At 44.4% G+C, this 108,588-nt stretch overlaps 6 protein-coding genes, 1 non-coding gene and 2 pseudogenes across 7 annotated transcripts; 4 read left to right on the top strand and 5 right to left on the bottom strand.

The window, feature by feature from the left end:
• Positions 1 to 15,003: 15,003 nt before the first annotated feature.
• LOC142441289 (histone H3.1-like) lies at positions 15,004 to 15,414 on the bottom strand. Its single transcript, XM_075543328.1, has one exon. The coding sequence runs from the start codon at positions 15,412 to 15,414 to the stop codon at positions 15,004 to 15,006; it is 411 nt and encodes a 136-aa protein (XP_075399443.1).
• Positions 15,415 to 31,415: 16,001 nt separating this feature from the next.
• Positions 31,416 to 32,932, bottom strand: LOC142441288 (histone H2A type 3). The gene has a single exon (XM_075543327.1). It carries the CDS (start codon positions 32,898 to 32,900, stop codon positions 32,508 to 32,510), a length of 393 nt encoding a protein of 130 aa, XP_075399442.1. The 5' UTR covers positions 32,901 to 32,932; the 3' UTR covers positions 31,416 to 32,507.
• A 267-nt stretch (positions 32,933 to 33,199) lies between these two features.
• On the top strand, positions 33,200 to 34,725 carry LOC142441287 (histone H2B type 3-B). The gene has a single exon (XM_075543326.1). The coding sequence runs from the start codon at positions 33,212 to 33,214 to the stop codon at positions 33,590 to 33,592; it is 381 nt and encodes a 126-aa protein (XP_075399441.1). The 5' UTR covers positions 33,200 to 33,211; the 3' UTR covers positions 33,593 to 34,725.
• Positions 34,726 to 39,478: 4,753 nt separating this feature from the next.
• Positions 39,479 to 39,889, bottom strand: LOC142441286 (histone H2B type 3-B-like). Its single transcript, XM_075543325.1, has one exon. It carries the CDS (start codon positions 39,887 to 39,889, stop codon positions 39,509 to 39,511), a length of 381 nt encoding a protein of 126 aa, XP_075399440.1. The 3' UTR covers positions 39,479 to 39,508.
• A 2,049-nt stretch (positions 39,890 to 41,938) lies between these two features.
• Positions 41,939 to 57,304, top strand: RNF187 (ring finger protein 187). The gene is made up of 6 exons (XM_075542889.1): positions 41,939 to 41,950; positions 42,738 to 42,880; positions 51,277 to 51,880; positions 53,164 to 53,256; positions 53,893 to 54,114; positions 54,970 to 57,304. The coding sequence occupies exons 1-6, from the start codon at positions 41,939 to 41,941 to the stop codon at positions 54,970 to 54,972; spliced, it is 1,077 nt and encodes a 358-aa protein (XP_075399004.1). The 3' UTR covers positions 54,973 to 57,304.
• Positions 57,305 to 67,908: 10,604 nt separating this feature from the next.
• Positions 67,909 to 69,057, top strand: LOC142440457 (histone H2A type 1-C-like; annotated as a pseudogene).
• A 3,370-nt stretch (positions 69,058 to 72,427) lies between these two features.
• Positions 72,428 to 72,739, bottom strand: LOC142441285 (histone H4). The gene has a single exon (XM_075543323.1). The coding sequence runs from the start codon at positions 72,737 to 72,739 to the stop codon at positions 72,428 to 72,430; it is 312 nt and encodes a 103-aa protein (XP_075399438.1).
• Positions 72,740 to 95,955: 23,216 nt separating this feature from the next.
• On the top strand, positions 95,956 to 96,067 carry LOC142441956 (U6 spliceosomal RNA). Its single transcript, XR_012783232.1, has one exon. It is a non-coding gene; the product is annotated as a U6 spliceosomal RNA (small nuclear RNA).
• Positions 96,068 to 100,124: 4,057 nt separating this feature from the next.
• LOC142440456 (myosin light polypeptide 6 pseudogene) lies at positions 100,125 to 100,608 on the bottom strand (annotated as a pseudogene).
• Positions 100,609 to 108,588: the final 7,980 nt, after the last annotated feature.

Genomic DNA, 108,588 nt, shown 5'->3' with positions numbered 1-108,588 from the left:
AACAAACAGACCTTGAACTATTTATAGGCTTTTCTTTTTTCTTTTTTGTCATTGTTTTTTGTTGTTGTTGTTTTGTTTTGCTCTGTCTTGTTTTTGTTCTTATTATTGTCTCTGCATGTCTATCTAGATAAAATGGGCAGGATAAACAATTCGGAGGAGAAAACAACAAGACCAATGGTTCCAGGGGTCACAGGAGAGAGTGAGGCAGGGGAAGGAAGTGAATGTTAACAAATCAGGGACAGGGAAGAAGTGATCTAAAATTGATGGCAATGAGTGTGTAGGGTATCTGGTAGGGCTTGATCAAGGGCAATGTAACCAAGAGGAATTACGGAAACCCAAATGAAGGTTGAGCATGATAGTGGGACAAGAGGAAAGTAAGAGACAATAGAGGAAAGAACTAGGAGGTAAAGGGCATTTATAGAAGTCTAAATACAGGCATCTACATATGTAAATATATTTATAACCATAGGGAAATTGATCTGCATACATTTATAGGTTTAGTATTAAGGTAGCAGATGGACATTGGACCTCTACTCAAGTACTCCCTCAATGCAAGAACACTTTGTTCCGTTAAACTGGCATTCCATGATGCTCACCTTCCCAACAGGATCGCTGAAAACAAAGCCGGTGCATAAGCAAATGTGGTAAAGAAAGCTCATGGTGCCTGGCTATCAAAAGATATAGCATCTTAACGGTCTTACAGGTCTTAACAGCTTGAAGATAAACAAGTGGCCATCTAGCTGAGAAGCAACAAAGACCACATAGAAGAAGTACACCAACCTTTGTGATCATGAGGTGTTGATAGGATCAGGTATTAGGCATAAAAAACTCAGAACAAAAAAATCATATCATTGTGAATGAGGAGGAGGGCTGAGTGGAGACGCAAAGCCCATCTGTAGACAACTGACATCCCCTTACAGAAGGGTCACAAGGAAGAGATGAGTCAGTGTTCAGTATAGCATTGACAAGACATACAACTTTCCTCTAGTTCTTTAATGCTTTCTACCACCCCACAACCCCCAACTATCATGACCCCAATTCTACCTTACAAATCTGGCTTGACCAGAGAATGTATAAGGGCAGATAAAGGCTGGAAACAGGAAATCTAGGACAGATAAACCCCTCAGAACCAATATTGAGAGTAGCTATACCAGGAGGAGAAGGGGAAGGTGGGGGCAAAAGGTGGAAACTATCACAATGATCTACATATAACCCCCTCCCAGGGGGATGGACAACAGAAAAGTGGGTGAAGGGAGACATCAGTCAGTATAAGACATCAAAAAATATAAATTACTTAGGGTTCGTGAGGGAGGGGAGTAGAGGAAAATATGAGGAACCGATACCAAAGACTCAAGTAGAAAGAAAATGTTTTGAGAATGATGACAACAAATGTACAAATGTGCTTGACACGATGGATGGATGGATTGTGATAAGAGCTATATAAGTCTCCAGTTAAAAAAAAAAGTTGTAGCTCCTTTGACTGACATTACTGTGACAAGTGCAGTGTGACCCCCTGCTTTAAGAAAGGACATGAACTAACAACAACCAAAGTTATAGGTGCGTGGTTTTGCCATCTTGCCTCAGCAGTAGTCCTCAGGGATAGACAAAGGGCCTCATACTGAATTCATTATTGGGGACACCTGCTGGTAAGATTACTTTTTGTGCAGCGTCTACCTCCCTGCAACATCTAGCCGCTGCTTCTAGTTTTACTTTTGCCCATTTCAGTGAGACACAGAGTAAGCTTGCCTCCTTTTATATGCTACCAACCCAAACACTGTCTTGGAGCTGATTCGGACTCATACTCTGAGCCCGTAGGACAGAGCAGCTCTCCGGAGGCTTTTTAAGAATGCAAATCTGTACCCAAGCAGACAGCTCCCCCTTTCTCCCTCAGAATAGCTAGTGGACCCCGACAGCCCATCTTTTTTGGCTAGCAGCCCAGCACTGACCTCTCTGTGCTATCAGAGATGCTTCCAATACCCGAAGGGCTCGAACTTGAACCTACAGTTGTCAATCTCCATCCTGAACATCTGAAGCTGCTGCATGACTTAGTTGCAGACTTCCGCAGTGGTTCTCAACCTGTGGGTTGAGACCCCTTTGGGGATCAAACAACCCTTTCACAAGGGTTGCCTGATTCATAACAGTAGCAAAATTATAGTTTTGAAGTAGCAATGAAGAGAATTATATGGCTGGGGGTCACCACAAAATGAGGAGCTGTATTAAAGGGTCGCAGCATTAGGAAGGCTGAGAACCACTGCCCTAAAGTGATCGGATTTCCCTCTATTTGTGATAACAGTGGCTCCAGCAGGGACATATGGCCTCCACAGCTCAGTGGCTCAGGAGACAAAGGTGACTGATTCACTCTGTTCTGTGTTCATTGTGGGTCAGGTGGAACTTTCCTCCAAGGGGTTCTTGCTCAAGGAGGCAAGTTTACAACATGTGACATCATGTGAAACATTGCCAGTCTCTTGAATAGCCCTCAGCAGCTTTCCCAGGGCAGCAACTCGATACCATGTCTCCTCTACACTCAGTTTTATCGGCTACAGACCCTCTCCTTTATACATCCAACTTCAAAGAGATAGAGAGGTGCCTCCAATCATATTCCCCAAAGGAGGAGACATTTTTTTCAGTCAGCTTGAGTCTAAGCCCTGGAGAAGTGAGGGTGCTGTGGGGCAACTCCATCCCCATGTCACCTAATGTGCAGAAGAGCCCAGAACTCAGGGGTGATGCCACACCCTGAATGGATGTGTGTTGTGTTGCTTCATGAATCCCGGCTGCACCCAGCTGTTGCATTATGTACACTTTGTAGGGTGGAAGACCACCAAAATCACAAAAGGCTGCCTGGGTCGTGAGCCACGCCGCCTGGGTCGTGAGAACCTGGGTCGTGAGCCACGCCGCCTGGGTCGTGAGAACCTGGGTCGTGAGCCACACTGGTTAGGTCAACAGGAACAACTGGCATCGTCTGTAAGATAAAAGTACAACAGCTGATGAGGAACCACACAGCTCTCCTTAGCCGGGGACCTGGAAGACACCCCCTCTCTGTCTGCCCTTTCCTGTCTACAACAGCTTCACTACCTTCTTCCTACAAGGAGACTGTGGCTGGGGCCTGAGCTAGGCTTGCTGGGTGAACTGTCTTATCTGAATCTGACACCATCTGCCTGCGAAGGGTGGGCTCGGAGACAGCCCTCTCTCTCTCTGCGTCTTACTATGCAGCCCAATTTGTAATAAGAAGTGCCCAGGAAAGATAGTCCTCTGGTGCCAACCGTTAGATGTGCCAGTACTTCTCCAAGACTTTGTTCTTCCTGCCTGAGTCAGAAGCAATGTGATTTTATTTCCTGATGCGTAGTATCTCAAAGAGTATCGCTTTAGTTAAAGGCTCTCGTTCTCACAGAAAGAACCCCTAGTGGTTTCGTGATTAAGCACTCAGCTGATAACCAGCAGGCCACTGTTTGAATCCCACCAGCTGCTTTGTCAGAGGAAGATGTGGCGTTCTGTTTCAGTGAAAGATTTACCCCCTGTGTTAGTCTGGGCAGACTAAAGAAACAAATCCATCGACATTCATATAAGAAAGAGGTTTAGATACAAGAGCAATTGGATATTGTGAAAACATCCTAGCCCAGTCCAGATCAAGTCCATAAGTCTAATATTAACCCATATGTCCGATGCCAATCTACAAAGTCCTCTTCAGACTCATGAAACACATGCAATGATGCCGAATGCAGGAAGATCACAGGCCAGTGGGCTCAGGCCAATGATGTGGAAAGATAAAGCTCCAGGAGCTCAGAGTCAGTGCAAAGTGGCGTGGCTCAACGGTGGTGGAAACGTTGCAGAGCGCCGATAATCATGGAGGCAGGCAGAGTTCCAGCACGCAGTAAGGCAAAGCAGCAACAGAGAGAAATCCCAGATTCTACCTTATAAGAAAGCCATACCCTCACGGAAGAATGATCAGATTGTGATCTGATTGACAGATTGGATTCCAACCCTACACTTTCATACATATTTAAGTTGACGTGAAATCGAAGTGCCACAGAAGGTTTATAGAACAAATTAGTTTTCCATTCAATAATTTATACACATTTTGTTTCCTAACATTGGTTGTACTGTTCTCAAGGTAATACCGCCTTGTGTTTCTTACAATAATGCCTTGGAGGGAGCTACGTCTGACCTCCCCTCGTCACCGTTTCCACAAGGCAAGGGCCAGAACATGCTTCCACTCTCCATCTTTCTTTACCCTGCTCTGACACCAACTATTCCTCCCACAGCATTCTAGTTTTCTGCTGAGTTCAAGACGTCACTGCAATGGCCATGCAGAACTCACAGATAATATAATTGAAGGAGTTCATTGGAGAAATTAAGAGATTACTACAAGCCAGGGTTAGTCAATGGTAAAGAGTCATTAGTCCACAGCAACACCTCTTCTCAGCCAACAACCAGTTCTTACTCTGATCCTCAGCCTCTCAACTGTGTGGCCTCTGACTCCGTGAGCCAGAAAGTCAGCCCACTGCTCTGCCGCACATCCCATAATCAAGGTGCCACTCCTCTGTTCTGTCCCACGGTCTCCTTGTGCCTCAGATCTCAGCCTGCCACTTCAGACAGAGCTATCAAACATGCTCTTCTTCCAAGAGTCCAGGATTTCGCTCTGTGTTCCTGCTTCATTGGTGACTCATCCTTAAAGCCAGGGGTGGTGGTAACTAAAACTGACCAAGCTCCTCTATTAGTGTCACATGCACTCTATTTGTGTGTTGTCGTTAGATAACAGGGAGCCGGTTCTGATTCACACTGACCCTATGTACAACAGAAGGAAACTGCCCTGTCTGCCATCCTCATGACTGTTCTTATGCTTCAGCCCATTGCTGCAGCCACGTCTTGTCAAGGACCTGCATCTGTTTTGCTGCCCCTCTGCTTTCCAGTTCTTTTCCAGGGATGGTCTCTCCTGACATGATGGCCAAAGGGGGAAATAGGGGAAGTGGAGGGAAATAGGGGCCCGTGGGCTCCGCCTCTCTAACCTTGCAGCGTCCTGTGATTCCCAGGACATAGCGTCGGTTTTGTTCTTTGGGGCTAGTCCTCCATTCGAAGGCTCTTGGCATCTAACAGAGCTCAGCCTAGTGTCACGAGGCCATTGGCTCTGATCCTTTGCCATGGACTTCAATGATGCACATGGGGGATTTTGGAAACGTCGATGTACCTGGACTTGTTAGTGACTATCAAAATAAACTCCCTAATGTGGCTGTTGCTACTGCAAGAGGAATAAAGAGAAAAATAATGCAGCCATCGAATAAGCCTGGTGGAAGCTTTCTCAAGAAGCCCGACCTAACAAAACCCATGAGGAGTCTCTGCCAATCACCCACAGGCGCCGTCAAGAGAAACAAAGGTGCAGGAGAGAAGGGGAAAAAAGAGAAATATGGAGATGGGTACAGAAGAGCATTCACATGTTCATTTTGTAAATTCTGAACCTTTGAAGAAAAAGATATTGAACTGCATCTGGAAAGTTCTTCACACCAGGCAACATTAGATCACATTGGACAAAGCATAAGAAGTAGAGGAAGTTGGAAGAATGGAGGGAAATAGAGGGGCAGATAAAGGGAAGACGGAGAAGCAGGGGCAGATGGGGGGCTGAGGAAATAGGGGAGGGCTAGAGAAGTGGTGGGAACTGGGGAAGTAGAAGGAGTAGGGGAAGTAGGAGTAGTGGGGGAAATAGGGGAAGTGGAGGGAAGTAGAGACAAAGCAAAGGAAGAATCTACAACTTCCCTGTTGGCCAGCATAAAGAAAATGAAATAAATTAGTCAGATTTCAATAGGGCTTTAACTTTGTTTTGTGTTCTATCTAATCTGGAAAGAGGAAAATTTTTAATAGCTTACGAGTGAACCAATACCCATGTTGCAAGCATTTCATGCATTGATTTGTTTTATATAATTTTTAATGCTTGGCATTTTAAAAATAAAAGGACAATTTCAGTTTTATTTTTATAGCTCCAAAACTCAGATCTGAGTAATTGGTTGAGAAATATGGAGCTCAAATACTTTTTAAGCTTAATTTTGATTATTGGTATTAAGGGTAACAGATCTGTATTGTGAGTATCTATTCTAATCATTTGAATTTCAAAGCTGCTCTTGGGAGTAAATATTCAAGTGTGCATTAATTTTTAAATTAAATTTTGAACTTGGCCTCGAGGAGACAAATTGGATAAATATTTTGTGCTCTGGGTATGTACTTTCAAATTGTATTGGACACTGAGTATAATAATTTCAGTTAAGATATGCTTAAAAGTTCTTTGTAACCATGTTTCCCTTTGTACCAATAAAATGTTTTTGTGGTTGTTTTTAACCCCAAACAAAGTATGTGTGAAAAATTCTTGCCATCATTGCCTCTAAGGAGCTTTCTGGCTGTGTTTCCCATAAGACAGATCCATTTGTTCTTTTGATAGCCCATTGTACTTTCAGCATTCTTCTCTAGCACCATAATTCAAATGCGTCGACTCTGCTTACATTTTCCTTAGTAAATGTCCACCTTTCACATGTGTATGAGGTGATTGAAAATATTACGGCTTGGGGCAGGTGCATTTAGTCCTCAAAGTATCATCCTTTCTTTTCAACACTGTGATGAGGTCTTGTGCAGCCCACTTACCCAATGCAGCACATCTTCTGATCCCTTGACTGCTACTTCCCTGAGCACTGGGGGTGGATCCAAGCAAGATGAAATCCTTGACAACATCAATCTGTTCTGCATATATCACGATGCTGTTTATTGGTCCAGTTGTGAGGAGTTTTGTTTTCCTTACATTGAGTCGTAATGTATAGTGAGGTCTGCGATCCTAGATCTTCAGCAGCAAGGGCTTCATGTCCTCACTTTCTGCAGCAAGGGTGTGTCATCTGCATTTTAAAGGTTGTTAATATATACCTTCCTACAATCCTGATGCCACATTCTTCTTCACATAATCCAGTTTCTCTGATTTGCTTAGCATACACATCAACTAAGTATGATGAAGGATACGACCTTGGCACTTCTTTCCTGATCTTAAACCATTCCTTCCTTCTGTGCTCATCACTGCCTCTTGACCCACGTACACGTGCTGCTTGAACACAATGACGTGTTCTGGAATTCTCCTTCTTCTCAAAGCTACTCACAGTTTGTTAAGGTCCCCACAGTCAAATGACTTTGCATAGTCAATAAAACAAAAACAAACAACCTTCTGGTATTCCTGCTTTCAGCCAAGACGTGTCTGACATCAGCAAGGATATTCTTTGTCTCATGACCTCTTCTGAATCCAGCCTGAACCTCTAGCAGCTCCCCGTCAGTGTACTATGCAACCATTGTTGGATGATCGTCAGCAAAATTTTATTTGCATGTTATAGTAATGATATTGTTATATAAGTTCAGCATTCTGCTGGGTCACCTTTCTTTGGAATGGGTACCAATATGGATCTCTTCCAGTCAGTTGGCCAAGTAGTTGTCTTCCAAATTTCCCAGCACAGATGGGTAAGTGCTTCATCGGCTGTTGAAACATTTCAGTTGGGAGTCTATCAATTCCTAGAGCCTTGATTTGGGCTAATGCTTTCAGTACAGTTTGAACTTCTTTCTGCAGGATCACAGTTCTTGCTCTTAGGCTACCTCTTTAAATGGTTGAATCTCCACTAGTTTCTCTTGGTACATTGATTCTGTGTATTCTTTCCACCTTCTTTTGCTGCTTCCCACATCATTCAATATGGAATTTTTCACTATTTCAACTCGAGGCTTGAATTGTTCCTCAATTCTTTCCGTTTAAGATATACTGAATGTATTCTTTTTAATTTTTGAACTCTAGGTCTGTGCACATTTAATTATAATATTTTACTTGTTTTCTTCAGCTCCGTTTGAATTTTTCTGTTCAGCTCTTTGAATTCATTGTTTCTTCCGTTTGACTTACCTACTCTACGATTAAGAGCAAGTTTCAGAGTCTTTTCTAACATCTGATTGTTTTTCTTTTCTTTTTACTGACTTTTTCTTTCTTCATGTGCGATGTTTTTGCTTCTGTCATTTGTGTTTAATGCATCAAACCTGTTCTTGAGATGCTCTTGAAATTCGGATGGGATAGACTGAAGATCATATTTTGGCTCTCGTGGAGCTGTTTTTATTTTCTTCAACTTCATTCTGAATACACATATGAGCAATTGATGGTCTGTTCCACAGTTGGCCTCTGGCCTGGTTTTAGCTGCTTCTCCATCATCTCTTTTCACAGATGTAGTCAATTTGATTTCTGTGTATTCCATCTCGAGAAGTCCTTGTGTATAGTTGCCTTTTTTGTTGTTGAAAAAGGTACCTGCTATGAAAAAGTTGATGGTCTTGCAAACCCTTATCATGAAATCTCTAGCTTTGTTTCTGTCACCAAGACCTTATTTTCCAACTACTGTTCCTTTCTGTGGTTCCCATATTTGCACCTTAATTGCATTGTTTAATCAATTTCAGACTGAAGGTGTTGGTAGAATTCTTCCATTTCTGCATCACCAGCTTTAGTGGTTTGCGCATAAACGTGAATAATAGCTCTCTTGACTGAATTTTCTTGTATGCGGGTAGAAATGATCACAGACAGCATCTTATTTCAAGATGGGTCTCGAAATGTCCTTTTTGCTAATGAGTGCAACACTACTCCTCTTTATTATATCATTTCCATATCATTTAATTTTCAAAATGGCGAATACCAGTTCATTTCAGCTCAGTAGCACCTAGAGTATTGATCTTTATGCATTCTATTTCATACTTCATACATTCCAAGTTCCAATTATTAGATTCTTGCAGCTGTTTCATCTCATTTTGAGTCATGCTCTTCAGCAAGTGAAGGTCTTGTAGTCTTTACTCCCACCAGATTTAACCTATTTATGTCATTTTAGTTGACTTTACTTCAAGAAGGCAGCTCTTCCTCTGTCATATTTTGAGTGCCTTCTGAATGAGGGGCTCATCTTCTGACGCTATCTCTGACAATGTTCTGCTTCTTTATATTTTCAGTAATTGACAATGGTTTTCCACTGGGGTTTTTAATGTTATCCATTGAGTTTTTGGTGACTAATTCCTCTGTTAGTGTGTTAGTCTGGATAGACTAGAGAAACAATTTCATAGACACTTATATGTATATAAGAAGAGCTTTATATACAAGAGCAATTGACTATTGAGAAAACATCCCAGCCCCGTCCAAATCAAGTCCATAAGTCCAAAATTAGCCCATATGTCTGATACCAATCGATAAAATCCTCTTCAGACTCATGAAATACATGCAATGGTGCCAAATGCACAAAGAGTATAGGCCAGTGGGTGGGAAGTCTTGTGGATCCAGTGTCATTGAAAGCATCTCAGTGCTGGCAGGGGTCTCTACGTGGTTTCTCCAGCTCCAGATATCTGGTTGCATCAGGGTAGGTCCATGTGGCTTCTCTGGGTCCCAGTGTGTAGCACTATGTGTAGAGCATCTCCAAGGGAAATACTGGAGTTCCAGAATTCTCAGGAGGAGGCCATGCCCACACAGAGGCCTCATTGGCTATGACCTGGTTGAGAGACTAGACTCCACCACTTCACTCTTAATCCTCTCAATTCCCAATTTGACACCAGATTATGTAACTACCACAGACCACCCCTTGTCAATTTGACACTTTCACATAACTCTTTAGCCATACATAATTTTTAGACAAACAATAATAAAATCCTATCTGTACCTAACAGGATAAAACTAAAATGCATACAATTCTATATGTGCCACCTTCATTTAAACATAACATTCTATAATTGAACAAAATAAAAATATCCTATGTCTAACAATTGTAGTTAAGTAACACCTATACCTTCATCCCATAATCCTATGAATATATTCCCCCACCTATGAAAGTTTGTAAGCCAACCACTTTATGCTTTTATCCTCCCCATTTTGGTTATCCAATTTCTATACTGCCCATTTACATCAACCCAGTGCTCTGAGGAGACAATCATATTCTTTAATGTGAAGAATCTTCATTTCAGTTAGAACCTTGTGAAATTCACATCCATAAACAAAGTCAGATTAGGACAGGCTATCCATAAAGTCAGTAGCAATATGTACCAGTTCACAGGCTCAAATATCTTCTCTTCATCTGGTCAGGTTCTGGTCAATTCAATGTGAGCTGTCTCATTTAGCCTAACCAGGATGCCCATTGTTTGCTTTGCCTTTAGACCATGGCCCCATCACAAATTCTCAACAACCCTATCCCCCTTGTGCTAGGTTATGAACTTCAAACCAGTCAACCCACTCCCATCTTCTCCTCCAGTTCCTGTAAACCAAGTCAACAGGTATCAATGGTCAGACTCAACCTGTCTCTTTATTGCTGCATTTCTCCCACTTCTCAACAAGTAGATCCACGTGGTCACCTAGCAAGTATCTCAGTCTGCCCACAAGCTCTCTTTAACATTCAGTCCTAGAGAGTTTTCTTCAGGTTCCAGATTTTTTCCGGCTTCTGACCAAAAAAACACTCATTCAAACATCAAAAAGCCAGAGTTCCTTTTTCTTCAATCTATCAATCTTGCCCCTAGGCAGGTCTCTTGGAACGCAAATATCCTGAGTACTCCAAAGCACTGAGTGGGGCTTATCCTTTCAGAGCCTTCTTTAAAGGCGTGTCCTAAACCCATCTAAAGATCAAATTTTAATGGCTCAAAGCAAGTGGGTTTTTCAAGCTCTCTATTTTCATACTTCCCCAAATCATTTCTACAAATCCTTACTATCCACAATAATAAGAAGAAATCAGTATAAAGTAGAATCATATACTAAACTCAATTCTTTAAAAAATTTTTTTTTTCTTTTCTTTTTTTACATTTTATTAGGGGCTCATACAACTCTTATCACAATCCACACATATACATACATCAATTGTATAAAGCACATCCGTACATTCTTTGCCCTATTCACTCTCAAAGCATTTGCTCTCCACTTAAGCCCTCTGCATCAGGTCCTCTTTTTTTAAACTCAATTCTTAAAGCAGTCAAGTTCAATCCTTATTTAACTTATCTTAATCCTTATTTGAATTACCATATATACTAAATGTGCTGAAAAACTGGGGTTCGGCTTATGCATGGGTCAGTGGTACCCCAGCGAGGTGTAATATCTCACTGACACCCGCCCCCCCCGCCCCCCCCCCCCAGGTAAACGGCCGAGCGCCCGTTATCTCACGAGTGATTGACATTTCTCCACTGTTCATTCAAAGCCCCACTGACACTGCAGGGCTTTGAATGTTTGTTTACTCACATCTAACCAATCAGAGCCGTCCTATGACGTGGACGACTCCAATTCATAGAAGCACTCATAGTGATTCACTTACGCCAGCAGCTGAACTGGTAAAGATGTGTCGGTGGCTGCACTCCATCTCTCTCCTCTGGTCTCTGTGTTAATTCACATCCTGCATCCCCTGGTCCACACAGACTTCCCCCACTCCTCCCGCCTAACATGTCACGGTTGGGGGGGAGAGAGCATTACCATGAAAGTTCTTTTTCAAAGTCTTGTTTTTTATCCTATTAGAAATGGATACTCTTGAACCAAAACAAAAACGCTGGTCATATGAGGCTGGTTTCAAAATGAAGGTTGTGTCAAGAGCAGAAGAGAGCAATAACAGTATTGCAAGTAGGGAATTCTGTGTTGAGGAAAAGCAAGTGAGGGAGTGGCAGAAAATGAAGGCTGACTTGGAACAGATTCCAAAAGCTAAAAAAGCTCGTCGTGGTTTAACGTCTTTTTATGGGGCTCTAGAGAGTGAATTGCATAAACGGTTCATGGAGTGTCGTCAAAATGGTTACTGCATAACACGCATGGGAATCGGCATACATTTTTCTCAAAACCACAGGAAATGAAAAAAAAACACTTTACAGTTGTTCTATCATGTTTGGCTAATGGAACTAAGCTATGTCCTGTCATTATTTATTTATTTTCAACAAAGAGTGTTACCTTTATTTTTTTTCAATATTAGAACAATTTATTCATTCATTTTTTTAATTAATAAATCTTTTTATTGGGGCTCATACAACTCTTATCACAATACATACATACATCAATTGAGCAAAGCACCCTTATACATTCGTTGCCCTCGTCATTCTCAAAATTCGCCTTCCACTTGGGTTCCTGGAATCAGCTCGGTTTCCATTCTTCCCCCCCTCCCCCTCTGTCATTATTTTAAAAAGAAAAACCTTCCCTAAAAAGATCAATTTCCCACCAAGAATTACTGTGAGTGCACATGTTAAATGCTGGATAGACGAAGACGGAACAAAAAAATGGCCGGGAGACATTTGGAACCGACGACTATGAGCAGCCTTAAAGAAATAGCCATGGTTACTTGTTTGGGATATGTTCAAAGCCCACCTATCAGATGACATAAAAAAATTGGCAAAATCTAGTAAAGTTACTTTAGCCGTTGTATTGGACAGGGTTCTCTAGAGGGACAAACCAGATTGCTAGTAATTATATATAAATATATTTATAAAGATAGATATATAATTTAAGAAATAAACCGTTAAATAATATACAGATAGATAATACAAGAAATTAACAGTTAAATTATAAAGCAGTGAGACACTAGTAGTACTACAAGTTTTTGAAAGCTGCCAGTTACTAGTCCCCTTCTGTAGAGAGAGCTGGGCTATATATACCCAGGCAGCAAACAGCAAGGCAGGTCCCCAACTGTCATCAACTGTCAGTCCTCAGCTCCAGAGATGAACATTCCAATCGTGTGGGCTTAAAGGGACCTCAACTTACAGCGACAGAGTCCACAGGCTAGGCATCCCACAGGTAGTGTACCCCTTTAAACTGAGGCACAGAACAAGCAAGCCATTTATCCCTCTGCCCTTCAGTTAATCCTACTTGTGTTTATTGGCCAGGCTGGCACAATAAACTATAGCAGCCGTTATTCCAGGTGGGCTTACATCTGTACTGCAGCCTCTGGATGTATCGTGAATAAGCCTTTCAAAGACCGTATGCGAAGGATGTGGCATGAATGGATGTCATCTGGTCAAGCCTGACTAACAAAAGGAGGAAATCTCATGAAGCCTGACATAGAGTTAATAGCAAAGTGGGTTCGAGGTGCATGGGAAGACATTCCAGAAGACATGGTGTGACATGCCTTCCAGAAATGTAGTATTAGTAATGCTATGGATGGCAGTGAAGACTGAGCTTTGTATGAAAATGACAGCAGTGATGGTGATGACGGCGATCTCAGTGAGGACAGCGTCTATGATGACCTCACACCAGCTGAAGCTCTGTATTGGGATACGGATGGCGATGGGGAATCCAGTTTTGAAGGATTTTAACTCTTTACATTTTTGCTTGGTTGCTGATTGAGCTCAAGGAATAGTACTCTTAAGGTGTCATTGTTGATACCTTATTGTTTTTGTTGAACCTATTTTCTACTTACTGTGCTGGTTTACTAATGTTAAATGACTTGTCCTTTTATTTATTTTTTTAATTTAAAATAAATATTTAAATACATTACCCCACTGATGTCTCAATTTTTAGTAATTTTATTTTCATTTGTTTTGATTATTGAAACACCAATAGCTTCTTCATTTTCCACCCTAGGCATCTACTTGAGTCAATCAGTTTTTCTGGTTTCCCAGGTAATAATGAGGTACCTCGACTTATACTCGAGTCGGCTTATATTTGAGTATATATAGTATTCTATTGATATAAAATATGGAATTAGGCCTCTGAGAGTATGAGTATATGAGATCTAGACTTTCTGTCAATCATTTTGACCTTTTGTCAACCCTTTTCCTTAAGCAGCATGGTTTCTGAGAAATTCAAATGGCAATTTCTACCCCGGAGCTCAAAATATATACATTAACAACATTAATTTTTCCCCATTTCACACAAGAATACCCAAAGACTACAACAAAACAAAATAATCAAAACTTTAACTTCCCATATTCTTTCCAGAAAAACAACCCAGTAAACTGAATTACCCTATTCTGACTTCTGGATAGCCAAAGAAACACTACCATGAGGGAGAGGTCAAACAAACATCTCTCCATATTTATGAATTGTTTCTCTAGTACCCCACTCCCAAGGTACCATAATGTGTTAGTCTGGGTAGACTAGATAAACAACTTCATAGCTACTCATATGTATATAATTGAATGTGAAAACGTCCCAGCCCAGTCCACATCAAGTCACTAAGTGCAATATTGGCCCATATGTCTGATACTGACCTAGAAAGTCTTCTTCAGACAGTTCCCAGAATCCTCAGAAGGCCATGCCCACACAGAGGCCTCATTGGCTATGACCTGGTTGACAGACTAGACTCCACCGCTTTACTCTTATTCCTCTTAAGTCCCAAATTGACACCAGATTATGTAACTACCAGTTAGCTTTGTTTGTGATATACATTATGGTATTTAATTCTGCTGACAGAAGGCCTGGTGGCATAGTAAGTTATATTGCTAACTGAAAGGCCAGCAGTTTGAAACCATAAGCCATTCCATAGTTTCTACTCCCATAGAGTAGAAACTTTCCACTCCCATAGTTAGTCTTAGGAAAACCAGTGTCCTATAGGGTCACAATTAGCCCTGACTAGATGGCAGTAAGTTTGGGTTTAGTTTAATTCCACTGGAGAGGACAACCATCCTATGCCTTCAGTCTGTTTTTAGTTTGGAAACGGTTTACACTTCACTTTGGGTCACCCTGCCATTCAGCATCAAAGCAACCCATGAACCATCACACCCTGCCAGACCAGGCGTGTCAAGACTTCGCATCATTTTCTATATAGGAGTGTTTGGGGAAGAGTAATATAGAGACTATCTAGAAGCTGCCCTTATATGAAACTGCCCAGGTAGGTCATGTGCATATTTGCTATAGAAAGATCTTATGGTTGATTGTTTCCCTCTTTGGTACCCACGCTACTCCATATTATGTGAACAATGACATCTGTCTGGCATGAGAAACTGGCAAACAAGACTACAGCGACTTCTTGAGAAGATAGGTGGCTCTGAAAAGAGCCTTTGGGTTGACAGAAGTAGAACTTTCAAGGCCTGTCCCAGGCCTTAGGCCCGCTCCCCGCGGATGCGACGAGCGAGCTGGATATCCTTGGGCATGATGGTAACTCGCTTAGCATGGATGGCGCATAGGTTGGTATCCTCAAAGAGTCCTACTAGATAGGCCTCGCACGCCTCCTGTAGCGCCATCACTGCGGAGCTCTGGAAGCGCAGGTCGGTCTTGAAGTCCTGCGCAATTTCCCGAACCAGCCGCTGGAAGGGCAACTTGCGAATCAACAGCTCGGTAGACTTCTGGTAGCGGCGGATCTCACGTAGCGCCACGGTGCCTGGGCGGTAGCGGTGCGGCTTCTTGACGCCTCCGGTCGCTGGAGCGCTCTTCCGTGCTACTTTGGTTGCCAGCTGCTTCCGCGGGGCTTTCCCGCCTGTGGACTTCCGCGCGGTTTGCTTAGTGCGAGCCATGCTAAGCAACGACGACAGCTCTTCCACCTCAAGGCTGCAGCCTGAAGCCCTGACCCGCCTGTATTTATAGAGCCCTCTGCATCCTGATTGGACAAGAGGCCCGTGCGCAAAATCGCGTGATGAAATTCTACAACGTGATTGGTTGGTAGACCACCAATAACTTTCCTGCTCTTCTGTATTCCTCCTGCTGCTGGTGCTTCACTCTTTCTGTGTACCCTTGTAACCATCATTCAGGCAGAGCACGGAGTGAGGTGTGAAATCATCGATCCTCCATTGTCTTTTTGCCACACAGCCCCGCATCTTTCTTGATAGCACATTCCCCCCCCCCCTTTACTTTCTTCTCAGTCTGAGCCAGGAGAACCTTCTAGAATGGAATGTTTACACAATCAACCCTTGCTATGTTATTACACAGCACCTCAGCATCCCCTTCTTACGTCAGGACCAGTGCAGGCTTGCTGGTGGCTCATGAGGGTGGTGCCTACACAGGTGACAGGTTCAAGGCCTTCTTGCACCAGAGACTTCGGACAAGTTGTCTCTAGTCCCTCCTGAGCATTGGTAGTGCAGATCTCTGGGTGTCACCAGGACATACCGGGGTGACATATCACCCAAGTACTCGCCATGAGCTTCCAGCAGGGGTTGGGATTGGGAGTGGGTTGTTCAGGAGCTGGGTAGAGGTTTTTGTTTTCTTTTGTTTTTTAAAATCGTTTGATTAGGGGCTCATACAACCCTCACCACAATCCACACACACATCAATTATGTAAAGCACGTTTGTACATTCATTGCTCATCATTCTCAAAACATTTGCTCTCCGCTTAAGCCCCTGGCATCAGGTCCTCATTTTTCCCCTCCCTCCTCCTCTCCCCTCCCCCATGAACCCTTGATACTTTATAAATTATTATTTTGTCATATCTTGCCCTGTCCGACGACTCCCTTCACCCACTTTTCTGTTGTCTATCCCCCAGGGAGGAGGTCACATGTAGATCCTTGTAATCGGTTAGCCCTTTCCAACCCACCCTCCCTCTACCCTTCCAATATCGCCACTCACACCACTGGTCCTGAAGGGATATCCACCCTGGATTCACCGCGTTTCCAGTTCCTATCTGTACCAGTGTACATCCTCTGGTCTAGCCAGACTTGCAAGGTAGAATAGGGATAATGATAGTGGGGGGGGCGGGGGGGGGGGCGGGGAAGAAGCACTTAGGAACTAGAGGAAAGTTGTATTTTTCATCATTGCTACATTGTACCCTGACTGGCTGGTCTCCTCCCAAAGAAGGGGTTTTCTGTTTAATGGAACTTGGACTTGAGTCAGCTCTGTGAGGGCGTGAGCCATATCTGAGCCCTCACTTTTCCAGGCAAGATCGCTTTCATTTCGGGGTCATTCTCAGAGGGTTCGAGCTGCTGCATTACTTGGAAATAGGGCAGAATGCCAGTTAGTGCTGTGTCTAAACACTAAGTAACCAGACACGCATAAGGGGCACCCTGCGTGGAATGCTTGCTTACTAGCCAAACGGTCGGCAGTTTGAATTCACCAAGAGACACCGGGGAACACAGTCCTGATAATCTGCTTCCCAAAGGCCTTGACAATTGCGTGGAGCAGTTCTATTCTACTTACATGATGTCTTGAATGGGAGTCTAAGACAACCAGCAGCAACATGCACCACGCCCGCCATCCACTCCCCCACCTCCTCCAGCAGGATTCACAAGTACTCACGTCTTTTAAGTCAATTGCTGACTCAGAGCAACCCTGTTAGGGCAGAAGGTAACTGCCTCGGCGGGTTTTCAAGATTGAACCTTTAAGGGTGTAGAAAGCCTCTTCTGCAGAGAAGCTGGTAGTTTTGAACTGCTGACCCTGTGGTTAGCATACCAACATGTAACCCACTATGCCACCAGTGCTCCTGCCAGCTGAATTTGCTTCCCTGAGCTTTGTTTAAATTTTCTTCACCCTGCAGGGGAACCAAGGCTCATGAAGAAAAATGTCCCTGAAAAATAATTTCCCAAAAAGCAGTATTAAATGTTCTGCTGGAGACACAAACTTGTTTAGAACACATCCATTCTACAGATAAGATCGTGCTTGTTCTGTGCACGGCTGGGAACTCTGCAGCTTCCATGCCATTGTCTGGGGAAGCGTTCCCTTCTTGAGCAAAGAGTCTTACACCGTGGCTTGCAAAACTAAATGTGGAGTCTTGAAACTTTGGGCAATAGTAAAAGGCTTCTGAATGCCCACTGGCCACACATTAATTCAAAATCAAAAGCATCATGAATCTGAAGTGTTTCAGGTATCACTTGCTTGTACTGCAAATTTCTCAGGTGAAAAGTAGAACATTTTCAACAAGCCCAGAGGACCTCTTTAGGGCTCTCATTGTTATTTTTGTTTATATATACTACTAAGGAAATAAAGAAATGTGATAATGCGTTCTTTAAGAGTTTTTGAAATTTTAGAGTTATACCACAGTGAAGTGGAAGTACTTGCGATGGCTCTTTTATTCGGTCTTTGTACCAGTCACTGGGTGGGAACATGCAAATAAGATATCGAGGACTCTCACTCAGGAACTGGCAGTTTTTCATTCCTGTGAGTATAAAAGTGACCCGTGTAAGAAGCAGGAACAGAGGAATCCCATGGCCATCAAGATTTAAGAGGCACTAGCTGAGTATGTGAGATTCAAGACGATGGAGGCACTGAACCAGGAGACAGAGCAGAGGAACCACAGCGAGACCATAAGACAATGCAGCAGGCTTCCCAGTGCATGGACAGAACAAAGCTAAGTTCCCCCGGGCAGGATGCCGACTTGCATCCTGAACAGGGCTGCAGGATAGGGTTCTCTTTGGACATTTATCGGAACTAAGGAAGCGTTGTGACACTTGCCTGAGCAGGACAGAGGCTAAAAGGCTATGTCTGAGAGGCTGAGGATTAGAAGTGCCTGCTTACGTGACTGAGAAGAGGCTCTGGTACAGTCACAGAGCTGTTCCTTATTGTTTTCTCAGCCTCACTTATTAAGTTTCCTAACAAATCCCCATAATCATGACTGCTGCGTGAGTTTTGTATGGCCATTGCAACAGAGTATTGCACGCAGTGGAAAAGCAAAGTGCCACAGAGGAAGGTCTGGTTGGTGTTAGAATAAAGGTCTGCGGGCGTGGCTGGCTTGTAGCAATTGGCCTTGGGCTGGAGCAGAGTTGGACTCTCCCTCCTGGTGTAGCCAGAGGAGGTCAGATATGGACCCCACACCATTTTCTCACATGCCTTGTGAAAATGGCCATCATTTTACTGGTTCTTGAAGATGATTCTTAAATATCCATGCTGTACTTTCTTTTTAATTAAAAAAATGTTTTTCTTCTTAACTGAGTGGTAACAAGACTTTATCTTCTCTCTTATGAGGTCCTGTAGAGGCTCTCAGAGGAATAAGAACTCCTTTTGAGTCAGGAGAAACAGTGAGGTAGTGATTGTGAGATACAGCTTCTCACAGCCCTAAAACCCTGAATCAATCTCCCAACCACTGAGTGAATTCTGACTCATAGTAATCCTGTGGAGGATTTCAGAGCATATACATCTTGATGGGAAAGATAGCACATCTCTATCCTGAGTTGCTGCTGGTGGTTTGAACTACCAATCTTGTGGTTAGCAGTTTAATGCTTCAGGCCCTAGAAACTAATATGTTTCTATTAGGATTAAAAGTTATTAGAGGAAAAAACTATTTCTTTATCCAACACAACCTTCTAATGGATACCTCATATCTTTGAATCCCTTTACAATAAAAACAAACAAAAACACAACCCGACAAACCCACCCAAAGTGATTGAGTTGATTTTAACTCATAGTGACCCTATAGGAGAGAGTAGAATAGGGTTTCAGAAATCTTTACAGAAGCACACCATCACCTCTTTCCCTAGCTGCTCAGCTGATGATTTGAATTGATAACCTTTGTTACTAGCTCAGCACTTCAACCATATCCCCTCGGGGCTCCTTAGGCTCCTCCAGAGGCTTGTTTATATGACTCTTGAAGTTCTGTCTTCTGGTGCTCTCTTGAATCCTCTCAGCAGACTTTCTTCCTCAGCATGTCACGGAAACTTGACAGGAAGGTCAAGCTTACACAAGACCTCCTTATGGTCCCCTCGTGCAGTATGTAACACAGCTGATTTCTTCCTTAATTTGAAAACGTTTTCTACTTTTTGCTTCTGTGACACCAAGCTTTTGGCTAGCTGTATGTGTGCTATTAGATGTTAAACAACCAACTCATTGCTGAGTTGGTTGCAGCGCATAGTGGCCCTGTAGGACGTAATACAACTGCCCCTTGAAGACTCTTCAAGGCTGTCAATCTTTATAGAAGCAGACTACTGTATCTTTCTCCTGAAGCTAGAGGGTGTTGAGTTCAAACTTCCAATCTTTTATTTAGCCACATAACCACATAACCACCACCAAGACTCCTCTTGCAATCTACTTGGATAACAAAAATCATACATTTTTTCCAGATAAATTTTTTAGGGTTTATGTTGACTTTCTTATGACCTTGATTGTGAAACAAATCAAAGTTGTGAAAGATATTTTATGAAGGTTTTGAAAACCATGTTGCGGTTGTTAGTTGCCCTCGAGTTAGTTCTGCCTTATGACAGTCTTGTGGGTGCAGAGTAGCATAGCTCCTTAGCATTTTCAAACTTAAGGCCTTTCAGAAGCAGATCAGCAGGTCTGTCTTCCCTTTGGGTGGGTTCGATCTGCCAACGTTTTGGCTAGTAGACCAGTACTTAACTGTTTGTACTACCCAGGAACTCCTGGGTCTGGAGTGAGCCCAAGTATTTGCATTTCTACCAAGTTCCCATGTTTGGTGATGCTGTTGGAACGGATTGCACTTTGGAAACACTTCTCTAGCACTTCTCAGTATTAAATACAATGAAGTAATTTGTCCCTACTTACAAAAAACAGTGGAAAATATTTTAGTACACTCTCTAATATGGAAAAATAAAATTAATGCTAGAGGTGAATATGGACTTCCTGGTGGTATAGTGGTTACAAGTCGGGCTGCTAATTACAAGTCAGCAGTTCAAAACCTTAGCCATTCTGAGGGAGAAAAACAGGGCTTTTTACTCCTGCAAACAGTTCCGGTCTTGGAAACTCACAAGAGCATTTGTCCAGCCTGTCCCATTGCGTTGCCAGGTGTGGTCAACAGCTCAATGGCAGTGAGTGTTTGGGATCTGTCATGTGTCTGAGTTTGGGAATGATGTATTTCACCGTCATACTTGATGCTACTTTGTGTTTGTTTGAGAGTTGTTCGTGTAATCAAGATAAGGAATTGTCCATTTTTTGGTTACTTTAGATTAACTATTTACTGAAAAATGAAGACTATCTAATACTCTTAAGTAATGATCAAGTTAGTTTTTGGTTTTGAATCAGTTATGAGTTATAGTTATAGATTCTCCATTACCGGTAAGTCCTTGTATTTTTGTGAACAATCTTGCCTTATTTTGTAGTTCTTTATAGGGGAGAAGGGGCTTGTTGAAGGCCTTCAGAGGTAAGTTAGCCATTTGTATGTCAATTGGCTGATATCCTGTAGCTATTTTTACCCAACTAAAGAATTAAATAGACAGCTACCTATTTAAATGCGCTTTTAAAGCCAATCAGATGGTGGATATAGCAAAGCCATTGAAAAAGATTAGCCAAAGAGGGAACATTGCTGTGGACGCGATTCCAACTCACGATGGCCGCATGTACGCCACCGTGCCTGTGTTCCAGGAGTTTCAATGACCTGCCTTTTGGGGAAATAAATCGTTATTCCTTTCTGCTGGGGACTTCTGAACGGGCTAGGATCTCCAGGTTTTGCTTAGTAGTTAAGTAAGCGAACTCTTTCCGCCACCCAAGGTCTGCCCCCACGGAAATCCAAATAGGGTCATCTGTATTCATCGACTTTTTCAATGGTCTGCACTGTCTTCACTTGAAGTACGTTCTGCACAGAAAAAGGCTTAAAGTGATGTAGTTTATGGTCAGAAAAAAGGCGTCATGAAGGTCTGATGTCATGCAATTTGTGTTTGGAAGTGCCAAGATCATCTCCAAGTACAACTGCAAACAGCTGTCTGGGGAGGACTCAAGCTCAAGAAGGCTCTTAGCAAGGCTACCTATTTTGTTGTTGTTGATTGGTAAATTGATTTTATTATATTGGGTAGATTTACATTCAAGATACTTTTTTTTTCAGAGATTACCTGTCTTTATTGATCTTTTCTCTTTAAAAAAATAATTTTATTAGGGGCTCATACGGCTCTTATCATAATACATATATACATCCATGTATACATTTGTTGCCATCATCATTTTCAAAACATTTTCTTTCTACTTGAGCCCTTGGTATCAGCTCATTTTTCCACTCCCAAGCCCTTGATAGTTTATAAATTGTTATTACTTTTTCATGTCTTACACTGACTGATGTCTTCCTTCACCCCCTTTTCTGTTGTCTGTCCCCCAGGGAGGGGGTTATATGGAGATCATTGTGATCTGTTCCCCATTTCTCCCCCACCTTCCCCTTACCCTCCTGGCATGGCTACTCTCATTTATTGGTCCTGAGGGATTTATCTGTCCTGGATTCCCTGCGTTTCCAGCTCTTATCTGTACCCATGTACATGCTCTGGTCTGGCCAGATTTGTAAGGTAGAATTGGGGGTCACGATCGTGGGGGGGGTCACGATCGTGGGTGGAGGAAGCATTAAAGAACTAGAGGAAAGTTGCATGTTTCATCGGTGCTATACTGCACCCTGACTGGGGTCTCTTCCTCGTGACCCTTCTGTAAGGGGAAGTCTAATTGTCTGCAGATGGGCTTTGGGTCTCCACTCTGCACTCTCCCTCATTCACATCGATATGATTTTTTGTTCTGGGTCGTTAATGCCTGATCCCTTCGACACCTCATGGTTAGCAGCCCGATACCGCTGCAATCTTCTTCACAACTGAAGGCAGCGTTCCTGTGGGGTTCTAAGACTGTAACTCATGATGAGAGTAGAAAGCCTCAACTTTATCCAGAGGTCTGGCTGGCTGGTGGTTTCCAACTATAGACCTTGAGGTTAGCAGCCCAAGACATAACCACTTATCCACCAGGTCTCTCCCGTCCCTAAGGAGGCAGAGTTCTGGAAATGCTCGTGAACACTACAAAGAGAAGAGGCTAAGGGAAGCACAGTTGAGCAAAGGCAGGGGGGACACAAGGCTTTGACAGGAGTTGGGATTATTAAATCAATGGGCAAACACGAACCAAGATGCTCAATAACCCATCACCCCCTAGTGGGGGGTTTGCGAAAGATCAAGGAAGGAAGAAAATGGCTTGCAGAAAGAATACATCTTTGTCTATGCCTAGGAATAATAAACAAGTCTATGCCTAGGAAATACAGGGTCCTGTAAGAAATCAGTCTGCAGAGTGCATAATTTTAACACAACGGGTAGCTTGAACTCAGAGGAGGTGCGGGAACCACGCTGCCCTAGGGATCTGAGAACGTGCTAAGTCCGCTCAGAGCCGCGGTGGTCCCTTGGCTAGTATTCACAGGCAACTAAGGTGAAAAGCAGGTCCGGCAGAGAGGTTTTGAAATTTTCACTCCGGAAAATGTCCCTAAGGCCAAAGCTTTGATGTTTCACGCGGACCCAGGTGAGAAAACCCACCGCTGGCGCAACGGCGCAAGCGCCAGAGAAGCCACACCAGCCGGGCCCGCTCCACGGCCACTAGTCCCCCAGGACAGCACCCCTCACTCCAGCCTCCCGCATCCTAGCTCTGCGGCACCCCAGCATTCCGGACCCGCCAGAACCGCCCTCTGAGGATCCTCCGAGTCGCTGGTCGGCGCTCTGGCTTTCGGACGCCCAGAGCGCGACGGTGCGCAGGACCTCAAGGGAGACCTGGGCTGCAGGGGCTCCGGGGACACTAAGCCTGTGTGTCAGTCACCCCCCCCACCTCACCCCCGAGTGCGTTGTCCCCTTCCTGCCCAAGGACCCCCTAGTTCCCGATTGTATCTGTGAGGCGTGGGCTAGAAAATGGCCACCTGGCTCTGGAGAAGATCGCAAGCCAAACACCTCTGCACTGTGTTACCCAGGTGGCCCCTGAAACCTGAAGAGCCCAGGCCTTAAAGCCCCCGTGGTGTCCCAGAGCCTGAGATGTGGTGCTTCTCATGCTTGGGTCCCTACCCCCCCCCCGCCCCTCCACATCCCCCGCACCCCTCTCTCCCACCCTTTGGTAACTTATTACCAAACTAACTCCGAGTCTACCCATTTCACTTGCCTTAACAGCTTGGTGTTTAAGAACTCCCTGGGAGGGCAGTGTGGAAATGCCCCTGTGGGTCTCCTCCTCTTCCTCCTGTGGGGCAGCGGGTGGTTGAAACTGATGACTTGGTGGTCACTAAAAAGGAACCACTCAGCCATTAGTGCTCCGATGGAGCCTGTGCTCCCAGGCAGGGAGTTTGGTTTTGGTTGGCTGGGTGGGTGGGTGGGAGGGCGAGTTTAAGAACGGGAGGGGCTGGGGTAGGGGTTGAAACTTGACACTGTGAGATGAGCTATTTGAAAACAGCAGCCACACCTGAAGAAAGATAAGGCTTTCTATTCCCATTAAAAAAAAATCATCCCTGGAAAACCCACACGGGCAGTTCTACCCTGTCCTGGGGTCGCTCTGAGTCACAAATGCCTCCGTGGCAGTGCGTTTTGGGCACCCTGGTAGAGCAGTTAAGGACCCCTGGTGCCATCGCAGGTTGTGCTGGGTGCTACCCCAAGTTTGGCGGTTCAAGCTCACCCAACTACTTCTGCTTTGTTCCCTTAAAGATATACAGCCTGTAAAATCCACTGGGGGCAGTTCAACTATGTCCTATGGAAGCAACAGGATGACATTAAGGTGCTGTTGTTGCAGAGCAGTTGGGGAGTTGGACTGCGTTAGATCACAGCAGTTCGTACAGCAGTTCTTGAGCACTGAGCTGCTAACAGGCAGTTAGAAGGGACAGCCGCTCACCTCGGAACACCGATGCGGCAGTCAGTTTACTTCCATGGAAATGTACAGCCTTGGAAACCCAATGGGCATTTCTATCCTGACCTAGAGGGTCACCACAAATCCTAATCTATGGGTTTTTTTTAAAAATACTTTTTATCCTCCCTTTTACTAGCTTGCTGTCCATGGTTAAGTTTTTGTTTATTTTTTTGTGTCTCTTCTGACTGGAAAACTCAAAATCACTCATCTGCCATTTTGTGGCTTCTGATTCGTAGCAATCTTCAAGGAGAGGGTAGAACTGTCTCTGTGGGTTTCAGAGATTATAACTCTGTACAGGAGTAGAAAGCCTCCTCTTTCTCCGGTAGAACTGCCGGTGATGTCGAACTGTTCACCCCGTGGTTAGCACTCCAAGGCATACCTGCTACACCACCAAGGCTCCAACCTACTGACTAGAGGAAGAAGAATTTGCCTTATTTTCTTTGTTAAGTAGATTCATCAAACATGCACCTCACACCAGTGTGTCAGGTTTGGTTCTAAGTTCCTGGTGTGAGCTCATCAGACCAAAACATGACCTGAAGCTTCCCTTTTAGTTATTGGGAAAGTTGGACAGTTCAGACCCAGAGGTGCCTCAGAAGGCAGGCCCATGCTCTGCTTCAGGAGGTCACCTTGAAAACCCTATGGAGCAGTTTCGTTCTGTTTACACTAGGTCACCTGGAGTCAGTAGCCACATGCTGGTCTTGGGTCTCTTGAGTAGCGTGGGGAGCGCTGGTTTCATTGAGATTGGGATTTGAACATAACTGGAAAGAGCCACCTGGAGGACGCGGCAAGTGGATGGCCTGATCATTAGAAGTGTGCTGCTTCTGTTCTAAGAACAGTGAGAAGGTCTGTGTGGAAGAGAGGGGCAAACAGGAAGGGGGAGGAGCAGGGGAGGGCAAGCCACAGACCCAGAGGTAAAGGAAAGTGCAGACTATGCAGGTCTTAGTAAGGATTTGAGTCTTTCCTGGGCGTTCAGTGCAAGGCCACTGGATGGATTTGCTCAGTAACTTCAAGTGTTTTGAAATTGTGTAGTAAACCTTCTCAGGTCAGACTTGAATCTCTATCATCAAAATAAGGCAAAAGTAGATGTAAGAGTAGTTTTAATTCATGATTAAGATAAATGAATAGCAACATACAAAATATAATTAAAATCATTAAAAATGTAAATATGATGAGTCTATCATTCACAAACATGCTGCCCAACACCAGACTGTTCATTGACATCCAACACACGGGATCAGTTGGCAATACAACTTTATCAGGTGCTTTCTGTAGATTCCACCCTAAAAAACCCAAACAAACAAAAAATAAATAAATAAAATGCTCAAACCAAACTCACTGCTATCAAGTCGATTCTGACTTACAGTAACACTAGAGGACTGAGTAGCATGCCCTTCTAGGTTTCTGAGACTGCACCTCTTTACAGGAGTAGAAAGCCTCGTTTTCGGTTTTGTTTCCTGTGGAGGAACTCCATACATTTCCTTGAAAAGCAAACTGCAAAAAGTTTGTTTGCCAACCTAAGGCTAAGTTAGTCATCTCTGAGAAAGAAGTTACCACAATAGCAAATGCTGTGAAGGGAGTAGACGAAGTGATGCGACGGAGAAGAATATGTCGAGGACTCAGCTTGCCTTAGGGTAGCATGGACACACTGGTTAGTGGAGGGGCCATGTGAAAAGTTACATTAAGGCTGTCATACCATCTAAGTATGCCACCAGGTCATGACACAGAGGGGCTCACAAACCAAACTGAAATTCTCAAATGACACGATTTATTCAATCAATTTAAAGTAGGCGTTACTATTAGGTGACATTGAGTCATCGCAACCTCTGTACAACAGAACAAACACTGCCTGGGCCTCTGCCATCCTCACAATCATTGCAGCCAAAGTGTCAGTTCATCAGATTAATGGCCTTTCCCTTTTTCTGACCCTTGATTTTATCAAGAATGATGCTTTTCTTCAGGGACTGGCCCCTGCAGATGACGTGCCCAAAGTATGTGACATGAATCTTGCTCGCCTCGCTTCAAAGGAATATTCTGGCTATGTTTCTTCAAAGACAGATTAATTCGTTCTTCGGGCAGTGCATGGTATATTTAATATTCTTCACCACCACCATCATTCAAAGACATCCATTTTTCTTGATCTTCTGTATGCACTGTCCAGTTTTCACATGTAGATGAGGCAATTGAAAACACCATGGTTTAGATTAAGCATAGTTGGTCTTCAAAGTTGCTTAAAATTGTTTTTAACACTTTAAAGAGGCACTTAATATATCTTAGGAGATTCATCCATCTTTTTGGTCTTTGTGTGTGCATGTGTGTGTTTGTGTGTGTGTAGCTTCTATAATATAATTGAATATTCTAATAGAACAAATTCACACTCTAGAAGGTGGTGATTAAGCTGACACCTGAAGAAAAGGTGTGGTTGAAGTGAAAGGTAAAAGATGGCTAGACCTGTTCAAAGCCAAGAGTGCTATTTTTATTGAGTTTTGAGATTTCCTCAAAACTATTCTATTCTAGATACTCATCTTTTATCACACATGTGATATGCAAATATTTTCTCTTAATCTGTTATTTTTCTTGTCATCCTCTTCACATGGACTTGCCTATAGTAAAAAAAAATTAATTAAAAAATCATTTTATTGGGGGCTCGTACAATTCTTATCACAATCCATACATCCATCGATTGTGTCAAGAACATATGTACATTTGTTGCCATCATCATTCTCAAAAACAATTTTAATTTTTAAGACCCATTTATCAATTTCTCCTTTTATGGGCTGTGCTTGTAGTGTCATATCAAAGAAGTTGTAATCAGTCCCAGATCCTGAAGATATTCTCCTATTTTTTTCCCTGAAAGTTATATAATTTAATGATTTCTATGCTAAATCTAAGGTAAAGTTTGAGTTAATTTTTATAGGCAGTAGGAGGTCTATCCTTCCTTGAAGACCATCATTGTTTGGTCACTGTAGCTATATAATAAGCCTTCCTGGTGCTTGGAGTAATGTTTCCCATTGTATTCTTGTTTTTCAATATTGTGTTTCAAGATAACACATAGTTATTCTATGTGTTCTTCCACATAGATTTTAGGATAAGCTCACCATGTCAACAGAAAGAGCCCTGGTGCAGTGGCTAAAGCCCTTGCCTGCTTTTTTGGGGGTGGGGGGGGGAGAAGAAGGAGGCTAGCAATCTGCTTCTGTAAAGATTACAACCTTGAATACTCAATTGAGCAGTTTATACTCTGTTGTGTTGGATCACTGAGTCAGAATCAACTCAAGAGCAATGGATGTCTACAGAAAAGCGTGTTGAACCCAACATGTAATAGAGTTTTAACAGGTCAATTTGTACAGAACTCACTGTTTTACTAGGTCAAATCTTCCTATCCATGAGCACAATGTCTACATCGGTAGGCAGTCCCTGGAATATTTATGGGATCCATTTTGAACAGTATCTGTAAGAATTTGTAGGTAAGTCAGAATAGGTGCACATGGTTCTTATTTGACCTTTAGTACAAGAAAAGGAGACTGAGGCTGTTTGCTCCCGCAAAGATTTATAGTCTCAAGAACACTGCGATTACCCCTGCAGTGTCCTAAAAGGTTGCTCTGTGTTGAAATCACTCATGGCAGTAGGTTTTTTGTTTGTTTGCTTGTTTTACTCTTTGCCAAGCCAGGAAAAGCGTGAAGCCTTTTCAATTATTTAAAAGATGCATGTACAGCAAGCGAAGATGATTGTGATAAAGAATTTGTTGTGACTAAGGGTTGGTTCAATTTTTTGAAAGTGAGAGAAAATTAATATAACATTATAGGGCAAATGTTTTATGATTTGTTCTGCCATTTTATTCTGCAATTCACTTATTAGTTCTAGGAGCCGTTTTGTAGATTTACTGGATTAAAAAAAAGTAATTATGACATCTGCAAATAAGGAGAGCTTTATTTACTTATTCCAATTTATATGCCCTTTCTTCCTTTCTCCTTCCTTCCCTCAGGACTCCCTTCCTTTTTCTTTTCCTTGCTTTCTCCTGTAATGTACTGGGTAGAACTCCAGCACCATGTTGACTGAGTGACATCAATGGCCATTCTCGCTTCATTCCCAATTTTACAGGCACAGCTCTCGGTCTTTCACTATTAATTATGTTGTCAGCTGTAGGGTTTTTGTACATGATCTCCATCAATTTGAGGGATTTCCCCCCTCTGTTTCTAGCTTTCCAAGAGTTTTTAGTATGAATGGCTGTCGGGTTTTGTAGTTTGCTTTCTCTGCTCAGTTTCCTGCAGATCACATTAATACAATTTTACAATAGTTTGTTCTCTTTAGCTGTTGACATGGTGGTTTAGATTTATTTTACGTAATATTATTCGTAAGCAGGGGAATTATGTTTTGAGGTACCTGTTATGCTGTAGTATGCTTAGTGGTATGCAGACAAAGGGTTAAAAGCTGGCTCGGTAGTAGAAAGGCTGCGGAATTAGCCCTCACTTACGGCCATCAAGCAGACTCCGATTCACAGAGACCCTATAGGATGGAGTAGAACTGGCCCTGTGGGTTTCCGAGTCTGTACATCTTTACAGGAGTGAAATCGCCTCATCTTTCTACCAAAGAGTGGCTGGTGGTTTTGAGCTCCTCACATTGCTGATATTGCGCTTGGCAGCCCAACACATAACCCCTACATCAGTGGGAGTGCAGAAATGATGGGGTGTTGCTGTGGTGGCTGTTGTAATAAATTACCATAAACTGGTACCACTGGAGTGGTACCATTTGAAGTGGGGAATAAATGCATTAATCCAGCATATGCTTTAATGTTAATGCTGACAGGACTTGCTGATCTTCTCAGGATGGGGCATGAAGACAAGGAACCATAGCTTTCACTCACTTATTGTTTACTTAATGGGCGACGAATGACTGGGAAAAACAAGAAGGCATCTGCTTGGGGTAGGGTGCGGTGGGGAGTGAAAACGTGAGATTGAAAAACAAACTTTCCCATGCAATTCTGCTGCAGAGCGAAGTCTGACAATCACTGACATTGATGGTAATATCAAGCAATATCAATTACTGACCTTGATGGCAATATCAATCACTGACCTTGATGGCAATATCAAGCAATATCAATCACTGACCTTGATGGCAATATCAATCACTGGCCTTGATGGTAATATTTCTGGGAGAGATGTTTGGGACTCAGAGCTTGGGTGAAACCACGAAAGAAAGATGGAATCCTCCAGAGTAGCGGTTCTCAACCTGTGGGTCGAGACCCCTTTGGGGGTCGAATGACCCTTTCACAGGAGTTGCCCGATTCATAACAGTAGCAAAATGACAGTTATGAAGTATCATGGAAAATAATTTTATGGTTGGGGGGTCACCACCACCACACGAGGAGCTGTTTTAAAGAGCAGAGGCATTAGGAAGGTTGAGAACCACTGCTCTAGAGAAAAGAGGGATCCTCAGGATAGAGCCCCAGGAACGGTAGTAGATGGCACCTGTGGGCAGACTCTTCCCATCTCTGTCTGCATGGCTTTGGACACTCCTTTCCTGAAGAGGAGGAATAGTTTTTAGGTTTGTGAATCTGCACTGGCCCTGTGACTCCCAGGACACAATGTCCAGGCCTGGGCAGGTTTTGTCCTCTGAGAACCATGTGAAGAAGCCTGAACTGGATATGTCCAAAGACAATGCGAAGAATAGGAGGCACCCCAAAATGTGAGGTACCCAGCATACCCGTCAGCAAAACTACAGGGGAGCCCAGCATCCCTGTTGATTCAAAGAACCCTCGGCAAACCGTTTTTTAAGCCATTACATTTGGACTACTTTATTTTTCAGAAATTAAGAATTAAAACAACACCATTAACAAGTTGAACCCAAGCTCCCACCCCAGTGGCTGAGAGGGAGTTTCCCAAAATGGGAACCTGCTTTGACCTTGGGGTCAAAGAGCAAGATTTCCAGAAACGGTTCCAGAAAACAGCTGGCTGATTTTCAGTAATGAGAATGAGATGTGCTTCTGAGACCCAATAGTATTCATGGTAACAACATCTACAGCAATCTTGGTCAGCTCCAGGGGGGAAGAGAGGATAGGATAGGCTAGGAGAGGAGGGGAGGGGAGAGGGGAGGGGAGCAGAGGAGGGAAATTTGCTCAGAGCACAAGCATTGGAATGAAAACAAAACCTTTATCCCTGGTGGCAGGTTGAAATCCGGTTTATTAAGCAACATTACAAGGGATAATATACCCTTCAGAAACGCCATGGGGCAAATTTGGACAGAGCTGGGTCAAAGTTTATGATGGGCGTATGCACAGGAGTCAAGCTGGTGCAGGAGTCAAAACAAGTTACACAAACCTGCTTTTCTACAGCATCAGTAATGTCCTCACCAAGGTGCATCTCATTACATCTTAATCTAGAGTCTAAGGGAACACCTTTCTTCTTAAATACCATAAATAATTTGAAGATCTACAAAGGCTACATAAAGACAAATTTAAGTTAGAATCAAAGGTTGTTATTGGAAACATAACTGATTATATAATCTTTTGGACTGATCCTTGCAGCATATTTTTCTGAGATGTTCTCTACTTGTCCAGCTTTCTACATAATGACCTGTGAATGTTGTGTTGTTTAAATCTATATTGTTGGGACAATTGCTTATCAATTTTTGGTGTGAATACTTTTAATAGCATTGGGATGTTTTATACAGATTGCCGATTATGGTTTGCTCCCGATGGTGTCTAGGAAGCACTGGTTTGAATAGACTTACATTAAGTCGTATAAATTATATCACATATGTATTATCTTAAATCATTTAACAAATCATATTTAATTCAGTAAAATTTATAAAAATGCAGAAACATTTTAAGTACTCAGCAACACATAAGTGGATAAACAAAATGTGTATATATTCATATATCCACTACTCAGACATAAAGAAAAATGAAGTCCTTAGCAGGCACTGAGTTTATGTTAATGATGGAATAATTTGAGAGAGAATTGAGAATGGTTGCCCAACTTGAATGTAAACAGTTCTTGAGTTATATGTGTAGAAATAGTTGAATTGGTGTATGCCTATGTATAGTCTCACCACAATTACAAAAAAATTAATGAAAATAGTAAGGGATTACAAGCACAAGAGTGACAGTAATTATTGATTGAGTAATTATGTGTTTTGTGCCAGGACTTTTAAAATAAAGGATTAATGGGGATTTCATCCTTAAATCGCCCTTGAGAAAGGTGCTATTCATATTCTCCTTTCACTGTTGATCTTGCCTGGGCGTCTCTGGGGCTCTACAAACCCTCCTTGGTAGAGGAATATGGAGTTCATGGACAACCATCTTGATGAAAAATCCACATTTATTAATTAAACTGGTTCTAACAACATTCAACTTAAATTTCATAAACTCACAAAACTAATTTTTCTTATCAAACTCATTTTCTAAGCCTAGTAGATGTTAGCAATCAATTTAAAGCAAATCTTTGGCCAACCTATTTTTAAAGATTCCATTAAACAATTGTCCTATTCACTATTAAACTCCCTTTAGGACTTGGCACCCACTTTAAACATTTACTTTATTCTTTTTAAGTATTAAAAATGCAGCTAGCAAAGCATATCGCTCAAGACTTCGGAACTTCAAATCCAATTAATCAACTCGGGTGAACCTCATGCGCTCTTAAAACTTGGCAACTCCAACCCAACAAAGCCTTTACATTTTAAATTGAGCTCATACAGCTGATCAGAATCTTAAATGACAAATTATTTCAAAGACCAGATCTCTTTGATTGTTCCTCTAAAATAATCCCTTTATTGTCCTTTTTAGCCTTTTCCCCAGTAGTTATATTTTAGGGCAAGCTGTCATGCACATATTTTGTTTTCACATGCGGTTTATGGGCTGGAACATAGGCAAGATGCAGCTATTTATTGAAGGACGATTTCCCTACCTCACACGGAATACATACATGTCTCTAGTAACCCTTTGGGTCCCAAGTGCACGTTTTTAAGCTTACATGTCATTGACACCCTTGACCATGCATTCACATTGACTCCAGCACCGAGAAAACAAAACGACTTGGATTACAAGGCTCTTTTTCTGAAACAGTGGGTGGCTCTGAAAAGAGCCTTTGATTTCAAAAAGGACTGGTGTGGTACAGTGGAGGCGTTCTGCCTCTCCCGCGTCTCACTTGCCCTTGGCTTTGTGATGGCTCTCGGTCTTCTTCGGCAACAGAACAGCCTGGATGTTCGGGAGGACGCCGCCCTGCGCGATGGTGACGCGGCCCAGGAGCTTGTTGAGCTCCTCGTCGTTGCGGATGGCCAGCTGCAGGTGGCGCGGGATGATGCGGGTCTTCTTGTTGTCGCGGGCTGCGTTGCCCGCCAGCTCCAGGATCTCGGCCGTTAGATACTCGAGCACCGCCGCCAGGTACACGGGAGCGCCCGCCCCGACGCGCTCCGAATAGTTGCCCTTGCGGAGGAGGCGGTGGACGCGCCCCACCGGAAACTGCAGCCCCGCGCGGGAAGACCTGGACTTCGCCTTCGAGCGTGCTTTACCGCCTTGCTTCCCACGCCCGGACATTTCCGACCCAGTCACACAGGAACACCGAAAGACAAAAGCTGAACGCGCAAGAGCATCTCTGGAGCGCCACGAGCCAATATATATGGTCCGGAGGTAGTCTAAGAAGCAGCTTTCGATTGGACGGTAAAAGCATCCAATCATAAAGGGCATCTGCCATACCCTAATTTGCATATGCTAGCCCTAGCCATGACGTTGCACAACGTTTTACCCTATCAAGTATTAGGAACCCTTCATCCCTCATTTGAATACTGGGCGTACAAATACACTCTGCGGAAATTAGTGCGTTTTTTTGTTCGCAGCGACCAGCCGCGATGCCTGATCCGTCCAAATCCGCTCCTGCTCCCAAGAAAGGGTCTAAGAAGGCCGTCACGAAAGCTCAGAAGAAAGATGGCAAGAAGCGCAAGCGCAGCCGCAAGGAGAGCTATTCCATCTACGTGTACAAGGTGCTGAAGCAAGTGCACCCCGACACCGGCATCTCCTCCAAGGCCATGGGCATCATGAACTCCTTCGTCAACGACATCTTCGAACGCATCGCCAGCGAGGCCTCCCGCCTGGCGCACTACAACAAGCGCTCGACCATCACCTCCCGGGAGGTGCAGACGGCCGTGCGCCTGCTGCTGCCCGGGGAGCTGGCCAAGCACGCCGTGTCCGAAGGCACCAAGGCGGTGACCAAGTACACCAGCTCCAAGTGAGGCGCTTCCACCGCAGCCGCGAAACCGAACCCAAAGGCTCTTTTCAGAGCCACCCACTTGATCGAAAAAGGGTTTCGGACACGTTAAAGGCTTTTGCTTCACTCCGCCATCTACAAATGCTCTAGCGTTTCCTTGGTTACTGTGGGGGCCCTCTTTCATGAATGTGAGTGCAATTGAGATTTGGGCATACAATAGGAGAATGTAGAGCTGCTGGTTACAGAAGTCAGGGGCAGGAATTGTTGCGGGGCAAAGTGCTTGCAATGTTCGGGAGGTGGTGACAGAACTATACCCACCATTACATCCAGTGTCATTAAAAAGCACCACAAGATTAAAGTAGATTTTACATTCAAATGCCCGTTGGCAACTTAATGAGCCTGTTGCCCTGGCACTGGCTCGCGTGGGCCTGGAGAAACCGAGGCAGCCTGCTTTGCTCTTATGAGGATGGGGAGCAGGTTATCTGCTCTAGGAACACCTTGTGCCACCGGCACGCCTGGGACCGGACACAACTGGGCGCTTCCCGGGCGGTGGCTCCAGGAGCAGACATCTTATTCTCAAGCAGTTACACGCCCGGTGGAGTGCATAGGCGGCATCTATTTGAAACGCAGTGAAAACGCACCACCACCCTTGAAGTTGACTCCTGCTCTGCGTAGAATCAACCCTTTGTTTTGGTTGGAGGCTGAGAGCCCTGGGTTGCGCTGGAGCCCCCTGGCTGGAGCCCCCTGACTGGCGGGAGAAAGATGGTTATCTGCTCCTGAGATCTGTACCCTTGAAAACTATGAGGTCCCTGTAAGTCGGATCGATTCTTGGCAGTGGTCGGGGAGGAGAGGTGTCAAGTGATGTTTTAATCAATGTAAGAGAAAGAGAATTACCTACCCCCTACCCCATTCCCCGCCCCCACCCCGAACAAAAATTTGACTCCTTTGGCCTCTCGGTGTCGGCCACACTGTTATTTTATGTAACAGCTTTACTGTTAACTGCCATACAGTTGCCCCCATTCTAGGAACCCCATGCACAACAGTAATGGAGCCATTGTGATTAATAACAAGGTTTTTATTGGCTGATCACTCTGCCCTTCTTCCTCGTCGAGCCGAATTCAATAAACTTTCTCTTTTCTTCTCTGAATTCATGGCATTTATTTTGCTCATCTTAGTTCAGAGAAATGCTTTAGTGTGAAGTCTCCATGCAGGAGAGGGCAGTTCTTACCGTTTACCTTTGCTTGACTTTTCTTACTGTACACATATCTCTTTGGTTGAGATTTTGAAAATTCATTGAAAACTAGTATCATCAACGTAGGCAGGGAATATATAAATATAAATGAATAAATAAAGAAATCACTATAGAAATCCCGTCGCTTGCCCAAGCTAGGCTGCAGCGGTGAGAGGCGGCTGAAATCTAGGAGCCAGGAACAGGTCAGAAACGTCACGTCCCTGACACAGGGACCGCTACTTAGAGTACCTCTCCCTGACTCCTCCTTTTCCCCTCAATATGGATCTTCTCTAAAATCTCATATATTTTCAAATTAGCATCTAAAAGGAAAACATCCCTTTTAAAATAATTAAATAATTGCAAGGATGCAAATGCCAATTTACTATAAAAGCTGACTTTTTAAAATCATTTTATTGGGGACTCATACAATTCTTATCACAATCCATACATACATCCATTTGTTGCCATCATCATTCTCAAACATTTGCCTTCTACTTGAGCCCTTAATATCGGCTCCTCATTTTTCCTCCTCCCTCCCCACGACCCCCTCCCTCATGAAGCCTTAATTCATAAATTATTATTTTGTCATATGTTGCATTGTCCAATGATGTCTCACCCCGCTCACTTCTCTGCTGTCCATCCCCCAGGGTGGAGGCTATACATAGATTCTAGTAATCGGTTCTCCCTTTCCACTCCACATTCCCTCCACCCTCCAGGCATCGCCAAAAAGTTGACTTTTTCAAACAATGTTATATCAATTTTTTGATACCACAATTTATAAAGTACATGATCAAAGTTAAACAGAATTTCTAGGTCATTCTTATTCCTAAATTCAAAATACCATTGTGCTTCTGCCTTTTTATTATCTAAATGAAATATGTATTTTTAAATGTTTAAACAGTATGCAAATGAAATTCAAAATATTACGGTGACCTTAAGTCTCTCCGGGTTTAAAAAATCAACTGGATAGTACACAATAGTTCAAACCTACAATAGTTTTTTATAATTATCAAACAAATGAGGCTGTTTAGTGGATTACATATTGGGCTATTAATCATAAGTGGATTACATATTGGGCTATTAATCACAAGATCAGAAGTTTGAATTCACCAGCCAATCCGTGGGAAAAAGAGGAGGCTGTTTGCTCCCCTAAAGATTTATGGTCACGGAACCATAAGGAGCAGTTCTATTCTGCCCTATATAGTCATTGTGAGTCCGAATCAACTTGATGGGCGTGGGTTTTCAAACCAAAACCAAACTCACTGTCATTCAGTACTGACTCACAGTGATCCCCTGTGGGGTTCCAGGACTATTTATTTACCAGAATTGAACACCCAGTCTTTCTCCCACAGAGCTGTTGGTGGTTCTAAACTGTCGACCATACGGATCGCAGCCCAACTGGTAACCACTGCACCACCAGGCTCCTGGCATGGGTTTGGGTATCATCAAGTGCACATGGAACCTGTGCATACACTTAGCCCTTTCAGGAATCAGGTATCAGGCATCATCAGAACAAAACATCATATCATTGTGAATGAGCAAGGGGGGTGGCGGTGCGGAGCGGATGGAGACCGAAGCCAGTTTGTAGGCCACTGGAGCTTTACAGAAGGGTTTCCGGGAGGAGACAGTCAGTCAGGGGGTGATGTAGCGATGATGAAAAATACAACTCTCCTCTAGTTCCTAAATGCTTCCTCCCCCACCCCCCACCCCCTACATACTCACTATCATGATCCCAATTCTACCTTGCAAGTCTGGCTAGACCAGAGGATGGACACTGGTACAGATAGGAACCAGAAACACGGGGTATCCAGGGCAGATGATCCCTTCAGGACCAGGGGTGTGAGTGGCCATAGTGGGAGGGTAGAGGGAGGGTGGCTTGGAAAGGGGGAACCGATTACAAGGATCTACATATGACCTCCTCCTTGGGGCACAGACAACAGAAAAGTGGGAAGGGAGACGTCGGACAGGGAAAGATATGACAAAATAATAATTTATAAATTATCAAGGGTTCATGAGGGAGGGGGGAGGGGAGAGGAAGGGGACAAATGAGCTGATGCCAGGGGCTTGGGCAGAAAGCAAATGTTTTGAGAATGATGAAGGCAATGAATGTACAAATGTGCTTTACACAATTGATGTATGCATGGATCATGATAAGAGTTGTATCAGCTCCTAATAAAATAATATAAAAAAAGAAATAGATTATTTGCATCAAGAACTACAGAATCTTCATCTGTGAAATAATTTGGTACCTCTCTGACTTGACTTCCAACATATATTGGGAGTTAGTATCTTAATGAAGCATTTGTAGTTACGTGAAGCTAGTCTCACAGATGCGCGTAGTTGTACCTTAACGAGAGTAAGAAAATGGTTTAATAAAGTGAGACTCACACACCCTGCAGAGAGAAGTGTGTTTTGTAGCAAAGGGCAGCAAATCTTGAAATGACAGTTGTGATTATCAAGTACCCAAATTAAAGTCAATGAGCTGACAAATATAATCATTTCTAACTTTAATTGCAGAAAAACAAGCTTTATTGTGGATAAGGCATACATCTTCAAGAAGGAGATCATCAAGCCTGGTGTCTGCTAGTAGTTGAACACTAAGCCGTTTCACCACCCTAGCCTAGCAAAGGGTGCTCTAAGGAATTTTGCCTGCATACAATGTGAAATGCATTTAAGAGACTCCACCTCTTCCCCCCTCTCACCTCTTGCCCTTGCCACTAGAACTTTCAATTAACTGTTACTAATCATTTTGAAATAGCCTAGATATTTTGGTGGGGGAAAAATAAATTTCTTTTCCCCCTCAACAGTTTTATTGGCAAGTAATTTACATACCATGTAATTTAGTAGTTCAATCATGTAATCATATCAAGGAGAATGGTATAATCACCCCTACCTCAGTACTTTAGAGGATTCCCCCAATGGATAAATTGCCTCTAAAAGGAGCTATATAATTACAATCCATTTTAAGTGCTCCTTCCTTCTCCCCCCCTTCTTTACTATTTACTCCCATGACCCCCACCCCCCACCTCTGTATGCATCCCTTATTTCAGTGATTCTCAGTGTGTATCCATCCACTCCTGTGCTTCACAGCTGGGAGACGGAACTGAAAACAACATAAAACAAAACCGTGCTAAGGTATTAAGGATAAAAACATAACAGTATTCAGACAAAAATACAAATAATGTGTAAGAAGGGAAAGACTCCCAACAACATTAAAAAAAAATTCCTTGGTGCGGGTGTGTGTGGAACGAGGAGCTGATCCCAAGGGCTCAATAGAAAGTAAATGCCAAAAAAAAAAAAAAAGAGAAAGTAAATGCCTAGAAAATAATGAAGGAAATGTAAGTATGAATTCGCCTGATGCAAGCGATGCATGGACTGTATGTAACAAGAGTTGTAAGAGCCTCCAATAAAATTATCTTTTAATTAAAAAAATTCTTGAGGAAGAAACTATGAATGCAAGATAATTAGCTTACTGAATTAGATAGTAAAAGATTAAGTGTTAAAATGTATGTGCCTGTCCCTTAGGCAGTGTGAATCCTTCACTATAACAACTGAAGAATCAAATGCAGACCCCAGACCACATTTCGGATCTGGGAGAGTGGTCTGCTCTAAGAGACACGGTTTATTCTTCGCGATTGGAAAACAACCAGCATTTTGAGATTTTTCTTTCTTTTCTTTATTCTTTCACTTGCTTTCTTTCAGAGCAAGAAGAGCCCGAGCCTTCGTTTTTTTTAATAGCAAATCTGACATCTAGAGAAGAATGTTTTTATTCAGCATATGATTTTTACTCAGGGGGGAGGAAAAAAACTCACTGCTATCGAGCTGATACTGACTCTTTGTGACGCTTTATGACAAGGGTAAGACAGGCCCCCTTTTAGTTTCTGAGACTTAACTGTTTACGTGAGTCCAGTTGAAAGCCCAGACTCTGGCAGAGTAGCTCGTGGCTTCTAACAGAGGACCTTGCCGTTAGCAGCTCAATACCACCCCCCCAACAAGCCATAACCACTATACCAGGGCTTCTCTCATATAGATGTAGATTTCCCGCTAAAAAGGATCTTCACTGATTACTGCGCTTATACTTTAGATGTTTCCTTCAGACAAAATGTTTTAAAAAGTCCTAATATGGGAGGATTTTAGATGAGTGCTGAGGGATGGAGACCAGGAGCCGTGTGCCTTGCTGCTCAAAAATTTCAAACAAGAACGCATAGTGATCATAAGTAGCTGTGTGAACTCCGCGCTGCTGAAGCGGTTGGCTTTGAGCAGGCTCAAGTCTTGTAAAGACTGGCAGTCGTCTGGAGAATGACAGCCTCGAGCGCCACCGCCAGGACTCTATGAGAACAGGCAGAGGGCCAGCAAGCGCCATCCTTGGCACGTCAAGCCTCACCTCCGGGCCACGAAAGGATGGGGCTAAGAGGCTGGCATAAGGGTTTTTGGAAGTGATCCCTCTTGGTCATCTACAAGCTTGCAATGCGGATGATCTCCGCCCTGGGAGTGTGGCTAAATCAGCAAGCTTAACGTTAAGGCTTTTGTTTTGCTTCTGGATAAAATGCCTGGAAGAACCAGGAACCCCTATCATGCGTCCCAGGGCCATCATAATACCGATTAAATTAACCTCACAAACCAAATTTAGGTCGTACGCTCCTTTTTGAGCATGAAGGTGGCTCTGAAAAGAGCCTTTGGGTTCGGTTTCGCGGCTGCGGTGGAAGCGCCTCACTTGGAGCTGGTGTACTTGGTCACCGCCTTGGTGCCTTCGGACACGGCGTGCTTGGCCAGCTCCCCGGGCAGCAGCAGGCGCACGGCCGTCTGCACCTCCCGGGAGGTGATGGTCGAGCGCTTGTTGTAGTGCGCCAGGCGGGAGGCCTCGCTGGCGATGCGTTCGAAGATGTCGTTGACGAAGGAGTTCATGATGCCCATGGCCTTGGAGGAGATGCCGGTGTCGGGGTGCACTTGCTTCAGCACCTTGTACACGTAGATGGAATAGCTCTCCTTGCGGCCGCGCTTGCGCTTCTTGCCATCTTTCTTCTGCACCTTCGTGATGGCCTTTTTGGAGCCTTTCTTGGGAGCGGGAGCAGAACGAGAAGGGTCTGGCATGTTGAGAGTGTCAGGGTAGAAACAAATGGAAATGTGGACAGAGCGGGTCTATTTGTCATTTTTATATTCAAATGAAGGCTTCCCTGTTTCTAGAATTCGATTGGATAGCCTGCCAGACGCTGCCGTAAACAGGAAGAATTTATGTAAATAGAGATGCTGACTCTGCTTCCCTATTGGATAGCAGGGCACCGAACACTTCAACCAATCAGAAAGCACCTCTACGCCGCAGCCCTGGCTTGGTCTGGGAATCTTTGTTCAAACGCCTTTGTTTTAACCTGAGAAGAGCGTTATTTATCTGGACAAAAGGGGTAGCGGGGGTGGGGCGGGGGAGGGGAGAAAATAACAGATTTTCATGCCAAGTGTGGATCTTTTGATATGTGTCAACCACAGTAGGATTGTTTTCCCCGGAAGCTGATGTTTATTTTCAAAACTGTCCGTGGCTGAGACAGAAAACAGATTCAAACAGCCTCAACCCAAAAGTGTTTTGTTTTGCATTACTTGTTTTTTCTTTTCAAGTTAAGAATACTAGCGGTTCCTTAGGAGACGCAGAAAACTGAAAGTAGATTAAGGTCCTTGTGTTAGAAGTGAAACAACAGAGCTGACTTTTAACAGACGAGAAGGTACTGGATATATTTCCAATTAAACACTAATCTTTTATATTATTTTTATGTTGAAGGAGTCTTGGTGGTGTAGTGGTTCCGCTTTGGGCTTCTAATTGCAAGATCAGCAGTTCAAAACCACCAGCTGCTCTAGGAGAAATCCAGGGCTTTCTACTTCTGTAAAGAATTACAGCCTTGGAAACCCACAGGGGCAGTTTTACCCTGCCAGTTGGGACCACTATGAGGTGGCATCCGTGTTAACAATTCAAATGTCTCACTATTCAGCATTAGCACTACCTGTTTGACATACAGAATCATGAGTAACTTGTGGCAAATAATTTACTTTTTCTGAACCTTCATTTTTCACATCTGTGAAATGAGGATCCCACTCCCTACCTGATAGAATTATTGTAAGTTAATGTGTGTCAAACAGTTGGCAGGGAGCCCAGCATAAATTTAGTGTTTAATATCCGTTGGCTTCATTTCTTCCATTCCTTCACAGGATTGACTCAACCACAGTAGCTGAGCCCTGGGCTAAACTGTTTTCTCTGTGCCCTAGGCCGCAGCTCCACTTTAAAAAAAAAAAAAAGAAGAAAGAAAAGGCCTTTCTTCCACCAGACAAGTGACTAAACTTTAAGGTTTATTCTTATGAATCTCCAAGATGGAACACAGTGCTTGACACACAGTAGAGACATTATACATGTTTGTTGAATGAATAAACCTGCGTGCTAAAGGAATGGGCTACACTTTCAAGTTTGTACTTTAAGATCACCAAATGGGCTACTCAGGACAGACTCGGAGTTAGTATTTCCTGTTTATTTTGACAGTATGTAATTTATATAACAAACATTCCCCAATGCTCATTATAGGCTTGGTACCCAGTTGTGATGGATCGAAGGAATATTTCTGAAGTTTGGGAAGGAGTGCAGGACTCAAGAACCTTCCCAAATCAAATCCCTGTGCGAGTTACATAACCTGGTGTCAAGTTGAGGATTGAGAGGTAAAGGGTGGAATCTATTCTGTCAATCTGGTCATAGCCAATGAGACCTCTGTGTGGGCATAGCCTCCTGAGAATTCTGGAAACTGAAGAGGACCTTACAGATTGGTATCAGACATATGGGCTACTATTGGATTTATGGAGTTGATATGGACTGGGCTGGGACATTTCTCAACATTCAACTGCTCTTGTATATAAACCTCTTATATATATATGTCTATGAATTTGTTTCTCTAGTCTACTCAGACTAACACAGTCCCTGTACCCCTACAATCCAAACAGGACCAAGAGCAGTCATTAATGAGCACAGCTGCTGTTAGGAAAGATTGGAGCTATAAATCCATCCAGATGCCTCATAAAAAGTCCTGGTGATTTCATTTTGAGAACTCAGCCATTGAAAACGCTATAGAGCACAATTCTGTTCTGACACTCTTGAAATTGTTGTGGGTTAGAATGGACCTCAAGGTGAGTGAGTTATGAAGCACTTCAAAGGTTCCTGGCCTATGGCAAGTTTCAACTGTTTTTGATTAGTGTACATTGTCACCTCCACCCCCATCTCCCCCACATCTATATCTTACTTATCTAAGTGAATGAATTAAAATATCTTAAGAGCTAGTGAAAGTGAATTTCGGGACTTTCAACAGTATTTATAGGAAATGTGGAAACCAGGCAATACATAAAAAACAAAGCTGGTGTAGATTCTATGAAGGAAAAAATTCCCCCCCCCCCCCCAGGAATTGGGATTGGTGTCTCTGGAAAGAAAGCTATAGAGTTGTGGTCGAGACCCAATGGCAGCAATATCTCAGTTGGAACTGACAAACAGTCGTGAGGACAGACGGTAGCCGGCGGCCACAATCAACCTTGCAAGCCACTGACACCAGGGCGGACAAGCCAGTCCCTGCCCAAGGCGGGCTTTTTCAAATGCCGGTCCTTTCCCTTCCCCCGCCCCCACACGCCCCCTCCCGGCATCGTGTGACTGTCAGGAAACCACGATAACGCACAAAAGACAAGGAAGCAATATTAAGATAAATGTGAATAAAATATGCCCCAAGTCCAGAAGACAAACAGGAAAGGAACAAAGACGGTTGGGATAAACCAGAGCTCCGAAAAGCGGGAGAAGGCGCATCCGCCCTTCTAGTTGGCTCCTCGTCGCGAAGGGGCGGGCCGGATTGAATCTGGACCAATCAGAAGAAGGCAGTGCGGTGCAGGCTTTGTCCACGCCCACAGCCTTCGTCAGTCTCCATGGTGCTAGGCTAGCAGCCTTCAGGGGGCGGCTGAGTCCATTTATGCCCGCACCGCAGTGCCCCTGAACGCGGGCATGCTGCTCAGCGCCCTGGCACACCGGTTCCCAACTCCTGTGCACTCCTGCGCCACCGCACCCCTACACTTGGCTCAGTAAGCAGCTCGCGCAAGCCCCGCCTCCCAGCGGACGCCGGGCAGCGCATGCGCAGTGCCCCAACGTCCAGCCGCTCGGGGCGGTGCCGCGGGAACGTGCGCCGCGGACCTGGGGGTTCGCTTCAGTCACCAGGCTGCGCGCCACCTCCGAGCGCGTCATCATCCGGTCTGAGGATTCCCTGCGCCTGCGTCGTGTCTGGGGGGGGGGGGGGAGGGTGGCCGCCTGGAAATGGCGACGTGGGCCCCAGAAACGCCTAGAAATGCTAACCGGATTCCTGGCCAGAACCACCTCGTTTAGGTTTCTCCTAGTGTTATAGCGTCAGAATCCTTACCCACAATTATTTTCCTAAATGACCATATATGGCGCATGACTCCATTATTTCGTTTTCCAAAGCATCAAACAAATTCTAATTATAAATTATAATAGTAAAATCCCTCATCTAGAGAGGTGACAAACGCCAGGGATTTATTTTTTAGACGTAGCTGTAGGATCACAGCAGAACTAGGGCTGCAGTGGCCATTGATTGAGTTGGATCGGCATCTTCGGTTTAATCCACCACTTCTTGCACTGTGGTGGGTTGTATGTGCCTAGGAAGCTGGACGTTATGCCATAGATATTGCAAATACCAGCAAGATCAACTGCAGACCTTGGCAAACTTCTAAGACGAACTAGGAAAGACCTAGCGGCTAGGTCCTAGCCACGTCTTCTAAAATAATTGGCCAGTGAAAACATTTAAGAACAGCAGCAGTTTTACGTAAAGTTTAACTACCAACCCAAAGACGGTGCTGTGAAGCATGAGAACAGAGCACTGTATTGTGCGCATGTATCTTGACTAGAGGCAGCCTTTCAGACAGAACAGAAAGGCACAGACCTGTCTTGGAAGAAGTACAGCCAGAATGCTTCCTAGAAGTGAGAGTGATGGAATTTTGGCTCACATCCTTTGACCATTTTATCAGGTGGGACCAGATTTTTCTTCGACCACATAGCCAATGGGATTCCACTAGATGTCCCGAGGCCACTCTAATGTCTGCTTCACCCCCCTAGGGAAGGAATAGAGAGTCAACACAGAGGAAGAAGAGCCTCAATGAAATGTAGTTCTTGGCTACAGCAATGAACTCCAACAGAAGTGATTGTGAGGATGGGAAAGGATGGAGCAGTATTTTCTATACTTGATCTTAGCCAAAAGGCCGAGAAGTGATTGGAGCAGTATTTTCTTCTGTTGAACAGAGTCGCTATGCGTCACAACCAACTAGGTGGCACCTAACAGCAGCATTTACATCCCCACACATCCATGGGTTTCTGAAATGTACATGTGCCTATATACCTGCTTTCAAAGAGTGATTTTCCTTTTATTCTACCTTTTAATCCTACTGGCTCGGACTCCACTTCTGCCAGCTCCCATCCACCTTGACCATTATCTGTCATTTCCTCTTTATTAGTTACATGGATTTTCTTTTTCTGTAATTGTTTCACAATTGTGATTCTCACACATTTTTTATCTAGTTTTTTTGTTCTTTTTCATTCTTTCTCTTCCTCTGTGTATACCTGATGGGATTCCTTTAGGTTTCCTGGGGCAAGCTCATTTAATGTCTGTCACAACCAGCCGCGATGTACTATGTGCGACACATTCATTCTTCTGTTGGTTAAGATTGGTTATTGCCACAAGTTTCTTTTTCCTACAACAGAACACTGGTGTTGACTTTAGATGTAAGCATTTTAATACTTCTGGCAACTCCCTTAGATGATGGTGCCCTGGATAGAATGGCAGAAAACTAGGAGCTTACTAGAATGGGGTGAACGAGGACCTTTCTACTGGAAGTGGATGATCAGTTCCCGAATAAGATAAATAAACACACAAGCAAAACCAAGAAAAGGTGCAAACCTCAAATTGAACATTTTCACTATTGGATTTACCTTCATGATGGCACCCAATCATCCACCCACGTTCCTACAAAGAAACCTTGAGTGGTGGTCATCTGGGCTCCCTCCTGCTTTCTCCACCATTCATTCACCCTTCCCCGTTCCCAGTCAAGGACTACAGGTGTCTTCTTTCCTCAGTATCATTTGATTGGCCAATCAGCCCTCATTCTCAGACAGAATGTCCAGCTGCAGGAACATGGCATTCTGTCTGAGACTCCATCACCTGGTCACATAGCTGTCCTGTGAAGCTGGTCCTTATGTACACAGGATCCATATTTAATTCACATTGGGCTAATGTAAATGTCTTAGAGTTATATAATGAATGAAGCCCGTAGAATTTATTATTGTTGCCTTTGCTTTTATTTGACAGTCCATGGCTATGGAGTTGATACTGATTCGTAACAACCTTATAGGGCAGAGTAGATTGGGATTTAGGGAGCTTTAAATCTCTAGGGGAAAAAACCTGCTTCAACTTCCTCCAGAGGAGCAGCTAGTGGGTTCGAACCCTGAACCTTTTGGTTAGCAACCAAACTCTTTAACCATTGCACCACCAGAACTCTTTAAGTTTAGATATACTGTAGGCAAATCTATACCATAAGTATATGTGTTAGCCTGGTAGACTAGAGAAACAAATTTTCAGACACTCATATGTGTATAAGAAAGAGAATTTATATACAAGAGCAATTGAATATTGAGAAAACTTCCCAACTCAGTGCAGATCAAGTTCATAAATCCAATATCAGTCCATATGTCCAATACCAATCCATGAAGTCCTCTTCAGACGCACAAAATACATGCAGTGATGCCGAATGCAGGAGGATCCCAGGCCAGTGGGTGGGAAATCTTGTGGATCCAGTGGTGTTATAAGCATCTCAGCGCTGGCAGGGGTCTCTACGTGGCTTCTCTGGCTCCAGAGGTCTGGTTGCATCGGGGTAGGTTCATGTGGCTTCTCCAGCTCCCAGGGTGTAGCACCATGTGTCTTGTCAGTAGGGTGTCTCTCAGGGAGTGAGCAGAGACAGAGAAGTGTTTCCCACCTCCAGGGAGGAAATCCAGGAGTTCCCAGAATTCTCAGGAGAAGGCCATGCCCACACAGAGGCCTCATTGGTTACATCTTGATTGACAGGCCAGACTCCACCCCTTCACTTGTAATCCTTTCAAATTGATACCAGATTATGTAACTACCACAGTATAGTTAGAATTTTATTATTTTAAATTATTTAGGAGATTTTAATATATAAAGTATATTAAAAGTTTTAACTGAAATAAAAATGTAAAAATGAGCCATTGGTTTTGATGTAGTGTTTTGGGGGTCACCACCTGCCTAGCTGGATATTGCTACACTACAGGAGTTGGGGAAGTCTGCCATGGAAGTAGTGCCAGTGACCTATGTCAGCTCTGGAAGGATTTGTTGTTATCGTTAATATGCAGTTTTTATTGGGACATAATGCAAACATCATACAATTCAATAGTTCAAGCATAAGGGGAGGGAGGGGAAAAAAAAAAGAGGACCTGATGCGAGGGGCTTAAGTGGAGAGCAAATGCCTTGAGAATGATTGGGGCAGGGAATGTATGGATGTGCTTTATACAATTGATGTATGTATATGTATGGATTGTGATAAGAGTTGTATGAGTCCCTAATAAAATGTAAAAAAAGAAAAGAGGAGAAAAAAATGATTAGGGCAACGACTGTACAGAAGTGCTTTATACAATTGATGTATGTATATGTATGAACTGTGATAAGAATTGCATGAGCCCCAATAAATTGTTTAAAAAAAACTAAAAAAAAAAAGTTCAAGCATATTAAGAAGTGTTATACAATCATCACCACAGTGTATTTTAGAACATTTCCTTTTTTTTTCTTCTTGTACTCTTTGTGATTAGTTCCCCATTCCCCCTCAGTCTCCCCTGCTCTACCCCCTTGGAACCATTAATCCAGTTACTGTCTCTGTAGATTCATTCACCCTGGATTTTATATACTGAAAAACATACAAAAATACAAAGAGTCAAGAAAGCTAACAAAATAGCTGCTCATTGTTTGAGGGTAGTGGGGCTGTAACATGAGAATTTCATTGAGAAATCTTATTCCACTCACTGTATATCCTCTCTTGCCTCTCTAGACTTCTGTTTGTCCCTCAAACTCAAAAGAAATTTTAAAGGAACACAATTCGAATCCCTTGAGGATGCTGACACTGCTGGTTTGGTGCGGTGTAAATCAGAGAGGACAGAGTTATTCTGGGAATGCACTAGAGAGATGGAAACCCTGTCTTTAAAAGGAGCTGGACAATAATCTCAAGAAACAACAGCTTCACATTTTGATATTTTTATTTAATAAATGTTCCTGTCATTTTGTAGAAATACTTTTTGACTTAACTTTGTAATATAATGCTATGTTCTGTTTGAGTTTTAAAAAATTATATGGAAAATATATATTGAATATATATCCAAATACAAAGAAAACACTAACTATATGAATATATGTAATAGAGTCAAATTGTACTTGAGTAAAATTTATGGCTGTAAATACACATAAATGGAATGAACTCACATTTTCAAACTGTATTCCAAGTATATTAATCTGAATAGTGAGGTTGTTATGCATACAGATGATACTTTAGTTGCAATCTATATACGCTGTTTACTTTTTTAAAATTTCAACACTGCATCATTTGTCTGTCTAATCACCAGTAGACCTGTACTTGGTTTTCTTTTGATTATATATTGGACTGTGATTTGAAAGGTCAGCAGTTCAAAACCACCAAGTACTGCTGAGAAGATGAGACTTTCTCCATCCACTGTAACTAGGTAAACCGTCTTGGAAACTCATAGTCCTATCAGGTCCTATAGGTCACTATGAGTTCACATTGACTCCATAGCAGTGAATTTGAAGTGTTTTTTCCCCCCACAAAGTTAAACAACATATATTTTTCTCAAACAGAAATAAATGGAAATTTTGAAGAGTTCATATTTAATTCAATTTAGAAGATTTTTTGCAGGAATTAAACTGGTGTGACTCAGCCTTCTTTTATGTAAATAAAGACTAGGATTGAATCATCCCAAAGATATCTCTCAATTTAATATTTCCTGATCTTATTTTTCTTTCATTTAACATGGAAATTTGAATACTGCAATAACTTTCAATGTTCTTTGTAATAAATTGTTTCTTTGTTCTATTTCTGTCCTTTAAGATCTATGAATATTAATTATAATTATACTACATTCCTTTGCCATATGCCAAACATGGAATTTTCAGAAAGTCACACCTTCTGAACCTCTACATCCTGGTATCTTACCCACATAGTTTAATCTCTTTACAATCTGTTTCTCTAAGATGCACACAAAGTCTACAAGCTACGTGTGGGATTACAATTTCCTATCACTAGAGTCCTTCTATTCAGCTGTAAATTTTCACCTCCCATGCAGGAGACTTGGGTTCGCTTCTTGGCCAATAAACCTTAACTGCAATGACCACTCGTCTGTCAGTGGAGGCTTGCATGTTACTACAGTGCTGAACAAGTTTGGGTGATCCTTCTAGAGTAGGAGGATGAGGAACATCTGAGCGTCTTCTGAATAGTTAGCCAATCAAAACGGTATGGATCAGAAGAGTCCAATCCCACCTTGCATGGTATTGCAAGAGTTGAGGGCCAACTCCCTCGCAGCTAACAACTTCTAGTCTTTGTGTGTGTGCGTGTGTATGTATGTATGTATGTATATATATACAAATATATTGCAGAAAATTATCTCAGTCATCTAAAAAAACAAGAACAAAATCAAATCAGTTATTTTCATAGTTGCCAATTTAACCTGTAATCAATATAAAATGTGGATGATTCAGAATTCAGCAAAAATTGGAATTTTTAAAAATGTCTTGTAAGACATTTATTTCTTTGATGTCAGTGAGATGAGAATTCAAGAAAACTAAGACAAACTAGACTGGCAAGTGTTTTTTATTTTTTGATGCCCATTAAATGCAAGTGCAAGTAGGTGTCTTCAATGTTCTGAAAGGCAGAGGAGGAAGAGGGTGAACATCTTCTTTGCCCTCTGTCTTCCTAAACTCTCTACTCAAATACCAGTAGTGTACGTTCCAAATCTTCTGGAGGATGTGAGGAAGGGCCGGGGACAGAGGGCAGCTGGATGGAGGAATGTCAGGTAACTGCTTGCGATTTTGTCTTAGGAAGTGGATGTGATAGCACAATACAGTTGGGATTCTGCTGTCACTGAAGAGCCGGAGTGCTGGTCAATGATGTTTGCCATCTTCCATTTTGAATTGAGATCGTTCCTTATGTGATGTGTTATAATTTTGGACTCTATGTCTGTGGCTATACTCCCATTAAGGTAGCTGTTATCTCTGTTACAGCATTAGGGTGGGATGTATCTTTATGACTGCTTTACCAGCGTGTGACTTCAGGCACAATCCTTTGCTTTTCTTGGGAGTATGGTTGGCTAAATGACTAACACCAGACCTCCATTAAAGCCATTCCTAGTGTGTTAGGCACCATCTCAGACACAGAGAAAAATCCAGGACCATTGGAAGAGCATGTTCCAAATCTCTGTCTGAAGTGGCAGAGGCGGTGGCAAGGAGACTATGGGACAGGACAAGAGGAGTAGCACAGAGACTATGGACCGTGAAGTATAGAGACAGGTGGGGGTCTTGATCCACAGAGGCAGAGGTCAAGGAGCCATGTGACTGAGAGACTGAAGACCAGAGAGAGACGTGGCTGCTGGCTGAGAGGTATTGCTATGGACCAATGACTGTCCCCTTACTGTTTACTGATCCTGACTTATGGTAACCTATTAACTTTCCGATCACTCACTGCCATTGAGTCGATTCTGACTCCTAATGAACCTATAGGACAGGGTAAATCTACCTCTGTGAGTTTCAGAGACTGTAACCCTTCACCAGAGTAGAAAACTTGGTAGACTGGTGGTTTAGAACTGCCGACCTCGCAGTAAACAGTCCAAGTCATAGCCAATAAGCCACCAGAGCTCCTACCTTCCCTAGTAAATTCCATAATTGTGAATATTGTCTGTGAGTTCTGTGTGGCTATTGCAACAAATTCTTTGTTGTTGTTGTTGTGCTAACTTTATAACTAAAAAATCTCAATTTATTTCTTCATTTCTTAATAACTGATCAGACTGTATATTTCCCTCCTTATGTCTTTTAGTCATTTGCAACCTACCTGCCTTCTAGTCAATTCTGATTCACAGCAATGCCATAGAACAGAGTAGAAACTGCCCCCTAGGGTTTCTGGGGCTGTAGATCTTCACGGGTCATAGATAGACTCACCTTTCTTCCCAGAAGCTCAAACTACTGACTTTCAGGTAGCAGCTCATCTGGCAACCCACCAGAATTACGCCATCGGGGCTCTCTGAGCATAATATGCTTTAAAAACAACAACAACAAAAAAAACCAACCTCACTGCCATTGAGTTGATGTCCTCTCCTAGTGAAAGCCCCATCTTGCTCCCGAGGAGCAGCTGGTGATCTCAAACTGCTGACCTTACGGTGGCAGCACAAAGGTAACCAGTACATCACCAGGGCTCCCTGGACAATAATATACTGAAGTCAAAGTATCTTCTACCTGACAATGCAATGCACTTTCAATTTTATATTAAATTAAAATAGAGAAATTAAAACAAAACCATTACCTCAGAAGGTGCTTTATTTGGATGCACTATTAGTTTCAAAAAATATTAAAATTACATAATGTTAAATAATAGGTTCAAAGAAAACCAACTACGTGTGTGGGCATCAACAAAACTTTTTTTTTTTCATTAAGAAATTCTAACAAATTGGGGAGGCAAGGTCAGTTGGGAGACTGTCATTCGGAGACTTCCCTGACATCATGCATCTTTGAGTTAATTGGCGCTTCCTGTCCCCTAGATTCCAGGTGTCAAGGCACAGAGTGATGGAGACAGGAACGCAAAGGCTGAAAACGCTGGTTGCCTTGGCTCAGTGGTTGTTCCTAATGCTGCGACCCTTGAATACAGTTCCTCATGCTGTGGTGACCCCCAACCATAAAATTATTTTCGTTGCTACTTCATAACTAACTTTGCTACTGTTATGAACCGTCATGTAAATATCTGGTATGCAGGATGTATTTTCATTGTTACAAAGTGAACATTAAACAAAGCATAGTGATTAATCACAAACAATATGCAATTATATATTGTGAAATATTTATGTGTTTTCCGATGGTCTTAGGCGACTCCTGTGAAAGGGTCGATGGACCCTCAAAGGGGTCGCGACCCACAGCTTGAGAACCGCTGGCTTGGTTGGCATTTCCCAGCCCCGCCCCCGCCCAAGTGGCCTTGCGGCGCCGAGGTACTCGCTAAGCGGGTCCTAGCAGCCAAGCAAAGCACCGGGACTCTCTCTCGTAGTAATAATTATTTCCCACTCCTGCACAGTAGTCATTCACGGCACAAAAGGCTGGCCCCGTCCGGTTTGAGACGAGGACGCGGGCTGCCGCAGTCTGCAGGCCCCGCAGCGAGTACACCGCAGGCAGGACCTGGCGGCCCCGCCCCTGGGCGCTGGAAACCCCGCCCCCGGGCGCTGGCGGCCCCGCCCCTGGGCGCTGGAGGCCCTGGACGCTGGCGGCGGCTCCGCGGCGCCGTTCTGCTCGCGCACCGCCCTCCTCGCCGCCGCCCCGCTCTACTCGTCCTGGGCCCTCGCCGAGGGCCGCGGTCGCAACCCTGGAGGACCTGGCGGCCCCGGAGGCGGCCTCCTGCGCCATCTGCCAGCGCCCGTTCCGCGACCCGGTGCGCGCCGACTGTGGCCACCGGTTTTGCCGGACGTGCGTGGTTCAGTTCTGGGCCGAGGAGGACGGGCCCTTCCCGTGCCCCGAGTGCACCGACGACTGCTGGCAGCGCGCCGTGGAGCCCGGCCGCCCGCCGCTCAGCCGCCGGTGGCTGACGCTCGAGGTGGCGGCCGCGGGGCCTGCGCGCGACGCCCCGGCCAGCGAGGCCGCGCTGCAGCTGCTGTGTCGCGCCGACGGGGGCCCGCTGTGCCGCCCTTGTCGCGCGGCCGCCGCGCCCGAGCCGCCCGAGTGGGAGCCGCGCTGGAGGAAAGCGCTGCGCGGCAAGGTGTGCCCATCCTAAATGTCACCGTCCCACCTCGGCCCCGCCCCGCCACCTCTTCCTGCCCCCGCTGGTGCCCTGCCTCCCTTTACCCCCCCGTTTCTGCCCCGAACCGGACTGTGCCCGGTCCCTTCTACCTCTGCCCATGACTCATCGGTCTCATGACCCCTCAGACCGTCAGCCCCTTGGTTGCCCATCCAGCGGGTGGGCATGATGCCCCGCATCCCTCCCTCCTGCGCCCCGTGTGGATGATGACGAATGTTAGCTCCTTTGTCAGTCAGTGTGAGCGCAGCCAGCCTTTGAGTTTCCCTTCTAGTTTCTAGATTCCTCACTCGGTCGGCCCCCATTCCCACCATTTCCCCCTTCCTCCACTCATGGCACGTGGCATCTGCCATCTTATGTGTACTTAGGCCATGAAGCTCAGCCTTAGGGGAGCAGGGGAGGGTTTAACCAAAGGAGGAGAGCCAGACCCTGGTACAAAACCGTAGTTCTGGTACCTGTTTATCAGAAAGAAAACCAAACAAAAGCTAGTGCATTTTATAGTATACCTTGTGTTCAGCAGGCGTCGGTGCTGGGATGGATCAAAGAGTTAATGGATGGAGAAACAGGTACAGTTGGTGGCTGGCACGAGCAGCTCTTGGACCAGACATTGGGCTGAGCTTTCCGCTTCTCTTTGTAGGGGTACCTCCCATCTATATCAGAGGGACCCAATTCCTAGCTGAGTGCTTGGAGAAGGTTATGCAGTGCATTTGTCTCCACGCTACTCAAACCAGAGGAGGACACTTAGAATTGAATTTGGAAAAAGACTTTGACAACCACCTTTACTCTGGTGTACCTGCCAGTCTAAATCCCTTCTGAAAAAGTGTGAGCACGTGTTTTAACAGATGCAGCCTCTATGACGACTTGTGACTATCAGTCCACACCATGGGCCTGGAGAAGGAGGAGCTTATGTTCAGTTTCCAGGTTGATTTCTTAGTAAGTTCTATCAGATTTTGTTCTACAAGAAGTTTAGTCCAAAAAAAAAAAGTTTAGTCAGAGGCCCCATAGAGAAATCTATTAAAGTGGAAACCCTCTTGCCATCTGCAGTTCTTTTATTTTTTTATCATGCCTGGCAAGCCAAGAGTGCTGCTTGGGTGTTGTGGGAAAGTCAGACTGAGTCAGGTATAAAGCCCACAGTGAATTGGGCCGGGCATGAGGCGGAGGCCACAGAAGTGTGATGTGAACCTTCCGGGCTTCCCGAGGGAAATCGATGCTTCCCATTGTTCAAGTAACCACCCTCTCTCTCCCAGGAGAATAAGGGATCTGTGGAGATCATGAGAAAGGATTTGAATGAAGCTCGAGACCTGCACGGCCAGGCAGAGTCCGCAGCTGCTGTGTGGAAGGCAAGTGATTAGTCAATTTCGAGTTTCTGGGACAGTGAAATTGAAACTGTCTGAGTTCTTCTGCGCATGCACCTCTCTGGAGTCTGGACCGAGGGAAAGTGGATTAAAGCCGGGCCGACCGAACTGATGGGCAGTTGCTTGGCTTAGTTGATTGGAGGAAGGTGTTTTGGATGAGTATCTCTCTAGGTAGTTTTGTGAGAATTTCATAAAATTTAGTTTAAGTGGAGTTTCTTTTTTTCTCCATATTTTATGTATTTGAAGTATTGTGCTAAAGCCAACTTCCTTTTTGGTAAGCAATTCTCCTTTGATCTGAAGACAGCACAGTTATATAATGGTTACTAGAATTGTTTTAGATTACTCATTAACAAAACTACAGAAGAATTAAAGCTTGTTTTTCAGTTTTAATTTCATTTTCCTACCCTGTAATGAACTATATACTGGTTCCTCAAGTCTTCGAATACAGCTGAGTGCTTTGCAGCACACATCCTTATCAGAGGTGAGGGTGACAGTAGTGGAGAGGGTGGTGAGAGGTTATTGATCCTGTTCCCAGGGCCGGTGAGGCAGGTGTGCGGGTGTGCATGTGAAGGCCCTGGTTGGCTCAGAGGCATATGTCCTTTCCCACCTGCCGTCCCGTAGGGCCATGTGATGGATCGGAGGAAGAAGGCACTGACCGACTATAAGAAGCTGCGGGCCTTTTTTGCTGAGGAGGAAGAGCATTTCCTGCAGGAGGCAGAGAAAGAGGAGGCGGCACCGGAGGATGAGGGGGCTGATCCTGCCGAGAGATTCAAATCCCTGCTGCAGGCCGTCTCAGAGCTGGAGAAGAAGCATCGCAGCCTGGGCCTGAGCATGCTGCTTCAGGTGGGCACTGCTTAGGCTTTCTTGTGGCTGTCATCCTCGGTGGGTGTGTTTCTGCTCACACCTTTGTGGCAGTTGTGTACACGGATTGGGAGTTGTACGCACTGCAAAAAGCTGAACAGATGTGCCTGTGTCCTCCAGAAGTGCAGTCTCTCGGGGGACCAGCTCTATGGTCAGCGTAGATAGAAGAAATAGCAACGTACGAGCAGAGTAACTTACCCAAAGAAGTAAGAACTACTGCCTGGCTCCCGTTAGCTGCAGCTCTTTGAGAATGCATGTCAGGAGTGACTGGCCCAAAGAAGGTGGCTTGAGCAAATGTTAGTCCAAGGAGCAAAGTGTCAAGTGGGAAGGGAAGTGTGATCAATGGAAGTCCCTAATGCTTGAGGAGCAGCACAGTCCCCTCATCCTGGGGGATTTGAGGACAGGAATGTGGTCACGGGGTTCAGGAGCAGCAGGGATGAGCAACTGCCCCCCCCCACCCCCCCAGCAGTGCAGTGGGTCACTGTGTTTCATTGGTTGTGGTTCTCATGCTAAATGTTCTCAGACCTTCTGTCTCAATTCCCCGAGGTCTTAAACCTCAAGGCCAACACTCAATCCACTGCTTTTTAAACTCTGCACATACAGTCTTGGAGAGTTTGCTTTCCGGTCTGAGAGGTTTTCTCTTTTACTTCTAGTTAATTAGCTGTAAGCAATTCACTGCTCATGGCCATTGTGGGTTCAGGGGCCTTTGGAAGACATTCAGGGGGTGATGTCGGTGAGGCTGCAGTTTTGCTGGGGCTCTGAGGTTTCTAGACCATGCAGGGCAGTGCCATGACTGGGCATCCATGAGCACCTTTCTCCCTTTTCTCCCCTGTGCAGTGATGGCGCTGGTCCTGAAGGAGGAGGGATCCTTCATGGAGCACGAGGCAGAAGAAAGCGCTTCTACACACTGGCCCAAAGGCCCTTCTTCACCTTTCCTCAGGTCTCCCAGGCGTCTGCCCATTCTCCATCCCACGGCCTTCTCCACTTGAACCGTCAGTGTGTAGATGTGGGGGAAAGCACCTGTAGGTGCTCCTGTCATTGATTGTCCAAGAGAGTAATTTTCAACCAAGTATTCAGCTTCCATTTTCGTTGAAGTGATACTGTTGTTGAGACTGTAAGCTTTTTTTTTTTTTTTTAGTAAAGGCTTGTCATCAGGCGATGAGCTCAGTTGTATTCTATCTCATCATAAACTGCCGCTAATAGGGCTTTCATCAGAAATTTATCTGGAGTCTTGGTCACCTGTGGTGACAGTCTGGTCACTAGATGGGCTAGGTTCTTGTGCTTTGGGAGATTTCTCTTACATGCTAAGTGGACCAGGCACCGTACCTTTTTAATGATGCTTAAGTCAGGGTTGCTTTATTAGACGCTCATACCCAGGCCCAGAGATTGCTTGGCAGATGCATAAGTCGGGCCAGTTACGGTTAAATTCGGGGTTAACTTCAAGGAGAAGTCATTGCAAAAGAGGCATCCTGACTCCTGGGTCAGGCAGGAGGGAGGTATTTGAGTTTTGTTTGTGTTTGGTCAGGCCTTTTACCATCAGCAAGTAAGAGCTTGTCTACCTTCCACTGTCCTGGTTCCTACCCTCCCCGACAGCAGGCTCCCACAGAAAGATGTGTCTACAGTGCGGAGTCTGCAGAAATGCCTCTGCAGGCTTCCACGTGGGCCCAGACTGTGGAGTTACACAGATCCGCACCAGTGTTGGCAACAAGCCCTCTCCTGGGAGTTTCTGCCAGGGCTTCTGTAGCATTGCTTCACCTTCATCCGTTTGTGAGTGGAACCTAACTTTTCAGGAAAAAGAAACAGGAGGAGGAAAGGGGTGGGGCCAGGAGGAAGCAAGGAACAAAAGAAGGCAGGGAGGTGGGAAGAACATCGTATTCTGAGCCCTTGTATAGGCGAGGTCCAGCTCTTGAGGTGTGTCTGGTGGGAGTGGGGTAGGTGCCCTTGCTCATTATCTTTGTACTTCTTTCTTTTTCTTTTCTAATGGCCAGTTTTCCTCTTGTTATATTTGTCCAACGTGGATTTTTCATTTGTTTTCTTAATTCCCTGTGCTGTCTAAAGCCAACTGGAACATTTTTGGTCCTTGAGGAAAGCCAGTGTTGAACTGGACATCTGAGGCCATCAAGCCCTGCGTCGGTTGTCCATCTGTGGACAGCTCTGAGGAGCTCGAGGTCTCCAGGCCTCACTGTGGGATCTCACCGCACTGCAGCTCACTGCCTCTCAGTGCTTTATATTTCCTCTAATTGTTTAATTAAGTAAAATGTGTGGCTGAGTAGTAGTTCACTGCCTGCGCATCGTTGTGTACAGCTCAGCCTGATCTTGAGACAAATAAATATTGAGGGTTGTGTGGGTTGAGCACTTGAACTTCAGCCTTGCTGTAGGACAGGATACTGCTCTCCACCTCCACAAGTTCCAGAGTTCTCGTTAGGCAGGTGACTGTTGTGATGAAGAGAGAAGACGTCCTCGTGGTGCCATCGTTGTGAAGAAGAAGCAGGCGGCACCATCAGCGTCATTCCTTGGGCAGCAGAGAGCCTCGGGTGCGACGGCTGCAAGTCTGCCTGAGGACACCGACACCACTCATTGCTGGTGTGAGCGCTATTCTGCTTTCCAATCTGGACGGTTCTCTGTAGTGGTGAACATGCTAAGCTAGGCTGTGCCGACGATTGCTGAATTCAGAATCCATGTTCCCTAATCAGGCTTATAGGAGCACATGGCTGTAGTATTGTGGCTGATACAGCGTGCACCCATAGGGCCCTGGAGCAGGACAGCTGGTCCAGGGTGCACGGGCTGCATAGGGGGAGGGGTGGAACAGGTGTACTGACCAGCACATGTTGGCAAGTCAGCTGAAAGTGCTGAACTTTGTGTTTCACATACATTCACCCCAGAAATGGGTTTTGGTAACAAGCTACTGATAAGGGGTTCCACTTGACCATGAAGCTTTCCAGCCCCCTAGGAAATAATTGGCTCTATGTGCTGATGAAGTGTGGCATTGTGTGTGTGTGTGTGTGTGTGTGTGTGTGTGTGTGTGTGTGTGTGTGAATTGAGAAGCATGTCACCTTGACAGTGTGTGTGTTTGAATTGAGAAGCATGTCATCACCTTGACAGCTTAGAGGCAGGCCTGCCTGGTGCCTGGGTAGGCTCGTACATGGTGGCAAATAAAGTTGAATTTGTTTTAGCCATGTTGCTTCTTTATTCCTCTTTATCTTCTCTCTGTATTGTCAGCATGGCTCCTCCTGCTTTTTCCCTTGTGAGAGCCATGAGCAGTTTAAGATGGGTCCTGCCTGCCAAGTAGTCTGGGAGATTAACAGTACCGAACCAGATGGTGACCTGGGCCAAAAGAGGACATATGAAACAGATGACTTCTTTAATCACATCAACTGGAACCAGTACTGATCCAACGCTATTTGCCATTGATTCGTGTGTTAGGCTGATTGACAAGAGAAACAATCCAGTGGCACTCATATATGTGTAAGAACGAGCTTTAATTCAAGAAGTAATTATATATCAAGAAATCGTCCAGCCTAGTCCCACTCAAGTCCCTAAGTCTGACACTAGTCCATAGTCCCTCTTCCGGTTCATGCAGCCACATGCAGTGATGCCGGATGCAGCCATGTAGATCTAAGGTTGGTGGAAGCAGAAAGGGAGAGGAGGAGAGCCCTTTCCAGTGTCTTACACTCAGAGACCAGCAAGGCGTCTCTGGCTGCAACTTGATTGACAGTTTTGACTCCACTCAACACTTTCATACATCTTCAAGTTGACATAAAATTATCTAACTCTCACAACTAGATATTTTCCCCCCGGGGTCCCTTACATAGCTTTGCATAGAAGCCCTAAGTAGATAAACCCACATTCGGTAGTACCCTGTGTGGACCTTTCCCTGGGTGACTTGGTGCTCAGCAGCCCGTCCTGAGAATCTCGATGTCAGTTCTCCACTAAAGCTAGATCTGATTGATCTGGCTTTCACTGTCTCTTTTTCTGATTTTGACCTGTGCCCCTCAGCTACTCCCACTGCTTCCTTTATGGGGCCTGACAACACAAAGGTCTATATCCAGATTGCTGCTATGCCCTGACAGGAGGTGTCTGGATTGTATGCATGCTCTGTAGAAGATGAGGAAAGATGTGGAATTGTGTATGGAGAAGAGGGACAACTTTGTCATGTAGATCTCAGGATAGAGTAAGCAGGTTGAACTTGGACAAGCCACTGTATTCCTTGACACGAAGGGTCAGCATTTGAAAAGCCCTGAGCCCCTGTGGCCCCATTCCACCTGAGAAATGGGTGTGAAAGGTTCATCTTGGCTTATCTGCTTTAAATGAGGGTTGGTTTTCATCAAAAGTAAGAATTCTGGGGATTCTTCCAACACTGCTGGCATTTGATTTCATCTTAATATTAGAGCAGTTTGGGAGACTTGCAAATTAAAGCAGCAATGAGATTCCTTTATCCTCTTTTTGGTTGACTGAAACAAGAGCATTTCAAGTGTTAGTAAGGATGCAGCGTCCGATGAGCCCTCAGATACTCCGAAGGCGGGTAGACTGGTACAACCATCTTGGAGAGCCATCTGGAGCGAAACATATGTGTGAGAGTTTGACCACAGACTGCCCACTGCTAGCACCAAGTGCAAGTTTGGGAGCTTCCCGAAATCGCTCTCAGTTTTGATATTTGCTGTAACGACTCAGCAGTGCTCCTAGGAAAGCTGTTGTACTCATGGCTATTGTTTATTATAAGGAAAGGATGCAGATTAAAATCTGTCCAAGGGAAAACACATAAGGTAGTCCCAAGTGGAGACTACACAGTACCAAAGGCAGAGTTCCCAACTGTCTTCTCCGGGTGGAGTCAGAGCATTGCTATTTGTGTGACAATGCACTGGACTATTGGCAGCCATGAAAGCTCACCTGAGCCTCCGCATCTAAGGTTTTTATTGGGATCCCATCATGTGGGAAGGTTGACTTCCCACTTGGGTGATCTGTTTCTAGTCCCTCAGGAGGTTGAGCTGTCAGGTGTGACCCAAGGTTCCTACCCTAAATTAGCATTGCTATCATCTGATGTGGCCAGATCCTACTCAAAACCATACTGTTACTATCTGGCTTGGCCCAAGGTCCAGCTGTTAGATTATTACTTGTGACCCCAGAACCCCTGGCAAGCAAAGATGTGTCAAGTGTGATATTCCAAGGTCTTAGATATCACCCCTGAGAAGCTTAGGGCAAAGACAACTACACAACATGTGTACACAGTGACATGGTAGTTTCTCTTCTGGTTTGATATGCCAAAGAGATTCTAATACAGTTCCTTGAGGAGATGTGCACAGATAGGGTTATTGAATCACGGTGGTGTCAAGAAGTTGGAGGAAACCTAGATCTGGTGACCATTTAATAGAATAGTTTAGCAGAACTAGTTTCATTATAAGCTGTGTACAAAATGCACAAGATTAGATGTCCACTGATGAGATGTCCCAGAGCATGCCAGGAAGAGGACTATCTGTATGCTCATGAATTCCTAACATGAATATGCTATTTCTAATAGTATAACAGGAAGAAGAGGGGGTGGATAGGCAGAAGGGATTACATTGACCTCATGAAAACCTGCAGTCCAGTTGCCCACAGCCATTGATGTTAAATGCCCCTCAGTACTGTACCCTCATGGGAAATTAGAGCCACAGAACACGAAGAAGAATATTCAGAGCTTCTGAAGGTGTCCATTGAGAAAGATCGCATGCCTTCTTGCCACTTGGAGACAGGCTGTGGGCCACAGGTTTTCAAATGGTTTCCAAAGATGTGATGTTTAAGTTTATATATAAAGAAGCATACACACATACCCGCTGCCCTCCCCACCCCCTCAACTCAACCAATAGTCTCAGGGATAGGGTTAATAGAGACAGAGAAGTAACAGATGTTTGCCATGTAAGGCGTTCCTGCAATTCAACAAAAAGCAAATGGAATAAAAACAATAAAATGGACAAAGGACATGAACAAGCAGTTGCAAAAGAAAGCCAAAGGCTTAAGAAGAGGTACTCAAACGGTTTTTGGCACAGAAAAGTATACACCCAAAGTAGTGACTTTACTGTAAGAGGTTGGTGGAGAAGCGAAAGCCACCTCTTGCCTTCTCCTGCAGCACAGCCTCCCAGTCACCACCTAGCTCTCATTGTGAAGGTTACTCCTATTGTACTGTTGGTAGTTACAGACCCGTGCTGCATTCTTAAGCATCCACTGGCAGACTTAATTAATCAAGGACCTGTGTTAGGGGTCTATATAAAGACAAAACCAGTGACATTTACTTATGCATATATCTAAAGAAATTTATATCAAGAAAGTGGTTCACACTGTTGTAGAAGCAGGTAAGACTAATCTGGTTCAAGCCTGTGGGTTACATGTTGAACTGAAAGCTTTTGCTGACTCTTGAAGCTGCCAGGGCTGAAGAACCAGGATGTAGGAAGGCCATAGGTTGGTGGAGGCAGAGGTGGATGAATCCAATGTCAGCAGGTAGGTTGTGATGTCAGAGTCAAATGAGCCCAAGGTTGGCGGGCAACATGGCTGGTAGCCACCAGGCTTGGCAGGCAGTATGGTGGGGGCATCAGAGCTGACTACGTGGGTAGCACTCTATCCTAACCTTCATAGCAAGTCCCATCATGGAGCTGATTATATTATGTTACAGCCCATCATGGGGGAGGTCTCAACTGTGGAACTGAGAATCCTGGACCAGCCAAGTTGACAGAAAACCTATTACAGGACCTAATGACCCAGCAATTACACTCTGGAATATTATAGCCCCATGAAATTCTCTCCTAGGCAACAAGGAGCTATAACCATGCTGTTTCACTGGGACGTTAGAGGGTAAAATGAGGGTAGAATGGGGAGTAGACCAGATAATAATTTACCTGCAATACTTGGACTAAGACTGATATACTGTGACATTCAGGTGTGATGCTGAGTCACAAGATCAAAACAGTTTAAAGCAGGACTATTTACCTAAATTCAAAATACATGTGTGCATAGAACAAAAATTTGCAATAACACTTTAAAAAGATGGAAGGGGGAAATAAAGAAATCATTCAACAGCTGTGAGGTAGGAAATAGGGATGAATTAAAGGAATAGCAACCAACAGAAAAACAATAGCAAAGGCCACAAAGAATTGGAGCGTGGAAAAGAGAAAGAGCAGGGGAGCTGTCCAGCTGCTGATTTTAGTGCATCCCCCAGGTAGACCTAGTTAAAAAAAAAAAACCAAACTAATTCACTGCCATTGTGTCAATGGTGACTTATAGTGACCCTGAAGGACAGGGTAGAACTGCCCCTGTGAGTTTCCAAGACTTATGGGAGTAGAAAGCCTGTCTTTCTCCATGGAGCAGTTGGTAGTTTAGAACTGCCAACCTTGAGCATCACAGGTCAATGCATAACTACTATGGCACCAAGTCTCCTAAGCCCTAACTCAGGGCTTCTTTAAGTAGGGAAAAAAGAGCCCTGGTAGTGCAGTAGTTAAAGTGCTAGGCTGATCACTCAAATCTCCCAGACCTCCATGGGGGAACGATGTAGCAGTCTGCTTCTGTAAAGACTTACAGTCTTGGAAACACCTGGGGGTCAGAGTAGACTATGACGGTGGGCTTGGTTTAGTTTACAGAAGAAAAAGGTTTTCTGGTCATTTGAGTTTTTGGTGACTACTGGTGTGGAAACAGAAAGATTTCTTCCAAATTGTCTCCTCCAAATATATACCAAACCTAGTTGCCTGCTACACATGGCAAATGACTACACTTGGAGGTCAACAAAAGTAGATCAAAGGTTATTCTCCCTAGGGGTATCAGCCATGTAGACTAGAGCAATCAGACTGTATGGTCTGTCCCACCCTAAGTAGGGCCCACTCCCTTCTGAAAAGGATAGTAGAGAATAAGAGCCCAGGGAGGTCAAGCCCACTCAAGGTGACCAAGGTTAGGCTGCCACCATGAATCTAGGGTCTGCCCATCTTGTCACACATATACCTCTAGTCCCTTCCCTTCCTATCATGCGCGTACCCCTAGCTCACTCCTTTCCTTTGACGCTTATGCCCATTGCATATCCCCCTCCTATTGCTCATATTGCCTATTGTACAACCCCTTCCTGTGATGTTTGTTTTCGCCTGTAATGTCTTTACATGCACACCCGCAAAGATATATAAGCTTTGGTTAGCAATAAATCTCTCTCCCCCACCCCTCTCTCCTGCCCTCTTGTCTTCCATCTCCACATGGATCACCAAGTGGGGCTGAGGTGAGCATTGCTACCATGAAATGTGTCTGACTCCATTATTTCAATCACTCTTCGATCTCTCCTTATTCTCTATGACTTCACTCTAATCTTTACTTATTATCGCTGTACAATTGCACCTACTGGCCCTGTGATGATTCGTTAGGGGCTGGCTCCCCTGACATACTGGCTAAAAGTCGTCTAAACAAGTGCTCAAATACTAGCTAAAACGCTGGCAGTTCAGACTTTCCCAGAGGTGCCTCTACAGTCAGCCCTAAGGGTCTGCTGACGTCTCACAGCCTTAAAAACACTCTGGAGTGCTGTTCTGCTCTGCACAGACAGGGTCCCCAGGAGTCGGAATTGATTCAAAGGCAATAGGTTTATTTATTTATTTTTTTATGCATACTGGGAAAAGTCTGGGAGTCACTGAAATAAATTTTACAAGAATATGTTCATTTTTATACAGTGAGCCTAGTTCAGGCTTAACTACTCAAATAGATCTATTTTGCAGTGCTACACAGAGTTCATGTGAACCAGAGACAGATGTACGGAAAATAGTGTCAATGGCCAGCATGGAAATTGCACCCGTCAAACAACTGACAGCCATCTTCTACGTACTTTTAGATAACTCAGATAACGGTCAAGTTCTTTAATATTTTCCTTAACACATTGACACCACATACAAATTAAAATTGCACCTTCCTTGCTTTCATGGATCAAAATGGGCTTCAAGTCATTACTTTCGGTTTCTTTCTACTCGCTCAGCAGAGCAAGCTCACACGGCTGGCCTTCACCCTTAACCCACGGCTGAGTCGATTACACAGAGCAGCTGGTGAATTTGAACTACTGACCTTGTGATTAGCAGCCCAATGCTTAGCTCACTAAAGGAATGTCTCAAATACAAAAATAATAATTTTAGAATCTCAGTGGAATTAACAAGCTGAGGGTTTGTGGGAATGCTTCTCAGAGACCCGTAGTGCTTGAAGCGTGGGTGATCAATTGACTGACAGGCAGATGAGAGAATTCATAGCTTTTTCACTGCTGCCTGGTGCTCGGGAAGCGTAGTGGTTACACGCTGGGCTGCAGTTCTCAGGGTCAGCAGTTCAAAACCACCAGCTGCTCCTTTGAAGAAAGACAAACCTTTCTACTCCTGTAAATAGTTTCGGGGGTTGCTATGAGTGGGCATGACTTGATGGCAGTGGTTTGTGTGTTTTTTTCTCACTGCTTGACAAGGGTGGTGATGGAACGATAAAAACAAAGAAACTGGGAGCTATTATGAAGTCTCTCGGGGAGAATATCACAGAAACAAAATTAGAAGACATGATTAATGAAGTAGAGGCTGATGGTAATGGCACGACTGACTTCCTGGAATTTCTGACAATGACGGCAAGAATAATGAAGGACACAGACAGTGAAGACGCAATTAGCGAAGCATTCTGCGGGGGCAATGGCTAACTCAGTGCAGCAGAACTCTGTCACACGATGACCAACCATGGAGAGAAGTCAACGGACGAAGAGTTTGATGAAGCAAACTATGAAGAGCTTGTACAGATGACAACAGCAAAGTGAATATATGGTACAGAATGTTAAATTCCTTGTATAAAGTTATTCACTTGTCTTTTCTTTATAACTTAGCTGTAAAAGGCTACCCCAAACTGTCAAAAGATATGTGCATATATCAGAACTTCAGTCCTCCATAGTTTCTTCCCTCACCTTATGGGTCTTGTCCTCAAACCTTACTGGAGAAAACCGACAGAGCAACATGTTGCACGTGGCTTACACTGGCTATATCTAAGCCCTTCTGCACATCTAAACTGAGATGGAGTTAGTCAAACAAGGGAACACCTGGGTTATGTCTTTTTTTCCTTCCATCATTTTCTCTCAGAACTGTTAGCATGTTGCTGTTAAAGAGTGGGGTTGTGACTCCGCATGGACTATGGACAGTAAACAATATTTCAAGTTGCACTATTCCAAAATGGGTGTCTCATCCAGGTTCTCCTATACTATTTATATCCTGCTGGTCCTGTACCTGATACATTTTCTTTTACTGTTACTTGCTTTTTAAACTTTGTTTAGCCACTTAAAAGGAAATCCGCTTATGGTATAATTTACCTCAGATCTACTCCCAAGTTGTATATTTGTTTCACAATTTAACACCTCCCCCCACCCTCTCAAATATTAGGTTTAACTTGCTGTTGACGAAAGTAGTGATGGTTAATAGAAACTGACCAGTGGTACCCCTATCAAGTAGCACCAGAAGGTCCAAGCCATATTTCCCATATATTAGATCCAAACCCAATGCCATGAGTCAATTTTGACTTATAATAACTTTTCAGGACAGAGAAGAACCGCCCCTTCGGTTTTCTGAGACTGAATCGTTATGGGAGCCACCCCACCCTCCCAAATCCACAGCCATCAAGTCCATTCTGACTCATGAGCACTGGTGGTGCATTATTCATTGCACTGCTAAACTGTAAGATCAATCGCGAGAGACCCCCAGTGACCCTGCAGGAGAAAGATGAGGCTTTCTGGTCCTATAAAGTGTAACTGTCTTTGAAACCCACGGGTGACCGTGAGTTGGAATCGACTCAATGGCAGTGACTTTGGTTTTGGACTTTTTAGACCTTTACTTGAGCAGACAGCCTGATATTTTTCCTGAGGAGTTGTAAGGTCTCTTTCTCTCCGGGCTAGATTCCAACCTCAGTCCTTGGCTCCGCGCGAGAAAGATTTCACGCCGTAGCTGGGCTCGTGATTCAAGTGAATTTAATGAGAGTTAAAAGAAGCATCAGGTTTTACGCGGCACCCATAGGATTCCTCTGACCATGGGGCCTGGCAGAGACTGCCCCAGGGCATGCAAGGATCTCTCTCTTCCCAGGAAGACGACCAGAGCAGCAAGCAAGCCCCTCTCCCTCTCGGTTCCTGCCTTAAGGGTTCCCAGGGGGGGGGGGGGAGGGGAGGAAGGCGTGGTGAACGACCCCAGGTTGATCCCATTGGCTGAATTGCAGTCACCTGGCCCAGGTGGGCTGCTCCAGGTGTAACGTCCATCTCCACCCACTGGCGGGAAAATCCAGCTTTGTCCTTTGCTGGCTCTCCTGGGCATGCGTAAATGGACTTCCCAATTCCCTAGGCTAAGCTACCTAACAGTTGTTCTCAAGTTGAGGCCGCCTCATGGAGACCCCACGTCTACAAAATACCACTGCTTCAAGACTGTGGCCTTTGAATCAGATTGCTGAGCCTGCCTGCCTCCGCAGAGCCCGGGTGGGGGGTTGGGCTCCCACCTTTGACTAGCAGTGTAGTGCGTCACCTCTGAACCTCCCACTCTCTTCCTGGGACACTTGCTATCTCTAAAGTCTTGCTCTTTCCCCCTCCCCCTTTTTATTAAAAAAATACCAATAAGAATCGACAGTTAACTGAATATATTATCTTCTACTTGAAAGGAGAACAAGGCTATCCTTTTGTAAACTTTCAGTTCCACTTTGGAATAGCCATTAGCTCACCAAAGCAAATTCACTGCCAACCAGTCTGTTCCCACTCATAGTGACCTCCATAGGACCTAGTACAATTGCCCCATTGGGTTACCGAGACTGTAACTCTTCCTGGCTATGATGGTTTCTGGGATGGTTTTCCCCGTTCTTGCTTCTCAACGCTGTAAGAATTCATGCGGCTGAAGCACCTTTGTAAATTCAAGTAACTTTTGCGAGGGAAAGGGAAGTCTCCGATAAGACAGGCGGTGCAGGCAATCTCTGGAACGCATGCAAGATCTCATGGCTGGGGCTGTGTGAGAAGACGGCCGCTTCATGGGAGCGCGAAAAACCACATGGGAAAATGGTCAGAAAGAGGAGTCCACAGAACCAAAGAGTCGGGAACCGGCCGGGGAGCTTCTGCCGAGAGGGAGCTCCCACCTGAAAAGGTGGGAAGGGCACGAGAGACCTCACTCACTGAATTGAAGAGACAGGCCTGCCCTGAATCGCTGCCATTGATCCTCAACTCCACCGACTTGAGGGCGGTGCGTAGTTAAGGGTATTGGCCGTTCTTAGTGGCTGGGTTCAGGCGCATGTGTGGTTTCTAATGTGCATGCCCAAGTTGACCTTCGTCCTTCTGCCTAAGTGACCTTGGTCTGCATGCCCAGCTTTTGATCTTCCCCATAGGTTTCTAATGTGTGCCTGATTTATTTTAAGCCCCTCTATTGTGGCATGACCCTAATTTTCGTTTAGCGTTGGCTTTGGGTGGAGACAACACCCTTTATACCTAATCTTCCTTCCTATCAGTTACCACTGAACTCCAATCCTCAGGGTCTCCAGTGTGCAGGCTCCAGTCACTCGACAGAAAGAACTTTCTATTCCCAAAGAGCGTATGCTATCGCAGAGGCTCAGAAACCCACATGGTGGAGTTCTGCCCGGTCCTATAGGATCGCTGTGAGTAGGCACTCACCCAATGGTAGTGAGTTTAACTCTTTAAGGGAGCAAAATTATCATCTTTCTCCCAAGAAAGCTGGTGGTTTTGAACTGCTGACCTTTCCCGGTAGCAGCCCCCAAACGTAACCCACAACACTACCAAATGAATTAAACTCACTATTGAATTTAAGTGGAGTTTTAATTAAAAGGGTGTTGAATTAAGTGTTTCTTCCTTTACAAGGGCAATTACCCTAATCTTTGTGAGATTCTTCTCTTTTGTTATTTCTAAAGTTTTACTTTCTCAAGCTAGCTCAGGAATTTTACTCATTAGCCTTTCAAAGGCTAGCTGTCGGGCAGAGTGGGGTGGGGGTACTGCCGAGGGGTACCAGGCTTCCTGAGTCCCTAGTTCTTCAGGGGGAGAGCATCTTCAGATTGTCCGCAAAAATACCCGCCTAAAAGTCAGCAGAGACCACTAACTTTCCCCAGCCTGATTCTAATTCATAAAACAAATCACCATTGCTGCATCACCTGATGCTGCATTCCTGAGTTGCCCAGGTGACAGAAATACCGCACAAGCCAACCTCAGTGAGTCAGGATGAGGGAGCTGGCTCCAGCCGAAGGTAGAAGCGCATGAGCGCAGCCAGGTGCTTGAACTCCGACTCAAGAAAGTGTGAGTCAGTGACCGAACGACTTGAAGCCGGTTGGACTCGTGGCCATTAGAATTTAAGAAAACTAAACTATAAAACAAACTCAATGAAAAACAGCATAAACTGAAATTGGGGAGCCTTTTTAAAAATGTGGCACCTACAACAGCTCTCCGTCTTTCATCCAGAAAAGCCGACAAAGCGGCATTACAGGAAGCGACTAATCACAAGCAGGACCCATCATGGTATTTTTCACAGACACATACCGCAAACTTACCCGATGACGTACTCTACAGTACGAGTCACGTTCGCGGCAAGCACAGGGCCATATGTAAATGAAGTGACTTTTTAAAGTTCGCGTCTGATTGGCCAAATCTGACTACTCGTCGTACTGGAAACAGCCAATGGGGTTACAAGGATGCAAAGTGCCTTTATTCCTCGGGTGACACCCTTTTGCACCGTATCGCTCAGTGGCCTGGCTTGGGGTACGCCTTGGCCACTGCGCATAAATCCCCACGCTTCCGTGTTTAAGTGTTTCATGCACCACATCCGCTGGAGGAAACAGGGAGGTAAACCAGCCGCCCGGGCCAGGAGCCGCCCCTCCCGCGCGGGGTTGCAGTCCGGGTGGGCCCTGTCCACCGCCTCCTCCGCAAGGGCGACTACCCGGAGCGCCGTGTACCTGGCGGCGGTGCTCGAGTATCTAACGGCCGAGATCCTGGAGCTGGCGGGCAACGCAGCCCGCGACAACAAGAAGACCCGCATCATCCCGCGCCACCTGCAGCTGGCCATCCGCAACGACGAGGAGCTCAACAAGCTCCTGGGCCGCGTCACCATCGCGCAGGGCGGCGTCCTCCCGAACATCCAGGCTGTTCTGTTGCCGAAGACCGAGAGCCATCACAAAGCCAAGGGCAAGTGAGACGGCCCAAAGGCGACCGGAACTCCCAGCCCCTGAAACAAAGGCTCTTTTTAGAGCCACCCAATTAGCCAAAAGAGCTACTATTTCTTCTTTTAAAAGCTTTATGCTGCCTTTGGAAATCCAGTGAATGGATATGGCTGTGTGACCTAAGATTACCTTGGCTCTTAAGGAGAAGCGAATCCACGATGGCATAAAGCAATTTGGAGCTGGTCCCCAGGGCCTTCAGTGACCTCGGGTGTGTAGTGGGGTGAATAGTATTTTTACTGAGGTGCTTCAGTTGCCACCCATCACCTTCAATAGAAGCCACTCGTTTGAACCTTACTGCCCAGAGCAGATGCCATCTGGTCGTTGAAAGTCTTGACTCAAATTGTGCCTGGGCTCTCTCGCTTACTAGTTCTTAGTTCTCTTAGGCCTCTGCCCCGTCACTCGTAATGCCCTGCTTTGTAATTTATTTTCCAGCTTGCAGTGTTTGCTTCCCTACTCATGGACACCCCAATGTGTGTCAGAATAAAACATGTTTTTCCCAGTTGCTCTATGAACCACACAACTTGACCCTAACCAGGGAGCTCATGATTCTTTGAAGCCCACTGGCCCAAATGAACTTTGGTTCCCCTCCCTCACCCACCCTTTAGAAATGCTTCATCTAGGTATCTCAACCAAATTCATTGGTTTTAGTTAGTGAGTTCCTGGTTGGGATGAAGAAGTTAAGCTGAAAATACTTGGTTTCCAGGAAGGTTTTTGTGTTACATAAAGCTCACAACTTTAAGAGAAAAAAACCCTCACATTTTAGCATTCCTCTTCATTGCTAGTTGCTAACCTCCAGTCCATAGACAAGCAAATTTTGAACATTCTCCAGGATCTTCCCTTCATTTGGGACTGGCTCCGGTTGTGCCAAACTTGGACAGTGAGTGAAAGCTCTCTGGGTACCGGTTAGTCCATGCTGGGAGTTTGCTAAGAAACCAGGGAACGTAGAGCCACCAACCAGCCTGCTTGCCCAAAAGCTTTGTGGAAAGCGTTCAGAAGTCCATTCCTCTTGTTTCCTGCTGTCTCTCAGGCTCCTCCTGCTGTGGCCGCTCTGCTTCAGAGAAATACCCTGTCTGCTCATCTAGATATGGGACCTAGGCTTGAGGCTGTTTATAAAAGGTTATTGAACTATGTATGTTTCCATTGTTGCTGCTGGACTGCCTTGCTTGGGAGGTTTTGGCTAACGTGAACAAACACAGTTTTTATTTTATCCTGTCCCTTTATGAAAAAAATACAAATGAGCTTTTAAGTCCTCAGATGCCATTCTTTCTGATAGCCGGGCACCATCTGATTTCTTCACCACACTTTGCTATAGTACCCATATTTTCAGTGATCTCTTCATGGGGACGAGAATCATCAAGTAGGGCCATGTAATAAAGAACAATTTGTTCTTAAATTGGGGCTAGAATTAAAGATGAGGCCCCAATCCATTCATATTTCTATGGTTTACATATATATGTATCTGGTTTGCCTTAGAGACATCATTATTTTATGATAGAGAATATAATCAATCATCCCCTTGAGGCATAAGGCAATTCTCTTAATAGTGTCATTTATTTAGCCAATGGTAAAGAATTTAAGACACTGTTGAGAAAAGGAAACTGTAAGTATAGGCTGGCTACAAACCTCAATACAAGAACTGTTGACTTGTACTGATTAAACTTTTAAGTGACTGGACACAATTTACACCAACAGTGGGGCTTGCCAAAGGACTTTTTTGGGGTAAAAAAAAGAGTTGTATTTTTTCTTGATGGAGATGTTTTTCTCTAAATGACCAAAACAAGTAATTTAAGAAAAAAAATGTTTTTTTTTGTTGTTCCAATTTGTTGAATAAATTGTCCATACTGCATTTATTTCATTTTGAAACTTAGAAAAAAATACAATTTGGAGAAGTCAGGAATGTGAGGAGCTTCTAATATTCTTAGTCTAAATAACTCACAAATCTTTTTCTCTGCTGAGTACCTCCGAGTCTTGCTCTTCCCTCAGTATAGTTGTGCTGTGGTGCAATTACGTAATTACTTTACCACATTTCCTGTGGGTGGTTTGATGATACTTACCTCATTAACTTATATCTTTAGTTCCAGGAAGTAGAAAGTATTGAGTGAATGAATGATTAAATAATCCAATCTCAGAGCATAGTGGCGGCGGTATAAAAAGTCTGCTTTGCTCAGCAGTGGTCAGAATTTAAAAGCAATTTGGACTTTCCAGTGTTCAGAAAGAGGCAGCTGGCTCATGTCTACAAGGATCAGGGAAGAGTTCTGTGAGGAATGAAAGAATTATCTTGGAGAGGGATGGGATGCAGGGAGAAAATAAATTTCCAGGAATTGTCCCCCCCCCCAAAAAAAATTATCTTGGTAAAGGAAAGAGAATAAGATGTCTCCAAGATAAAGATTTGCACAGACCTATTCCCAACTAATGGTTTCATACAGAATATTAACCCAATCAACTCCCACCCTCAGGGACAGTTCTTCCCAGTGATATGAATTCTCTGGATCACTCTCCTTCCTTCTAGCAAAACAGAAGTCTAGAGAGCCCACTTGAATTGTGCTTCAAACAGATGTGCCGTGCCGTTTTCTCTGTGCTCTTATTTCTGTTTTTTCACTTGGCAGTTTCACACATATCCCAGCACACCACCTGATCCCGGATGGCACTCTTGAAGCCTAAGTGTGGGGCTTTGTAACCAGGGAAACAGCTGAGGATTTTCACGCCAGGGACACTGCAAAGATATCTCAGCACCTAACAAGCAGCACAGGATTTGATTACATACTATATATTAGCAATTCAACCACCTCATGGAAGATATACAGGACATAGTCTATGCACCTATAGAATCTTTATAATATACATTCTATGATCACAGTTGGGATTTTTGTTGTTGCTTGAGCCCATTGTTGCAGTCACTGTCAATCCATTTTGTCTGACAGTGTTTTCATGCTACCCATACAGGTTCCCGTGCTTAATTCCTCCGCAGTAGGCCGCCTGTTCTTTCAGGCCCCGGGAGGCTTTTGTCCTAGAGGGTTGCTGTATGTTGGGAATTACTCAACAGAACCAGAACCACCACCACTGTATGATATATTAGTCAATGTTTTATAAATGTTATATATTCTATAACAGAATATTCTATTGTAAACGATATAGTAAATTCCATATGTAGTCTATTATACAATAGAATGCTTTACTCTGGAGAATAGTGTATTATAGAATGTATAAACAGTTACATAGAACCTATCGACTAGGAATCAGAAACCCAACCACCTGAAAATAGCATCTGCCTCTCTCAACTGTAAGCAACATACTCCTAAGAACAGATGTTTTGTATAAAATTCTTAACTTGAAATGGTAAGCTAGTTATAAAATGACCTTCAGATGTGTTTAGTTACATCTCATACAGTTCCTTGCCCTTGGCACGGCGTGGCCTTCTGGGCTGCATTGCTGCCCGGCCGCGGTCATGCGGAGCAGCAGCTCCAGGGGTTCCTCACCGCTGTGGCTGACCAGGTTGCTGATCCCGGACGGTCATCCAGACCCCGCCTAGTCCAGTCACCAGCTGCCCTGGCTCCCCGATGCTTGTAGTTAAGTCGGCCTCCAGAATCCGTAGTTAATTCGAGGGGATTTTTCTCTCAGTAGCTGTATGCAACCAGGGGCCCACTTCCAGTTTTCAGATTTATTGGATTGTGAAAACCTGAATTAAGCACTAGAAAAAGAATCTGACTCGCGAACACAAACCGCTTTTGGCATGAGTATTTGCATTAGCAACACCCATTCGGTTCAGATGAACAGACAAAAGAACCGAGCAGCCAGCTGTACCTGGGCTAAGACTGTCTTGGGGGAGCCCTGAACAGTGTTTTATAAAAGCCATTTAACCCTAGAACACACGGGTAGTCAGCTGACATAAAGCCGGCTTGTCCAGCTGAGAACCAACCGAATAGCTAGACAGAAAATTACCAAACCACTCCGTTCTGCCCTAAGAATTGCTGCGGGTCTGTAACCATAGCAACAGCTCCAAGGTAGCTCCGCTGTTGAGCGAACCTGGGTATCACAGCCCTTCCGTGTGCCGAGTGGGTGGCCCTGAAAAGGGCCTTTGTGAAGCGAGGAGCCCACGGCCTGGGCGGCGGCCGACTCAGCCGCCGAAGCCATAGAGCGTCCGGCCCTGGCGCTTCAGAGCGTAAACCACGTCCATGGCCGTGACCGTCTTGCGCTTGGCGTGTTCGGTGTAGGTCACGGCGTCCCGGATCACATTCTCCAGAAACACCTTGAGCACACCACGCGTCTCTTCATAAATGAGCCCGGAGATGCGCTTAACCCCGCCGCGGCGCGCAAGGCGACGAATTGCCGGCTTCGTGATGCCTTGGATGTTATCCCTTAGCACCTTCCGGTGCCGCTTAGCGCCGCCCTTCCCTAAGCCTTTCCCGCCCTTCCCGCGCCCAGACATCGCTCCTCCAGACTCTGAAATGGAAACGAGAAGCTACAACAGCTGGCCAGCGTCTCCTCCCCGCAGCGCCGTCTTGTCGCCTTTATAAGGAGTTAGCGGACCGAATTGAAAACCAGCAATGCGAGGTCCGACATTTCCTGTCTCTGTAAAACGCACGCCCCCTCTGGAGAGAAAATGTATTACAACGTATGTTAGATTTTAAAAAAGAATTTAAAAAATGTAACGGGAAAACAGTCAATACAACTTGAAAATGACAGTCTGTACTTTTATTTCATGTCACATTAAAAAATAATTTATTGGGGGCTCGTACAACTCTTATCACAATCCACACATCCATCCATTGTGTCAAGCACATTTGTGCATTTGTTGCCATCATCATTCTCAAAACATTTGCTTTCTACTTGACCCTTGCTATTAGCTCCTCATTTTCCCCTCCCTCCACGCTCCCCCCGCCCCCATGAACCCTTGGTAATTTATAAATTATTATTATTTTGTCATATCTTACACCTTCTGACGTGGCCCTTCACCCACTTCTCCACTGTCTGTCCCCCCAGGAAGGAGGTTATATGTAGATCCTTGTAATCTGTTCCCCCTTTCTACCACACTTTCCATCCACCCTCCCGTAATGTCACATTTTAATTCCAAGATGAATTAACATAGGTGAGGAAGGTGCAAAGGCTTAAAGGGGCCCAGCATGTGCAGGGTTATAACCTGCCAAGTGGACATACTGCAGTATTCTCACCTATTTGCTTGTTTTATTTTGGGGAGAGTGTTAACAGACTCCCTTTAAAACATGTATTTAAGATGCCTAAAATCTAGGAGGTTTCAAAAGAATTCGATTATATTGAAATACCTGTAGTAATATGTGATTTTTATTAACTCATTGATTAATAGCTTTGAAAAATGGTGCAGCCACTCTGGAAAATCCTGTGCCAGTTTCTTAAAAAAAATCATTTTATTAGGGGCTTATACAACTCTTATCATAATCCATACATACATCAATTGTATAAAACACATTTGTACATTCGTTACCCTCACCAATCTCAAAACATTTGCTCTCCACCTAAGCCCCTGTGCCAGTTTCTTACAAAGTGTAAACTTAACTCACGATCTTGCAATTCCATTTCTAGGTGTTTATCCAAAAGAAATGCAAGCACAGGTCAATACAAAGGCATTCATACATGTAAATGTCCATAACAACATTATTCATGCTCATAATTGAAAGCAGGTAAAATGTTCATTAATTTTTAGTAAATGACTTGTAGATGGAATACTCCAGTCATACAATGGGACAAATATTAACAAAGACAATGATATTCACAGCTCTCAAAAATTCTATGCTAAGTGAAAGAAGTAAAACGTGAAACCCCATGCACAGTTTAATCCACTCTGTGAACTTCTAGAACAGGTACAAGCACGACAAGAGCATATCAGTTGTTGTTTCGGACCAGAGTCGGGAGAAGGGCTTACATTTGCGCAGACTTGAGGACACTCCTAGTGACTAAGTGAGCTAGCTCTGCATGGGGGATGGCTGCATAGCTGTATATCATTCCAGAAGCTACTCAAATGGCACACTCAAAATTGGCAAATTATATAAAATCATATAGCTTAATGGATAAAAAGGAGGAAAAAATTTAATACATTGCTTTAAGGTTGAGATTCATAATTTCAAGAGTTTCGTTATACTTTAGGATCGCCGAAGAGCAAGGTGGGGCCGGGCGGTGCCCAAAGACCAGGTCTCTTTTCTGTCAAAACCCATCTCCTGCTACGTATCTGGTAGTGCATAGTATCTAGAATGCTTTAGATATGTTTTCAAGCTCGTGTCTATTGATAAGCCCATGATGTACTTAGGATTGTCATCACTTTACAGAAGAGAAGAAATGAAGTTTTGTCTTACAATATAGCCTGCCCAATGTCACACTAATACACAGTAGGGCTGGGGTTTAGGAGAGGGGCTGTTTCTTTAGGAAAGCTGGGCTGGGCTGGACTGGGGTGAGAAGAACATGGAAGTGTCCCTTGAGAATGTGGCTGTTCCCTCACTGATGGGAGTCCCAAAGTTCCCCTGGGGGAGTTCAGAGACCAGCAGAGGGCTAGTCATCTCCTCTGTCTCCCTGGACACTGAGCAGATGGTCAGGGGGTTGGGATCATGTACCCAGAGACAGAAGAAAGGCCTCAGAGAACCTGAGAAAGAGACGCCAGAGAATTCGTAGACGAGGGATCCATCAGCCCCATTATAGAAGGAGATGGTTCCAGCTTCACAGTCCAGGAAAATGCCCACGTGGCGCAGAGGCTCCAAAGGATGGAGGCGAATCCTCGGGAAGGTGAGAGCCGAGAGTTTCTTCTTGTAAAACTCCACGGCCCACAAGCCATGCTTTGGGGACTTGGGGATTCTTCCCTTCCTCTCTAAACGGTCCAGGCAAACACCCAGACTCCAGGCCCTCCTGTTCCCCACTTTGACCTCCCAGTAGAATCTCCCTGAGGTGAATTGCGCCCGGCCCAGGACGCAGGGGTCTTGGTCGAATCTCTCGGGGTTGTCAGGTAAGTCCTGCTCAAAGAGCAACCGACTCACGCTTTTCAGGTCTTCAGATAGGACGAGCTTGGAACTAGCAGTGTCTGGATCCAGGGACGGGCTCACTGTATAGAGAGGAGAGGCTCAGTCTTTTTGGTTTTTCAAAATAAAACAAACTAAACTCAGTGTCATCAGCTGATTCTGACTCCCAGGGACCCCCCATTTCAAACCGAACTCACTGCTCTCAAGCGGATTCTGACACACAGTGACTGGAACAGAGTCGCACTGCTCTGATGGGTTTCAGAGACTGTAACTGTTCAAGGGAGCAGAAAAGCTCACCCTTCCCTTGCTGGTGGTTTCGAACTGCCGACCTGGCAGTTAGCAGCCTACCTTGTAACCACTACATCACCAGGGCTTTCTATTTATAGTCCCCAACTTTCCTGCATGTTTCAGAACCCAATGTTTGGGTTTGTCTCCCAGATATCTCGCCCACTTTGTTCCTGGTGGGTGCAGACTCACAGCTCTCTCTGGAAACTTTGTAACTGTCCCAGATTTCTGTGCCAGGAGCTGTTTAGCCACCCCCAACACCCCCACAAAGCAGGGGCAAGGTAACGCCAGGCTGGGAACCAGAAGCACTTCCATAGGAAACTTGACAGATGATCAAGAGCATTTGTGTTCGGTTTATCTCTGAATATTTTATTGCTCAGGCTTGCCCTAGAGTTACACTGTGTGTGTGTGTCTAAGTGGCAGTTGTGGAAACCAGAGTCCACCCTCAAGCTAAACCGTGAGCTGCAAAACACCAGGTTCAGAACAGACGGATCCCCTTCCTGGTGGAACTCTTCTCTGTACTCCTTCCTAGCCCCCACACTAGGACCCATAATTTTAGTTATAATTTTGCTCTTAATTGCCCCTTGTCTCATCCGGCTCCTGCAAAACTGGCTCCGCGAGATCACCCGTATAGCAGTCCACCAGATGCTGCTGCAGCAATACCAGCCTCTCCACCCTGTGCCAGGCCAGGCATTCCAGCTCTTTGCGTAAAACCCCCTCCCTGGTATGAGTTTGTCGTCCTCATGTCCACAGGAAGAAGTTACAGAAGAGACTGACTCCGCCCCTTTTCACTATAAGGCAGAGTTGGATATGCCTGGTCTTGGCAACAGGGACTCCATTTTGAATCCGGTGCCTTCAGCTTGGCTCTCAGAATTCACCTCTCATAGACCTCCCTTTCACTGACCTCCCTCTCACTGATATCCCCCTCCCCTGCTCAACCTTCAAATTCCTGAAGCCAGAATGTTTTCTGAAGATATGCACACTCCACTCTAGCCGTCCTTGGCATATAGATAAGGTCAAAGACCTTCTCCCTTCTGAAGCACCTGTGTGCACAGATCCTCCCCAGCTTGGACCTTTCCCAGCTGTGCCTGCCAGCAGGGGTATAAAAACCGCAGCCTAAATTTCCCAAAGCGCGGTTTCAATAGCTCAATTCCCTGAGTTGCTGAATCCTCCCGCAAGCCTCCCAATAAAGCCTGCTTCTAAATTTTGCCGATTGGATCTTTGGTTCTGTTTCACGCCCCAAAATTCCTTACAGCAGTGACAGAAAGGGTAGTAGACTTGGGGAAAGGGAGGGATAGAGAGATAGAAACAGATCGAAAACAGAGGTCAACTCATGGAGACTAGACACAGAGGGATAAGCAGAGATAGAAGCAGACCCAAACAAGAAAACAGAGGAAGAGACAGAGATGGAAAGAGAAATGGAGCGATACAGAGAGAAAGAGGCAGAATGGGCAGGAAGCTGCTGTCCCACGGCAGTGGGACCAGCCACCTCAGAAGCACCGAGGGCGATCTTCAGAGCAACGGTTGCTGAGACACCCATTTTCCCAAGGACACCATGGTCAGACACACTTTTAACTTTAGCAGATGTTCTGTCTCTCTGCCCCTCGTTGGTCTATCCTGCAGTCACAGTGCAGTTCTCTGACCTGCCCTGGGTCTGTCCCCCCCCACACACACACACATATACACCTCTCTTCAGAACCACAAGCCGCCACGTGAAACTCTTTGGACTCCTCAGCTAAATGAGAGCAGGGCGGCGCTTGAGTCCCACGCTGTGGGCCCTCCGTGCTCTCGAGCGGCTTCTGCAACAAGTGAGATGTCCAGGGCCACGGAGTCGCCCTGGTCGCACGTGAGCCCATAATCTCAGTTCTAATGTCCCACGTCCCTCATATCGGTGCTTCCTGCACTCAGCAGTAAGACGGCAGCAATCAGTCGTGAAGGCCTGAGCTTTGCTCTCCCAGGGCTTGATCTGACCAACTCTTAGCCCTTGACTGCCATCACAGGCCAGCTCTCTCAATGCCGCGCTTCATCACCTCTCTGCCATGGAGTCCTGTGCTCCTTGTCCCAGCAAAGGCTGCTCGCTTGTTCCCTCAACCCTTCGTCCCCCTTGCTAAGTGTTTCCTGACCGTCTATGGCCATCCATCCCTTACCTCTCCCTTCTCCACTGGCTGCGTGGACCCAGTGTGCTTACGGTCCATAAACGGACTCCCTGGTCCCCTCCTTCCCACCTGGAAGAATCAGCCCGTCTCTCAGCCTTTCTCTCAACAAAGAGTCCTCGCAGCATTTTAGACAGCTTCTATGCAGATGAACCATTCAATGTCCTGTCTTAGCTTCTAGATCTTCTCATCACTTGCTGCCTCATCCTGAGTCAATGAATCCTGCTGACTCATTGGTCGTGGGCAGTCATTTCCCTTCTCTTATGCAGATTCTTTGAGGCATCAAAACCTCTCTCTGGTATTTCCAGCAGGGTTCCTTAGACCACCCTAAAGTTCGAGGAGCTTCCAAGCGGCTGGATAATCCCGCCTTATCACGAAGTAATTTGACCTTTCTTGATGTTAGACTGCACACCTCAAGCCTCATCTCACCCTCGAGTTTTCCTTCCTCAGTGCACGACGCCAGGGCCTTCCCAAAGTGTTCTCCTGGTCTCATTTCCTCCATGCTTGCCTCTGTAATGGCCCTTCCTACCGGATCATCCCTTTAGGGCACACACATGCTCGCTGAGTATTATAGCTTAAATGAAATTACAAATGAAACTTTCCTTGGTTCCTACTCTAATTTCCAGCTTTGCCTAACAGCCAGTACTCTGGCATTGCCTCCCAGGAGTGGACTTCCTCTCTATTCTCCCATTACCATCAACGCTCTTGCCGATTTCAAGGGTCACTTTTCTGCCTGCATTTAACTCCATTTCTCAATTGCTTCTAAACACTCTCCCACACACCCTCCTGATTTCACTGCGAAAGCAGTTCACATTCCTCTACTTCTCTGTCCATCTTTTCTGTCTCTTTCACTTCATCCTGCTGTTCCTAACACTTAAACATTGGAGCTCTTACATATTATATCTTGATCTGTCTTCTTGGTCTATATTTTCCCATCTTTAAAATACCGTACACATTAGCATAACTTTAAATACTGAATATATGCACTAGGTCCCAAATTTATATCTCTGGTACAAACTTCCACTGCAAGCTCTAGATTTGTCTATCCAATCATTTATTTGATGTCTCCATTTGGATATCTCAGAACATTTGTTCTCAAGGTGACTTCAATCCATGCCAAACCCATGTGTGTGTCAGAGTGACACTGGGATCCACAGGCCTTTCCATGACTGAATGTTCAGAACTAGATTACCAGGTCTTTATTCTGAGGTGCTTCTGGGTGGATTGAAGCTTCCAACCTTTTGGTTAGTAGCTGAAGTGTGAGATGCCCATCTCAATTTTAAGAGGTCAAAAAAACCCAATAAAACCCAATAAAATAAAACAGCTGTCAATTCTCTTCTCTAAACCCGTCCCACTTACCCTACGTCTTTCCCTTTTCAGTGAATGCAGCTCTCATTTGCACATCCACTTGATAAACATCTAAGTCCCTTTCTTCCTTGCCTCTTCTTTATTTTGCGACTTTTAGCTTGAAGACTATAAGCTCTCTCCCTACCTATAATTTCGCATTAGTTTTCCATTACTCTTTAAGCAAAATCCAAATTTTCTACCCTAGCCTTCAAGCCTCTGCAGGGTCAGGCATCGACTGGTCTTTCCAGCATCATCTGGCCTTGTTTCTTACTCTTCCCGGTCTGCGTTAGACAGGCTGTCTTCCTCCTTTCTCAGCCCTCCCAGCTATTTCTCAGTCCTGTGTGCCTCTTCTTTCTGTTGCTGTGGACGGCTTCCCTTTCTACTCATTAATGCTACCATCTCAGAGCAGTGACTTTGTAATGGTCCTAAGCAAACACTCTCCTACTAAACTTCAGTGTTATATCTATATGGTTTTAATTAAATATTGTCACTGGTTTATTGGTTGCATCCATGAAGGAAAGATGAGTTCGTCTTGTTTAGTAATATATCCTCGGTCGCTGGTATACAAATCACTCAAGAACTATTCTAAATGAGTGAACGAATCCTCGTCTCTCCCCTAGCCCTTCAGGGGGTGGCTGTATCCTTTCACTGCCCCTCCTCATTCCCTGCCAGTTGGCCCTCTCTGATTGTTGGCTCCCCCTTTCCACAGTCTTCTACCTACCTGCCTCACCTCCCATCTATGAGGTCATGCCCAGAGACTGAGAGTCACTGAATTCTCTTCTTTCCATGGCAACAGCCTCCCCGGGACCCTTTGGCTTAGAGGAGCTGCTCCTGTCAGCGTCTCCCACGTGCAGACTGTCCCTGGTGTGGGCTCCCCATGCATGCTTTTAGAGTCCCCCCAAAATGAAAGAGCTAAGCTCTCTCGGGTCACGGTACTTTAAACTTGATGATCTCCAGAAGGATAGAGCAGTGACTTACTGGCAAATAGCTGAGCATTGTAGGCCCTCTGGAATCCAAAGGAATTCAGAAGCACACACATGCGCACCTATGCACATGTGAACACATGCATACACAGCAACACAGGCATGCACACCGTCACACACACACATGCAGACACACGCGGAAATATGTTTCAGATTGAGGACTAAAACCACCAACAATCTGCATTTGCCTTCTGGGAGCTGGGGTCCATTTCTCTTTCACAATCTCCTTCAGTAACTCTGTGACCGTATATACTATGTCTGCCAGAGACCAGGGTGTGAGGGGTGGAAACCAAACCCACGCACCCTTGAGGAACAGGCTTTTCTTCCCCTCTCCCTTTTATCCCTGAGATTAGCTTGGCTTTCAGGGTCCCTGAAAGAAGTGCTCCCCACTTTCATCATGCTTGAGTCCAGTCATGCCTCTGCTCCTGTTCCTTTGTAGGGGCTGAGTCAGAGATAGAGCCAGGGTGACCTGGATGCAAAGACTCCACGTCCCTGCAAATGACCCTTACCCAGTCTGATGTCCCTCAGCCTCCAGCCTGCAAAGAGACAGAAGTGTGGGCCTGTGAGGTTCAAGTCATCAAAATTGAGTCCAATTTCAAATTCGGAAACGCTGAAGCTAAAGAGAACTTACTGAGTTCGTCTTCCTGAAGTGTCCCTGTAAAATAAGAATAAATAAACGTTCCTTAATGCACAATAAAATAATAATGGTCAAGAGCAGACTTCATTTCATTCCAGGAAGATCTATTTTTATAGTCCGCTGGCCCCGGCCTTTCCTTCAACCTTCCTAATTTTGTAACAAGCAGCCTTCATGCAGATGGCCAAGGGATGCTCTACTTTCAAAGGAGAGGCCTGAACTCTGTGCTCAAGTCCCTCGCCTACGAAGGGAGTTGAGTCGATGAATCAATTTGAAAGCTAAGATGGATGCTGATCACAGTCACATCAAATCCTCCCCTTGTACCAGACACTGTGCACACTGTTGTGTTTGGTCGCTACACTAAGTCTTCTAGCACGAGGTTATCATCCCAGTGATAGATGAGAAAACCAAGGTGGTCACCTTTGAGGAGAGCTTGTCTCCACTCTCTCGGTCACCATGAACCAAAGAAGAGGCTCAAGCCCCACCCGGGTCCCTCATCAGTATGTATCAGAGCGGAGGTTCACGGCCAGATCTGACTCACAGAGATAGTGCCGCAGACTACAGGAACTCATCTGGTGGAGCACAACAAGGGAGCTCTGAGAGATGGAGGAATTTCACTGCATAGATTATTCTGTAATTTCTAGAAGTCAGACCTCCAAGCATCATTCAGTTCTTATGTGGGAAAGACACCCCAGGAAAGCCTTATCATGTAGTAGGGTCACTGGTGTGACTGGGCCAGGGTCTGAGCCCACCACTCTCTCCCCTGTGCTGTCCCCCACCCACCACTGAGCAGCGGGCCTCTGTCACTGCTGGGTTGCTCCTCGCAAGCCTTTTCTTGGCTCTCTCTCTCCTTTTCCAGCAGGATTCTTTGATTCCGCTCCCTTTGGCATTTCCAGAAGACACAGATGGATCCGGCTGTCACAAGCCCCAGGGCCACGAACAGCAGAGGCAGCACAGTTCTCCACACTCCAGGCTGGAATGCTCTGGAGAAGGGAGCTGAATGGGGTCCTAGGGAATCACATAAGGGAAGCATATTGGAGCAAGATTAAAAGATTAATGTGTTATGGGGCATGATGATTGCAAATGACTAGAACACGGTTCAGAAAAGTATGTATGTGCATCTGCATAAATAGGAATAGAGAGACACACTATTGATGTGAATTGCTATTGAGTTGCTTCTCAACCCACGTGCACCTATATGTACAGAATGGGACTTCTCCATAGCGTTTTGAAGACTGATCTTTTGGAAGGAGATCACCAGATCTGCCTTCCGCAGTTCCTCTCGGTGAGTTCGAACCCTCAACTTTTTGTCTAGCCCTTGAGTGCTTAATAGTTTGCATCCCCCAGGGAGTGCAGAGTTGCTCTATAGCAGATATAAATGTTAAAAATCAATTAGGCGAAACGTTAAAAATTAGTGAATTGTCTAAAGGTTGCATAAGTTTTGGCAACGTTTCTGTAAGTTTGAAATGATTTAAGAATAAGAAATTAAAACAGTCTTATGGGGATCCGTTTTTATGCTCTAGAAGGGGCCTCACTGCCCTGGAGGCTCTCCTGGGATGCCGTGCACAGCAGCCAGAAGCACCCACACACGACACCACCAGGGCCCTCCCGGTCCGGTTCTTTGCAGGCAAGGAAGAGAACAAAGAGCTGTGCCCCGCTCTTCTTGCCAGATGGCCTTACGCTCTCGGGGACCATCCCGATGTCCAAGGATGACATCGTCCATCTCCCTTAGGTGTTTGAAAAAGAAAGGAAGACTGAAGGTGAACAAGCGGCCATCTCGCTCAGAAGCAAAAGATCCCACATGGAAGAAGCACACCGGCCAGTGCGATCACGAGGTGCCAAGGGACCAGGTATAAGGCATCATGCAAAAAAAAAAGATATGTGTGTGTATGTATATGTATATACACACACACACACACATATATATATATATATATATATATATATATATATATATATACCATATTAAATGAAGGGGGAAGTGCAGAGTGGAGACCCAAGGCCCAAGTGTCGGCCAATGGAGATCCCCTCATAGAGGCGTTTAGGAGAGGAGATGGGTTAATTAGGGTGCGAGGTTGTACCGATGAAGAACACAGCTTTCCCCCAGATCCTGGATGCTTCCTCCCCCCAACTACCATGATCCGAATTCTACCTTGCAGGGCTGGATAGGGCAGAGGTTGTACACTGGTGCATATGAGGGCTGGAGGCACAGGGAATCCAGGGTGGATGATACCTTCAGGACCAAGGGTGTGAGGGGCGATGCTGGGAGAGGGGAGGGTGAGTGGGTTGGAAAGGGGAAACTGATTACAAGGATCCACATGTGACCTCCTCCCTGGGAGAGGGACGGCAGAGAAGGGGGGAAGGGAGACTCTGGATAGGGCAAGATATGACAAAATAACGAGGTATAAATTACCAAGGGCACATGAGGGAGGGGGGAAAGGGGAGGGAGGGAAAAAAAAAAAGAGGACCTGATGCAAGGGGCTTCAGTGGAGAGCAAATGCCTTGAGAATGATTGGGGCAGGGAATGTATGGATGTGCTTTATACAATTGATGTATGTATATGTATGGATTGTGATAAGAGTTGTATGAGTCCATAATAAAATGTAAAAAAAGAAAAAAAGAAAAAGAAAGGAAGACTGAAAAAAAAATACTAAGCCAGTAGTTGAATCCCAACCGCCTTCAGGAGAGGAGGGTTGACCGTGAAGCAAGGGCAGCCCTTGGTAGCGCTCGCCTTGGCAGCCCTGTTGGAGGCCACCGCCAAGAGCCTGCCAGCGGCTGAACCAACTGATGGACCACAGAGGCCTTCTCTTTCCCTGGACATCTCTCCCCCTTCCCCAGGCCGAGGACCCCAGCCAGGCAAAGTGCACTCCCCGTGGAACCCTTCCTCCTTGTCGTCTCTCACTCTGATTCTTGGCGGCCAACCCATTCCTAAAGAAAGGGATACTGGCTTCAATCTTTCCTGCTACTGCTACTTTCTTAAAACAGAAAACAAAACCTGGAGAACTTCTAATAGGTGCTAGAAATGTCACACACTGCCCTGCTTAATAAGGAGCCCTGGGGGCACAGTGCATGGCAAACCCGCCGTGCTCTGCAGGAGGACGAGAAGGCTGTCTGCTCCCATAAAGCGTCACTTGGACGCCCTAAGAGCAGCTCAACTCTGGCCCATAGCGTCTCTATGCATTGGAATAGATTTAATGGCGGTGGTGGGCACTCTGTTTAATATTTACATCCAAAATGTTTTATTCCCAATTCACAGATTTAAAAAGTTTAGATTCAATCAATTTCTATGTCACAAAGTTAGTCATTGTGGGCACCTGGACTGGAAACAAGGTTTGCCTGATTTCAAAGCATAAAACCCCAAAGAAAACTTCTCCCCAACATCCACCGCGCTTTCATCTCTCTCTCTTAGCGAAATAGTGCCGGGAATGGAAATGAGCAAACCACCATGCACTGAGAACTACATTCCCCAGGACATGCTGGAGCTGGAAAAATGGAATGTACTTGGAAGCATACATTGTGACAAGTTAAGGAAATTTTGACCAAACATGTGATTGTCTGGAATTGGGACTGAAGTTTCCACAGAGAAACTTACACTTTTGCTCTCATGGAACAAAAATAATGAAGCAAGCAAGCTCCTTACCTACTACCTTCAGCCAGAGGGTGGCTTCCTTATAGGATGTGTCATTTTTGAAGTGACAGTGATAGATCCCACTGTCAAACATGGAGACATTGCGTATCCTCACTGCAGCTTTGCCCGCAGAAAGGCCGTCTCTCACTAAGGTTGCTCGTCCTCGATACTCTTCCATCTGCTCCTGGTCTACATCGCTCCCTCTCTCGTACACGTAGACAGCCGGGGAGGAGTGGTTTCTGTACCACCTCAGCTCCATGTCCTCGGCACTGATGCTGGGGGACAGGTGGCAGGGTAACTCTTTGCTTTCCCCCATAACAGCCAGAATAGGGTCTTCACGTCCAATCACATTAAACTTGGCCTTTCCTGAAAGAATCGGGTGTAACAGGACTGGGTTAGGATGCGTGAGAGAAGGTAGGGTTCTCCCACCCATGCGCACATTCATCTTTGAGGATTCAAGGATTGCTTTAATCCTGAACTTTGCTTTTGGCATTGGGACATCCTCCCAGCATGGGCAGGGCATGCTCTCCTACCATTTCCATGTATGAGGATGGGCAACAATTGCAGGAGGATGAGACTGGTGAGGCAGCTAGGGAGCAAGGCATCCTGAAACCGTGTCTTTGCCATCACTGCTGGGAACAAAGAGGCACACATACAGGTCAGCACATTCACGTTGATAGGCGGAGCAGGACAATGCCCGAAGATTATCAGGAGCAAAAGGAAAAATAACTCAGGAAAGAAAGAGTATTTTTAACCATGCCTTTTACTCACAGTCTCTTACAAGTTACTGATCCCAGAAACAGAGAAAGAGGGACACTTCTCACCCGCCTGTTACACGGATAATATTGATCTCATAACATAAGTCATCCTTGGGTGTGAAAGAGTTTCCTTTCCGCACTATTCATATTCACATTCATATTCATATTCATATTCATATTCATATAGGAGTGACTATCTCCTGAAAGAGTTATCACAACATGAAAACGCTAAGGGAGAAAATATGATTAAGCAGCTTCAATATCAGAAATACGTTCACTAACCTTCCGAAGACCCTCTATTGGATTCTTGTCGTCTCCAAGAGGGCTTGTGTGATGGGGAGGAAGGAGGCCTTTAGCTCTCCAGGAGTTCCTGTCAGGAATGGGAACTCGAAGGCCTTTTACAGTCAGCCATAAGTTATATGATTAGTGATAAGCTCCGTCTGAGGACAGTGCTCTCAACAAGTTCAGCAGCACTAAGCGCTGAGTCAAAATCAGCTTGACGGCAATGGGTGGTAGGGTGATTCTATGCAGCGATAGTGGCATCTATGTTCATCAATAAGAAGCTACAGTCACAGATACATTTGTTCTACTTAGTTCTTGCTTTTTAGGAAAGGTCTCAAGGTCTCCCAGGCACCTGAGGAAGGTTTAAGTGTAAAGAAGCAGAGACACCCTTCAAACTCACTGCTGTGGAGTAAATTTGGACTCAATCCTATAGGACAGAGTAGGCCTGTCCCTGTGGGTTTCTCAGACCTCAGCTCTTTACTGGAGCAGAAAACCTTCTATTTCTCCTGTGGGGCGGCTGCTTGTCTCAAGGAGCCCAGGCCATAACCCACTATGCTACCATGGCTCCTTACAGGGGAATGCCCTTAAAACAGAAACTACTCACCTCACCTGGATCCAGACGCACACTTTCCTGGGGAATTTTGAGGAAATCAATTTAGTTTTATGCAAATTCCAGAGGGGTCATAATCCAAGAGAACCAGAGTGTTGACAGGGGAGTTTAGAAATTTGACAAAGCCCCACGGGTTTCTGGGGAATCTTCCCTTTCTTTCGTGTGAATTAAGCCGCCGTGCCTTCTCGGCAGCGGTACAGGGAAATCAGTAGGGTGTGCTAAGGGATGCCAACAGTAGTGTTTGGAGGGCGGCGAAGAACGACCTTGTCGTCAGGAGATATGCGCTCTATGGCCACCAACGGAGGGATGGCTATCAGGACCAGCACAAGGGCCACCACGAGGAGCCCCAAAGAGGAGATATTCATTGCAAGTGTTCGGATCCAGGCCAAAGGCAGAAGCTGGAGAATTCAGATAAGGTTTCTTGGTTCTCAGAAGACTTTTAGTTACAGCCACGCTCAGGCCACTTCTCTTGGGAAAGCTTTTCATGATCACGTTGAAATTGGCCTAACTCTTGAATTTTCCAAGGAGACAGCTCAAAAATGCACACTTTGCTCCCTCCCTCCGGTCATGTGACCCTGGGACTTGGTGCACACACTTTGCGACATGTCCACCTTGCTCCTCCTCAGTTCAAATGTTTGCAGGGAGATAGGGGGAGAGCATCACACCAACCTGTTGTCATCAAGCTAGTGGAAGGTCACGGAGACCCGATGTGTATCGGAGTAGCATGCACTCCACTGCATCTTTGTTCGCATTTTAAAAATAGCTCGCGTGGCCTACAATTCATATATAGTACAATTTAATAGTTGCATAATATTCAAAAGAGTTGCACAATCATTACCACCATCAATTTCAGAACATTTTCTTTCTGTACTCGCTAGCTCCCTACTTGCCCCCATCCTCCCCTGCCATGTTTCTCCGGATTTGCCTGTCTTGGATTTCATAGGGAGGAAAATTGCACCAAGCGAAAACAAGAGACAAAAGCAACACAAAATCTAACCCCAGTGACTCGACAACACAGAAGCTCCTCCATTGAAAAGGAAGCAGGAAATATTGAACACGAACGACTTTCAAATGGGTCAACATGGAAGTCAGATGAGAAGATGGTACGCTTTAACCTTATTACAGCTGCCATAACACAATGTCCAGGGCTCTAATTAACAGCCAGCCTTTTCACGTCCTTGACTGTGGCCAGAAGGAATTCACTGGAGACGACTTAATCCATGCAGGAACCCCGCAAAGGGAGTTTGCACTTCCACTGTCATTCCGAGCCTCTGCAAGCCCAGTGTTCAGAATTTAAGCCCTGATACCATTCTCACCTTTGGATTTGGCCTTTTTAAATTTACAATCCTTGGATCACATACTCTGGTATACTTCTTCCATTTGGACTTAGTTGATGTCTCCCTTAGATGGCTGCTTATTTGAAGATAAGCTGTTAAGACCCCAGATGCTATTCTTTCTAATAGCTGGGGACCATCTGACTTCTTCACCACACTTTACTATTGCACCCATATTTTCAGCAGTCTCTTCATGGAGTGAGTATCAAGTATGGCCATATCATATCATATAATAATTTTCTTTGGTTAGGGCTATGAATAAGTGCAAACCCCAAATTTATTTATTTATTTTAATCGTTTTATTAGGGGCTCATACAACTCTTACATATATCATACAACTCCATACAGACATCAATTGGGTAAAGCACATTTGTACATTCATTGCCCTCATCATTCTCCAAACATTTGCTCTCTACTTAAGCTCCTAGCTTCAGGTCCTCATTTTTTCCCCTCCCTCCCTGATCCTCCCTCCTTCATGAACCCTTGATAATTTATAAATTATTATTTTGTCATGTCTTTCCCTGTCTGATGTCTCCCTTCACCCACTTTTCTGTTGTCCATTCCCCAAGGAGGAGGTCAAATGTAGATCCTTGTAATCGGTTCCCCCTTTCCAACCCACTCTCTCTCTATGCTCCCAGTATCGCCACTCACACCACTGGTCCTGAAGGGATCATCCGCCCTGGATTCCCTGTGTTTCCAGTTCCTATATGCACCAGTGTACATCCTCTGGTCTAGCCAGACTTGCAAGGTAGAATTCGGATCATGGTAGTGGCGGGGGGTGAGGGGAGAAAGCATTTAGGAACTAGAGGAAAGTTGTATTTTTCATCATTGTTACATCACACCCTGACTGGCTCGTCTCCTCCCCGAGACCCCTCTGCCAGGGGATCTCCAGTGGCCTACAAATGGGCTTTGGGTCTCCTACTTCCCCCCTCATTCACTATGGTAAGATTTTTTGTTTTGCCCCAAATTCATTTATATCTCTATGGTTTATATATGTCTCCGGTTCACTTAAGAGACATCATTTAATAATAGAGAACATTTAAAATCATCCCCATGGGGCCTTAGGTAATTCTATTGATAGTATCATTCATTTAGCCATTCATTGTGTTTTCAGTGGCTGTGATCTTAGGGCTACAAGGTCTCAGGTCTTTCTTCCAACGGTGCCACTGGATGGATTTGAACCAGCAACCTTTCTGTTAGTAGTGGGATTCAGTTTGCACCACCCAGAGATACTGAGACAGGGTTGCTGTGAGGTGCCATCGAGTCAATTTCTGACTCATAGCGACTCCATGGGACAGAGCAGAACATCCCCTTGTAGGAGCAGATTGGCAGGGTTTTTTCTGTGGTAGATGGCCGTGCGAGTTTGGCGTGCCAATCTCTCAGGTAGCAGACCTTAATCATTGAGCCAGCAGGCGCCTTTCTGAGCTAGGGAGGTACTTGGCTGAAATCCAGAGACAAGGAGACTAGGGGGGAGGCAAAAACCCAAAGCCACACATTGTAAGAATCTATTTACATGAAATCTTCAGAATTCAGAACTCCATAAAGACAGAGAGCGACGAACGGTGCCGGGGCTGGGGGAGGAGAGGGGGAGTCCTTTGGGAGTTATTTTGGAGCTAACTAGAGGTGGTAGCTTCACACCATTGTGGGTGTACTGATCCTCACGGACATGTTCACTTTTCAAATGGTGACGTTTGCGCTTTGTGAGTTTCACCACAATTTCTAAAATAGAAGAGCTATCCCCATCCCCTTTTGCATAGAAGGAGGTTAAAAAGTAAATAAAATAAATAAATAAAAATACAGTAAAATGATGTATTTTTTTAAATAGGAAAAACAACAAAAATGTTTTTACTTAACTAAAGGCTCATCAGCTTGATCAACATAGAATTTTGATGGCTCTTTGGCTCCACCTGCAGGAGTGAAGTACATAGTTTTCCTCATCTCTTCATTTCTTCTGTGGGGTCCAGAGCACTAACAAGGTGGCTTGCATTTCCTCTTTCTTCGTCAAGGTAGGTTTCCTGGTGGCGCTGGACGGCTAATGGCAAGTTCAATCGTTTGAAACCACCAGCCATTTTGTGGGAGAAAGAGGGCTTTCTACTCCTGAAGAGAGTTACAGTCTCTGAAACCCCAGGGGACGGCTCCACCCTGCCTTTTAGGGCTGCCTTGAGTTGGAGTCAACTCGGTTTGTTTGTCTTCTCTCCTCATGGCAGATAGGGACCCTGGCTGTGTAGTGGTTATGTGTTGAGCTGCTAACCACAAGGTCAGCAGTTCAAAATTACCCACTGCCTTGAGGCAGAAAGATGGGGCTTTCAACCCCAGGAAAGAGTTACAGTCTCAGAAACTCATGGGGTTAGTTCTATCCTGTCCTAAAAGGTCACTATGAGTCCGAACAGACTGAAGGGCAGAGAGTTTTTTTTTTTTAAGTCTGATCTGCACTGAGGCTCTCTACTCCTGTAAAGAATTAAAGTCTAGGAAACCTATTATTAGGTTGCTATGAATCCGAGTAGTGAGTTTGCTCTGTTTTGTTGATCTGCTCTGGGCCGTGAGCAGGCTCATTTGTAATGGTGACTCAGAGTCCTCTGTTAGCAGCTCTAAGGCATGCCCCTGACAGTAACTCCAGTCCCACAACATGGACCAAGTCCACGGAAGCCGACCTACAGGACACATCATTCTCTCTCCATGTCTTCCCATGTTCTCTGTCTCCCTACACAAACGTCCTACTTCTTACTCCCCCTGGGACTACTTATCTTAGATCGTTTAAGCATTTAAATTGATATCCTCCCTAATCTCTGATTATTTGGCTCCAATTTCACTTAGGTTCATCTGTTCTCTGAAGTTTTATAGATTTTATGTGCATTTTATTTCAGAACCCAACGGTGGCTTGCAGGAATCATTTATCCTTAGGTGCTGTTTAAGCCGACTTTTGACTCGTCGCTCTTCCATGTGACAGAGCAGAGCTTCCCCAGAGGGTCCCTAGGCTGCAGGCTTCACGGGAACAGATCACGGGGTCTTTATCCTGCAGAGTCACTGAGCGCATCCTGACTTTGGGTCAGCAGCCAAGAGCGTGACTGTGACACTGCTGGGGCTCCTTTGCAGGAATTGTAGCCTCTCATATCCCCCTACATCCCCATCTTGATTTAAAAAACCATATTCTCTTCTTACAATGTAAAGTGCTATATAATCTGGCCAGCTCTATTAACAGGACCCTTTCATGGAAATTCAGAGCCACTTATGTGTGCCATGCTTTAGAAACAATGTTTGCGTTCAGTTAATTATACCAAAGCAGCCTACTCAGCTGATTCTGACTCAGAGTTACCCTCGGGAGAGTTTCTGAGCCTGCAAATCTTTACAGGTGTGGGTGGCATCATCTTTCTTCTGCAGAGGGGCTGATGGTTTCAACCTGGTGCTTACCTGACAATGCCACGACAGATTAATGCAGCAGGGAGTCCAAACCCAAGAGTCACTATTTCTGAGGAGACGGGACTCGTAGGAGGGAAAAGTAAAGCCCGGGTCTTTAGGATGAGGAAGGAATTCAGTGGAGGAGAGAGAGAAAAACAAAACAAAACGGTTTGGAACTTTCTGACATGAGGAGAGAAGAAAAGAAGGAGATGTAAACATTTTGGTGGAAGAAGTACAATCAAGCCCACAAACGGGGTGGGGCTATTCAGGACCCAGTAGTAGTTATTGAAGCATTTATGAATGAAGACCAGAAAACATAGCCTTCAGCATGAAGCCAAATGAAGAAACCCCAAATCTTTGCAACTGAAGCAACAGGCTTCGTGATACACGAGAAAATATTGAGGCTGTCCAGGCTTTCATTTGACTCTGATTCACACTCAACACTCACGGGAGCAGCAGCCAGGAAATGGAAAGACTGACTGCACTGCAACACCTGAGATGGACAGTACATCTTGGAAGGGTTAAAGAGCAGGGCGGCCACTTTGAGGACTCAGACGTCCCCACACCTCTCTCTCTCCTCTTGGTGCCTATCTATAAAGATAGGCAGGGTACACAATGCCAAGGAAACAGCAATGAGACTGATGGTTCTGGGGGGGGGGCATGGGAGAGGAGGGGGAAGAGGGGAGTGATGGACAAATAACAGCAGGGACAAGGGAACAGCAAGGGAGCTAAAACTGAGGGTGAGGTGGGTGTAGCATACCTGGTCATGTTTGATCAATTGAAATGTATCCAAGAGGAATTACTGAGAGGTGAACCATGGCTAAACATGATAGTGGGGCAGGAGGTAAGAAAAAAGAAAAAGAGGAACGAATAAGAAAGTTAAAAATATACATATAGGTATAAATATAGATATGCATATATGTAAATATATGCATACATAAAGATAGGTGTATCTGTCTATAGATTTATGTGTACACACAGTAAGGGAGCATATGGACTTTGAGGCTCTACTTAAATCTTAACTCAGTACAAGAATGGTTTGTTCTAATAATGTGGCAGTGTATGATATTCACCTTCCTGACATGATCGTTGAAGATAAAATGGGTGCATAAGCAAATGTAGTGAAGAAAGCTGATAAAGTATCTGGGGTCTTAAACACTTGAAATTAAACAAGAAGCCATCTAGCAGGGAAGCACCAACGCCCACATGGAAAGCCTGTGTGATCATGAGGTGCTGATGAGAATAGGGATCAGAAATTTAAAAACCGGGTGGCCCCAATCCCATGTACGTAGACAGCCCCCCTTCCCCGAAGATGAATTCACTGCAGAGGACATCACTGAAGCTAGAGCTCAGGGAGAGGACATGTCATCAGAGCACACAGGAGCAAATGAAGGGAGAGGAAGAGTGGAACACATACTGGCCCACCAATCCCTGAGGACGAGCAGCCAACGCACAGAGGGGACCAGAGGGCCAGCCCCACCACGAGCCATGACGTCCCTCACTGACCCATAGCATTACGGGGGACAACACTGGAGACACAGTGTGGGAATTGCACGCGATCTGACCCCACCACACTGAGGCGAAAGACTAAGGGTGTGCAACCGAACAGCAAGGAGAACATAGCAATGAAGTCCCCAGGGAATACTAAAAAATAAACTTTGGGGCTGGCGCATGGCACCCCATCACACTCGACTGGAAAAGACTCCTAAAGGTCAGTAGACCTTGAACTATTTATAGGCATTTCTTTTTTTTGTCAGTGTTTTTTTTGTTTTTTTGTTTTGTTGTTCTTTTTCTTTTGTTGCTTTCTTTTGCTCTGGATTATTTTTTGTGTGCATATTATTATTTCTGTAGGTCTATCTGGATAAGATAGGCAGGATAAACATCTGGAGGAGAAAACAATGGGACCAATGGTTCTGGGGGTGGGGACATGGGAGAGGGGGAGCGAGGAGGAAGTGGATGTTAACAAACCCAGGGACAAGGGAACAACAAGTGATCCAAAATCAATGGCAAGGAGCATGTAGGAGGCCTGATAGGGCATGTTCAAGGGCAATGTACCCGAGAGGACTTACTGAAACCCAATGAAGGCTGAACATGATAGTGGGACACGAGGAAAGTAAAAGGAAACAGAGGAAAAAACTAGGAGGCAAAGGGCATTTATAGAGGTCTAAATACAGGCATGTACATATGTAAATATATTTATATATGATGATGGGGAAATAGATCTATGTGTATATATTTATAGGTTTAGTATTAAGGTAGCTGATAGACATTGGGCTTCCACTCAAGTACTCCCTCAATGCAAGAACACTTTGTTCTATTAAACTGGCATTCCATGATGCTCCCCTCCCCGACATGATCACCAAAGACAAAGCAGGTACATAAGAAAATATGGTGAAGAAAGCTGATGGTGCCCAACTATCAAAAGATATAGCATCTGGGGTCTTAAAGGTTTAAAGGCAAACAAGCGGCCATCTAGCTGAGAAGCAACAAAGCCCACATGGAAGAAGCACACCAGCCTGTGAGATCACGAGGTGTCACACAGGATCAGGTATCAAAGACTCAGAACAAAAAAATCATATCATTGTGAATGACGGGGAGTGCAGAGTGGGGAACCAAACCCATATGTAGGCAACTGGATATCCCCTTACAGAAGGGTTACAGAAAGGAGATGAGCCAGTCGGTACAGTGTAGCAACAATGAAACATACAACTTTCCTTTTGTTCTTTAATACCACCCCCACTATCATGATCCCAATTCTACCTTACAAATCCAACTAGACCAGAGCATGTACACTGGTACAGAAAAGAAGTGGAAACACAGGGAATCCAGGTCAGATAAACCCCTCGGGACCAATAATGAGAGTAGTGATACCAGGAGTGTAAGAGGAAGATGTGGGAGAGAGGGGGAACCGATCACAATGATCTAAATATAACCCCCTCCCTGGGGATGGACAACAGAAAAGTGGGTGAAGGGAGACATTGGAAAGTTCAAGACATGAAAAAAAGTAATTTATAATTATTTATAAGTTATATCAAGGGTTCATGAGGGAAGGAAGGTGGGGAAGTAGGGTAAAAAATGAGGAGCTAATACTAAGGGCTTAAGTAGAAAGAAAATGTTTTGAGAATGATGATGGCAACAAATGTGCAAATGTGCTTCTCATGTGTGTTTCCCCCCTGGCACCACAGTGGGATGTCTTGTAGGCATATTTCCGTGTTGGACAGGATGAAATCGGTAAGTTTGACGACAATAGAGGTTTGAAGCTTTTGCGAAGGCAGTGCTTGTTTCTCAGCTTGATTATTCCCTCGGAGCTTTCTTTTTATTTACATCTCTTCTTGGAAATATCTTGTTATTTTTTCCTAACTCTCTTGGGCATTTTAAGAATGATTGAAACTTTCAAATACAGTTTTAGTTGTTTTCATTAGAAGAGTTTTGGCAAAGTGTAGGATTTTCCCAAAAGAACGGATATCTACATTGCATATGTGAGTAAAATGTTTCATGTAGACATTTCATTAGATACAACAGTATCTCTTAAGAAATCCCAAGATTTTTACTTTGGAACTCATCCATCTTCTGCCATATAACATGTGGTAGGAACGACATGGACAGTGTGATTTTTTAATGCACAAACTCAAATATTATGTTTTGACAAAGTTTATGAATTTTTAAGTCTTCATTTTAGCCAAGAAACTTGTCAATAGCCAAAATTAATATTTTGCCTCTGACATCAGGGTTGTATTGCAGAAGTGAGGAATTGCTGGGGGGGGGGTGGCTGCGTAGCTGACCTCCTGTGGCTACCCATGGAGAAGGAAAAGTCCACCCCTCCGCCAGCCCAAGGCCAATGGCTACAAGGTCAGGCATGCCTCCACCCTCCACCCTTCCTTTACCCTATGCTGACACCATCTGTGAGTCCCATGTTATTCTTCTTCTCTGCTGGGTTCGATAATGTGCTACAGTAACCCAGAGCACTCACAGACAAGACTCAATTATAAGGGTTTATTGAGGAAGCTGACAGGTTACCCCATGCTGGGATGAGAGAACATCAAGGAGATAGCCTTTGGTTTACAGCTTCTCTTCTCATCCATCCGCTGCATAGCTCTGATCCTCCTTGGGCCTTCAGCCACATGGCCCCTGGGCCTCTGCTTTATTTTGACCCTCCTGTTGTTGAGCCCTCCGCTTTGGTGTCAGTGATGCAGCCTCCAGTGTCTCTTGTGCCTGGACCACTTCAGACTAGGAATGCGCACGTACTGCACTGGTGGCTGCTCTTTCTTGGAAGTATCAGGATTCTTTCTCATTTTGCTTCTGAGATGGCTCTCTTATCACCAGAGGGATGACAAAACCCTTCCATCTTATTTGCATAGTCCAACCAGCAGTAGTGGGAATTATAGATATTTGGAGTCATGAGTAAGTAATTTCATTTTACCACTTATAGTTAGTTTCCTTGATTCGAATTGGCTCCAATGGCTTTGCTTCCATTTTAGCATTTCTCTGAGTCCTGAAAGATACCTTGTGTTTTTTCACCCCTAATTCAGAAAATACCCCAAAAGATCCAAAGGAAATTTGCAGGTCACTGCAGTGAAGTCAATTCCAAGTCATGGCACCCCTTGGGAACAGAGTAGAACTGCCTCTTTACATTTCTGAGACTTTCATCTCTATGGGCGTAGAGAGCCTCAGGTCTCCCTCACGGAGAGACTGGTGCATTATAGCTGGTTTGTAGCTCGATGTAGACCCACTACGCCACCAAAGCCCCTTATGCGGCTAGATATTACTCACTAGCTACCCTTCAGTTGGTAGTTTCTACTCTCATTTGACAGTTGCTAGGAAATATTAGCAGTAGAATTTCTGCTTTTTTATGTTACTAATATTTTAAGGGTCTAAATTTTTGTTAATTTGAACAATTTTTGTGATATTAGAAAAGAATATGTATTTAGTATTCATTACATGTGAGTGTAGAAGTCTTGGAAAAATGCCTAATACATTGGATATGTTATATAAGCATTAGCCAATCTAATTAATCAAATTACTATCCATTAATTATATTCTCCATTTATCATATTTATACTTGTTTTTATTAAAATTGTTCTCCTATTTAAAGATTGATGTAAAAGAGAAAAGAAGTTGAGTGTGCCATATTGATAAATTCCAAAATCAAATCTTTACTTTAGATTCAGTATGTCATTTGCCTCATGCAATAAGTCTGAGTGATTGCTACAGGAGATATAGTTATTTTCTCCACCTTATAAAAGGAGATCTTGACTGTTCGCTTTGGCAGCACATATACTAAAATTGGAACGATACAGAGAAGATTAGCATGTAGCATGGCCCCTGTGCAAGGATGACATGCAAATTTATGAAGCATTCCATATTTTTTTAAAAAAGATCTTGAAGCATTAGGAATTCAAAGATTCCCCCAAACCCTCACTTTTCCATATTTTCTCTACATAAATTTCATAAAAATCTACAAACCTGGAATAGAAATTATAAACAAATTCCAATAAAGATATACATTTCTAAGAAAAGCTCTAAAAGACATTGATTATATGAATAGTTATAAATAAATATTCCAAGTTAATTAGAGATGTTTCCAAGAAGAAAGCATCATCTGGGGGTGGGAAGGGTGAGGGGAATTGGGGAGCAAAGAATGAGTGCAGGAGGGGAAGGGAACATTAGAGCTAATCGTAATGCTGTATGCACATACAACTCTTTAAAAAGTGATTCAACTGTGGAAGTGTATGATATGTAAATATTATATCAAGAAAACTACTAAAAAGAGAAAAAGAAAAGAAACCAAACTTGACCTGTGGTTTCCATGGGTGAAGCAGGAAGAGCTTTTGCTGAACAGAAATTGAGTTTTTTAATGTTAATGAAACAGTTCGGAGAGAGATATCAATAATGGTTATACAATATGAAGAGTATAATCAATGACACTGAATTACACATGTAGAGGTTGTTGAGTTGGAGAACGTTTTGCCACAATTGAAAATCAAATTACATAAGTAACAATGAGCACAAGGAAGAAGAGCATGTTCTAAAATTGATTGTGGTGACGATTGTACAATTCTCGATATGACTGAACTATTGAATTGTATGATATGTGAATGAGCTGCCAGTAAAACTTAAAGAAAACATCAGCCACAGATGATATCATTAGTGAATTCTACTTAATATTTGGTAAATAATTTCAATCCTTCACAAATACAAACACTTCCAAAAAATAAAAGAAGAAAACATTTTTCAATTCGTTTTCTGAGAATTATCTTACTACCTCAATACAAAAACATCACAAGATAAAAAATTAAAATGAATACTCTTCTGAAATATAGTCCCCACAACCCTCAACCAAATACTAGAAATTAACTAGTAACATATAAAAAGCATTATATACCATAACCAAATGGGATAGATCCATGGATACATAGTTGATCCATAACCCAATGGGATAGATCCATGGATACATAGTTGATCCATAACCCAATGGGATAGATCCATGGATACATAGTTGATCCATAACCCAATGGGATAGATCCATGGATACATAGTTGATTTAACATCTGAAAGTAATGAATAGAATTACTATATAAAAAGAAAGAAGGACAAAATATGTGATCATCGCACTGACACAAATAAAGCAATTAACTACAAAAGCACCTATGCAAAGTGCCAGGCCTTGGTACTTTGGTACTTGGTACTTTGGTATGAGCTTGGTACATGCTTGGCTGAAAATCACAAGGTCAGAAGTTTGAAACTACCGTAGGCTCTCTGGGGGAAAGATGAGGCTTTCTACTCCAGTAGAGACTTACAGTCCACTGAAAAAACATCCAAGATTCCCCTAGTTCTTTAATGCTTCCTCCTAACACTCTCATGACCCCAGTTCTACCTTACAAATCCAGCCGGACCACAGCGTGTTCACTAGTACAGATAAGAGCTCTCCACACACAGAATCCAGGACAGCCAAACCCCTCAGGACCAATAATGGGAGTAGTGATACCATGAGGGTAGGGGTAAGGTGGGGGGATAAAGGGGAACTGATCGCAATGATTAACATAACCCCCACCCCCAAAAAAAACCAGGGTGAAGAACAACAGGAACATGGGTGAAGGGAGACAGTGGATGGTGTAAGATATGAAAATAATAATGATTTATAATTTGTTAAGGGTTCATGAGGATGAGGGGCGGGGAGAAATGAGGAGTTGATACCAAGGGCTCAAGTAGAAAGAAACTGTTTTGAAAAGGATGATGGCAACATATGTACAAATATACTTGACACAATGGATTTGTGTATGGATTGTGATAAGATCTGTATGAGCCCCAATAAAATAATTTTTTAAAAAGATAGCAAATAAAAAGACTTACAGTCTCAGAAACCAACAGGGGCAGTTCTATTTTGTCCAATAGAGTTATTATGAGTCAGAATAGACATCGTAGCAATGACTTTGAGTTTTGTTTTTTAGTTTTTGAAGCAAAGTGAAGATGGTAGGGATTTTCCTCAAAGGCATCTACAGAAAACTTAATAGTAAGGCTAAATGTTTTCTCTCTAAACTTGGAAAAAGACACGACTATTCACTGTAGCCATTTGTATCCAACATTATACAGGAAAATCATACAGGGAAAAAAGAAACTTACCTCCAGATTTCAAAGAAAATAGTAAAATTTTCTCCTATTGCAAATGATGATATCCTATATATATTTATAAAGTCTCTATAAAGTCTAGGAGCCCAGGTGGTGATATATATTGACCTGCTAACCACAAGGTCAGCAGTTCAAAACCACAGCAACTCCTCGGGATAAAGATGGGGCTTTCCACTCCCATAAAAAGTTACATTTTCGGAAACACACAGGGGCAGTGTACCCTGTCCTGTAGAGTCACTGTGAGTCAGAATTGACTCAATGACAGTGACTTTTAATATAAAGTCTAAGAAATATACTAAGAAACCTACTCAAAGTAGTAAACAAACCAGGCATTATTTCAGGTTATAAGATAAATATCCAACTCTTCTTTACATTTCTAAGCACTATTTATAAACCACCTGAAAGGTAATTAAGAAAACAATAACATCAAGAAAAAATTTTAGGAATAAAATTATGAAGTTAAGTGCAAGAATTGCACCAGTTATGTGAACATTTGATTTCATTTGTTTGCGTGGCCTTAAGTTGGATTCTCTAGAGAAACAAAGCCAATGATGATGTATATATGGATTTACATAAAAAATGGATCTTGCGGTTGTAGAAGCAGGTAAGTCTAGTTCAATTCCAGGCAGGTGCTCGAACTGTGGGTCAGATGTTAGAGTGGAAGCTTCTGATTGGTCTTGGTTCAAGGGCTAATGAATCAAGATCAACAGGAAGACCACAGACTGGTGGCTGCAGAGGCAGATGAATCCAAGGTCAGCAGGTCAGGCTTGTGACTAGCAAGGCAAATGAATCCAAGGTTTGTCAGGTCAGGTTGCAGGTTGATAATGGCTTCCAGGGTCAACAGGCAATATCAGGTTGTTGGCTCAAGCCCTAAGAACTGGTCAATGAACCAGATGCAGGACCAGACCCAGTAAAAAGCAAGCAAGCTTTTCCATTGTGTCCTCTTATATAGCAAGTAGGTCACATCGCTAAGGAAATGGCCTTTCAATAGCATCAGGGCTGTGACCTGAGAAAGTGGGTTGCATTGCACCCCAATCTTAGTACAACTAATTGGCTCCTCACAACAGGTATTATTATGGAGTTAATTATATTATGTCACATTACTAGATCATAATTGCCAAATCTGTTTATCCTGGCCCAAAGCTGACACAAAACCTAACTATCACAGGGAGTATACCAAGAAGTAGAATTTCTGAGTCCAAAGATAATTCTGTGTGTCAATGATTGAGAAATCAGGACTAGCTATCCACTAACTGTCCTTTGACTCCAGCCCCTGATAAGTACCCCAAGGCTCTCACATAGCCCCGTGAAAAGGTCAATGCTTTATTTCACCCTCCTAGGCCACCTTGGTAGGTATAGACCCCAATCTCCCACCCCTACTTGGTCAGCCCCACCATCCAAAAAGAGGGAGCCCCATCCCCTCTGACTTGATTCGCCAGAGGTCTATTCTACCAAGATAATTTACTGAAATCACAGGAATACTAGACACTAAAATAATCCCCTGGCCGTAATCTCAACCCTACTATGACACCCTACAGATCACACCATGCTACCAGACACCGTTCCCAACTGCTTAAAAGACCTCTGCTCCACACAGTCCTGACCAAGGCAAGGTGTGGACCCTGCTGCCCTTTTTGCCGATTCTGTTGTTCCTCTGTGTTCTTATACCCTCCTCCTCCTGTTTTTTTTTTTTTTTTTTTTTAGCACACAGAGCAAGTTTATTTGGTGACTGCTGCTGCAAACATTATCCAAGAGAGACAAGAGGGAGAGGTGCTGTGCCAGTGAGGAGCCCTTGGGACTACATTACAGCCAGTCTCACTCGGGAAAGGCACAGGGCTCTGGGGACACGGGAAGGCTGCCCTCGGCCGTTTAGCACCATGCGGACGAGCTCTTCAGAGTTGATGCAGCCTTTGCTGTCCTCGTGCCCGGCCACCAGCCTCTCTACTTCTTCCTCCGTCATATTCTTGCCCAACATGACGAGGACATGCCGGATCTCAGCCCCCATGACGGTGCCGTTCCCTTTCTTGTCAAACACCAGAAAGCCCTCAAGGTAGTCCGTAGGTGCCCTGGCCCTGGTCCTGGGCCACAGTCTGCAGCATGGGCAGGACGTGCTCAAAGTCCAGCACTTCACAGTGATCTCATCACTCTTGGGGTTTCCCAGGACCTTGCGCACTCGGCGAGCCCCCCCCACTGGCTGTACAGGATCTTGCCATCACCGTTCGGTCAAACAGCTGGAAGGCCTCCTTGAACTCCGCGGTCTGGCCCTCGGTGAGGTCCCACATCTTGACTGCTCCGGCTCCGGGACCGTGTCCTGCAGTGATGGCTCCGGCTCCAGGCCCAACCTAGTCTTAGCAGGGCCCCTGACGTCACCCCTTCCGGTCTCTAGGAAGCCAGCCTGGGCTTCTGCGGAGAATGTTGCTACAGGAGCCGGGGGCGGGGTGGGGCCGCCACGGCCCCTCCTCCTCTTTAAAACAATATAATTCATTCTCAATCAGGACATCCCATTTGCAGGCATATGTAAGGACAGGGGGAAATTATAGATACATATAACTTTGCTTTTTTACTTTCAACTGAAGTTGTCTATTTTCTAGTCCCTTACCACACTATCTACCCCGAAGTTGGCACCCACAACAGAGACAAAGCTCTTGGCCAAAGATTAGACTCCAAACAAACCTGCATTAACAGCTCTCCTGCGTCTTACCCTAACATTATTTTTCCTATTATTATTCTTTAAACTTTCATCTCTTACCCTTGCCTTGAATTTTCCTTTCTTTAATCTAAATATCTAAAGTCTTGTTTCATAGCATTATTATTATTTTTTGTTTTAAAATAATTTTATTGGTGACTCTAACAGCTCTTATCACAATCCATCCATCCATAGATTGTGTCAAGCACTTTTGTACATATGTTGCCATCATTTTCAAAACATTTATAATTTTTTGTTTCATGTCTTACACCTACCGCTGTCTCCTTTCACCCACATGTCTCTCATAGCATTATTAACCTATATTTTTGTTTCTCTTTTTTTCTTTAAATGATTTTATTGGGGGACTTTTACAGCTTTTTATCACAATGTATACATACATCCATTGTGTCAAACACATTTGTGTATATGTTGCCATCATCATTTTCAAAACATTTTTTTCTACTTGAGGCTTGGTATCAGCTCATTTGTCCCCCCTCCCTCATGAATCCTTAATAATTCATAAATTACTATTTTTTTCATGTCTTATACCAATCACTGTCTCCCTTCCCCCATTTTTCTGTTGTGCTTCCCCCTGGGAGGGGTTATAGGTCGATCATTGTGATCAGTTTCCCCTTTCTTCCCCCACCTTCTCCCTACCCTCCTGGTATCGCTACTCTCAGGTTTATCTGTCCTGGATTTCCTGTGTTGCAATGTTCTGGTCTAGCCGGATTTATAAGGTAGAATTGGGGTCATGATAGTGGAGTGGAGTAAGGGGTTAATGCGAGAGGAAGTATTAAAGAACTAGATGAAAGTTGTATGTTTTGTCAGTGCTGTACTGCACACTGACTCATTTCTTCCTTGTGACTCTTCTGTAAGGGGATGTCAGTTGTCTACAGATGGGCATTGGGTCTCCACTCCACCCTCCCGCTAATTCAGATTGATATGACTTTTTGTTCTGGGTCTTTCATGCCTGATTCCTGATCCCATCAACACCTCATGATCACACAGGCTGGTGTGCTTCTTCCATCTGGGCTTTGTTGCTTCTCAGCTAGATGGTCGCTTGTTTATCTTCAAGCCTTTAAGACCCCAGATGCTATATCTTTTGATAGCCGTGCACCATCAGCTTTCTTCACTACATTTGTTCATGCACCCATTTTTTTCCAGCAATTGTGTCAGGATAGGTGAGCATCAGAGAATGCTAGGTTCTTGCGTTGAGGGAGTACTTAAGTAGAGGCCCAATATGTGTCTGCTACCTTAACACTTAACATATAAATATATGCACATAGATCTATTTCCCTATTGCTATATATAAATATATTTACATAGGTGCATGACTGTATTTAGACCTCCATTAGTACCCTGTGCCTCCTAGCTCTTTCCTCTATTTCCTTTTAGTTTCCTCTTGTCCCACCATCATGTTTGACCTTCATTTGAGTTTCAGTAATTCCTCTTGGCTATGTTGAACTTGTCGAAACCCTTCCGGGCATCCTAAACCCTTTTAGTCATCGATTTTAAGATCACTTGTTGTTCCCCTGTCCTTGGGTTTGCTGGCTCACCCCTTCCTTTCCCCGCTTCCTCATTTCTCATGTTCCCTGGAACTGTCAGTCCTTTGCTTTCTCCTCTGGATTGTTTATAACCCCTATCTTCTCTAGATAAACATGCAAAAACAATAATAAGCACAAAAACAAAACAAAGCAAAACAACAACAACAAATAAAAGCCTATAAATAAGTAGTTCCAGGTCTGTTTGCTGACCTTTATGAAGGTTTTCTGGTTGAGTTTGATGGTGTGCCATGCCCTGGCCCCAAAGTCTAGTTTCTCTTTTCTTCGCTTCAAAACTTTTCTTTCCTTCTCATCCTCATAAAACTAGAAGCCGTGGGTGAACAAGTAAATGTGGTGAAGAAAGCTGATGGTGCCCGGCTATCAAAAGAGATAGTGACTGGGGTCTTAAAGGCTTGAAGATAAACAAGCGGCCATCTAGCTCAGAAGCAACAAAGCCCACATGGAAGAACACACCAGCCTGGGTGATCGAGTGGTCCCAAAGGGATCAGTTATCAGGCATCAAAGAACAAAAAAATCATCATATCATTGGCTGCACACCTCCATGATAGGATCGCTGAAGACAAATGGGTGCATAAGCAAATGTGGCAAAGAAAGCAGATGGTGCCCGGCTATCAAAAGAGATAGTGTCTGGGGTCCTAAAGGCTTGAAGGTGAACAAGCGGCCATCTAGCTCAGAAGCAAAAAAGCCCACATGGAAGAAGCACACCAGCCAGTGCGCTCACGAGGTTCCCAAGGGACCAGGTATAAGGCATTATGCAAAAAAAAAAAAAATATATATGTATGTGTATATATGTATATATAGATATACCATATTGAATGAAGGGGGAAGTGCAGAGTGGAGACCCAAGGCCCAAGTGTCAGCCACTGGAGATCCCCTCATAGAGGGGTTTAGGAGAGGAGATGGGTCAGTCAGGGTACGAGGTAGTACCGATGAAGAACACAGCTTTCCCCCAGATCCTGGATGCTTCCTCCCCCCAACTACCATGATCCAAATTCTACCTTGCAGGGCTGGATAGGGCAGAGGTTGTACACTGGTACATATGAGGGCTGGAGGCACAGGGAATCCAGGGTGGATGATACCTTCAGGACCAAGGGTGTGAGGGGTGATGCTGGGAGAGGGGAGGGTGAGTGGGTTGGAAAGGGGGAACTGATTACAAGGATCCACATGTGACTTCCTCCCTTGGAGAGGGACGGCAGAGAAGGGGGGAAGGGAGACTCCGGATAGGGCAAGATATGACAAAATAACGATGTATAAATTACCAAGGGCACAAGGGAAGCGGGGAGGGAGGGGAAAAAAAAGAGGACCTGATGCAAAGTGCTTAAGTGAAGAGCAAATGCTTTGAGAATGATTGGGGCAGGGACTGTATGGATGTGCTTTATACAATTGATGTATGTATATGTATGGATTGTGATGAGTTGTATGAGCCCCTAATAAAATGTTTTTAAAAAATAAAATAAAACTAGAAGCCGACACTATTCTTACATTAAAAATATATTTTTTCTATTAAATATTAGTACCCATTCCTCCATCATTGCAAAACAGACATTTTTTGGCTCTAATTTTCCTTCATTAGCCTACCAAATAATACTACCCAATCCCTCCCATCTTTTTTTGCCTACTATTCCTTTCTCTCTTCCTCATGTAATATTTCTTCTTCCACTTTCTGATCATTCCCCTAACACCTAATCTAACACTCTCCCTCAGACACTTGATTCAAACTCTCCATCAGCCCTCTACTGCACCACCTAACAGAGTTAATTACTCCCATATAACACTACCTCCCTAACACCCCAAATAGCAACCCAAGATATTAAGGAAACAACAGAAGATATTGGTTCATACAACCAAAAAACGAGAGGAACAAAAACAAATAACTGAATACTACCCAGACCTAAATGTAATGCCTGAAATTGAACCGGCTATTGATTTACCAGAAAAATAATTTAAATAATTTGATGATTGAAATTAAATCATTAAACTCCCACAGAACTGTACCATATCACATTCTTGCCAACAATGCACGAGTGTTACAATTTCTCTACATCCTCACTGTTTTGAAGAGAATTATATTTCCTTGTGTTAGTCTGGGTACTTTAGAGAAACAAATCCACAGAAACTCATGTATAAGAGAGAGTTTTATATAAAGGTTAAGTGTGCATCAAGAAAACATCCCAACCCAGTGCTGCCCAAGCCTACAAATCCAACATTAATCCACATGTCCAACACCAATCCACAAAGTCCTCCTCCATCTCACAAAACAGACTCAATGACGCCGATTGCAGGAGGAAAGCCAAGTCGGTGAATGTGTAAGCATCTCAGTGCTGGCAGGGATCTCCACATAGCTGTTCCAGCACCCAGGGCTGCATCAGGGTAGGTCCATGTGGCTTTTCCTCAGGGATGTCTTGCAGGAAGTGCCCCTTGCCAGCTGAAGCAGGGAACTGGCTAAGGCAGCTGCACCGTGGTCCGACCATCAGAAAGCAAGAGACCTGAGAACTCAAAAGGTGAGGCTCACCAAGCCATTTATCCCTCTACCCTTCAATTAACCCCACATGTGTTTATTGGCCAGGTTGGCACAATAAACTAACTCACCCATTCCTCAAACTGTGTTAGAACTTAACTTCTATACCTGTGGCTATACTCTTGTTAGGAAATAATATTTTCTTTTTTGTATTAGTAGATCACAAATGGATGAGTTGGATTCCATATCTAAATCCTTTTGAATTATAACAGAAGCATATTAGATGCAGAGACACACCCAGAAGCTAGATGATATGTGAGGACTGACTGCAAGCCAAAGAACCAAGGAACACTCAGAACTCAACAACTTGTGGCAGAAATCACACAGCTGTGACTCTTATTGATGTTTTAGGTGCCATCTAGTCATAGGGTCTTGGTGTACAATAGACCAAAACACTGTCCAGTCTTAACTCTTAGTCTCTAGAATATTCAAAAAACATTTCTGTTCGTTAAAGCCACACGCTTGTGGTATATATGTGACAATAGCAAGAGGTAACTGAAACAGTAGGTTCCTCCCTGAGAAGTATTCTTTCCCCTCTTTCACATTGTATTTTGGAGAAAAATCACAACGCACATCTTGCAATTAAGGAGTGTAGAATTATGCATTTCCAGTGCACGGTCTGGTCCCATCACGCTGAGGCGAGGCACTGAGGGCAAGAAGCAGAGCACCAGCGGGAGCAGACTGATGAAAGGCCTGGGGAATACCCAAAATAGACTTGGGAGACAGAGTGTGGCACCATATCAGACTCAACCTAAAAATACTTGTAAAGGCCAACAAACAGACCTTGAACTATTTATAGGCTTTTCCATTTTTTTGTCAGTGGCTTTCTTTTTGTTATAGTTATTTTGTTCTTGCTTTCTGCTGTTGTTGTTATTGTTTTGTTGATATTGACTTCCTTTGTTGTTTTATTTGGCTTTGCCTGGTTTTTGCACTTATTAATGTAGCTGCATGTCTATCGAGATAAGCTGGGTGGGATAAATAATTTGGAGATTAAAAGAATGGGACCAATGGTTCCAGGGGGTACAGGAGAAGGGGATGTGGGAGAAAGGAAGGGGTGGGGGAACCAACCCAGGGACAAGGGAACAACAAGTGAACTAAAATTATTGGAAGGAAGGTCGTAGGATGCTTAGTGGACTTTAATCAAGCACAATGTAGCAGCAAGGAATTACTGAACCCAAATGAAGGCCAAACATGATGGTGGGCCATAGGGAAGCAAAAGGAAATAGAAGAAAGAACTAGGAGGCAAAGACATTTAAAGAGGTCTAAATACAGGCATGTACATATGTATGTATGTATGTATATATATATATATATATATATATATATATATATATATATATATATATATATATATATATATATATAATGAGAGGGGAATAGAATTATGTACTCATATATATATGTTAAGAATTAAGGTTGCAGATGGACACTGGGCCTCAATTCAAGTACTCCCTTAACACAAGAACACTTTGTTCTAATAACCTGGCATTCTGTGATATTCACCTTCCCTGACACAATTGATGAAAACAACATATAGATTGAATAAGTATGGTGAAAGGATACAATCCTGACACCCCCCTTTCCTAATTTTAAACTCTGCAGTATTCCCTTGCTCTGTTCACACAACTGCCTCTTGATCCACATACAAGTTCTTCATGAGCACAATGGAGTGTTCTGGAATTCCCCTTCTTCTCAAGGTCATTCGTAGTGTGTTGTGATCCACAGAGTTTAATCCCTTTGCACAATCAAACACAAATAAAAAATCTTCCTGATTTTCTCTTCTTTGAACTAAGATCCATCTGACATCAATAATGATAGCAGTTGGTCAGAGACCTCTTTGGAATCTGACCTGAACCTCAGGCAGCTAGCTCCCTGGCAGAGTACTGTTGGCAACCATTGTTGGATGATTTTAAGCAAAATTTTACGTGTATGTGATATTGGTGATATTGTTCTATAATTTAAGCACTATGTTGTATCATTTCTTTGGAATGGATACACATGTGGATCTCTTCCAGTCCATTGGCGAAGTAGCTGTCTTTTAAATTTCCTGGCATAGACAAGTAAGTGCTTCCAGTATTTCATCATCTCTTTGAAACATTTCAATGGGTTGTCCATCAATTTCTGGAGCCTTGTTTTTGGCTAGTGCTTTCTTTTTTTTTTTTTAAATCATTTTATTGGGGGCTCATACAATTTATCCCAATCCATACATACATCAATTGTATAAAGCACATTTGTACATTTGTTGCCCTCATCATTCTCAAAACATTTGCTCTCTACGTAAGCTCCTCATTTCCCCCCCTCTCTCCCTGCTCCCCACTCCCTCATGAACCCTTGATAATTTATAAATTATTATTTTGTCATATCTTACACTGTCCAACATCTCCCTTCACCCACTTTTCTGTTGTCCGTCCCCCAGGGAGGAGGTTATATGTAGATCCCTGTAATCAGTTCCCCCTCTCTCCCCCACCCTCCCTTCACCCTTCCGGTATCACTACTCTCACCACTGGTCCTAAACAGATCGCCTTGTCCTGGAGGCCCTGTGTTTCCAGTTAATATCTGTACCAGTGTACATCCTCTGGTCTACACAGATTTGTAAGGTAGAATTAGGATCATGATAGTGGGGAGTGGGGAGGAAGCATTTAGCAACTAGAGGAAAGTTATATGTTTCATCTTTGCTACACTGCACCCTGACTGGCTAGTCTCCTCCCCGCGACCCTTCTGTAAGGGGATGTTCACTTGCCTACAGATGGGCTTTGGGTCCCTACTCTGCACTCCCCCTCATTCACAATGATATGATTTTTTGTTCTTTGATGCCTGAAAACTGATCCCTTTGGCACCTCGTGATCACGCAGTCTGGTGTGCTTCTTCCATGTGGACTTTGTTGCTTCTGAGCTAGATGGCCGCTTGTTGACCTTCAAGTCTTTAAGACCCCACATGCTATATCTTTTGATATCCGGGCTCCATCAGCATTCTTCACCACATTTGCTTATGCACCCACTTTGTTTTTAGCGATCCTGTCAGGAAGGTGAGCACCATGAAATTGGCTAGTTCTTTCTTTTGCTGCTTGAACTTTTTCCTTCAGCATCATTGATCCTTAATAATATGCTTCTTGCTAAAATGGCGGACTGCCAGCCAGTTCTTCTTGTTACAGTGAGTACCTTTCCCATCTTCTTTTGGTGCTTTCTGCTTCTTCATTACTCTGCCCTGAGAGTGCTGCCATGGAGTTCTTTTGGTTTGGAGATGCTGAGAATACTCTTCCTTTTTGGTTTTCTAATCCTAGGTATTTGCACATTTCCTTGTATTATTGGGCTTTGTCTTCTCAGACTGGCCTTTGAAATTCAGCTCTCTGACTTCATCGTTTCTTCCACTTGGTTTAGCTATTCCACAATTAAGAGCAAGTTTCAGACTCTCCTCTGACATCTACTTTGATCTTTCTTTCTTTTTTGTCTTTTAATGACTTTTGCTTTCTTTAAAAACGATGTTTTGATGTCATCCC

Source organism: Tenrec ecaudatus, chromosome 2 (assembly GCF_050624435.1).
Source record: "Tenrec ecaudatus isolate mTenEca1 chromosome 2, mTenEca1.hap1, whole genome shotgun sequence".
NCBI lineage: Eukaryota > Metazoa > Chordata > Mammalia > Afrosoricida > Tenrecidae > Tenrec > Tenrec ecaudatus.
Note: the sequence above shows the minus strand (reverse complement) of the source record. Positions and strands in the feature narration are given on the sequence as shown.

What these genes read in the sequence shown, in the direction of transcription:
- LOC142441289 (XM_075543328.1), bottom strand. Translation starts at nt 15,414, where the DNA reads ATGGCTCGCACTAAGCAAACCGCGCGGAAGTCCACAGGCGGGAAAGCC.
- LOC142441288 (XM_075543327.1), bottom strand. Translation starts at nt 32,900, where the DNA reads ATGTCCGGGCGTGGGAAGCAAGGCGGTAAAGCACGCTCGAAGGCGAAG.
- LOC142441287 (XM_075543326.1), top strand. Translation starts at nt 33,212, where the DNA reads ATGCCTGATCCGTCCAAATCCGCTCCTGCTCCCAAGAAAGGGTCTAAG.
- LOC142441286 (XM_075543325.1), bottom strand. Translation starts at nt 39,889, where the DNA reads ATGCCAGACCCTTCTCGTTCTGCTCCCGCTCCCAAGAAAGGCTCCAAA.
- RNF187 (XM_075542889.1), top strand. An exon ending in GGAAAGCGCTGCGCGGCAAG is followed by an intron (nt 51,881 to 53,163) that starts GTGTGCCCATCC and finishes TCTCTCTCCCAG; the next exon opens with GAGAATAAGGGATCTGTGGA. An exon ending in CCGCAGCTGCTGTGTGGAAG is followed by an intron (nt 53,257 to 53,892) that starts GCAAGTGATTAG and finishes GCCGTCCCGTAG; the next exon opens with GGCCATGTGATGGATCGGAG.
- LOC142441285 (XM_075543323.1), bottom strand. Translation starts at nt 72,739, where the DNA reads ATGTCTGGGCGCGGGAAGGGCGGGAAAGGCTTAGGGAAGGGCGGCGCT.